This window comes from Varroa destructor, unplaced genomic scaffold (genome assembly GCF_002443255.2).
Source record: "Varroa destructor unplaced genomic scaffold, Vdes_3.0 BEIS01000005.1, whole genome shotgun sequence".
Lineage (NCBI taxonomy): Eukaryota > Metazoa > Arthropoda > Arachnida > Mesostigmata > Varroidae > Varroa > Varroa destructor.
Window position 1 is genome coordinate 17570440 of NW_019211458.1, and position 144179 is coordinate 17714618.

Below are 144179 nucleotides of genomic sequence, written 5' to 3' on the forward strand. Positions count from 1 at the left end.
CGCTTCTCTTTCTACTTTAACACGTGAAACTACGTGAAATCAAAATATATGTATGTATATATATATATACATATACATATGTATATATATATATATACATATTCATGTGTGCATATATATATATATATATATATATATACAGAGAGAGAGAGGGAAAGAAATGTCAATGGACTACGTTGATTCCTCCTATGCGTTATATCGAAGACAGAACGGATATGTGGACCGAAAAAGACATTCTTTACGGACGCGTGTATTTGGTATTGCTATCTTCGGCTGCTATCGCAAGTAATTTTCAACAAATCTGTTTATAGTTCCTTTCCAATACTGAGTACACCAACATTATAAGTGTACTTATTAAAGTCTCACTTAGACAGGCCAACCATACCACAATCCAGCGGATTCAACATTTGGTTTAATAGTCAGGTTAAAGGTAAATATGAGTGGGTACGCTTCTTTGATTGCCCGTGATAGATGGTGCACACTGCTGCCAATCTTCATACGGCGCCCGAGCAATCCAGGGCATATAAGGGCAATATGTAGGATCCGCAATCAAAATTTTATCAAGTGAAAATGGTACAAAACAGTTATTTGATAATTCTGGAATTTCCATGCGGAAATTAACGAATGTTTTTTACTAGAGTGTGTCTCTCTCCAATACGGTTAGACTACTTCAGATCATTCGTAGTTTCGTATATCTAAACTCGTTAGAAATCAGCCCGAATTTTACATCCGCTGGATGATTTGGAGTTTAATGCGCTTATGCAATGCTTTAATATGTTTACGCATGCTAATGTCGCTGAACTCACTGTTACTACTAAAATTTGTGAATTAATGAAAAATGTGAATTTATAGAAGTTTTTAAACGTGACTTATGAGTAACTTATGAGTAATCTGAAATAAAGTCGTGATGGAAGTAAGTAGCGGTTACATTGAAAACATACGTTAATTATGTATGCCACCTTCCTCTATATATTTAGTTGTCCAGAATAATGACTGCAATAGTAACGAACTGAGAGCCTCTTTCTCTAGTGTTTTTACCAGTTTCCGATGGGCTTCATCGGTACTTTCATCTTTGAAGTATAGAAACACGAACCGTTCATTCTCAGGACCGAATACTATCTTTTCTATTCCTTATTTTCTGATGATACACATCGTTAAAAACTGGGTGTACATATCTACCACATCCCACCTGCTAATAGAGCGTTAGCAATAGTTATTCAAAATTTTCAATCCGCGGAATAGCTTCAGAAAGCTAACATGTACTCGGTTGTTACACACCTTGAAGTTGAATAACCTTTGAACGGAATTTCACTATTAAGTACCTCAATATTTTAGCAATTTATGTCAAGTTTATTCTAGAAGAAGTCAGTTCAGAAAGGATATAATCTTTTAATCTTTAAAACCAGTGCTCGGTAATTCAAGTCATACTCCTCGAAGGCCGCAGCGCTGTGAAAGGAAGAATTGGGGACTATAAAAGATCGGTTAAGCTTTTAAACCAAAACACAATACGTAAATGGGGCAAACGATTCAGAAACAAGGTTTGGAGTGCTGAAAGCCAGAAGGGAGATGGCCAGATGCTAGGATCTGAAAATAAAAACGCATTGCCGCAAACAAGCGGACTTTTCAAGGGGGCACAGTTAGGAGCCTAAGAGTCCTGTTTGCCAAAACGGGTATTTCAGAAGCAGCGTATCACAGAATTATAACCCAAACATTAAAAGTGCGGAAACTGAATACAAAAGGATCCTCGTTTAATTTAATTGAGATGGGTCGGAAATGTGTAGGGTGTATTCCGGGTGCAATTTGCGGAACTTTAATCATCAAAAGACCCGCTTGGAGCATACGGTCGTCATAAACGGGGCGTGGTGCAATCTCTTCCGTCACCCGATAGGGACTAGGGAAGGGAACAACATTGCCCTGTAGAAAAATCGAATTCGGCGGCAGGATCGGGCTGGTTCGAACGTAACGTGACGTTCGTACTTGTAATGGACATCAGAGGAATTCACTGCTTGCCAAAAATAATGAATGCAGCCCGCTCTTTCGAGTTCCTCAAGAGACATGGACCGCTGGCACGGCAATCGAAAGTCACTTGATGATAACGCCCAACTTCATCATCGCTTCATTACTTTCAGGGTTGAGCAACGGAGTATTCAACCTTGGCTTCGACCCGCTTTGAATCACGACCAATGTCCGTGACACAACGAGACTTTTTATGCCCTAAAATGGCCACCTGGTGCGCAAGCATATTTCTCCGTCGATTTGTTTCGATAGAGCATATATAGAGAAATTACGTATGGAAATGCGAATTGTAGGTTGGTGGCTGCCCAAAAGCTGCTAGACCGCTGGGACAAGTGTGCGAAAAATTGAAGAAAGGAGAGCACGTCTAACACATATAAAAAAAAATCATTAGTTTAGCCCAACTAGCTAAAGACTTATCGGTTTTAAAATCGGTCCGAATTCGCCATGTCCGGGAGAATCTGTAAAAAAGCTTTGTCGATTTTAATTGCTTTTTTCAGCTGATTTAGTTTAACGAAAATGCCGTGTTGTGAACAAGACTTATGCCTACCTTTAGGTTTAAACACCAGAAACTCTAACCTAGGCGCTCACATTGGCGCTAACCGACGACGCAGCCGAGTTGAATCCGAAACCATAAATGCAAGTGACTGCATACTGTTTTTATAGAGGTGTAGTTTTTTCCAAGTTGAAAACATCAACTTCAGTAGCTTTCTCGACAACGGAAGGGTTCAGTAGTCTCTCTATTGTCGGTTAATCTTTAGTGCTTGAGTTTGATTTTGTAGATAGCTCAAGTATACGATGAATGATCTAAAACACACAGGGGATCACATGGCTCATACTGGCTGACTTACCAAGTATTTAGACAACTGGTCAACAAAGATGTATTTTCTTCCAAGGCTTGAATTATCTCCGCATATCATTAGTACCTCTCAAGCGCCTGAGAACTAGCTTGAATTACCTGATTTCAAGCAATTTACCACCAAACATTTTTAATTTTCACCAAGTTGCCACTGGGCTATTTCTAGAAATGAAAATAGGGATTTTCTCCGGGTGCGCCTTCTCCATTACTAGGTAATATTTATTTTATTTAATATTATACGAATAAAATTGTAATGTGGGAGCGTATGCATTTTAAGGTACTATTATTATCTAATGTAATCCCCTTCATTGCTTCTAGTAACATACAATTGCTAACCACCGTATTGCCCAACCCTATTTTACGCCCATACCGATGGAACCACAGCACAAGCAGAAGGTAACAGTAGCCTTTGGTCAAAAAGCAGTATTTCTTTCGTCGTCAATAAATTGATCAGTATCCAAAAACCGAAAAAAGCTAAGCTGCGTTTCTTTTATAGGCCTATAAGTAAGTGCTTATAGAGTATTCTCAAGTACCCACCATCTTAAGTAAATTTTTGCTTATTCAAACTTCTGTCGATAACATTATGAATACCTATTAACCTATGCCGCCCGGGATAGTGTCTTTTCGTGGCTACTTTCTGAGCAATAACGACTAAACGGATCGAATCAATGTTTCAAGTGACAGGGGATCACACTTATGCGATCCCCCTCCATAAAGCTGCATCTTTTCGCAAGATGAATACTCTATAGCGCTATGGTATGTAATATACATATTGATAATACCGCTTTTTTAACTTGTTGTTTTCAAAAGAATTTGAGTAATGCCATATTGGACTGAGCCATCAGGTAAAGAGACTGCAATTGCCGCACATAATCCTTTTGGCTGACCATGAATTTTCGGGTGTGTAATCCTTCGATATTTGAAAGTTGGCGTTACAACTTACCAGTTTGCCAATTTGCCAAACATCATTTAATCTAAATACGTCCAACATAATCTAGCTATCCGTGTCTTTTTCTCTCACTGGAAATATCTAAATAACGACTCTTACACAATCAAAGGCAAGGTGCTGAAATCTGTGTCGCGGCTGCTTTGCCCACATTGCCCATTCGTTATCGTTGCGCCAATCAAAACCCTGAATATAGCAGTTAATGGCTTGAATTATGTTTTTAGAAATTACCATCTTCATGATGAAAGTTAGTCGCCATATGGGAGTTTTGTAAATGTGATAACGCGATCTAACATTGGGTTATATCGACTAATCATTGAAGGTACATAGTGCTGTATCCTATATTTCTATAAGTGAGTTATCCATGAGGACAAATACACGACAGGTTTGTCAGGCTGGGTGTACGGATGCCTTGTGGGTTCATTCTCACACAGTTCGAGTGACTGGTATTTTGTATTGGTGATGTTAATCCCCCTACTTGTTTGTTGCCTGTACGCGTATGCCAGTATGAGTAATAATATTTCGGCTATAGAAGATAATCGTCCAAGCGGCCGTCACGCTCAACAACATGAACCACCTCAATACCCGGTACCGCTTAGTGTTGAAACGCATACTTTGAATCGATCCTCAACGTCTCCCGCCGGAACAAGACAGTTGGCTCCACTTCACAGCCCTCCAGTTGAAAGGCCAACGACCGCTTTTTCGTTAGGACTAACACAACCTCCTACCTACGAAAGTGCAATGGTTTTAAAGGACTCGTGTTCCTCTCGCTTCGTTCGTACCCAGGATAATACCTAAGATAATAGGGTTCCCATTCGCCCAAAGCATATCAAAAAAAACGCTTATAAAAACAGCTTAAAATAAAGCGAGGACTCAACTATATTGCTAAATTATATTTGTTAGTACTTTAATTAACATTTGATAATTTCTCGTAAAGCAAAAGATCGTTATTATTTTATCAGTAGTTCTACGTAACGAAACTGTTTACGAGAGTTTTAAAATTACTTTTATACAAAAAACTACAAAATTACATTTCTCTAGTAGGCATTTCCTAACGTTTATAGAAAGATCTCTGATAATTGCACAAATCCAGCCAATATTTATTGCGCTTAGCCGAAAACTGATGAAAACCAAATTCTAAGGTAATCTTGTTTTATTATAATACGATTATTTTAGCAGACTACAAGCTGTCTTATTCTACATTGCTTTACGTTTTCAAAAGAAGGTTATTTTATCTCAAGATGTTTGACCAAAAAAGGATCCTTACATATTCAAGTTAATCGATAGTTTCACTACTAGTCTACGTTTTGCCATAAACTCTACGGCAAGGCCAGGCGTTGGATCCTAACGGAACAGTTGGCCTACATCTATTTTGCACACGACCCATCCCGTTTCAGATCCAGAAATTTACACAATTACGTTAAAACATCGTTATAAGAAGGGCAATTATGATTTAAAATATTTCATCAGTATATTCACTTAGTTCAACAGCTACAGGAAGAAAAAAAACGAACTATCTTTTCACGTTTAGAAAAATACTTAACTTTGTTAGACTTTTTTTTCAAATAATATTAGTTTGTATTTCAAATTTTATAGTTGTTGTAATTAGTATTGAGCATTATTTAACTACTATTTTATCTAGCTACTATTTAGTCACTAACAATCATTATTATTATAATACATCCTATAAGTTTACAAACCTTACGTCTATAGAAGCCTACCTAACGACTTTTGTGAGAAATAATCTTACTAAGTATAAGTGAAAAAGTTTCGTGCTTTTATAATAATTTTATAATAATAATAATTTTCAATAATAAATTCAATGTACATACAATATCTGTAAGTATCTGGTTCACGCCCTATTTAATAGGAACTTGCATCGACAGCTGAGAAGGGACGGACTTGAGAGTATCTTTTTTAATAACATTTTTCTCGCTTGCAACACGGATGTCGAGAGTGAACTTTAAAACAACAAAACGACTCGAGATTTTTGATACACGCTTACCTGACAGTAGCAACGGCACGCTACCTACGTATCAATTAGTATTCATTACCTTAAAGCCCCAACACGATTTTCGGTGAACTAGAACGGTTCGCCCCCCCCCCCCCCCCCCATGAATTGAACATTAGGCGCGATTAGGACAGAAAAAAAGCAAGTGAAATTTACACGCTGATTGTATCCTAATACAGTTTAGCTTTCGTTGTAAAGCTTAGTGAACTAACAACTACCGTAAGGTCTGATTTGAATAGGCTAAAATACAATCTCGAATCTGAGCAGGGCAATGTTTTCTTTGTGGATTAAGACATTGTAGCTTCAATTAAACATAGTTCAAGGTAACGTTTGTATTTTGACTTTTGTGTGTAATGGATCTTGACGTAGAATTGAGGAACCACCGTACGCGAATCTGATCTGATTGAACCTGTTTTATTTAGCGGCTAGTTTATACATATATATATCAGCCCTATTATATATATTGTATTACTTAACAGAGACTCATTGGACGAAATACCAACCTTGAGCTTCGATCTGGCATGAATGGCGCAGTCTTCAAAAAAACGCTGAGAACATTTATGCACGGTGCAGACGTGAATGTTCAACTCAAAATTTTAGACTACAGTACCTCTACGTAGATGAACTCAACATAAAATGCTTCGCTCCTTAGGGAAAATGAAACTTATGATTGATAGATCATAAGATATGATATAAGCGCATTGTGGGTACACAGTATTAAAAATAAGAGTAAAAAAGAAAAAGAGTATAGGACATTGTAATTGAACGGAACAACGCTAAATCTTAGGACCAAGAAACAACAATAATTTTAATATCGTATACGAATTCCTCAGACGTACACATTTGGTGTAAGAAAAAAAAAAGAGGAATACGTATTAACAATTATTCTGATAATGATGTAGTTGACAAGAACTACTTAAAAATGGAAACATTCGATAATAGCTGACAAGGTAAATCAGCCAGCCCGTTACCGTACACTCTCTTATTATTACAACCCATATAATCCGCGCCCTTCCTTTGTTCTCAACGATACAATTAGAGATCGTCGAAATAATAGAGCCAACCTGTCAGTAGGAGCATTCATCCTACAGTTCAACGCCCTATTTCCGCTTCGATCGTTTTTAATTCGAAGCGACTTCAACATTAAACAAATGCGATTTCTGCAAGCTATAATAACGGTATTAACGCCATAGCTTTGTTCAGACGGCGCTATGGGCTTCAACAGGGGGACTGCTTAATTATAGGACAGAACTGGATTCATTTTTGGCGGTTGGGCTTCACAGTGAAAATGCACAATCAAGCGCTGGGGCTGCGCGGGATATAACGCTCTTCTACTATCAAAGGATACCCCCTTAGCTTTATATCATCCACCAGTTGCGTAACGATGGCAGCCCATCGATGCTAATTCAGACTGACGCTGCTGCTCCTAGCCATGATGATGGTGACAAAGTTGCTGAGATACGATGAAGCTCATTCAGTTTGCTAGCACTGGCATCGTCTATTTTATACACACAATTTCAAATAGTCTCGATAACGACTGACTAGCAAAGTTTCAAGTGTAAAAACAGTATACCGAGAAGCACCGTTCCTTTTTATCTCATTGTAGTGTGCTATCTTCGACACAGGCTTATATCGCTGATGAAGGTTGGCCTGATGCTGTCGCCGTCATTGGTGTCATCACGACCACAACAGGCCCAGCAAAAGCCACAATAATAACACGGACACAGCGCGTGTTGCCGACTTCTTTGTCGTCTCTATCTTAACCCCACTGATCCTGTTATACGCAGGCATCTTCGAGATGAAACTGAAGACCGATAAACAATAATATTCATCATGCTAGAAGCAGTGCTGATAGATTTCTGCTCGGCGCGATGTGATAGCACAGTATCGTTCTACGAAAGATCGATCAATTATACCGATTCTAGTCAATAATATACAACTCTGCTGTATTAGCGTATCAGGCCAGCGGGCGGATGTGGGGTATCTATCATGTCTTTGGGCGATCATACGAAAGGACGCGCTGACAAGGTGATGTTAGCGACGAGACAAATGAGATGCTGCTGTGTTTGCGAAGCGACAGGTATAATCGTACTATAAACAATGTCTGTCTAGCTCTGGATGCATGTGCTGCTGGATACCCAATTAGCGAGTGTTTGTCGCCAGTTTTCCAAACCCAGCTCGCTTTCAGTGCATCGGCATTTTCGCCAACTTTGTCAGATCATTCTGAATTGCGAAAATCAATCGATGGATTTATCATCGTTTCTCGTTCGTGTTTAAATGTATAGTTGATAGGAACAGCCAAGTGGGTCGAGACCTGCTAAAATTAATCGTCTGTGCGTTAACAGCAGTTTTTTAATCCAGCTGCCTTACTGGGGTCATGGGTACGACGGCTCGTAAAATGCCCTACCATACTACTGTTTGTCAATTGGCTAACTTTCTTTAGATTTGATGAGTTTATTGTTCTAAAAACACTAGTACTAATACTACGATAACTACTTAGACAATTACTACCGAAAGCGGCTATCGATCATGTTAGCTGGCATAAATACAGACAGAAACAAGCGAGCCAATCTCACAAATGCGGGATGTTTACTTTATCTTATTATTTTTTGAGGGACTCCCTAAGGTTTAGCAGTCTCCAAAATTTCTGTGGATGCCATTTTCTCCTCTTCGTCTACTAGAAATACATACTTAAGTTTGCAAAATAGCAACAAAGTGCTTTTTTAATAGAGACTCTGGTGCTTCCTCAAACTGCTTTCTTGGAGCCCTTTATCATTTCCTTGATTACGCTTTTCAAAAATAAAAGAAACAAAATGTACATAGAAGACACCTATGAAATTACCAAACATTAAGAAGTATCGCATCGTTTTCATACACTGAAGGTCACAATATAACCCTTCAGGCGACTTTTTAATTTTTTTCTATCAAATGCACCTCATATAAAAAAGGCTTTCCGCCTAGAGCAGAATAAATGAACTGATCTCTTCTGTTTACTGTGAATTGTTATTTTTCCTATTAGCACGCTGCACTGAAACGTTCAAAAACAAAGTTATCAAGGCTCTCATGCGTAAGTTTCAATTCAAAATACAAGATAGCCACTACTTCGTTTTGGTGAGAAATTAAATTCTTAGTTGTATATCGACTTCGTAACATTCTGTCAGAAATATCGAAGCTCTAAGGAAGTACTAGAAATCTATGAAAGCTAGTGTTTTTCTAAAGGCAGCTCGATACTCAAACGGCGGACGCATTGCAGTAATAATGGTATTGACATTACGTAAAGATGCCATTAGTTTCAAGAGAATTTCTCACTAAGCCATGGCGCTAACGTTAACGGTCTATACTTCTTCCCGTTTTTTTTACGTTAGGCACATACCCGCTCAAGCGGCGGAGACGATTTGCAGGTTTTCGCATAGCCGGTGAATAGTTGCTAAATCCATTCTACTTCCTGCGTTCCCTTTATTCAACTCTCTAAAGGAACGTAACTGTATGGTAGGTCACAGAGATTAGTAACACTGTTACTCCTGTAAGCCGACGCGGTAGTGACGTATTTGCTTACTACGCATAGGAACACGTAATATGGTTTAAGTTCTAACGGTAGCGTGGATTACTGCATTTCACGCAAGAAACGGGCTGTCTGTATCAATGCTTAATAGCAGTAGCAAGCGTAAAAGCAACAACATGCGACCTCAATACTTCGAAACGATCTTCAATACTTGTGAACAATACTTCGGAAGATCCAGCTTTAGCCTTTCTATACAAAGCTGCGCATCATTCGACTCAAAGCCCCTAAATACAAGGGACGTAATCGGATTTATTATTGATAACTTGACCCGAAACTGTCAGATCCTACGGCGTTACCAACCAATGCATCTCTTCCTTGTTTCCCGTCATTACATGTCCTTGTCCTTATTTTACAACTATATCATTAGTCATATTTCAATGAATATATCATCCGATCAGAATTAATACGAACGTTCATTTAATTTAGTCCCATACAATATTTCACTACGATGTTAGCAGGTGCGAGACTTTTCAAAATACAGATTCGAATACTTCATAAGAGATACTAACCTTTTGTGAATGATTCCTTAATAGTCTAGATATACGAAAACAAGAAAGACACGACGTCTAGGTTATCGCACGCAGTGATCAGGAACAAATCATTTGGACGCGCGTCGACTAGTAAATATTGACTATAATTAATCTTCCGATCGAAGGTAAACGCTTTGCTTCAGAAACGCAGATTGCTGCCAAAATATTGTCAATTACGGAGTACACTAAGCGGGTTTTTTTCTGTCTACTTTAGGTCTCCAATCACCGCAGTCGGAGACGTTTCTTACGGCTATGCCATTCACAATGATAATGCCGCTATTTCTGTGGCCAGATTTTATTATAGCATCTGGTATATTTACTGTGAAGTAAATTTGCACGAAATGTGACTTCATTTTGCCAGACGTTGCCGTCGCTTTTATAGTAGCGAGGATAGCTTACGGGGCTATGCCATTTTAAAGAAACGCTGTCTAGGTACGAAATCTGACGAGCTGCTTAATTTCTCTTCTTATATACACCGTTTGTATTCTCAGCCTCATCGGTTTGTCCTGCATGTGTTTGCACGCATAAATGCAAATTCGTGCAGACACGAGACGAGAAGACAATGGGTCAGCAAATAAGACGCCGAGGCTTAGCCAACCACCGATAATATATTACAGTGGGCTACAAAATGATGAGTGGATATTTTCCGCAGAAATAATAGTCATCTGTCGAAGGATCTCGAGCCGATCCGCTAGAGTCCCGTTTTATTGCTGCTTTTTTCCATGGCTGCCGCTGACATTGTCCATACCTTTTTTCCACTGGCCTCGCCGTATATCGAGTGGTGATTTATAGATAACCTGCCGGGCGAAGAGTGGTACACATGAAGAACAGCAACTAACATCAATAATATATACACAGGTAGATATACATAATGCTCAGAGAGCGCTCAGAGAAAGAATCGGCCGAAACTAACACAATTTTTTAAAGACTGAGGCCACATAGCAATTGCTTTTCTCTACTGGAATTACTAAAGGGTCACGAAAGTGTTTTGTCACCTATAAAAGGCTAATGCACTTTGTTGGCAGCAACCAAAATTTAAAAACAAATTGGCATTGATAAACAAAACAGATAAAAACAGAAAAGATAAAAAACAGATAGAGACTCTTGACGATTTTGCGGTTAGCAGCCAAGCGGTGAGCTGTCTTATGTCATGTTACATATTAATGACAAAGCTGTCACTTTGGCGTACCTCCCGCTCAAAGCAGTGTTTTCTGTTGTCCACTCCTGATTACTAACTATATCATGGCATAAATGAATAGCGTTAAAGAACATGCTGGTACTGTCCAGTCAGGTAGTAAAAGATATCCCAATATTAGTTATATAACTATGTTTTTATCTCATAAACCATTTGAGATACAGACGATAACAACCTGTAATTCCTAAACCTTTTAGATATCTGCTATAAACGGCAACTGACGAGCAAAAGTGTCTCTTAATGTTATTCTCTCACACCTAGGCGCGATGATCATAACGACTGGAAAAGTTATCGAAGGATTCCCTAAAATTTGCCTTGAGTACAAGCTGTAAAAGCACGTTACCATTCAGAAGGATATAGAGTTGGATTTTTTGAAAAAAAGGACGCTTTATGTTGCTGCCGGTGTTTGACAAACGAAGCTGTACGTTCTGGTCAATACATCGGAATCCTTTCTTATTAGTTGCTCAATAGCATACGGAAAGTTTTCCTCTTAGCCTTGATACCCATTGATAGATTACTGCCTATATCATGATTGGAATAGTAACATTATTATGATTAAAAAGCACACGGCTCGATTTTCGGATAAAGCTTTGTTAGCCTATATGAAATGAAACCCGACGAATCTAGACCGTTTTTGTCACGGAAGCGGTACGGAAAGGATATGATATTCGAAATATTTATATGACCCGTATCATAATTTGGTGCGAAGCTAGAATAAGAGGGCTAAGAACAAGGCCCTTCTTTTTAAAGCAAGGGCCTACCATGTACACCATTTGAAATTCAGTGAAGGTATAACGCATACCTGAGATGCGAATAATTTAGAAATATGCAATGCTAAGCGTTCGGCTAACAAAGACAATCTTGTTTACAATTACAACTTTAAAACACAAGTTCATATATATATATATATATATATACGACTAGCAGTACTTTTCGCTGCTTTTCTGTCGTATATGCTTAAGTAGGTTACCGACAGAATGGGCCGGAAGGTATGCGCAAACAATTTCTCCTGAGTACTGAATATTCAGCTCAAGGTGACTCATTTTTAGCCACTTATAATAATCCTACCAACTATTATCAGCGGAAATATATATATAATACACCTGCTTGCAGTGTATTTACCACGCAACATTTACACGTTTCATTTATGGCAAACGAAAGCTTATTGACTTTTTTTTTTAAACTCGTTGGGTCGAGTTGTTGAATTTCTCTGATACTGTCTTATGATGCCCAGCATCAGTTCGCTTTATACGACAACCAAAGAGCTTAACGTAAATAAACCTAATGATAATATCGGGTCATTATGGATTCTAACACAAACTAATCCGCTTATATTCGTGTGTGTTTTTTTCCATCTTTCTAGTAACTTCAGTCATGAAGGTAGCGAACTGACAATCTTTAACATGAACAAGCGTACTTGTACAAACCACTAGGAGGCCACTGTTAGCAGGCCTGCTGCTCTTTCTCGTAAGTCACGACATGCTTATTGCACCGGCTTAACATAACATTAAGTAACAAAGAGTCATTAAGGCCGCGACCGGCACCAGAATTGTGATAAATCACACTTACCTCTTATAAAGGCCTAACGGTGCACATATGTCCACATAGATTATTCACGCGATACGTTTAATCTACTAATAGCAACAAATCTAAAAAAAAAAAGTCCGAGTACGTATCCATATGTATACAATACATTTATTAAAGTTTCTTTGTTTTATTTATTAAACAGTGTATGTAAAATGCGTGCGATAACTTCACTGTGTTCGAGGCATCGATTTCGTTTACCGAAGATTGGCGTTGCATTTATATTGCCTAGCTGGCACATCGACCTTCAGTCATTTACCCAACTTACTCAGATCATAATTCCATTCATAAGAACACGTGGAGAAATATAATAAATGAATGCAATGGAACTCATCGAGAAAAAAAAACCTGATATAACCCCAACTGTTCAAGAAGTATCGCCTATGAAATGGTGTCACTTTGACAGGCCTTTTTTAATCAGTTAGACCAGCAATATGTAAATTAATTAGCGTTGCACTATCTGAAACAGTGATTCGTTCACGATCTGCTTTCTACCTACAGACAATGAGAACGTAATGAGCTGTATGAACCGTCGCCGCGACGTAACACGTTTTACACAATAGTCTTCATTCTACTCGACGGGCATTTTCGCTTGTGTATACGTATGTCTGTGTGTATTTATGTTTATTTGCCGGTAGATGTAGGTGATAAACAGCACTAGTGCCTACCTCCTCTTTTCATTCTACGTGACGCCTCAGTTATGCTGGAATCTACTACTGAATCTACACAGGGCTCGCTTATCGATGGCTGACGTACGGCCATTGCTAGTTATAGGACAGACCAGATCCAAATTTATCACTGTCGTATGGTCTTCCGATATGAATGCGCTGCAAAATGCCCAACGTTATACGTGACGCAGCATTTGCGAAGAGCTGATATACGATTGACAATCATTATCCAAAACTAAACAGAACAGCAAATGCTGAGGCACTATTTGGATAGGTGTGCAATGTCCAAATGAAATTAGGACGCGAATCTATTGGTGACTGTACTGTAAACAGTTGTAAATGCGCGGATCGATTTATGGCCCTTTTACCTATATGTCTCTGTGTATCTGTTCGACCTAAGTAAATGCGTACGAGCTGCTTGCTGGCACCAGAAGCAGGTTGCCAGGAAAATGGTTTCCTATTGCCAGGTGTGCACTTTCGATAATCCCGTTGCCAGCCCACGATCTAAATGAAAATAACGAAATATCCATATCAAAATAAATAGTACTTTTATTATTAGTTATAATATCCGAATGCCTCTGTAAGTGTTTGCGTCATCTTTAGCAACGAATCTTTTTTAGATGCATGGCGTCAGCGGAAGGAATCACGGGTCGTCATTCTTGGGCCAGACTGCGGCAGCTGTCGTTTGTGGCGTCCCAACACCAGTCTCAGTTAGCTCAATGTGGATCTTCGTACTGCTAATGCACTCATCTTGCATTATTCTATGAAGATGCCCTTGATGCTCTAGAGGCCTTAGCCGCCTTACTTTTGAAATGTTCAGGGTATACACGTCCATAACCCATACCGTACATCGTGTAACCGACCCCGACAAGGACAACAGGTGCAGGTGCAGGTGCAGGTGCAGCAACAGGTGTTTGTACAATCGGACCAGGGGCGGCGACCACCGCTCGAACGATTGGATCCGAAGAAGAAACGGCTGGAAAAGCAGCAACAGTGCGGACGACAGCTGGGGGCGGAACGACAGCGTGGGTAGGAGTGGCTACGGCGGGAGCAGGCGCGTGTGGCGATTCGACGTGAAGCTCGGCGTGGACCTGAGGCTCGTGGTAGAAAAGGATCTGTGGAAGAGGAGCGGGACCGCGCACGATCTGCACGATACGTGCAGCAGGTGGCGGTGGGCGATGGACGTCAACTACTTGCACGCCAGGAGCCGGATGGACTACCCGTTCGATATGGGCGGGACCGGACGCACGCGAGATGACGCGCACAACTGATTGAGGGGATGGTGGGGCATGCACGTGCACTACCTGCGGAGCCGCTTGCGGAGCTTCGTGCACACGGATCACCTGAGCAGGAGCGCGAAACTCCTCGATACGTATGTGTTGGCGCCCGCTGTGGGTGTGGATCGTATGAACCTTAGGAGCAGGTTTAGGGGCAAAAAAGCCTGAGGAGGCAATTCCACTGTGAACAGGAGCGACTCCAGCGACAACAGGAGCAGCTGCCACTGTTCCGACAGTCGTTAAGGGCAAAGCCGACGCTGTAATCCGGCCAGTGTTAGCAACCGGCGCACCATACGCACCATTGCTCCTGCTGTAACTCAATGCGGGGCTTCCTATGTGATGATAACTATTGTGTGTATACTGTGCGAACGCACGCCCGGCGACGGCCGCAATAATAGCAACTATGAGAGTCTTCATTGCCATCGAGATACGGACGAATCGAGCCGTTGGACGGTGCGCCGACGATCTAAAACGAGCCGACCAAGACGGCGTTGGCGACAAGTGTTGCGCGCTGGCTAAACGGTGGTCTGTCTAGAAGGGGAGGCGCGGGTAATTTTGTGAAATTTGTTCGAAGCACGAAAATGATACGTTGAGGATGTGACATTGCCATCTGCTAAGCTGCAGGGTTTATATCACCGACTAAGCCAAGGCCTTGGCCGCGGATGAAGGGCACCCTCGCGACAGAAAGAACGGCCGAGTCGCACCGAAACGGCCGCCGTGCAGAGATATATTGTTGTCTACTGCTATAGTCTACTACTTTAACTACTTTTGCTGTTGACCGGGTAGCACAGCGCGACGCACAGTAGTTGAGCTTGTTCACCCTGTAAACGATCCCGCACGTGAAGCAGTGACATATGGAAAGGCATACGGAGGGAGAATCATTTATGTTTTTCGCTGCCGTAGCAATGAACACGATTAATTACGACCGTCTTTGTCGGCGTTAACGAGGCCGTTTGTTAGCAGTGAGCCTTATTTGTTATTAGAGCTTAAGCTCGACTGCAAACTAGACTATTTCATATCATCTAAGCCGAAGCAAAGATATGACTTAAGCTGGCATCTCATATCTCTATTGATTTGGCGGGCTATTCGAACTTGGTTTGAGTAAACGTACTTAAATAGAATTATCCTGCTGACTGAAGCCCAATATGGCAGCAGACCTTGTTTATTACGTAAGCGTTGCGGTATTAATAAATAATACTGTTGCCAGGTGACTGGATGTATGTAGCACTATTTAAATTGTTGCGTAGCAAGCAGTGTTGTCAGTAAAGCATCCCTATTGAATCATTTGCCTGGGGACTATATAGTGCTCACATAAAACATGTTTCGAGTTAGAGAAGAAGTCTTTTTGAACGGTAGTCCAATAATAAATGTTGATAAATCTGTAAATAATGACTATCGTTTTAATGCCGATATTAGAAGATATATATCCAAAGAAGACTGTTTATTCTTTAATGTTCATTTATTTAGAGAACTGTGTTTACACATAGCTGCCGGTTTCAGTTTGACGCCAGAATATGTAGATAGTCGCGACTTCGTAGGCATCTGGATAAGCTGTCAACGAGGTCGACCTCCGTACAATATAATAGCAATTAAACGAAAACGAAAACGAATAGAATTTCTACTACGGAACAGATAATCTAGTAGCAGGTCAGCTCGATAAAAAAAGCCATCTAAAACCAGTAAAATTAACTACCCTGTATTAATTGCTGCAATAACATTATTATATCAACTAACTGTACACCGTGTAAAAAAAATGTCATTTTATGTACTATGAGTGGCGCATTTACAGAACCAATGTAGGCGCTCGACAGGCAGGTCAGATGGTAGGTAAAAAGCATTTATTTGCGGCTTCGTTTGGGTCTTATGGTTTGTTGAAAGTAGCCTTACAATGAGTGTCCACCAGGAGAGGTCAAAATAAACAACCAAAGGTCCTACATTGGTACATCATATTGTACAAAATATTTGCGGTTTCGTTTTCTATATCGATAGACAATCAGATACCCCTCAAAATAATGATCCGTCCATCTACGTCGTTAAACAAAATGTTTATTCAGAAAAAGCACAGCACAGTAATTTTGAAGTCTTATAGTCGTATCTTCAGTGAAGTGCGAAAGCTTCTCTTTCGGCTCGTATGCAGATAAAAAGAAAGTGTTGCACATAAACAGGCCGAAACGTATGCTAACCTTTAGAGCATTCATCATATCTTATAGAGAAAGTCTTCCCATTTTCAATGCTTTCATGCTTGTGTTGCTAATGAAGGCGATGCCAGAGATAGAGCAGAGCCAAAAATGAGACAATTACACACGGGTCATAACAAAACAGAGGTGGCCCCGGGGCTTCGATTGAAAAGAGTAACGATCACTGTCTTGAAAATTTTAAGCTGTTCAATATCCGGTTAAGTGCTTGGTTGTTTCGAGTCCGCTCTAACGGGCGCATCGAACTCCATTGTCACAATCACCTATCACCCTTCGCGGAACCGGCACTTGAAAAGAAGCCAAGAAAGCTGATAGTACTCCAACACTTAATATCACAATATACAGGGTCATGGCTTCCGACGTATTTCTGCAGCGTAAATTTTAATCAGTTTCTAGCCATAACTCATCCGACAAACGAGCAATATGCACAAAAACTGTATTTATAAATGGCTTCCGATTGCGTCCTTGAACTCGTTGTCTCAGCCTGTTGTAATAATCCATAAGGGCCTGTAATGAAACCAAGGTTGCATAAAAACGTTGTTACGCTCAGATTAGTGCCATAAAACAAACATATGTATCTGATAATATAACGAATGGAGGATAATATATACGTAATGCATATTACGTAAATTAAATCAATTACTGTTGATTCATACGACTGCTGGTTCCTACGAACGCCCGTCACGTAACACACAACGTTTCATTTTAGTAGCAAACATCTTTGTATTTTCACAACCGTATACGTAAAATATCTTGGAAAAACGTAGCGTATTTGTTTCCATTGCCAATCGGTATTTTCAAGGATAATGAAAAGGTATGTTTGGCTCACATAGGGGTGAAGCTGTGCTTGTCTGTCATCATTTTGTTTTTGTAATTAGAACGAAAAAGCATTTGTTTTCAACGAACTGTTACCTCGTATTTTCCGCTTCCATTTCTAAAATGTCTTTACATAATAGTGATCTCTAAAGGTTGGGAAATATAAACGACCTCAATAGAGGTCTGCAGTATTCCATAAGCTCTGTGTTGGTAAAGAAAATTTTTTTTGGGCAGTTTAGTTCCGCCCCCTAATAGCTCACTGGATAACGTACATATGTGATCATCTTAGGGACACGGCGTGGTCTAGGGTGGAACCCGAACACTTCGTTCCATGCCTGGAGCCAGATATGTGATGGAATAATTGGTAGCCATACATGACATAAAACTGGAAACAGGGATATTGTAGGTTAGAACGCTATTTTTGCTTGTCTTTTAGAGATAGTTAAATCTATTGCATTGTATGTTGAAACCATATATAATTTTTTTAAGAAGCAACTCAAACGTCCGCTAACATGCCTTTGAGATATAATTGGTAGATTATATAATAAGCATTTTATCTAATATCCACTAAATTTCTAGAGTCTATCTGTACAAGTATTCGGGTCGCAGTTTAGCTGAGCCACCATCTAGCCAATGTGGACTGCTGATAAATTTATTTCAATCGAACTATCAGTAGCGATCCGAAGTCCGCCTAAATCCGAAAACCTGAAAGTCTTGCGATGTAGTAACCATAAGAATATTGTATGGCGCCCTGTCATTTCTGAGAATGAATTCTGTTAGACTTCTTTTTTAGGAGACGATTGATTAAACTTACGTAAATTCTATCCACCTTAAGTATTCGTCTACCGATTTAAATAAAATACACAGCTTTAATTTCAATAACACCGACAAAAATGGAGAGGCACTATCGCAGGCAGCTGCAGTCATTTCGGTGTTTGCCCTCTTGGACCGCCGACTACTCGGCACCATTGTTTTTCAAAAAAAAATTCCCTGCGTTATCTAACGCTATGGGTGTTTAAATTTTCTGCTCACCAATTAGAAAGAATAGTATGAACAAGCTATAACTGTTCTTCTAAGCAAAATTAGTATACGTTCGGTGCATTCATGTTCATGATACAGCCCCGAAATTTTTTTTTACTTTGAAGTCGGGGCTTTGCTAAAGACTAAGCCAAAACAAATTACTATTAGTCAACTATTAATTTCTGCTCATTTCAGTGAAAACAGAGAAAAATCTCGTGCTTCGCCCAGTTTGATCAGCATGCTGTTGCACTTAGAGATATTTCGACATATAATTTTCATATATTTTTTATGTTTTTTATGCAATACTTCATTTGTGGTTTGCCATACTGTATTAACAACAAAGCATTAATTAGGCTAAAAGTTCTAAGGCTAAGTTAATAATTGATCTAGTTATTACAACTGCGTTTGGAGTACGAGATACAACTATTGGTTACATTTCCATTGCAGGTTATCATACATATTACAAAGGGTAACGAAAGTGAACTTACAATTGGATAGAAAAACGTTACCTTTAAAAAACTTGGATAAGAAGTCAGCTATATGGGTATCGCACTTGTGAACCTATTTTTTCAAACGGTGAAGGCCGTTTGAGCCTAGTATTTCTTCTTAAGCCTATTCGGCTTAAGGATCTCGTCCAACAACGACCTCAATTTCGTGGGTGCAAATGCTACGTTCCCTTGAGTTGAGGTTTCTATTTAAAAATAGGCCACTAAACGACGGTGTGCCACGGTTTTTCAATCTTGCTGTTACTGCCTGTAAACGGAGTTCCTCATTTTGATGTAGCGTTCTATAGGCAATGGGAATGTCTCTGGCTTGCCTTCTGCTGATTGGATGTGTACAGGTGCTATTGTAGGAGAACGATGCTTCACTGCTCGACTTTCGCTTATCTTTTCAAGGATTTATTGGTGCCTAGTAAGTACACGTTGGTGAATGAACCTGTTGTTAAATGATCTTCTATCTCATTTTATGGTAGACAGCATACCGATCAGTCGCCATTGCAACACTGAATATTATATATTTCGCGTCGTGATTAAATAACAAACATAGCCATTTGTGTGGGAACATATTAGAAAATGCAGGCCAGATCTTTGTTTATATATGAATACACTTGTACGTATGATAGAATCGAAGTCCCGTCCCAAATCGTCACCCTGCTGATAATAATGTCGTTTATGAGGATGCAACGTGGTGATGTTTTGTAAGACAAAGTGTTCACTGTATTTTATTGTATCTTTATTTTTATTTCATTCATAGCATGTGTGTTAACTTACTGAATAAGTTATGTTACACAAACAGAGTATATTTCGTTGAAAAGCTCCGTAAGCGGTCCGATTTCTATTACCGTCAACCAACATATAATTTCGACTGGCGTAACTAACTAGTGCAATTTACGTATGAACAATTTTCACCTAACCCCCAATAAACTATTTCTACCAAGCTCACATTAGTAGCGATATATTTGAAACTGTGCACTTTTAACTTCACTCAGTTAAGTTAGCAAGTAACACAAATTACAAACTTTGGCTAACTTCCCCTTAACTTATAATAAAGATTTGTTGAACATTCTGCTCACAGGACGCTTCGGGTCTGCCACCGTCTTAGTTTGTTCTGGTTCTCTTTTGTATAGAACGCTCATATAATGAGATCAGCATAATGCGATGTCCTTCGTCCTCGATCTAAGTTAGGACAGCATACTTAATTCACGAAAACAGCTAGCATTAAGACCAAGATCGAGCCATTATGTGCCGTTGACACGGCCAGTATTTGAAGAATTTAGGAGAACTCCCCCACATGATTGGCATCAAATATTCGAAATTGCGTCTCCAAATATATTTGCTAACGAAAACATTGTACACTCAGACGTCGATATGGCAAAGCTAAAGCCTATAAGAATAATATTACATAAAAATCGGCATAAAACGTTTACGGCACAATGGCGTAAGGCGCACTCTAAAAAGGAGTCCCAAAGGTCCCGAAATCAAAACGCGCCAATGCACCGCCAAAGCTTGCTGCAATAGCCATATTTTGGCGACAATCGAATGTATGGTGCCTAACGAGTAGCCGATTTTATCCTTTTCCCCCTGCGTTTGCAAAGAAGTAAGGGCTAGCAGACTGGCGAGACTGCGTAGAATTCTTCATGATGGAACGCTCAAGCATGGAACAGACTTATTTTGTCATAAATACCTGCTATCGAAATGGGTAATCAATTGCGGCAACACTTCGCAAATGTCACGCAGAGTGCGGGCGAAACTTTTCGATGGCGTGGGAAACGTTACGACATTGAAAAAACCAGCTCGCAAGCCACGAATCAAACTTCCAGATTGCAACATTGCATCGAGACTTAATGATCTCAATGCAACGTCGTGCTCAGCTAGGGCATCAAGGACCTCTCTACGATCGCCATATTCATCTGGCTAGACCATCAAAGATTTAGGACCATCTTAAACGTCGTTTGTTTTCTGGTCACATAGTGAAGCGTACTAGCGACTTCTTTGATTGCTTGATTAGCTTCTTTAATTGATATTTTCTTCAGTTCAGTAAAGTTCATTTTTAACCTGATGGTGATGCAAATAAATCGAATCATCGCATCTGAGATTCAGGGAGCTCAAGATGGAAAGCTGAGCATCTACTTCAGTTACAAAAAGGTCACTGTTTAGTACCGCTTATTGTACAAAGGTATCGTTGGGTCTTTTTTTTTCGAAAATGATGATGGAAAGGCAGCGCTAATTCGATGGCGAGCTTTATATACGACATGTTGTAGCCCGAGATGAGGACATAGGAAACAACTCACCACACGGCAAGGAAAATCGTCAGTCTGTTTAACACTATATTTTCAGGCCAACTGATCCTAATGCATAGCGAAAGTATCGAATGGTAGCTAAGCTCCTGCGATTTCATTCCTCTCGATTTTTGCCCATGGCGCTGTATGAATAACAGAGTCTACGAAATAATGCCGAAAGCAATTTACGACATGGAACATTTCGTGAAACCGACACTGAACTGTACAGCTTCGTGTATGATTTATATCCACAGGGAAAAAAAAGATCGAGTTGTGCAAGCAGTTCCCGAAAGGACATTTGGATAATATCGCTTTCCTGGACTGGATCAATGTAACAATAAAAACACGCAGAAAAACTTTCCTGTTTTCCATTCCAGGAGCACTGAAATCGTCCCGTACTCCTTGCGCCTTTCATTTTCTCTTGATCGTTTTTGTTCCGTTCCCATATCGAGATATAACTTATCGAAGGAGCGTGCCGTACGATGATATTCCAATACAGCAATATGTAGCCAATACAAAGATTCTAGACTGTTAGTTTTTCTATTTCTGTTACAATTAATGTAACAGCTTGCTCGTCCTGGATCAACTAGCTTTTGAGGGCTTCGTGGGCTATCTTGGTTTTTCGGAAATAGCTGTTGCTATATATTAAGCTTGGACGTTTTATCATATGTAATGCATTTGCACTTCTGTGAGTCAAGTGTTTTCGATAGGCTTAGTCTCATGTAATTATATTGCGCCACTGAAATACTTCGCTGTTTGTTTTTCCCCGCCACCACTTAGGAGAGGCTACTTATCGATTTATTCTCGAACTGATCCCCTATCTTGAAGAAGTTTATTAGGGATGTTAAAAAATTGCATTTAATAAACTCATTGAATATAGGATCAGTCTAGTAAAAAATCATATCTGAAATGATAAAGGCAGCAATACAATTTTGCAGTATCAAACCATTAGCTAAACCGATGATTGAAAATATCTAGTTCGAAACGTTTAGGTCAAAAGATACGTCAGATGAAATACACAGGCAACAACTTCCTGAAGCCACGCCGAACTTAGTGATAATTTTTTTTCGTAGACAGACAACACCTGATTACATTTCGATAAGTAAAAAAGATCTGCGGTAGTGCTAATGGGTTAGAGACATGGCCGGGCAAAAAAGAAGTGCGAGGTTCACTCCAGTTCCTAGTGGCAAAGTACCTATTAAAGTTGCCCTATTTTTCATTACATGTGCATAAAATTTATACATCCACCTATATGCAATACGGCCCATACTGCTATCGTCTTCTGTGTTATATATTGAAGTAAAAATCATGGAATATATATGCGTGCATGCTGGTCGCAACGTTATAATGGCAGACGCATGATGCTCCAATGTAAACATTTAATTCGGCGTTCATTGTAGTTTCCCTTCAGGCCACTTTGGACCGCACAATGTCCAAAGCCATGGTTATGCGAGGTGGAATATAGCATGACACTAAAAACACAATTTTCCATAACCCTATATTTACTGAGGCAATTTTGTATACTCTGGAGTATGTATGTATTGCGTACACGGCCTATGTTCTATAATATGTAATTACAGGTCACATAAGACTTAACGAGCTTATAGCGTTTTCCCGATTCATTTTCGAGTACCCAAATTTGACTCAGCATTGCCGAGCATATTTCAAAATATTCCTATAAATTAGATTTAAAATAACGACAACGACGCCTATGGTACGTGAGCTGGAATACGGTTGATCCTTTAAAAATAAATTATAATAATGGGCCCCGTGCTGTGCGCACATCACTATACATTGTTTCCGTTGTATAGCCAGCACTCGCTGGCATTTCTTCTTTCTTCAGTTGCTCGAAACACTTGAGAAGAAGCCGTACGATCGATTAGTACAGCTAACTAACACGGCATCGTCGTTTCTGCCACCAGCTATTGCGCTCAAAGCGTTACACGTTGGACGCCGACCCAAAGTCGGCATTTGTCGGTAAGCTACGTCCGTTGTCTTCACTCGTGTTCGATTTCGCGTCAGGCCGCAAACCACTGCGTTGGCTTCGTTGGCTACTGCAATTTTCTTTGCATCTCGTCACTGGCTGATAGGATTGCTACTGTCTGCTATCGGAATACTCCCTCACCCGGGAACCCTCGATTAGTTCCTACGTTTGGGTGACATCTTCATGACGAGCGCCGTTACCAGCACCGCCGTCGCTTGGCGAATACTAAAGTGCTCTTGTAATGTTATATATCGGCTTGCGAACCGTAGCTCGGGCTCAGTTTTACCCAAATGAATTGATGTGCCCATATAATAATAGCAAAACGGAGAAGGATCAAAGCGAAACGAGAAGACCACAACCGCAGCCATAGAGTGGAGTATTTCTCAGTTCAGTTCTCATTGAGAACGTGACGTCTACAGTTTATGACTATTGTGAGTGCAAGTCATCAACAGAGAAAAGCAGGTTCGACCCGCAGGTTATTATAATTGCGGATCATTGGGCCAGCCGCGGCATTGTGTGTTGCGAAGCTCTGGCCAGCTGAATTTCGACAAGGCTTTTTTAGTATCCATAACCAGTCAGCAAAAGAGCATCGACGCAAACCGGAGGCCAAGATGCACCTGTGAAAAATCTCAAGGTTTGTTAGTAACCTGCTAAAAATCGTTGAAAGGAAAAACAAAACTGAGTCGGCGTGAGGGCGACGCTAACGGTGAGGAGTGGCGGCCAGCAAACCGCACTGGCGCAAGAAAGATGAGGCCCCCTGGGAGTAGGACATGCCGGTTAACCATTGTCGTCCTCTCAACTCTACTTATGGCTCTTGGGGCTGTTGTATCAACGGAAGGAAAAAATATTCCATTGCCAGGTGGCAGTAGTCATGCAGCTAATAACAGCACTAGCAGCAATAGTGAAAGCAGTTACGAACTTAAGATAACTGATACTGCCGTCTTAGTGGCAGATTCTCAGGTCGACAAAAACGACAGAAAGAACAATGGTAACAACAATAACCTCACTTTTAGCAGCAGTTCGAAGCAGGCAATTGCAGCAGAAGAGTCAGCCCTTATATCATCTGAAGATACTAATCAATCCGTGGGGCTTCTATCTTCCGGAACCGTTCCAGGCAGGTTGGACCGAACTACAGAGGACAACCAAAGAACTTTCGGACCAAGTTCACATGCGGCAGCGACGGCAGCCGATAGCGCGAACCCAAAGTTCTCGAACAGCTTAGGAAGTCAAAGTCTTCTAACCGTATCATTCAATGTGACCGATATGCCCTCGGCGGAAAAAAGCCCGCCTACCTTATTGGATGGCGACGGCGATAGTAATGGTGGCAACAGTGGTGCCAAATCGATCATTACGAGCCTTGAAAAAAGAAGGGAAACCGATACAGTGGACGATTTGGAGGTGCCGGACTTTTCGCAGAACCCATCGTTATTGAATGGGATATCTGATAGTACGGAAATCGCTCTCACTACCAGTTCTGGCCGTAAGTATCGAAAACTAACCCCGAACTTCTCTGCCATCGCAGAGATATCTGTCCTGCGATTTTCGGTCATCGTTACTAGATCTAAATATAGCATACGTCATTCTCCTGATGAGGCCAATTGTGATGCTCACATATGTTGCTCATGTTGGTTGGAAGAAAGCATTCAAGTCCTTACTAAGTAATCGAAGGCTATTGGCGTCGTCAAACTAATCCCTGACAGTGGTTTTCTAAGTACTTTGTAAGCGTGACTGCCTACTAAAATAAGGGACATGCAGCTTCGGCAACAGCCGACCGTCTGAAGTGATACCTATCCGCTTAAATGCCAAGCGTAAGACCCGAAACATGGAAGAACTCTGTACTAAATGTTCGAAAACGTGATTCAACTGACTTTATAGCATTCTTTACAGCCAAATCTAACCATAGTAAAGGATGCAGCCAATTGTGTTACAACTGATTGAAATCCGGAACGTCTCCATTGTTATAGTCTGTATCCATTTTGAAGACAGTCTCTCAATATTGATGTTCGTACATGCATGCAATCAAGTGAAGTAAACAATGTCTCAATCGAACCGGCCGAGACGCATGTGACGGCCAAAGCGACAAATGTGTGCGACCTGTAGCTGCTTGCGATTGGGAAGCTGTTCGGTCGAATGCAATATCTGTAAACTACGACAGTCTTTTGAGCTGGCCAAAGAGCTGTTTATCAAATAGCTAAAACATACGATTAAGATACGACGATTTCCTGCCGTCTTAGAAAATCTTCTAATTATAATCGCGATTGATAGCGAGCTATCAAAGGAGTCGAGCTAAAAGAGACGAGCGTTTGAGATAACACTCTGTTAGGAGCTGTACACGACTTACGCTGTCATTATTGCCGTTCATACCCACATCTTCCAATGCCATTTACGAGGCTAACACAGAGTTTTCCCATGTTGCCGCTTAAGAATAAGGAATCGATTGTACAAGGGTACATCTGGAAAATTGAACTGCCTGATAAGGAAGAAAAACTTAGCGGAGCAGTAGCTGCGTTACGTGCTAATTTAAGAACTTGAGCCTGGGACGGAGGTAGCTAAAACCCAGGCGATAATAATTTCAGTAGATTGGCCTCATCTTTTTGTTAAGAGTGCACCCAGTTCATATTTATTGCCTATGATAGCTTGATGAAACTATACATAACCTACCATAGATAAGTCTACAGTTTTGGTTAAAGTTACTCATTTCGGCTTCTAAATCTTAAATTAGACAACGTAATTCTAATACATATCCTTCAGCGGTAATGATGACAAGTCCTCGAAGGCGATCACACTGATAAATATTCTTTATTGTCGCTGCGGCAAAGCGCGAGCATTTTAGTCGGTATTTTCACATAATTATTACTAGACCTCTTGAAAAATGAATTCTTAAAGACCAATCGTCGATTACCGACAAATACCGTTATTGTAATTGAGTTGAATCGCCCACGGACGCTGAATGACATAGGCGATAAAAGCCGCTACAATATATCCTCTTATTTGATTGAGCTTTATTATAAGAATCATGAAGTACCATTTCCCTTTGAGTATTGTTATTTTTGCTAGTCCACCAGCGCAATTCCGGTAATGTGGTGAGCCGATCCCATTTACTGTGTCCGATCCCTCTATCCTTTTCTCTCCCGTTTCTCCTTGGATAGTTCATCTCCTTAATCGAGAAAGTTCCACGTGTGCATCATTACCAAACAGTCTGGTTTATCTTTTTCTACCAATTCTCACGATCGCTGCTGCTAAGTGCTCTTGGCTCCGGCCGCCCTGAGCGATGGTGATGGTTGTGATGCCAACGAGGCAGGGGTCTCAACTCTTCCCTATACGGGGAAATTTTAAATCCCTGTCAAATTCGATACTATCTCCAGTTCAATGAGGAGAGTCAACATTGAACGGCGCAGCAGTAGTCGAAACTGCTTTGCCTCAACTGCGTAGATACCAACAGTTTCCGCCAATCAGTCGATTTGAGTTATTGAGTTACTCGCACGTAATGTCAACAAAAGTGACAGTGGCGTATGCCGATCAAGAAGCCACCGCCTCCCCTCAGTCCGGCGGTAGTCAGTGGGTTCGTCAATCGAAATCGGTCAGTATCGTACACCAACCGCAGACGACCGTTACGCGACGGCGGAGGGGGGGGGGGTATCATTCGTACACAGATAGCGACGCCTTGTGTTCGTTAAGCGGTTTCGAGGCAAATCCGACGCTCCGCGCAATCGGCATTCGGTTTTTGCCCAGGGTTTCGAGGCAGTCGGAATCACCCGAGGCGTTGCGCAGTAGTTAATTTTGCTATTATGTCGTTCAGCTGTGCGACCGTTCGTGCTGTACTAATTGAACCACAGCAGAAGAGTCAACTACTGCAATGCGATAACGATCCCACGATGAGAGGCGTTCACGGCGATTTGCTACCAGGATAATGTAACAGCAATGTCATATTGGATTTAATCTATATATATATATATATATATATAAGATGAGCCTCGTGTCTGTGAACCGAATCAGTATAGATTTGTGCGTGAATGTATTTATAAATTTTTGAAATAGTGCGTATGTGAACGTATTTTACGATTTGTGATTTAGGCACGATGGCGCTGACAACAATTGTAACCTGTAAACTAGATTACAGTCGCGGTTTAACTGGTAGTGGCATTGGAGAGGAAGGCGTCTTACAAACGTAACAAGTGCCTTGTTTTTGTGTAATTATTCGACATGTTGCCAGCCCATTTATAAATGATACCTGTTAGGGGTAACGAAGCTGCGTATAGTTCGTTAGCTAAATTCTGCTATTTCGATAATTTTCTACTGACTGATTAATAACAAGCTAAACAAAGTATCCGCGACTGTCCGCTGTTGCTCTTATGAAGAGAAATATTCTGCTGAAGGCTATGTAAAGTCATCCAATTTTCCACTAATTTGAATCAAACATACAGTTTCTATATGGCATATCTATATGCAGCTAATAGTGTTTCTCAAAAACGAGTTCATCACCAGTCACGATAAATCATCACACGTAATGTTTTAACTCTCAGATGGTCTCGAACGATCCATCTGATGTTCGATCATCTCTGATACTAAATGGAGCCATGTTTTTTTATCGATAAAATTCAAATGTGTTTTTTAGAGTGTCCACCCGTTTATTTAAGATATTTGACCAAACATCTTGTGGTTGCTATTTAGCCGTTACTTAAGTAAATAATTTCTCCTGATTTAGTGTGTAGTAGCTGATAGCTGTTTGGATCGAACGATTTTATGTTAGTGTGCCTTAACTATGACACCATGCCTGTTATGCTTGTTAGGACCTTTTTACGGCCGATAACAAATTCAAAACAAGCGCTGTTTGCATTTTCGATCTATCAAATAGATGATTATTTGATAAATCGAAACATACAAATTCAGTATTGATACTATAGCATACTACCCCTTTGATCTCGCGTCCATGAGAGAACGGGGCGACAGGCGATTTATTTATTCTATGACTCAAAGTGCTTATGAATACAAAGTCAAGGACAATCATCCTCAAGTCGCCATCGGTACCACCTAAAAAAAAGCAGAAGAAAATGTATTTTTTCGTTTGACATGGATAATTCTCCGCCGCGCATCGAAGAACCTCAATTAGTGATCCGTTAGTGATTAGTCGATGGTTAAAATAGATAATTCATGCAAACGCCTTACTTAAATTCTGGTTCAGTGAAACACCCAGCGTTGCTGTCTTCTGTTGTACAAAGTGATATATATATATATATAGATTCAGGAAACGAATCCTACAGAAATGCTTGCATAAAAAGGCCGGAAAGATCTATTGAACTTTTTTTCGCAGTTTTACTCCGGTCAAACTTTTCGATGGGGACTGTTGGTATGGGAATGGATTAAAAATCCTTACTATAGGAACTATTAAATTGTCATTTAAGTTCAGGTTAGTGGTTAATATAACTTCATAGAATAGAGTGAGCAGGACTTAGAAAACATGGTTACGGCATGTGGGGCCCTCACGGTATTACTTTTCCTCTAAACAATTAACATAGTTCCTGAAAGTTTAATATTGACAGTCTTTTTTAGATCAATGAATCCAGTGAGAGCAAGCGGTCTATCTATATATTCGAACTGACTTTAGCTGAAGGTTACGAGATGAGAAGCTTAGCAGTTTGTCTTGGATGCTTGAACAAGGAAGGCAATTATTATTTCAGTAATACGTTCACACCTAAGTTACCTAGCCTTTCGCTCCGCAAAAAAGCCACATCTAAAACAATGGAATTAACCAAAGCGAGGCTTCCCTTCACCCTTTTTCTCATTTTTCATATAAATTTATGATTACCGATGTAATACGTGATATCAATACAACAACTGCAAAATAGATTAAAATATATTTAAAAATGCTGAGTCCCCCTATATATTGAATATAATTTTACGTTTTCTCTTTCTGGCTGAACGGTAGTCTTGCAGTACATCTCTTACATTGACTCATGGAATTCGATCATTTTTCACCTAAGTTTAAAAGGGCTTCTAAGCAACTATAGCTTTCAGTGGAAAAAATTTCTAATCTTTCCTGATTTATTAATAAAATGTTCGCTAGCGATTAAAAAGTTTATTCTATATCTATCTGTTCTATTACTCTACTCTATATCTAAAACAGTGTTCCTTTTATACATTTCAGTAGCTTTATTGCCAGGACATATTATTGCGGATAATGCCCTGCCCAACCTAACTTCGTCTGTAAATACGCAAAGATCTCAAACGACGGCAAATGGCCACAATATTGGTAAAAATCTTGAGTACCAAATCGACTTCGCACAAACGAAGCCAACGCAGCAGGAGCGTGCGAAGGTAGCCACCGAATCTTTCCTTAAGCCCGACCCCAAGACAGCTTACACAGTAGATAGCGTGTCAGTGCCGCCCAGCGTTGAAAGCGCTGCACAGGACATTGAAGTCGTGACAAAAGATCACATGGATTCTGTGCCAAGTAAACCTTCTCAATTGCAGGTAATTAAGCAGTTAGTAGTAATCTGTTAATTCATAATTCTGTATAATGTACTGTGGTTCACCAAAGAGATTTTGTTTTGTTCTAAAATAATTTTTTCTTTCCTCATCGACGATAGCTTGCTATTAAAATCTACCAGCTCAGCACGTGATCTCTAATACTTTTGCTCTATGTCCAAAGAATGTGATAGCTAAACCATTATACGCACACTGCTTATTTTTCTCGATTTATCAATCTCACAATTCCAGCCAGACTCCGTAATCCAAGGATCGAATACAAATACTGCGTCCGGCAGTCGTGCTAATCTAGAATCTAAATCTTCGCATGTGATTGTGTACATGGATAAAAAGTCGGGCTCAAAACCGAGCAAGAACTTCACTACCGCCCTATCTGAAAGCGCTACTAAAAATATGAGCGACAGCTCGTTTGATAGCTTCGCCAAGATCAGACTGACGAAAAAAAATGTTCCACGCAATTTCCTACTAGCGACAACCGCAAGGACGGACGATCGCAGTGATGATGATCGCAAGCTAAGGAATATGCATAGTCATTACGGTCCGAATTGGCGCCGCAAAACTAAGGCCACTGCAACTAACAAAGGTCTGTTGACAAGTCGGAAAAGCATCTGGATGATGAACGTGAATCGAAGTGTCCATTTTGACAACACCGAACCCGCCCGGAGCCTCACACCTATCTTCGTTCTACCTGAAGAAGCTAGCGAAGCGAAGCCCTTAACAGGAAACAGTACACTATCATCGTCAAAATATTCGATGGATAGCAATCAGCCAGCATCGACAATCACGACTTATAAACGGCGATGGACAGAGCTTCAGGATGAAGGTAATGGCAGCTTAGCCATATTGTCCCGCATCAACAAAAACGGGGAACATGCTAAGGCCGGAGGCGCCATAATACCTCTTACGCATTTTGGCGGCCAACGGTTTATTGAATTCGGTGTCGTGAGAACCCGCCGCGGTCCACGAGTTCTTACAAACCACATCCTCACAAGAACTTCAGCCAGGGACATTCGGAGCAGTAACAATGGAATGAAAGTAACAAATCTTTTCGAGACAAATAAGAATGTTAAGTTACCCAGAGCTGCACAATGGAGGGACTCACGACCTCTAGCAATTATGAGTGGCACACTAATACGAATGCCTGAAGCGTTAATACCAAATGGAAATGAGACTATAATAGCGTATAAGCCATTCAATTCACTAAAAGCATCCAATACTTCTGAAGAAGATTCAACTGAATCTAGCGCGGAGTCGTCAGATGACAGAGTACTCTGTAAAAAAGATCGTACTCGACGGAAGCGCAAAGTTTTCAGGCCTAAGCCGGTTTCTTCTGCATTGACATCAATGTTTGAATTTAAGCGAATGCCCAAGAAACGAACAAATTCAGGGAATTCTTCGCTACCTAAAACATTAGCGGAAACCAGAGCTAACGATTCTTCCGAAGCTACTGATGCGATCGCAGACAGCTCGGGACCCAAGAAGGGCCATGACGATTTTCTGCATAACGTTCTTCGCGATTTTGGCGTTCAAGTTAAGGTCGTTCCCACAAACAAGACTGCCAATGCGACGAATGATCAACAAAATCAAGAGGCATGTTCGAAAGCGAACTGCAGCCACACAGAGTCGGGCAAGGTTGTTAGCGGCGAGACGCATAATGGAAATCTAGCAATCACTCTTATGTCGCCCACTAAGTTCACGATTCCGATGCTGCCTATTATCCCTTCTCGTCAGGTCATTTCAAGTTCAGCAGATCAAAACATTATGTACAGGTATATCTTCTTTCTTAGGCTGCACATATGAAATAGCGTTAGGGCTATGTAGGTACCATTTTCTAACAGCATTTGACCATCTAGGGTCCAGTATACCAAAAGTTATTTAAAGTACGTTCCAACCAATTTGTATAAGAGTGCCTTTTTCAAAGACATTACGACCCTGTATATCTTATATTTTGTTTGAAAAAGAAAGGTTAAAGTAATCGTATTGTTACTCCGTAGTACAGTAGCACAAACATTAGATACAAAAACTAAACACAAACTTCCTTCGTCCGAAACGTTGCCTGCAATCGATTTCAGCATCCCAGAAGGTGAACTCTCCGCTCTTACGAAACCTGGCAACACGGGTAACCCAATAACCAAGATAGACAAGAATAGCACGCCATCAGGCGTCAACTCACTTTTGCTATCTTCATATGTGGAACTGCCTTCCAATAAGGGACAAAACACTAAGCAAGCATTGAGATCAAAAGTCGTTGTCAATTCCACAAAATCGGCCCGTTTAGGCGTCGAATTCCTTACTGGAGAACCTGCCCGTGGTACTCAAACGACGACGGCATCGCATACTGTTGACGTGAATAACCCCGCAAAAGAGACGTTTATTATTGATTTAACCAAACTTCGAGAAAAAAACAAGGACAATGTAGGTCGAAAACCAAAAGCAAAGACTATAGAGCTTACTCCGGGAAAAGTAAGTGCGAAACAATTAGTATAACCAACTTTAGCTCGGATAAATGATTTAGTCATGCGATAATAGCTTATTTATTGAGTAATGTTTGAACCAGAATTTAGTTAGACCGACTCAACCTACAAATAGCCATAGCCCTAAGCTATCATATAATGGGAAAGAAACGCTCCCTATTGTATGTGGCCTATGTCAACTAACAAGCTCGATAATTCCTCTTCTCTGTTGTTAGGTTTATGTACACGATCTAGAGACAGCCACATTTGAAGAAGCTCCAGATGAAGATGGTGCTTTAGCGAAAAATCTTGCAGCGCGTAAAAAATATGAAGATGATTTCCTACAAAATGTTCTGAGAAATTTCGGTGTTCAAATAGGTCACCTAAACCCGGCGAGCGGCAACACTAAAGACGGATCCTCACAAGTAGAGCAGATGTCTGCTGGAGAAAGAAATGTGGACGCGCGAACCGCGCACGCCTTTGCTAAGAATACGTCGTTACCTTTTGCAGGTGACTCAACCACTCCTGTCTTCCCGGCTCAACAACCACAGGCGCTCACCGTCAGCCTTAATCATCGTCCAGCTAATGTAAACTATCTACAAAGTCAAGAACATACAACAGCACCAGCTCCTCCTTCACATGTTACAGTATATTCAGGAATAACTCCAGAAGCTCTTCTTCCGCCATTCTCCCAACAACCTGAAAAGTTAAGCCAACAACGCCCTCAATTCACTGCTCCTGTCAGCACCCAGACGCCAACTCAAACTTCATCATTAGCGCTGTCACAACCACCGGTTTCCGATGAGGTTATCCTTGGTCGTTCGAAAGAAGCATTACCTCCAGAAACGGCATTCAGAATCGACCAGCAACAAAAGAGGCCCCAAACCACAAAGTTTTCTGGAGGATCCTCAACTTTCCGGATAAACCATGCCGGGGCTCAGGTTCATTATAATAGTGTTCATCCAGGTTCCTTCGGTTTTATTCGATCCATTCCACGTTCCGCGCCGCAGTCGAGCACTGCAGAAAATCCTCATCCTTTTTTAGTGTCGCTTAGACCTCTAGTCGTGCAAAACATACAACCACCAGACACATCTTCAGCATCGGTTCAAGCCCCATTAGTACCATCAGTCCCGGCTACAAATGAAATACAGACAAGCAGTCAAGCTCTATACGCACAACTGCCTCTCCTAACATATGCCGGTCATATAAGCACATCTCGTTTGTCGCCACAAACTTCTAGGTTGTTTGTGCAAAGTCCAGAAGCTATAAAAATCATTCCATCGCCAAATCTGTCTGGCGTGCAGCCTTCGAGTCAGGCACAAGTCCCACGCCAACTGCCAGGGTACGTGCTTCCACCACAGAATGTTGTGTCACAGCCATTGGTGCCAAAATCTCAACAACTGCCTTCAATTGCCCTTTTAGACGAGAGACCCGTCTTACAGCCCTCCCAACAGGTCGTTGTTAACCAACAGCAAGATGTGACAAAGGCTTCGCAGGCTCCAGAACTGCAGTACGTAGATGAACAATTAGCTACACCCGGAACTTCGCAGAATCAAATTGTTATTGGCCACCAACAAAAACAACGCCTGCCCGTTTCTGTAGAGCGACTCACTGATCCTACGGCTACCGTGCAGGTTCAACCGGTTCCACAACAAGCTCCACTGACTGCCCTCTATACGAGCTCTATCGTTAGTGGCCAAATAACTAAGCAAATCGGTCAACAAATTCCGGCCCCAGTACAACAAGGCCAGACTGTAGTTAGACAAGAACAACCCTCTCTTATACCAACTGTACAGTCTGTACTTCCACCGAACGGCCAACAAATTCATTTAATCAACAATGAACAAGCGACTTTTTCGGTCAATCAGGCAGATACTTTAGGGAAAATACGGCAAGAGGAGGCACCCGTTCAAAAACAAGGATCGGAAATACAACGGCAGCAAATCCAGCATGTTCAGCTTCCACAACAACAAATTGACATCCAGCAGGAAAGTTCATTTAGTCAGCCGCCTTTTCAACTGCAGCACCAGGCACGGATCATCCATGTACCAGTTCAATATCAGCTGCAGGAACATGCGCCGAGCGTTGGTAATCAACAAACCATTCCCCAATTTCGCACACACTTTCCTTTGCAAGTATTCAGACCCGCGCAGCAGACGCTTATTCAACCCACAGTTTTCTCGAACAATCTACCGAGCCTATCGGGGGGTCAAATCAGTTCATCAAACTCACCATATCCTTTGCCAGTATTCACATACGTGTTCAGAAATAGTCGCTTACAAAGAGATCCCTCAGGACTTGTTGGAAATCAAAATCGACACACGAATATTCACTCAAGTGTAGTCCAAAACAATTTCAGAACGGGCCATAACGACTTTAGAACCATACGGCCAATTTTAGGTATAGGCCAATCTGTTAATATAAGGCCCTCTTCGAAGAGTTTCTTTGGTGCTTCAAATTCGTTCGGCAGTTTACCCTCACCTTCAAACTTCGAAGGGTTTCACGTTACGCATCTTGAAGGCACAACTAAAAAGGGTGCTACAGCTTTGTCAAACTTTCGACCAGATGTCAATGGAATCCTCTCAGATGTATACAGGTGAGGTCGATGTTTATTTAATTCAAAACGTTGAACGCCCGCACCTGCAGCTCGTACTAGACATACATGACATTTTTGTGTAGCTTAATACTAATAAATTGTCTATTTAAAGTTTCAGTTGATTGCTATCGGCTAAATTAGCGTATTATCGAATGAAATTAAGCACCGATTACCAATATGCGATTTACCTGTGAGCAAGGAAACTAAGGAATCTTGTAGACCTCCCAAAAAGGCACTCTAAGATAATAGACGAGCACTTGCGACTGCGGGACTCTGTTTTATTTATCTATACATGTATATATATATGGCGTAAGTACATCTAAGCGCTGCACCGAACTCTTGAGTCCGTTCGAGTATCTTGTCTTGCGATCATTGACATCTACGATCTTCGATTTCTTCTTTTTGTTGTTACAGTGAACCGTTTAACCCAGGCCAACAAACCGGGTCTTCGTTTAGGCTAAATTTCGGCTATCGAGCTCCGCAAGCGAACAGCCACAACACGTTTAGGTCAACGGATTTGAGCCTTTCCGACTCAAACATCAAAGACTTAAGCGACACCCAAAAGAGTATAGGAAGAATTTTCTCACGCATTTCATCGACACCATCGTCCGCATCTTTGTACCCAAACGTGTTCCCAGTTCAGTCGAGCGCAGTTAAGCCATTTACAGTAAACGCCTCATCAAGTGCTCCTTCAGGCCAAAATGGCGAATTCGCAGGTCTGACCAACGTTGACATGAGAAACGACGGTCCACATGAGTTTACAGGATATATAAAAAAGTCAAAGGCCAAAGCACGCTGAGGACGACGAGGAGCGTAAAACAGATTCATCGTAAAAATTCACCGAAATATGAGTTAATTTTGTCACCACTTTCTTCTATTAAAATCAAGATTAATCAACAATTGTTACCACTGTGTCTACGACGGGCTACGCTCTTTTTTTTTGTATAAGCTTTTATGAATTCAAAAGAGACTAATTCAAGTCGTGACCTCAATAAAATTGAAGGCCTACTGCTTGTAGGCGGCTTTGTTACCTTGGTTTAATAATCTTTCGATAACGCCAATCACAGTGGTAGATGTACAAAGTTGCGGGCAGTAGCTATATGTGTTGAGGTGCTTTTTGGTCAGTATATATTATGTTGCTGTAAACCAATGATAGTTATTTCTACTGTGCAGTTATTTTTATATCTAACCAATGCGAAACCTTATACATACATACGATTGTACATATATTGATATTAATGTTGATCCTCTTGTTACAAGGCTATCTATATGACAAGAATGTATAGATGTATATTGACTTAATATATAGACCGCAAAGAAATCGTGTGTTTGTTACAGCCATGTGCAAATAATAAAACGAATATTATTGCATTACTCAAAACTATATCTCAAATGAACAAATAACATCTTAATAAACAACAAAAAGATGCAAGTTTACCTTATCTCTTAAACCAAACGGTAAGTTTAACACGTAATAATTTTTTATATCTGTAGGACCATCTGAAAAACTGTGGTTTAACATATTTATAATCTCGGAAGGTTTTCCTTCATAAATAGTCTTACTGACTGCCGCTATGCTTATGGTAGTCACTAGAAATACTAACCGTTAACCGCGTGGCTAATTTTTTTTACTTTAATGATACGGTTAGAGCTTGTATCGGTAAATGGAAACGAAGTTAATTTCATCTGTTGTCTACACTGGGCATATGGACAAAACTTATGATGTAAATGTCAGCTTGGCAGTGGCCCCACTCCCTCCGAACCACGAAAACTATGCAATCTAGCACGAGAAAGGCGCTGACTATGAAAAATGTAAAATGCAGTTCGAGGCCAAAATAGATAAGTTTTATTAGCGTTATTAGCTATACAATTAGAGTATTAAACGGAAATGTACAATTAATTTATTATATTTTTTACTTGAGCCAACGCTGTATTCCACGACAGTGCTGCTATACTATTTATTCATCTATATTGCCTTCTGCTATAATATGGAGCCTTTAGAAGTTCTAGTTCAATTTTACAAGTTTTAAAATTTTTATCACCCTAAAAGTTACTTTCAAACGTAGCAAATACGAATCGACACTTCGCCCTATTGATTTAGCAAAATCTTTTAAGATGCATACATAGTGACCGAAATCCAAGTACTTGTGCTACCTATGTAGCAAAAATAGTCACTGTGCCTTTTTCGGCTGGAAGATACGCATGAAGCTATCACTGTATGTTGTGCGTTATGTTTATGCTGGAGGGCATCGTAACAACACATAACGAATCCATATACAAACTGCAAAAGGTGAATAATGTTTCGTTGCAAAAAGTGTCGCAAACGGTCTTGAATCGTCTGTGACGGATTCACGTAACGAGTCACTCCACTCTACCAACTGTGCTAGAATGCTACATTTTTGGTCATCTTAAGAACGGCTTTATGGTTCATCTGGATGAAACGAAGACCCAGGTAATCTTGATAAGAGTAAAAACTCTATACCAGTATACCCCAACTGATAATATCGAGTAGCAGTTAGAGTCTTAGGGCGAGCCTTTAGTAATCTAACACTTCTGTAACTATGACAAGCAAGCGAACGCATGAGCGTTTGCGTCGAAAGAGCAGAGAGGTTTCACGTACTTCAAAATCAATAACATATGATTAGAAAATTCAGAGCCGTCGAGGTTATCTGCGAAAGAGAAGCACTTGGTTGGCACAGATGTACCTTACGACGTTGCTGTTATCCCTTATCATTGAACATAAGAGAACGACATAATCGATTATTCTCGATTTAGCCTCCTCATACATCGTTCCGCGCTGCTGTAACACCAGGCCATGCTTGTATTTGGACTGTGGAAATATTCGATTATTTAAGATTATAACTTTTTCCATTTGTTTAAAGGTTTGGAAAATCAGGCTTAGGCTGGATTCTAGGACTACAAAGAAAAACTGAAAATTAAATCTCGGCAGCTGCATATATTTTTTTAAATTCTTCAGGCGCATCGAAGAATTCTTGGCATTAGATTCGCATCGACATATAAAGGCTAAATGAGATTGAGCATTCCTATAGTGGATAAAAATTAAGAGTTACCTAGAAGAATTTCAACTTTTCCAACTATCAATTAGATTTTGGTTGAAAACATAGGTAGGCTCGATATAAGTATTTTACATTTAAATTTTTATCTTTTATTTTTTCTCTCTGATAAAAATCCACCATTTCTGCTGTACCAGACGAAACAGCAGTGACAATGCTTTGAGTCAAACATCATTCTCACAATGTCCACTTGCGTACACTATCGTTCCATTATTTACAGACTTACCTATTAAATATATGGCCAATGGATATAGAAAATTTATCGTCTCGCGAAAAAGAGACCTCCCAATAGCAATCTGCAGCCATCCAACAGACGTTTATTCCCGAATCAAAATATATTGGTCCAAAATATCTTAGAAAATCTGAGATTTCCTAAAACGTTATCGTTGCTAGCTTTCATACCTATAACAGTGCTGCTGTTGCATTTGGCATTTGACAAATGCTGTCCTTTATAGTGTTGCTATTGTGGCATGTCCCATTTGAATGTAGCCATCGAATGGGTAGTAGGTCACGCTTAAAAATAGGGCAACAATACACATATTCCGTTGTAATAACATAACACTAGCTTTTCTTCCCCATCATTTCGTTATAGTTACGAGAGAAGCTTTGGTAATACGCTTGTCCAGTTGTTGATCAGTCATGCGATTGGACCAAACAGGACGATCTCTAGACATTCAAAGAAAGGAGACTAGTTACAAGAACAGAAGCATAACATCAGAGGTTTATGGTAAATGGTAGGTTTATCCGGGCTTTGTAACCGAGACGTAAGCTATCACTGTTATTTAGTAAATGTCGTAATTCATTGTCTGCACTCCTTTCGCCAGGCTATTCTTTTTACTGGGAACTACTTTTTTTTTTTACTAGCGTGATATGATACTTAGCTACTATCATTATTTAAGTAAGCTAAATTTGCCTTAGTGACTTCTACCACGACGATCTACTCGACTTTCTTTTCTCCGATTGACTTTTGTGGCGCCTGCGATTCCCGCTTGTTGATCTTTTCGTTTTTCAGTACATTATACAGGTTGTTTAAGTCGAATTCGTTAATGACGTTCTCCATCGTGAAGTTAAACTTGACAAGTTTTGACTTTGAATCAACAGTTGGCCGACGCATAACTGCCTTGCCATCTTTAAATATTACAAGCGTTGGCAGCTGCTTAGATAGGGTCGAAGTGTTGATATGGTATTTTGCAGCTGCTTCTGGGTTTCGGGTGACGTCGATCTTGCCGAATCGAAGATTCTCCAACGTATACTTGCCGGATAGATGGCGGAAGTCTGAGGCGAAGTTGATGCATGGTGGTGACCAGAGAGCGAAGAACTCGACAATCCATACAATTCTCTTGTCTTTCTTAAGTTCTTCCTCCAGTGTTTGCGAGGTGAAGTAGACGGTGCGATCCAGTCCCGTATAGGTAGGTTCCGGCAGCACCATTAGATGCGTTATACACATTACCGTATAGATAATGCCGTATCGCAGGTCGTTGTAGAAGAAAAGCAAAACCATAGCTACTTTAGCGTACATTGAGGCTGAACTTATATAGGGTACTAGTGAGGTATAACCCATTTTTTTAGTACGAAACAGAATGATGATTATGAGAAAGAACAAAATTTCTGTTTCGCGATAATCCAACCCACAACCCTTTTCGGGAAACAACAGCTCACACACTGGCGAAACTAACCGCAAAGGAAAAAACACTGTAGCTAGAAAGACGGTCATTACATAGTGCGGATGCAGAAGGCGGCGGACCTGTGGCCAATCTAGAATTGCCATGACGAGCTTCAATGAGCGTATATCTCCGTTGGCAAGGAGACGTCGGAGATGTCGGGTCTTTCGAGATCTGTCAATATCGAATCCACACCACGAAGAGTTCACCACGCTATGCGTACGATCACGTCTCACTTTTGCAACACACGCTATAACATTTTATTATTGGCTTTCTGTGCACATGTTTCTAGTTCACTGAACTCTGTTAGGCTTTTTTGAATCTCGCGCAGTTGTTTCTTTCGCCGATGCCGGCGGCAGACAACCCTAACGGCCAATCTTTTGTTACCTTCTTGTAGTCTAGGCAAAAGAGGCGCGTTTGTTCTAGTGAACCCCCAATAGAATGCGCCAAAAATTCACTCAGAAGCTCTCCCTTTTCGCTGTTCGCGCATAGACAGGTTTCACTACATAGCGGATATAGTAAAGTAAATGCAATCATACAATTCAGACAATATCCCCAGCCGTCTATTAAGGGTCAAATATACAACCATAAGATATAGTGTAGAGCGATTGTGTTAGTATATAGAGCTGCAGCGTGCGTTGCCTGCTGTTCGATGGAACGCGGTATCGATCAACCTTCAGAGGGACAGTTCTAGCAGACGACTTGGCCGAATCCAGAAACCCGTTCCGAGCAAATATGAGCGTGAAATATTGACCAGCTGTTTTCTTTTTTAATATATATGTTCTCTAGTTGACCTGTTAATGAAATGATCCACAGTTCAACATGTTAGTTTATTGAATCAGTCATGGTCCAATCCGTTACACAGTTCGGTGCCGTGGTAGCAGACGTCGTAGCAGATGACATTCAGTGCCGCTTCGTTAGCCAACCAACTCAAGCGCTAAATGATGTTTTGACGAGATGTGGATTGTGATTCAAGAATAAAGACGGGACACATTATGCCCGCCACTACCTTTAACAGACGAGAACGTCCACAGCTGCAACAGCATGAATCGTAGTAGTTGAGTGGCGGACGACCGCAGATATACTTGTACCGCTGCTAGCGCCTGCTCTGCTAGTGGGATTCGGACACGAAGGCAGCCGACCACCGAAAAATCTCTCCCTCTCTCTCTCTTTCTCTTTCTCTCTTGAAAAAGAAAACAAAATATCCTCGAACAGCAACTAACCACCAATCCTTATTATCAAATAGAACATCAGCATACCGACCCGGACGCGGCTGCAGATCGTCATTTGCCGCTGTAACCCTTGGGCATTCGCATTGAATTCGTTCGACGGCAGCACCGGCGGCGGCAACAACAACGAACGCATGTGATATTCGGTCGCCACCGCTCTCAAGCCACCCCCGGATCATCGGCGTTCAAGTCGTTCGACGAGTACGTACAGACAGACAGACAGCTTCTTTCGTCTACTGAGAAAGGAACGATCACTCTACGTAGACGATATTGAATCGCTAGCGACGTGTTTTAATTATTACGGTTACTTTCTGCTCGTTGCCTGGACGGACGAAACAGCGCGGGACGCGTCAGCGGTGCTGGCCCATAATAAGCACAGTCAATACAGAAACAGCAACGAGTTAGTAGTAACAATCGCCGATCGTAAAGTGAGACCACAGTCAATGTTATTTAATCGTTAGCGATCCTCAATCCGGGACTGTTTGTCAATGGTTGACGGCGGAACAAACAGACTACGACGACGGAAGGTAGACGAAAAGATAAGTCGAGCTCAACGGCAAACTGCCTCTCTGAGTGTTGTTTGGCTGATAGCGAGTGAACGCTGTTTATCTGTGTGTACGTTTGGGCTGGTTGATCTCCTGGATCGCTTGCTCTTCTAGCAAAAACAAACAATCATTTGTGCGTATTGACCCTGCTCATATTCGAACATTGAATTATGAAATGATGGTAGCAACGGTGGCAGGACAAGTTAAGTCGCTGTATCACTGAGGTCAAGCCAAACTCACCTCACCGACGAGGGGACCGAGTATATAGAGCTCTTGTTACTTTAATACCAATACCCGTGCTTTTCACACAGACGCCTTAGTTTCTGTTTAGACTTAGTACGATTTTTAGCGGTGTCGTCGTCGTCGTCGTTGTTATTGTTGTTTGTGCTCCGCCCACGCAGCAGCCGAATAGAACGAATTACTACCGCAATAAATTGTACTGTATTGCGCTGTGACACCGGGAACGTTAAAGTATATATAGTTAGCTCGGTGGTTGACAGCACGCACGTATCACAGCGGCGGCGACGGCGGCGGCGGCGGTGGTGGTGGTGGTGGTGGTGGTGGCGGTGGTGCAAAACTCATGCCAACTGTGCGCGAACAACCTACGCGTATTGACCGACAATAGATGGAACAAACAGCGGTAGTCTGGCCGAATCCGTAGTACCGTATGTCCTATTATCCTGTGTACGCGATATTAGTTGCTGTCTGTGACTGTCTCGTTATAGCTGCTGCGAGCGCGAACAACGCGGTGACTGAGGGTGTATGTAACCCAGCAGTTATTCGCTAACGCAAGTGACGACAAACCGCTGTGTGTGTGAGCGCGCGCCCGTTTCTATTTGTATCTGTGTGCGTTTTTGTGCTTTGAGCCAGGTGACTACTGCACAGAACTGTTGTTGTTCACCTCGTTAGTGAAGGATATTTCTGTGTGGCTGTTTGTCGATCTCTTTTATTCCTGTTCACGATCGCACCTTCTTCTCTTTGTTTGTCAGTGGCGGCGCGTTCGACGCTCGACGACGCTCCTCTCTACCAGCCGTCGGTTTGCTGGGTGGCTTACATCGGTGGCGCCGATATTGAGTACTTTACGGTCGGAGCGGAACGTGACGCTGACCGTGCCTGCGTCTGCCTGAGGGACGGACGGACGGACAATCTGTTTGGTTCACTTAGCTAACTTGTGGTGGTGCCTGTCGCCGCTGGTGCATCCATGCTCATGTGTTTTTGTACTCATTGCCGCCGCTGCCGTTGCTGCTGCTGTTATTGGCACGGGAACGTCGTCGTTCTACTGTGACCGCCAACGCTACTCTCTGCGGCAGGCAATCGTTGACCGCCGCGTTCCAGTAGCACTCGTGGTCATAGAGCTACGTGCGTTGCGTCGTTTGAGTACGGCCGAACGGAAGGACAGATTCACAGAGCACACAACAAGCCGGTCACCTACGTAGTGTGTCTGTGTGTGTATAGGTGACGGGCGCCAGCGACATTTCTCTATCGTACCGGTAGAACAACTAGAACTGTTCGAAAGCTGTTTATTAACTGGTGTTCTAACGCTCCACCATCGGCCATGGAACGCGCAATAGAATGGTGTCGATATTAGTTTCCTGAACGAACCACTATTGTCATAACTGTTGGCCATTGCGCCCCGTTATCGGTGTCTTTTCCTTCCTCACGAGCACCGATCAAGGAAAAAATACACAGCACGGCACGAAACCATACAACAAGTAGATACTGCAGACGTAAACTAAACGCAAACGTTACAACCTGACGTCCGTCTCCTGCCGTCAGTAAGGAGAACGTGGTGCTGTGTCCACTGCTCCTTTAATTAGAATCACACAGGTACGACGGCCAGCGGGAAAGAGAAAACGAAGAATAGCGAAAACTAAAGGAGTTTACACAAAACGTTTGTGGGATAGATAGGCAGGCAACAGGAGACGATCAACTCGATTTGTGAAACTTTGGGGCTGTCTTGACGTCTCCTCTATTAGCGCACGACCAGGGCTAGCATCAACAACGATAACAACAACATCAGGAGCCACTGTGCCGATAATGCAGTTGTTGCTATTCTACAACTGGTTCATTAACAACAAAAGCGATAAGAACGACAAAACCTGAAACGGCAGGGCAGAAACTACTTCAGTCAACAATAATTCTACTAGCCCGCCAGTCATAGACAATTATCAGCCAATAATAAACTCTACCATTAGCAACAACGCGGTACTTGTCCCTGTTATTGTAGATACTGCCTTCGTGTGTTTCGGGTATAGCTATAAATAGGATACACCTGTAAGTTTCCTCCAGTGGTCACGAGCAATAACAGAAACATACCGACATCGGGCGAGGGGGAGAGACGCGCGGGTCGAAAATATTCAAACAGACCCATCGAAAAAAGAACTATAAATGCTACGGCGGCTGTTGTAGCTGCTACTGAAATTCTACAACTACACTACGGCGAACGGACAGGCGGTTAACGGACGAGTGGTGAGTGGAGACAAGCCGGTAGGCAGAAGGAACCGCGACCGATCTACAGACAGTCAGATAGACAAGTGGTTCGTCACCGGCAGACGGTCGGAGGAGTTCCGCGGCATCTGCCGCCGCCGTGGTCGTCGCCAGTTGTGCCTGCTAGCGTTGTTCCCCGACACTCCATCAGCTACGGTGAGAGCCGGCTGACGCTAGCCAGCCAGCCAGTCAACGCTACCGCTATTCTATTAGTACGCAAAAACAACAGCCAGAGCTGAGCGTTGCAGCTACGACAGAAACGGCAACACAGAGTCGACCACCTCTTTCACTCACTAAACAGCAGCAGCGGAGTCGTCGTTATCAGCGGCGACTCATCCCATCGCCTCGCCTCCTGCTGTTGTGTGCAGTAAAATCGCTGCCTTTTCCGCTGTCACTGCCGCTACTGCTTTCATCTTCGTAGTGTTGTTGTTGTTGCTACCAGTAGCCGCCCAACGGCCCCGTGCCGCTCGGACTGACTTGTCTTTCTGTCCGTCCGTCCATCCGTCTGCCTGGCTGGCCGGCCGCCCGGGCGGGCGATCAGTGCGAACGAACGGGGCTCTGTTTGTGTGTCTATGCGAGTGCATACCGCCACAGAAACTGCTGCACCAGTCGTCGGTGCAGTAGGCAGCATCACGAACACGACGACGACCAGCAGCAGCAGCAGCAGCTAGCCCAGTCGCTGCTATCACCAGCTGAACACGGTAGTAGGACGCCGATATGATGTAGCTGGAGGAGTATGGCTGTTTGTAATACCCAGCATACTCCCTGCTACTGCTGAAATTTCGAATGTCGAACGTTCATCGTTGCCCCTCGTTGATTGTTGCTTTTCTGTGCCCCTTACGCTAGTACTAGGAACAAGAAACGATTGAGCTATTCGTCAACTAGCCTGGAACCGCAACACCAAGCAATAACAGCGGACATAAGCGTTAATAATAACTTCTGGTTCAACAACTACTATCTCGATTATTACTTGTGAACTAGAATCTTGAGCTTGGCAACTTCTGCTGGTATTGCTCACTCCTAAGGACATAATCCAGAAGCGGGTGCCGGCTATCGTTTGCATTTGTTGTCGTTGAATCCACAGATTCAACAGTGACTGACGTATCTGTCGGTGAGTGGAAAAAAGCGTCTGATGATGCTCAGCGGCGTTCAACGAAGACCGTGTAGAAACCTATAAGAAAACAGTTTAGAAAACTGGAGCATCCATAGTCAGCTGGAGAGCAGCACCTCATTTGAAGTCTTATTCCAGTACTGAACATTTATGGGTGATGGTTTCTGCCCTATTCATATGTGAAGGAAATGTGCTTTCCACTGTTCATCATTTAAGCGTACGTCTAATGACAATTAGACAGCGAAGAAGACATTGAAGCAACATATACTACCGTGGACTGGATTACATTTTCTCTATTAGAGTAGAATCAAATAAGATCGAGTGTGCGTGGTGCCACGCAGACCTAGGACACAACTGTTCCTCATTATCATTACTTACGTCAATCTTTGGCTCCATTCATTCGTAGTCCTTGTAGGTGCCCGAATCTCAGTCTGACTTAATCTAACAACAGAGAAAACGATTTTTCGCATGCCACCAATCAATGCAACGGGCGTCATTCGTTCGTCCAGTTTGTCGGTCTTGTAGGTAGACGCTTTCAGCCCCGTCAAATTTCAGGCTACACTCAAGTCCTGTGTCATAATATACGCAAGTGGAACTTCTCCGAGTGTTAGTGAGTGCAGTCGACTATGTGTGTGTTGTACCTTTTTGCTCGAATGGTTTTTCAAAGTGATAAAAAGTGATTTTGGCGTAGAAAAGTACACTCGTTTCTACTGTATCAAACGCGTTAAGGGAGATACAAAAATAACAAAGCACGTCTTTAACGGTTGTATGAGTTTCAACGGTTGTTATTTTCGTTGACCAGGCAATTGCTACGTTCATGTCAAACAGCTTTGGTACAAAATAGTTGAAGTACAAGTGAAGTTCTAGCGGATGGTCAGCAGTTGTGAAGCGACTGATATACTTCGTAAAGAAACGCGAGAAACCGAGCGTTTGCCAACACGATGCCGCTTTTCGGAAAATCGCAGAAAAATCCCGCCGAATTAGTGAGGGCGTTGCGGGAGTCTGTCGTCTCGCTTGAGGCAGGCGATCGAAAAGCAGAGAAAGCCCAAGAAGACGTCAGCAAGAACCTCAATTTAATGAAGACAATGTTATACGGCTCTCCTGAGCAGGAACCCCAAACGGATATGGTCATATCACAACTGGCACAGGTAAGAGATTCTTACAATGGAAAGGTACAAGAAATCCTTTATCTCAACTATCTTGTTATTTACTGCCTTTACATCCTAGTTTATCCTTGTCTGCATCGTTTCGTACTAAAGGACTAAACAAACCGCTTTTTTTAATAAGCACTTCGCCATTAACCCAATCTTTGTGCCTCGATAAATCTTCGTTATTTTTTTGCATTTTTCATGTGTCAACCATAGCGTAAAAGAGCGCAGTGTTAACCTATTCTCCTTAAGAAAGTAGGCCGTGAACCACGTTATCATTAAGTATTATGAATATTCCTATTGAAATATGTTTCTTAGTACTTTAAATGTAAAATTTATGGGCCTACGAGATCTTGCGACCTTTCTCTCACTGGCTCTTTTACCAGCTTTCGTGCTTTGAAGAACTTCAAATAGATTCTGGTTAGTATTGATCCCTTCTGAATTTCGATTGCCACGTGAATTATTGCGGCTTCACTTAGGGGTGTCTTATGACGCATTTCAGTATCTGAAGGTTCTTTTCTCGTCAAATTTTAGGGGCAACTAAGTCCTCCTGACCTATATGGAAATTGTTACATTGGTTAGCTTCAATGTGGGACATCAATTAGTAATGTGAGCGATAAATGTTGCCAGAAAATGAAACTTTTGCCAACTTCACTAACGTTTTTCTACGGGCGACCTTTTTGAGGGTACGCGTCGGATGCAGTTCAAGCTGAAGTCCAATCAAAATATGCGGTGCAAATTGGCAAAAACATCTGGCGTTCAAGTGTAATAATCGTTATGAGTTTTTGAAACAAACGGGTAGACAAACCAACATACCTTATATTGCACTGCTGCCCCTAGAAATTATCAAAGCTTGTCCCTTGCCGTCTTACTATTTGCGCTTCGAAACTCTTACGCCACAATTCTTACAATGTGGTACAAGAAGGCTATTTTTTTAGGATATGAGAGCCACCATTCACAAAGTAGTGTGATACAACGCGCGTGAATTGACTAAGCGATGTGGAACTCGACGAATTTTTCTGGGACTGTGTACTTCATTTGTAACCGCTGAGCATTTGCTGCATGTCAGATTTCTGTCAGTCACGTCTTTTTTTATTACGATGACAAAAATTTTCGTTTACAGATGAAAATACTCGACGAAACTATGGGTTGTTTTTTTGACAGTTGTTTTCATTGTAAATATGCTCCTGACGAAAGTTTATTTTTGTCACTCAACTCTACGAAATCAGAGTAGCTTTATCAGTTAGGCCGTATGGGAAAATGTTGGGACGAATGTTATGCTGTCTAGTCGGCAAAAGCCCTAGTACATAGGACTTTCGTTTGAACCTATTTGACTTTTTCAGAAATTTCATTACTCCGAAACGTACGGGCCTGAAGCTGTAGTCGTACAAAGAATAACCGTTTATAAATAAAAAAAAGAAAAAAAAACTTCACTAATTTCGTACTATTGCTTTCGCAATTCTAATGACTTTCTGTATAATAATTCTTCTGTATATATATATTCAGCACATAAAATGTTTCATTTTTTGACCATTGACAGGAAACGACCCTTTTTAGACAATAAATAAAATAAAAAAGAACGAAAAAAATTACAATTCGAAGTGGCATATGTACCAACCGCGCGTCAACTTAGTTTTACAGAGACATAGCATTTTTATACTTTGATTCCTCGCGATTATTTTTTATGCTATGGAGAGAACCCTTGTGAATTGCTAGACCATGCAATACGGGAAAACTGCTTCTGCATGCGCTTCTCGTGAGGGCTTGCCAAATAACAAAAAAAAAGCATGAGTTTGATCACTTTAGTGACGTATGGTGAAGCTACGCCCAGACCATTCGATAAGTCTCATCTAGTGAGGTCAAATGGGCGCTGTCGCGTTGGCAGGGGTAGTTGGCCGTCCGACAGCGATCCTGAGTAGAGGTTCTAAATGGAACTATGTTGCACTCTAGCCACTTCTACTCGGGATCGTATAGCATGGCGAGTTCATAGCCCTTCTCCCCCCCCCCACCCTATAGCAACCACGTTTTTTTTCCACGCCCCAAATCGAACTCAAACGTTTTTAAACGTATGTGGGTGTATATGCGGTCTCGACAAGATTTACCCCTCGCATCCATGATTAGATGGTAGGCACCCCCAGCACGAAAATTGTCCTTTGCTTGCCTAACTAGCCAGACTAACCCCGCTAGCGGTCGTCTTCATTTTGTTCCAGCCAGAGCAAAACGGCATACAATAGCAAATCCTTGGCACAGAATTGATATTGGCGCTTACAATATTTGCAATAGTTATTTGTGTTGAATACCACTACATTGTATTGTCGATGACTGAGTGAATGCTTATATCTAATGTTTAGTTTTATAGATTGGCACGAAATGATAGGGTTTTGGTAGATGAGATGTTCGCTCATTTACGTTGACAGATAGAATCATTTTCACCGGGATAGCATTAGACAGACTAAAGGTAGACTATGGAGGATGAAAAATAGCAACGAAGGACACACCCTTCAGTTGTTATGCTCACATCGATGGTAAGGTCTAATTCTAGATCTTCTCTCGCTGGTGTACATGCGTCAAAGGATATGCTGCCACATGGGGATCAAAGGGGCGAGGTGTGCAGAACAAGATGGAGTGCAAGGGGCAATAAACTACCAAAAAAAAAGAGGACTGGATAAAAGTGCTTTGTTCTCGCTCGTGACTGTCGAACTCACGGGCAGTGGTGCTACAAAAGAAATTTAATGTTTGTCACCCTCCGATCATACTCAGATCCTGTTGGGGAGGCGATGCAGTGCGCTAATACTCAGCGGTCTAGTCGAGTGTCATCACCGTTACTGACTTAAACCGTGATCTAGGTTTCCTGCTTTTAGCATTATTCGTGTGTAGCGTTTCGATATCTGAGACATGTAACTTTTACATTGAGGCATAGTGTCACTTTTCCTCGCTATCACGCTTGCTTCCGAAGTCATCCGAAAAGCGAGAAGAATATAGCATCGGAGTGACACGATCTGACGGTGTTACTGTGAGAAGCCTCATTTAATGACAGCATCAAAGCAAAGATTTGTACTCTGCGAAGAGCATCCATCACTTATACTAAGATCTATCCCTGAATGGACAGATTTAATGCGGTGCGTATACAGCGCGATTTATATGTGTCTTACGGTGTCTCTCGTGACACTTAACGACCCTAGGATGCTAAACACATTAGGCCGAAGACATGAAAGCTGTATAGCGTGCCAATGCAGGGCACTATTAGCGTCACGAGATATGACGATATACTAAATGAAGAAAACTTTCATGTAAATTAGTTCAGCTTACGGGTTACACAACGCGGGCCGAATCAATTATACAAGGTTTAGGGTTTTGGTTATGACTAAAAATACCATACTATCTAGAAATCTGGCTGTCAATGTACAACAGTAATGTGCAACCTGGGCGAGACATTTGAGATAAATGAAGGTGAAGACATCATCTGGTGGCGATGCGTAAAGCAGTCACCTTCATAAAGAATTTCTCTATCATCTATCTTACTACATCAGTCGAAAGCCTAAAATATGTAATCGTCTAGTTCACAACGAGCGGTATTCGAATTAGATAATTCAATTATTTAAAAATAAAAATACAATTCTAAGCATCCCGAAACGCTGCACATCGATAGGCTATTTCAAGTGCAAGTAAATTCATTTGAATATTGATCGTTTACGGTTCAAGTTCGTCATTCCATTGTTTCGGTGAAATCTCGAATTGGTATCACAGATTAAAAATCGCTTAGCTACGTTAACCACGGAACAACGTATTCTTTACACATGTTTAAGCGTACGAGAGAGAGATATTGTCTCTGTTACCTGCGGCATTCTTACTTATATCTCTATTAATCTTATCACTTTGTGCTACAAACCAGCGTACGTTAAAATGTTTTTGCCATAGGCAAGTTTTATGGAAATTACCAGCTGGCTTTGGCCGTAACGCCTTTTCGGGCAGAAACGTAGACAAAAGAAGGTTATCGAGCACAGCTGCCATTAGCTCGTAGGGCGGCCCGCATAACAGGAGCACAATTGGCGAGTGAGTCACTGAAGTAAACGTCGAAGCAACTCATAGAATCCTATTCTATATTGTTGTTGTTGTTGTTGCTGCTGTTATTGTAATTAGTATCGTGTAGGTTCCTTTCGATGGGGTGCAAGTTGACGATCGATGCCCGATCTATTCATTTCCTTTCCTCTTCTTCCTAGGACCAAAGCTGCTGCCGTTGACGACAGTCGTTCCTACGTGGCAGCTATGGGGCGTATGTAGGACGTTGAATCGTCTTCGTTGTCCCTAAATATCTTTTTCTTATTTGGCAAGAAAGAGGAAATAAATCGAAGAACAAATCGAAAACGACCCCTTCGTTTAGTTGATAACGGTGGTCATGGCAACAACAATAGGTATAATCTTAAATATACAAGTGTTTCAGCGGGTGTATGACTCATTCTGAGTAGGAGGCTGTGCCCTATCATTTAGACCTTGCTGAGATTGTTACTGTAGCTCTCACTGTTAGTGGTTAAATAGTCCTCATATGAGTGAGTTTCTGACACAACCTGAGCACGTGTTCAAACAACGAGTAGTCAGTCCGTTTAGATATAGATCATATTAATATATTATCAAACGAAGGCCCTTCTTTGTGTGTTCAATGTTATTCATCACGTCGAGCCATGACGCTTTAAACATCTGAGTAATCGAACCAACAAACATTTTTTTTTTCAGTAAAATTTCTTAAACGAATAACAATATCGTCGAGTGGTACTGATTTTTTGGAAAAATCGGTAAACCATCAACAGTATTTGTAAGGTCAAACTTTCATAGTGAGCAAAGCGAGTAGATTTACTAGGATTAGATGTTTGTTGGAGTTCGGTCATCACCTGTTTTTCTCCAAGATACTTTGGCTTTATTGAGCAATGCGAAATTGAAACAACTTATTCTTTTGCATTTATTTGTTTGTTAAGAAAAAACAGCTGATTGCCCAGTATTCTGTAGCAATGATGTGTAAGCTTTACCTAATCAACCAGGGAAGATAGCTTTTAATGAAAATGTATGTTTGCACCTAGAGCTAATCTAATGTGCTGCTAGCCTTCAACATATATAAATAATGTAAATCTTACTTAAAGCATCGAATATTGTACCTTTATTATTTTTATTTAGTGAAATGGTGAAAACCCTTAAAAAACTTAGTGAAATAATGAATACACACGTAGCCACACTTGTGGTGCTATAAGTATATTACAGATGTCTATACGTCTGTCTATTGCTACATATTACTGCAGAACTTGTGTAAAGAAGGAAAGTGATTATTACCGAAGCCTTCTAGCTCACTTTTGATAGGGATTGAATTTGAGTTTGGTTGTTTAAGTCAGGGTGAGTTTCGTAGTTATTTAGTATTCTATATATTAGCTTTGTCAAAAAACGCAAGCAATCAGGTTTTGACTCACCGGTCAATACCGGTGGCGAGCTCGTATTCATTATAAGTATGAAATTCTCTAAGGGATTTTATGCAGACGTACAAAATGCACTACAGCTAGGTAGACTAACCGGAAGATACGTATATATATAATACGTATAATAACATCTGGCATTTATATTTGAAACAGTGGAAAGTAGAAGCATTTTTTATATGCTCATTTGGAATCTATATTTAGTCCGACGGCAAGATGAAATGATGACATAATAATATAGAAGAAGGCAAATGCATGCATTTCAGTATGTGCCTGAAGTGGTCGGCCAAGCTGCGAGGCTGGGGGCCGTAATAGAGTGTTTCATAGAGATAGCGAAGGAACACGCGTTGTCCTTAGTCTACCTTCCCTTGACTACTCGAGTCCTGAACAACGGATTAGGATGTTGGAGATAGCGGCGAGTGTCTACTGTTGGTTGCATAAGCGCCTGGTTAGGCTCATTTATGGGCTTTTGCCAGGCCCAGCCCAATACTAGTTTCGTTCTAGCCAACGTGGACACATAATAGGAATTTGAGACTTGTCCCTTCGAGCAGTTTGTGTGGGAACCATTACTCCATGCGGCAGAATATCATGCCTAGGCACAAGGAGGCAACAAGGACCTATATGCGTTCAGCCATTATATTCTATTTGTTTCGGGGTGCGTTTGGTTGCTGTTTAAGTTCAGGGCATTCTTAAAAGACGCTAGTATGACGATCTGTGAACCGATGAGCCAGTGTAGACTAAGTTACTGCAACGTCAGCGCTCGACATCACAGCTCTGCTGAAACTTGTACGCGACGATCGAGTGTACCCCTATAGAGTCAAAGCCGCGCCGTCGGTGGGATCAGCCGCCAAAATGCGTAGTAGGCCAGATTTTCGTCTATATTGTAGGTTGCGTCTTTACACTGGCAATGGCCAAAGGAGATGCATTGGCGTAAGACGGAGCAAAGGGCTCATTTCGGACGCCGAGCCTATGATCGTATTTGCTATAAGGGAGAGAGGCTTTGAAACGGCAAATGTTTGAAGAACGCGATGGGCAGACCTTTATCTGAATGGAATCATCGTTAGACTTAATACAGGAGCAAATGAGACACGTATTGCTCAGTAAGCTTCTGTATCGATTCAATGAAAACACAGCGCAATTGCGAAGCGCACGAACTCAGACCAAAGCTGCGATCATGTATAGCCACTCTAGGAAGACGGGTAAACATGCAGCTATTCAAAAAACAGTACAGCGGATGCTGAAGCTCTTCCCGACTACTGAAAGCTCTCGTATATATCGACATGTCTGGAGTGTAATGGCGCGATGTGAAACTTGCCTCAGCCCAAATCCTAAGTGGCCGACCGTGTGTATTTCAACGTCTGTCGTCATTCAGAGGAACCTGCAATTAGAGAGACGATCCGTTGCGGAAAATGGCTAGGCGCGTACGCCCAAACGGAACGTGTGTGGTCTCAGCAGCCGAAGGGAAAGGTTCAGTGTGAGCGCACCGGTCTTAGGTGTCTGCATGTTGGGGCACATAGGAGGGCAGTACAGCCGAATTTTACGGCGTTTCCCAGTAGGTTTTCCGTTGTTATTGCTGTATGAAAACAAGCCGTAGACCGGATAAAATACGCGTGTGTAGATACTAGTGAGTTGTCGCTAGTATATGTAATAAGTGAACTTGTTCGCGCACAGCTGTGGCGCAAATCAAATTAACGAGAGACGGACAAACTGAACAGCTTCATCCATTAGTAAAGACTCGTTTCTAGCAGCTTTCTTCCTGGTCATTAGCACCGTTGCTTTGCATTTAACGCTACGCGTTAGACACCACGCGACGCTTTGCACCTATCCCAAGCCGCTAACATTCCCCCTTCACATACTGATACATGGGCTCTGTCGATGGTTTTTGTTGGTTTACTTGACACCGGCGCCATCTACTTTTCGCATAACACTGTGTCGGACCCATCACCCCAACAGTCGGCGAACTCAACGGGTTCGTCTTCGTGTATGACGTTAGCTAGTGTCGTATATGATACGAGCAGAGCCAGGCAGTTAGTCAATGTCGCTGCCGTCTCTTGGAGCCTTCGCAGCTATCCGTCACATAAGCATTATGGTACGAGAGCAAGCCGCCTGCCACTGAACGACAAGCAAGCGACGCGACAATAGCACATCGTAAGCGTGTGCACAAGCCTGCTAGAACAGACATGACTGGTGGATAACGATGACGCCGCGGCAAGGCGCCAGTATCATAGAGCGTAGAAGAATGGCCGTTGTTTGTTTTGTTCCATTGCATGATGCTGCCATTGCCACAAGTATCGGCTGCCGGCAGCGTATTGCGAACCGAGCAGTAAAACAGATGAAAATAAGTGTAGGACTAAGGTTACGATTTTTCGAAAGCGGCACTAGTTGAAGCTGAGGCCGATTGTTATTGATTATTGAACTTGTGTATTAAAGGCTAAGAAAGCGGCAACGATATCGGGCGTTTTTGGTAATTGTAATTGCAAGTGTTTCGTACACTGATCCTCACCATCGAACTCTCCGTTGTAAGAAATCCAACAAAACGCGGAGGGTTGACTAAAAGCAACGGAATAACAAAATGGCCGGTTTACCGAACGAAGCAAACTTGCAGATCGTCTTAGTAAAAACTAGTTGTTAGGCTGCCACAAGCAAATCCGGCGGACACTAAATTCGTTTGAAAATTTTAAGAGTAACGTCTGGCGATATGTGACTGGGACATACTCCAGTCTTCTAGAAATTTGTGAGTAAAAAGCGGTTGGTAGAAGCGGTAAAAAAATGAATTTATAAGCAAAACATTTTTAGTCTTGACAACTGACTCTTAGTTTTTGTTCTTTGAAAGCCGCAGCCCTGTAGAGATTTGTCACGGATTAGCAAAATCATAAGGCCAAAGACAAGAAGTCGCTGCCATAATAGAGTAGGGTTTTTGCGAACGCAAAGCTCTAAGGACTATCGGCCAGAATTGGCATTCTACATACAATGTGCCACGGAACTATAGCCCAAACACTGAAAATGCGAAAACCGATTAAGAGAACCGTGTTGTGTAAATTGACTCTGACTCAGCTCGAAGTACATGTAAGCTATCCCATGTACAGTTTGCCTAACTTGAATCAACAAAAAGGACCCGCCTAGAGCATGCGATCGCCCTAGGCAAGACATGGTTGAATCTCTACCATTAGCCGGAGAAGGATTAGGCAAGAGAACGGCGTCGCCCTTGGAAGAAATTGAATTCTGTAGCAGTGCCGCAGAGGTTCAGGAAGCCCTAGGTAGAGAAATTTCGTATGAGTACGCAAATGATATTGTATAACTATGCAGAAACTACCAAATCGCTGGAACAGGTTTGTAAAAAATGGACAAGAGCACCTATGCGAAATCGCCTTTCTAATTTAAATAATCCCAAATCTACCAGTCGAACACAGAAATGCCGCTAACAAGTCATGCTCCTCTTTAAACGTTGAGATATTTACTTTCTTTAGGCCGATTCTGTGTAAAGTTGTTGACCATCGGTACGTATGTTACGAATACACACATTTTAATGCGGGCTATTATTTTGTAGTAACTGAAAGAGATGTAAATGAAAAAGAATGTGGATTGCTCAAATAGAAGCACGGTTACTAATTAAATAAGCTGATGCCATTCCTCCTCGAAATATTCTTTGCTCAGCTTTAAACGCATATGCGGTACCATCAAATTATATTGACATTATAAAATAATATGGAAACGTCAGCAACGAGATATTAGTGAAAGTCACCTAAGTATTACTATCACGAGGTTTGCAGTTCCTATAGGAGTTACAGCACAAACAGTCAGAGACGTCGTGGAATCTCTTCATAGTCCTTCAGACATCTGGATAAAACACGAAACGACGAAGGCCATCGATGGCGCATTTATCGAATCACGTTATGCTCAGACCACCTAAGTCCTTTAGGGTCGTTTCGAAACTGGTCGAAAGCATTGTCTGGCAGCCGCTTCATTCACACTAAGTAGCGTCTTCGTCGTCGTATAGGCGCTGGATGCCTTCCTTCTCTATAAAAAGAAAAAGATCTTCGATAAAATCGTTTATCTGCTCATGTCAGTCGCGACCGCTGCTTCTAAAGGAGCGGTGAGGAATACCTTAGACCAAATTTTCCAAGGGTTAGTGCAGCTTGACCAATTAGAATTTTCCTTCGATCCAGGCGTCGTGAGTGCCGCTTGATGGAGGCGCTCATTTATAATTGAAAATACTATAAACGTGGCATCAGAATATCGAAAATCGACTCATGCTTCATCCACGAACTCGTTCTAACCTGTGCTGCAGTAATCCACTTATATTAGTTCCATTAGCCAAAACATACGCTTACTTATATTCTTTACTCACGACTCATTAAAATGATTTTCACGAAAATGTCAGTTTTATCAGAAAAAAAGCCTGCAACAGGCATACTTGAACCCAGAGCGAGTCCCTGGTCAATAGCAATAAAACAGAATTTGTTGCCAGTTTAATAATTCTCTCTTATATCTGTTAGTTGCATTACAACCTTATACGCATTAGGTCCAATCAGCTGGATTTAATCATACCAGTCTCGTGAACTTCTGACACGGCTACTCCAGACACTCAAACTCACTAGTCTAAAATAGTTAACCGTTAAAATCCGTTATCTAGAAATGATTGCTCCATGATCCCATGATATCGTTAGCTCCGACTGTCGTTTGGAGCACGTAAACACGGAGAACGGCTAACATATAACAACCGTAAGGGCTATATTTGTTGGCTTACCGAGGCTTCAACCCTGGAAGATCCAACGGCGGCGAGAGAATCTAGCTATAAGTGCACGCAACGCTTTTTGCTATCCACCATTTCCTAAAGTGACTGTGCGTCAGTAGGGAACAGTATGCACAGCTGACTGTACGGATCTTGACCATCTTGATGATTCTTTATTGCCGTTTTGAAGTCTAGTGCCGCCATATTCGTTCGGTTGCAAAATGCTATGGGCTTATTTAGCTGAATTTACGTAGATTTAATGAGATATATATCTTTGGTCACGAAAGTCGTGCTGAAGCACGACATATTGTTTTGCCATACCCGTCACTGGTTTGCTTAGATCATAAATGCTGTGTTGTTTGTTTGAGCCATCTACATGACGAAACGAAAGCCGTGCCCTTTTTACTAGAAGCCAAGGAGATGCGTTGTACTTTTGCTATTATTGCGTTGCATTTTATGTGAACTGTTTTTGCTTAATGAAGACTACAGCGAGGGTGATGGGCCCTCTCTCTACTTCAAGCCATTGCCTGATTAAGGATTATGTCCTCGTAAAGTGAATTTGCTAGTAGGGGACAATATGTTATCATGTTAGTTTTACATGGTTAGCTTTTACATACGCGATACTACTCTATAGAAATTATAATGAGGATTACAATATACTCAAAAAATCTAAAACTATGTTTTGTTGTCTATTCTCTAATTACATCGACGACTATGCGTATTGAGCTGTTTTTGCTGCATAGGATTTGGCCATGTTCCTGCTAAAGGTCAACTGACACACTTTATAAGCTTGGACCCTTTCCCCTATATCAGCGAGTTCTCTAAACGGATCTAACGAGTTTCACTGAAATTGGTTCTGATATGCATCTCCTAGGGAAATAGAAGTAGATTTGTAGACGTGTGATAATGTCAATTGGGTTAGCTAGCCAGCCAGCGAACTATATTACGGTACTGCTCGTAACGCCGCTCTAGCTAAGCAGGTGATTCAAGCGGTCCAGGCTGCAAACTTCCTGGGAATTATAATGTGGTCAATGAGAATAGCCGACCCTTACTTTGAGTCTTAAGCGCCGTCACAGTCTTTGTTATCGATGCTAGCCAAAGCAAGTCTATGGGAATTGATGCCATAGACTAATCGATGATGGCGGATCATGCTTGTTTCTACTTCTATAACGAAGTGAGCCCATGTCAACATACACCCTAACTAAAGGCACACAGAAGATCTAAACGCTCAAACTATATTTCATGGTTCGGTGCTGTCAGACATTGCCTTCCGACCACGCAGTTCGTTTAATACTATAATAGTTACTATACACTAGATTGATACTAATCAAATGTGACCCAGTTATGAAGATATTTTGCACATTAAAATATATAGATATAATATATATTTGTACAGGATACCTCCCTTTTAAGGACGGCGGTAGGAGGTTCTAAATATAATAGTCATGTCGAGGAATGTATCCTGAAGGGCCGCGATCTTCTGGCTGGCAGAGAGGTGGATGTCGGTGTCTTCAGTTATTCACAGGGGTTATTGCTTTAGGTTGTTCGAGGAAGACTGCTTTTCTTCTTCGTAACAGATAAACCACTTAGCGTCAACGTTCTCGCAATTCACCATTTCGGCCTGCGACGTGGTGGGCCTAAAACAATCACCTGGAATAGTTTACTGGGTACACTTGGAATACTGGGTAATAATATTGGCGCCTATTACCGCAGAAGCTAGAGTTTCTGGAAGAGAAAGCTAAGGTTTTTGAAAGAGGAATTCTGTTAGACTACGATAACATTTGTTACCGAAATGAAATGTATAACTGCGGCATATTATACTCAGAGCGGTGACGAAGCGCGACGAGTATTCTACAGATAATTATTTCTACTTGTTTTTTGTTTTTCTGCTGGAGCTTTGATTATCATGTTGATTTATTTCGAGGTATCTGAGTTTGGTAGAGGGTAGAGCCGTAGATAATCACCATTGCTTATTCTGCTTCAATGCTTTCAAGGCAGCCCTATATCTATACTTGTAGTTCATTGATTCTAACCAGCCGGATGTCAGTCAAAGCAAGGGTCAGAAGAGTCGTGAACGGAGTGCATTTTAATCGAAAGTAATCAATTATTCAGACGTAGCTTGTTAAAAGCAGCTCATTGTTGGAAATATCTATAACGCTCCCTTGCATGTGGCCATAACAACTAGCTTGACGCAAAACATGCTAATTTCCGTAATAGGATAGGATCGAATAAATGGCGTCGTCCGCGCATATATTTCTTTTCTGCAGCTCATCTCTGCCAACGGTGAGGCGCGGCAGTTGGTCGATGATCATTAATTTTACCGTCACACCTTTTTGTTGACAAATCTCAATCTGCCTTTTGGGCGCTTCACTCAGACAGTTTTGTTGTTACCTCGTGGTAAAGACTCAATCCAGCTGTCGAATTAGTACTGGATAGAGACAGAGAACTTCGTAAGTAGGATAAAGTCATGTCATATAGTAATAACAATCTATGGTGCGACGATTGTAATAATACTAGCGTTTCATACTATCTTGCCATGCGGCCAGTCTGTGAGGGAGCCGTGCGTTGTTCGAACGCACGGCCTGTTGTTATGGCGTTTCTTATTGACCACAAATATTGAGTAGTACATGTAGATGGCTAAACTTGAACTAGCCGTTGTTATTAAAGCAATCCATCTTGTAAGAATATAAGGTTGTCGTGTGTCTGTCGTACAAGGCTAGCGGGTAAGGTGCAGAGCCATGGCAATTCAAACTCGTCTGAACTGTTATTATCAGAAAAAAGCCTGAAAACAGAAGGGGGCATTTAAGGGGCAAATTGTGCGTTTGTAATAAAAGCTGTTAGACTACGGCGACGAGGAGATCAAGTAGATTGGTTGATCATATTCGCTGATCTGACGAGCTTGTGGTGAACTGCGCGAAAGAAAGAGGCAACCACGTCTGCTGTCAAGAAGAGGACTCGTTCGCATGGTCAAAAAATAATGCATCTCACACACGAATACATTAAATGTATTTTGGTAATACTAACTGGAACACTACAATAGCGGGGTATATGAAAATGCTAGCTAGTATTCATACATTATCCATTGTATGAAATCTTAACATTCAGCTCCAAAGACATAGAAATCAGTTAATGGTGCCAAGACAGTTTTTTCTAACAAACAAATGTGTTTCTTTAAAGGCTTTACCTTTGTTATTCTGACCCTTGATATATCTATAGTCCGTTAACTAAAACTCTAGTGGTAATCTTTTTGGTTTGATCTTGTTGCAGGAGTTGTATACGTCCAATCTGCTCTATATGCTTATTGAAAACCTTCAGAAGATAGACTTTGAGGGTAAAAAGGACGTGGCCTTGATCTTCAACAATATCCTACGACGGCAGATAGGTCAACGGTATCCAACAGTCGAATATATTTTAATGAAACCGCCAATTGTCTTCACGCTAATCGCAGGCTACGAAAAGCAGGATATCGCACTAAATTGCGGTGGAATGCTTCGCGAATGTGCGCGGCATGAAAGCCTCGCCAAACTTGTACTCTGCTCAGAGGACTTCTACAAATTTTTCGGTTTTATCGAGTCGTCTTCATTTGATATTGCATCTGATGCCTTCTCAACATTCAAGGAACTACTTACGCGCCATAAGGTATGGGTCCTAGTCAGAATATAGGATATATATATATAAATTATTATTTTTATCTTATATCGTTTCCTTGGGGACAGAGATAGCATCACGGTGGTATCGGTGCGAATTAATCGTCATCGTCGATGGAAAATGTAGACAAAACGTCGTGTGTACATATTACATGTTATTATCATCATATATATGATATTTCGTTTAACCGATTTACATATGTCATTAAGGATCGCCAATTACAAGCTTAGAAACGACTATAATGCCCCTCATAGTAAACTTGTAGCAAAGATGAGGCATTCGTATCATTCCTGAGCTTAAGGCTTATTTTGCTTGGATTTTTTTTCGTTCTCGATTCGTATCGTTAAGGTTTTATCGGCGGAATTTCTTGAAACCAACTACGATAAGGTGTTTAACCATTACCAAGCGCTTCTCAACAGCGACAATTACGTCACGAAACGGCAGTCTCTCAAGCTGCTTGGGGAACTTCTCCTCGATCGACACAACTTCAACATCATGACAAAGTAATCAATTTGATTGAACTATCAAGACTAATTGTAAAGACCATTTTAAATAGAAGTTTATTCTCGATTTTTTTTTTCATATTTAACCTTCCACTGCCAAACTTTATAATGATGTCAACCAATGGCATTTAGCTATAACCTAAATTATTCAGTTAATTCTGATCAATAACGTAGCATTTTTCTAACGTATTATCTGTTTTATTACAAAGGTACATCTCGTCTGCAGATAACCTTAAGCTTATGATGATAATGCTAAAGGAGCGGTCGCGAAATATCCAGTTTGAGGCGTTTCATGTGTTCAAGGTCTTTGTTGCCAATCCCAATAAACCGAAGCCAATTCTCGACATTCTACTGCGAAATCGAGATAAACTTGTCGACTTCCTAACGAGGTTCGTAGCGTACATACATGACAACTTCATTTCCTGCTTCTTCAGTCTCTTTGATCCTAGAAAAGGCCTTGGCAGTGACAATCGCGTACGAAATCTACAATAGAAACATGCACAAAGCGAAATTCTGTTGTGTGTTTTTTTGTATGGTAGGGAACTAATAATTTGTTTCTATTCGCAGCCGCAGTAGAAGGTGTACAGTTATGGCCACGTTGCTTATGTCCGAAAGAAAAATTGATCAGCTTACTCTGGCCGATCAAAATTCATTACTGTGCCTCTTACTGCTGATGCTGTTGGTTGATCTATATCTATTGCATTTGACCGATCAAGCAGAATAGGTAATATCGCTGCATGCTGGACATTCTTCTCTCAATGGAGTGGCTTGTGGATCTGACGAGTGAAACTAATCGTGCGCTTTCCATATGGAAAATTCGACGAAATTAGTCAGCGCCGGAGATTGTTCATCTAACTTATAGTAGGCTCATTGACATGTCGGAAAACGACAGAGCTTTCGGAAGACGTGCCGCAACTTCCTTCCATCGTTCCTAATTTCACTATCCTTCTCAGGATTAACGCGGCACAAGCCGTTGCCCTCCTTTGATGAATTGCCGTTCCCAATTCGGTGGCAAACTCTGAACTTTGTTGTTAGTTTCGGTGGCGTGATTTGTCGTCACTGTTGAGCCTTCTACTTATGCATTGCACACCTCTCTTTCTGCCCATTCATTTTGGTGGTAATGCATTTGTGCATATCTTACAGATTCCACACAGATCGGGCCGACGACGAGCAGTTCAACGATGAAAAAGCCTACCTGATCCGACAAATCCGCGAGCTGAAACCGCTAACAGATTCACCACAAACAACGCCTCAGCATACGACCAGCATTACAACATTGCCAGCAAATCAAGGTCCCAGCACCAGTTCGACGGCCGGGACGGCGGGAAGTAGCCACTAAACGTAAATGTTGCAAACATCTGCTTCTCTGTTATTTGGCAGACCGTCTATCTGATCGGCCGCACGCCTGCATCAGGCAATTGTTAGATTGAATGATGACATAGCCAATAGATAGACAGCCACGTAGCAATGCAAATAGCATAATTACGTGGTACATACAGGAAGACATAGACAATGCGATAACAAGCGAATAAGCGATAAAGGCAGAAATAACCCAACCGATAAGCTGATACGTAGCTTGATCCAGTCGTCAGCTTAATCGAAAACACCAACTATGGCATCTATTATAGATGGATACTGCTACAATTACCGGATAAGAATATAACAACTCCTTACCAATTGCATGGCCGACCTGAAAGCGTGTCTATTTCAGCCTCTTTTTGCCTGCTCACGCTTGGCTCTAAGTTGATGGAGATTAGTACAGAAGTGTATTACTGCAACTGTTATTGCTATCTCCAGCGAAGTTCCAGGCGGTAATGATGGCCTCAATAGCTTGGGTCTATACAGCGTTGATCGTGTCTGGGGAATTGATAATTAATTGTAAAACGATACGTTTTCAACTTAATGGCGATGTAAGGACTGTGGGAAATGGGCGTAGGCCAGTAACAACAGATTAGCATATATATATAAACACTAGTAATAAGTCTGCTAATCTTACCACAATTATAAAATATCATTGTTAGTTATTATCATTATTATTAACGAGACGGACTTTATGATCGGGTAGGTCACTCGTTATATGTCGGAACAGGTGGTTAGCAAACATGTAGGCCATCATCAGAGTGGGTGTTGCGTGCCAGCAGAATGCAACTATCATAACTGTGTTTCCAGCTTGTTTTATCGTAATGAAACCAGTAAAACGAAAAAACTCATTAGCTGAATTGAGACTTGCTTATCAATAAACTAGCAAATTCAGTAATATTTTGTTGTTTCAGTAGTCTATCCGCAGTAACGCGATGTGTATGATGTCAATATGATTGGCCTTTTTTCGGTTCGAAGAAACGACAGGACTAATTCTGTGACAGAATAGCCCGCCTCCTCTACCTTTATATAACGCGTTGTAATAGAACCGAACGAAGTAGAACATTGCAGTCCAGATAGCAGTATTCGGTCGACATCGTATAAGGAGCCTATTGGTTACAATGGTAAACCACTTTTATAATAGCGAGACCGACAGCGTTGGCATTACTCTGCCAAAGGTTGGATGAAGTATTGTATGTAACGTTGCATTGCAATGCAATTTCCGACAGACATAAGAACTTGTTAAACCATATAGTCGATACGGGATGTATTTGCGGTAAGCTTTTTATCTATTCGAAAGATGCGGAACACTCGTCATAGGGGTGATTGCTGTGCAATAATTCGAGTTGTCAGCGAATATAAAAATTATCTGACCTTCTCTTTTTTTATTCCTTATTTCTATTCGAGAACGGCACCCAGGAAAAATCGTAGATCTCAAAGACACTTTGTACCTTGCTATACATTTCCCGTCAACCTATTTACAGGTCTACATTTATTTACTACGCAACAAAATGTAAACCATTTTTCTAAAGCCGGGGGTGTACGGTTGGTAAATTTCAACGTGAATTAAATACAGATACATTTTTTCGAATAACGTTAGTCACTGTTATTCGCTGCGATTACATGCTTTATATATTCAGCTCACTGGTCGATTGGAGCCCTAGCTGAACACGTATTTTGTAATGTATCGAGAAACGTAAAAGGAACTCCAGATCAAAAAAAGTCTTGTCAACATGCGGTTTACCACGTTTGTTTTCCCTTGCTAAAATATTTATTCATACATAGCAAATTAAATGAATAGTTTTATATAGATACAAAATTGAGAATAGGCCGACAAACTATGGAAGCAGCTCTAGCAAAAGCTTGGCAGAGGTAACTGTCTGAGATGAAGCGAGATCGGTAGTTATAACAATTGTGCATGGATATATGGATAATTCTATTATTAAGATAAGCCATCAGTAGTAATTGCAGACTCCATAACGAAGGCCCAAAAAGGGTCTTTCCAGGAATCAAGTACTTCAACTGTTTAGGTTCTAACCCCTGTAGGTAAAGGTTAATAGGTAAAATAATAAGTTTGACGACATGCTTCCATCTTCAAAGTTCTCCCCTTATTCCCCCCCCCCCCACCTCTTAAACTTAGCACCATACGAGATGTTGGCTTTAAGTAAAAAGTTTTTCCAATGAATCTTAGTGTTATGATAAACAACTAGTAATAACAATAACAGTTCGCAGAACAAACAAAAATACAAAAGGCAAGAAGAGACATTGGGGAAATAAGGCGAATTTGTATTATTTCAGTTCCTATTTGTCTCACGCAAACACTTTTACCTTCTGCAAAGCAATGAAACTAAACGATGGGACAGATATTACGATTTATCTTTCTGAAAGTGTTAATTGTACTGCGACAAGTAGGGTTCAGCGAGAGCTCTGGAAAAAGAGAAGTAAGTTCTTTCGGCAAAGCCTGATAGGTCGAAAAAAAAGTGCGCTTGGATTAGTCTCCTGATAGGCCAATACCTGTACGACATGTTTTGGAGGTCAGAAAAAAAATTCCGCTGTACGGAGTAGTATGCAAAACGATGGATTAATAACAAAGAGACGTGGATGGGAATATGATGACACGTTCACTGTTGCAACACGACGCCTGATTGAAAGTTTATTTTTCATAATAGCATCAAACAGAAAACAAAACAAACTATTAATGAGGTACTATTTAGTCTACGTACGCAAGTATTCAAGTACTATAAGATAGATGCGCTGACCATGATAATTACTTGACTGTGTTTGGCCTACGTATTTATTTGCAAATCAGCGGAGAAACTCTTGAAAAAATATTCATGTAGATTCCGTTTGGTGTTCCATTTATACACGAAGCGTATACCGTATCTGGCCCCTGACGGTGACGAAAACAACGCCCCACTAATATAAGTAACCCGTTTAAAATCATTCAAAACAGCAATGAACAACAGCTCTTTCTACGAGTCAAAGAATTTCTGCTCCTGAAAAGTCGATTAAAAATTACACCTATATATATATATATATATATATGACTATCTTTGTGTCATCCATGCAATAACTCAGCTTTACATTGAGAGTAACAAGCTGCGTTTCCCAGCATGGGAAGAACGGAACGGTTTGTGCAATGAGTACCCTTAAAATGCAAATTCATGGTCTGTGGCCAAAGCGGATAGTCGTACTTTTCCTATCACTGTATACCCATCCCGGGGGACTCTTCGTGAGCGAATAAAATTGATTGTATGGTCAGCGTTTGTAGATCACCGTCGTTACAACAGCTGCTAGGTATATAGACATTTAGATAGTATCTTATATAAAGGTATATATATATATACAATAATAGAATCCCCTGCTAGCACCAATAATAATCATAATTAACAACAGTAATAATAATAATCACCTTAGTGTGTAACAGTGAATTAGATGTCATAGCGTTTATAATTCAGATGAACTGCCGGCATGTTAATGATGCCCCTGACTTCGTACTGAAGGACGGAATAGTGTCTGTACCGGATCTATGGGGACATATACAATTATGTACAAAGTTGCAGAGACACTATATACATAGATACATACAGTAACAGAGGAACAGGGACAAAAAAAATGCTGGATTTAAGTCAACAAGTGATAAAAACTATAATGGGGGCTATGGTGACGATTGAAGAACTAGTATGGAAAAAGGAGATTTGGGAAAATACCACACAGAGAAATAAGTGGCGAAAAGAAGAGAATCATTATCGGAAAATCTACGAAAATGCACGCACCTGAGTGTGCATAAACCAAAATGCCTAAAAAAAACCATGTATGACAAAACGGATAACGATGGTCAATGAAGTAAGTGATGACTAGGTTGATACGCGAATAATAATACTATTCATTATTATTAATATACACACATTGTAAATAGACAGGGAACGAGGAAAATACATGCTACTAGAAACATGGAAAGGAAGCAGCTCCCAATTCCGAAGTGGAAAACCATTAAAAATGCCGATTAAAAGCGACTATTTATTAAAGTTAACGAAGCTGGTGTTATCATTTTAGCTAGCAATTACGAAACATTTAGTACATTGTCGAGGCATGGGTATTTAGAGAGTAGGTGGTTATAGTTCGATGTGAGTATATTTAAGTCAGTAGCACCTGTCGCTTCGGATCCGAAGATCCATCGTACCACCTTGTGGATCCAGCTATACGAGACATATCATCATTTTTCCACGATTTCCCAAACATTAGCCTTTAGAAAACTACAGAATTGGCTGGAAGTATTGGAAAGAGGTAATCTTGATCTTTGACGTGTCGTTATAGCTCTGCCAGCCGTTTTTTGATAGCGAGCTTTTATGTCTCCGAATGAGAAGGTGAAAGAAATGCTTCCTATAGAAATTTTGATGAGGAGTCTTACAGTTCGTTAAATAGTAATCGTTCCTTTGGCCATTTAAGTTCTAAGGAACCTATGAGCAATACCTACTGGTACGCCATTACGTTAAGATAGTAGAAAAAGCTTGCCCCGTATAAGTGTTACGAGAGACAAATGAAGGTGAATCTTGAGGTTCCCTTGCTCTCGTACAGCAGAGTATGTAAGCTATGAAATAATTGCACGCTAATTCTGTTTAACGATCACATTAGTATACTTTTAATTAAAAACTGCTAGCCACAACTACCTGGCAGGAGTACCAAAGCAAAGTACAACGAAGCGAAGAACACTTCAAAACAACCCGAAACAAGCTCGTAAAATGTATAGCCGATAGGCAGTAACTATAGACAGGGGAATTTGTCGCAGTAAACTATTATCATTTTATTGCGATTATTATTATTATTATTATTATGAATCCTGTCGAGTATACGGTACTTTTTCACATGGACAGAGATATCAGTTTTTTCAATTACACAGTACTGAAATATATGCACATCTATATTACGAGACACAGTTTCAAGTCTTTAGTGTAGTGTGTTGGATAAAATTCTGAGAATCATGTACTAACAAGCGACTCCTATAGTTCTACGTACGTCGCCTGAGAAGTAACGCCGCACATGTTGTCCTCCTGCGAGATCAGGACATAGCCATCGTTACCCCAATGGGTAGACCAGGAGTTCTTGATTAGCCAGTAAGGCTCGCCGTGGAGGGTGCCATAACCAACGGCCAAAACGGCGTGATCTAGTTCCGTCGAGCCTAAATAGAATGCACGTACAGTTTAATAAAGAATAATATTTATTATTATTATGATTGTGCAAAATACTACGGTATAATATGGTTGTGGTTTTACTTACTGCAGTCAGGATCCTTGTACACTCCGTGCGAATAGAAAGAGAAGGAAGGCCTCGAAGCGTCTATAGATACTGAGATGGGACCAACAAAAGCAAGTGCTTTGCGTAGCTCATTTTCGTTGGTCACATTCGTGTAGCCCTTTAAGGTCGCGATGGGTTTGGTTTTAAACTCGATGTCCTTGCATTTACCATCCTGGCCGCAATGTAAATAGATAATACAAGCGTTTTACGATCTTGTTTGTAAATAAAGTTAGATATGGACTGTAAACGCAGCTGAATGATGGTCGCAAATAATCCTCAAAAATTATACTTGCAAGGGCAAAATGTAATAGTTCGCCCAGATAATACACAATAAATAAGTATTATCAGTGTGAACATAAATTGAAATGCATGAAACGTACGAAGTTTCATGTACGAAAAACAGATAAAAAAACATAATACTGGCCTAATATTGAAAAACTTTAAAAAAGAAAACGAACGTTCCTATTCTTGAATACGTACAATGCCACGGTAAGGCCCGTACTGCTCGTCTGATGAAAGACCGTATTTCTTGATGTAGTCATAGGAGATAAAGTCGAGACCTCCATCGCACGCATCATTTCCAGACGACCATGAACAGTCAATGAGTTGCTGCTCAGAGAAGCGAATCAACTCTCCGTACTTGAGGAAATAGATGCCCTCTATGTGGCCCACGGTGGCAAAGCTCCAGCATGAACCGCATATGGCCTGATCTTTGACGGGCGAAACAGCTCCCTCTAGGCGCCAATCGACATAATCAGGAAGGGGACGCTGCGCGAAAAGCTTCATGGGGAAAACCTTGCCGTAAGATTTGGCGTTGGTTTGTTGCAAACGACCTCGAATCAGTTTTAACTCTTCCCTGCTCCAGTCGGCGCGATTATTAAGCTTTAGTGCGTAACTGAGATTACGACGGTTCATAGAATCAACAAAGCGTTGGTTATGACGGAAGTTGTCTTTGCGAATAGTCTCTTCGGTTTGGTGAGCATACTCTTTGCCGTGAGTGCTCTTGAAGTGACTGAAGTGCTCGTCGACGTGGGCATCGTGGCCATTGATGAACTGCCTCATAGGATTAAAAAGATGAGCCGAAGAGAGACCCGGTGGTGAGGGAAAATCGATGCAATCTTTTTCTAAATAAATATGCAGCAATTGGTTAGTAAACCTAACGCAAGTTAAAATGTAAGGTGAAGTATTTATTGTTTAAAGTCGACCGGGGGGATATATGAGTACAAAATATTAATAATAACTGCCAAAAACAAATTGGAGTCTTTAGGTTTGTTTGAAGCTTCTAACTGGTACATAATATATGCTATTCATTGGCAAAAAGCATGACTTTCGAGGTACTTACTAATAACTTCGTTAACTTTAAACATATCCCGGTCGACAGGTCCGGCCCTATAGTCAGAGTAGACAATTTCGTACTTGTCAAAATGCGAGCCGAGCAATGAATCGTATCCAAGCATTTCATACCGGATAGGAGTAGTACCGTTCTCATCTCTGAAAAGGCCGTTCAAAAACAGGTAGAACTGTACATAAACGCACGAAGACACCAAGACCCCACCAATATCTGTTGCTTTGTTATTCAGCTATAACAGCTATAGCACTCAGCATTAAGCGCTGTTTACTGTGGTAAGCCGTAGTTTCAAGGATACTCACTGTGCGGCCCAGAACGTATACTTAGAGGTCCGGCCAAATCTTTGAACTTTATTCTCGTAGCGATAGCATTTCGAGGAACGAAGGAAAGGTTTTACAAGCGTCGTTGAGCCGGTCTCGCAAGGTTCGGTCCGGATGAATTTGAATTGACTTAGGTCTGGTAAAACGGTCTGCGCATCCTCTGCGCCAGCCAAATAGCAGTTTTCTTCGGGCACGTGAGTCTTTTCATTCGGAGACCACACTACCTTGTACGAACCTTTGGCAGAGAAGCACCAAAATAATTCAGTCATTTTGTGGTAAAGCTTTTTTCAGTTCATGTTTTAAGCCTACTATCTAAGAACTAACGAAGACGTTATGCACCACCCGATACTTTAGGTATGAGCAAAACCAAACAATATCCATAAGATAACCTTTGACGAGTTTGTATGCGTGCAACTATATTATTATTGTCGAATTAATTAGTTGTTATCGGGATGAGAGTACTCAAATTAGAATATACAGCTGTGCTATTAATAGATAGATTAATCTCTAGATATTTCGTCATTTTTTTTTTGCAGGGAGAAGATATAAGGGAGCAAAGTGGAAACAAGGCAAACAAAACCACAAAAAACAATGTAAAAATTTTGTAAAATTCCCAAACAACATAGATAGTGATTGCCAATTAAGCATGTCTTCAATTTTTCTAAAGAGTTGAAAAATAAAGCTATCTTTCTCTACAATTTCTCAGCTAAAAGATTCATGCGGACAGTACAAAGACTCTAAGAATAAAAATCCTAAACTGACCTTGCTTGCTCATGAATGTCTTCATCTCTCCATTGTAAAAATCAATTCGGGACTTCCCGACGTTGCCATCGTAGTAAGCAACAAAAGGCTCCTTCAACTCACAATACGGCAAAAGGATGTAGCCAGCAGCCGTGTACTGCGGCGGAAACACGGGTCTATCGCCAAGCGGGACTGCGCCTAGAAGATGAAATGTTGGATATATTCTATTACACTTGTGGCCAATACACTAGGTTATCTGTTTGGCCAGTTGAAAAACAGATCGTTATTAAAGCATTAGTAGATGAAACGTTTTTAATGACGGAAATTGCGATAAATACCGCCATGCCTTTTATCCTCAGTTGGTCCCTAATCTGTTGCTTGCTGGTATCTAACTACATTAGCTGTCGAATGGCTAGAATAACGCCTTTTTCTCGTAAGGAAATAAAGGCATGATCAGATCCATGACCTGTCTGAGTGAGTTCAATAAAGCACCGACGATTAGTGCTACAATTGTAGCATCTAGGTATGTTCGCTAGATCTAAAGAATGGTGTCTGTATAGAGCTCATAACCAGATCTCCTAAGAAAATTCAGTTTGCTAGGACGAGCAGTTTGATGGTTTTCGTATGTTGTAGTAGAAAATCACCTACCTATATCTCTATAATCACCAAAATTGCTTGCTTATCATACAAATCCGCTAAGTATATCACGTAGTAAATGAGGACTTATTTGTTTCGAGATAAACCTGGATTTGCTAGGAAAATACGCCCCTTCGCAGTTTCTAATGCGTCTCACTATTAGGCATCCAATAGCGTATTATAAAATAACACATCCATTTGAGCTCCACAGATACTCAGTATCATATATATATATATATATATATATATATATATATATATATATGTATAATATATAAGATATAGTTCGGCAAAGTCAACTTGGTAGTCTAAAAATTTTAATTTGGCTATAAAACTCCGGTGTTAAAATGGGTAAATTTATCTCTAACGTTTTAGCGACACAGTCTGAGTAAAGATTTTCTGCACCAGTGAATAAAAAAAGTTGTAAACCAGAAAACGAGGAGATACACGTTTTTAAGTGCACAGGTACAAGTCAGGTGTTGATGGTAAAATCTAATGTTAACATATGTCATCAAAACTTTAGATACGTTATGAGCCAAACTTGGTGACCATGATAAAAGACCATAATAATTCTCGTTCAAAACACTCGTATATAACAATGGCTACAGCTTAAATGCCAGACGGAGATCGCCATAATCAAGGGTATTTACTGGACATACGTACACAGTCGTATGTCTTCGTGCACGTAGGCAGCTGCGATGCTTTGGGTCCTAATAATAGTAATATACTAATAGAACCGCACGACTGATATGGTAAAATATATTATAGGCATTACTATATTTATATCTATTACTATTGTATGTGTACACACGATATTGTTTGCTCAAAGCTTTCTTGGTTTTGTTCACGGTTTATGCCGACTTACGGTCAATTCGAATTGATTCCGTCACAACACGAAAAGATATATAGTACACCATCAAAAAGAAAGGCTTTCTCTAGCTATTTTAGCCCGTTATAAAACGACTACGGAATGCTGGCTTTGCACACTTATACATTATGTGATTTCGAAATTAAGCTGAGCACTGTTTTGCGTTTCGAATGGTTCGCATATCATCGGAAACAGATCAAGGACTATGGCCAGTCAATTATTATTCGTTGCTACGATTTCCATCTTTGTTCAAACGCTCGTACCTAAGTTGCCAACGCAAGGCAAAGTGATCAAGTAAAAGGTAAGGTGAATTCACGGAGAGGTACCAGCCGTCCCTGCACGCCGACGGTGCACTTAATCATAAACGTCAGATGTACAGCCCCTGTTAGCTAGTGTAGCTCACAGCAGCTACTTTAAAAAAGAGGTAAAAAAATTTTTTGGATGAGTCTGCGTGTGCCACTCTTTCGACCAATACGCACAATGGTTTGCTATTTAGAGATGTCGTTCTGTGTACGTTAGTGAATGTCTATCAAATGGCAAAACTAAAACGCCTCAGACTTAAAAACAACAGATTCAACGTCACAGGTCAGGCTTACATAGTGCGTGCAGTATGTGTTTACATGCTTACTCTGTAACTCATAGCAAACTGTGAATCGACTTGTTTACTATTATTATTATTCTCTTGACTGCTTAAACGCATTTTCAGCGAGTCTTTCACCAAGCAGAGCACGGCATCTCATAATTACAAGATACAAATGCTGACACAGCTTTCAGGGATTCCAGCGTGTCTTGAGTGACTCAAAAATGGGGTGCTGTGGTTTTAGTTCTAACTCGGTACTGTTAAAGATAGCTGCCGATTTACCTGTACTCGATAGAAACGACCTGTGTATACGTCTCGTACGTGCAATTATACATAGATATATATATTATACACTGATTTTGAAAACACGAATCGGTACAAACAATTCGTTAATCAGTTAATAAAGGCATAAATAAGACGCTGAGTGGGAACTACGTTGCGTATTTTACCAATAATCGATACGCTTATTCTGAAGTGAAGCTGCTTTGTGTTTTATATGACATCGCTGAAATTGCATGTGAGACAAAGGTAGGCTTATCAAGAGATACTATTATATACGCATAAAGAAGTCAACTTACCGACGATGGAAAGCCCCGTAACGGCAAGAAATGATATCCACTTACAAGCCATGGTTGTCAATTTATTCGTGGCTGGTTCTGAACCACTCTCGATCAAGCACTGACAACGATTTACAAGACGTTCTTATAACGATGTTTGTAGACGGCAGACTCTATAGGGGAGAGCGGACACTGTGGGTGCAAGGGGACAATCGTATCCGCTGATGAATGCTACTACTCTTGCAAAAGCCGAGATCACCAGTGCAGACGGCGAGCCTCATGGTTGCATATGGATCGTTTCCCTTTCTCTCCATCAAAACGTCAAGTGTAACGTACCATTAGGCTTTAAGTATTAAAAGTGGACCAAAAAACACTGGCAATGTCGGGCCCGTTGATACGTGTTAGTAGAATTATCGGCTATTATCGCTGAGATTCATCTATTTAATGTAAGGTAAAACGCTATGGGTAAAGTATATTGTTGCCGGAAAATGGAGAAAAGACAGCTCTGTCCTGAGGAAAATAGTACCTGAACTGGAGGATAGGGACAATCCGTACGAGAACGCAATTAATACACAACATTTTCTATCCATTCGGGACTTAGTGGCTGGAAAACGTCTATATTTAGCACTTTGATGATCTTTGTAAGGCAACAAAAGGCGGATAATGAAGTGAGATGGTCTACGAAATGACATGTTTGGAAGGGTGCTAGTAAGCAAAAGGCCATCATATGAACACCATATCTTTTAACCGGGGTTGCACTTCCTCGTCGCAGTATTCAAAGGATAACTAAAATGTACATGAAATGAAGTTCTAATGACAGCATTTACTTAACACTGACGATTCAGTTCGGGCTGCATTAGTGACATATAATAGAAACCCAGATGATGGACCCAGAAGAAATTGATCTATTAGGACTCTTGGATATTGCGTTACCAAAGCAGAATTACTCAGAGATTGGTGTTGTTGTTGTTGCTGGATTGATAGCTTAAATTTGCTTTCTTATTCTTGAGCGAATTTACATGGTGATCGTTACCTATTCTATCACGCACGCAGCCGCCATTTATTTGTACCTGTACTGGTATCTTTGTGCACACGTCATTCAAACTGATGCATGACTTCCTGCACTACTTTTGTATCCATGTTCTCTTGAGACTAAAGAATAAAAAAAAAAAAAGAGCTAACCTTAGGGTAACAATGACTGTGGGAACTTTTGTCTTTAGACGGAAACACCATTCAAGTATCATTTGCTCGCTGGTTAAACGCAAACTTACGATCGATGTTGCGATGCTTTTGCGTTATTCACCGTGTTTCCAAAGACTCCAACCTTCGTGTTTTTTAGCTTTTCTTACGTTTGTTGAGCGCATTGAGTTTGAAAAGTAAAATATAAGCCTTTTCTAAGATGGGCAGATTGAAAAAGCATACGCAAAAAATAACAGAGAGTGAACGAAATACATTTATTCAAAATAAATAAATACGTTTATCATTTGTATATGTAACTTAATTAACGCATCCTCTTGCATAGCTTCGTGTACAATGGATAGACTTCGTATATCGTAGTTTTATAAATTTTTTTCTAAGACAAAATGCCTACGCGGACTGAGTCCGGCCTTTTTGGACAGCTCGTGGCTCGTCATCTACCGTTATATATAAACAAAATTGATCCTGGAATTAAACAATACTTTATCGAGCTATATTTCAAGTGACAAATAACTATTTAGAGTTCTACGCAATGTACGATTTAATATTGTCACTTGCCAAATGTTATTTTAATTTAATAGATGATGACGTTTTTATGTTTGGTCGATTGATTTGGTCGTGGCAAAAGCTGGACAAAAAGTTAACACCATCGTTCTTTTTTTTCCTTTCGTAAGGCCTACAACACAAACGCTCCAGAAGGCTCACAAATGCTACATACATAAGGCTTCCTTCTCAAACGGAAAAAAGAACATATAGCCTGCGGTAGAGTGTATAGTAGCAGTAACGTAATTCATGTCGGCGACGTATACATATTCGGACATCAGAGGAGCAGGTTACGCAAGTAATGCTAATTATTCACTAGGTGCATGGTGTATGAACTGCTCAATAGCAGCGCCCTGAATGTGTCCGGCTTCTAGTGCAGTTGGCCGATAGGAACGCAGCACGGTTTAATCCTGTTAGGAATATCGTATGGACAACTAAGAGTCAGCCAGCGCCTTTTCTCTGTGCAGTCCCACTCTACCTCTGTATGGCATTGCATTAGCCGTATGTAAATCTACTGGAACCTGCCGTCACTCTAAACTTTGAAAGGTCAGGACAGATTGCTGTACTTATTGAGAAATAAAAGGTTTGTTCGACGACCAAGATGAGACGCCAATGGGTTCCTGCAGGTCACCCTGCAGGAGACACGGTTACTGGCAAGATAAGCCTGCTGGAATGACGAGTAAACTCGAGAAAATTGAAGCTCGTAATGAAAAGCTACAAAACGGGTAAATATGCGTGTAGCATTGAACTGCAGTTCGAAATAAAGTTCTTGATAGTGTATCAAATAGTAGTTTATATAATACCGAGTACAAAAGGGACAATAGTGCAGGTAGAGGGAACTCGAATGACGATGTGCCCATTTTAAGGCCAGTGGTCCGGCGAGTACTACGCAAAAGCTCGGCATACAAAGTAAATTTTATTCTGTTGCTGTGCTTTGGTTCTCTGGTTTAAAAAAAAAAATCGAAACACATCAATTTTCACACGCAAGTAAGTTCTGACTTTTTTAGGAAACCTTCGAAAGCAAGTGGCTGAGTTTCGTGGTCGCATTGAAAGGAACTCAGCGGCACTCAGCAACGTTTTCCAATCGAAGCAGCAGCAGCAGGAACAGCTTTATCGCAGAGACAAGATCCTCTTGATGGAACACCAAGCGGAACTATCTGGTGAGTCGGCTATTAGCCAATCAAAGATTACTATTTTTGATATTGTTCTTTGTACCACGTAACTATTCCTTGCTGTTACAATAAAATATTTCGAATAATTATAGCTCTTTAAAAATTAAACCTATTGAAACTATCAAGCGTAGCTAAGCAAACGCCCTAGCTGACTTCGTTTCCTCTAGTTAGAGAAAACGTTGCAGTGAATAAAGCTCAAGACGGCTCAAAGGAATTTCGTAGCACAAAATACGTATGTATGTCTACTTCTAGAACATATCCATGAGCGTCTCTGTTCAACTCGTAATAGGCTATAACAGAACTAGATTGAATGTAAATTGAGGTGTTAAATTTACTTGCACGTTATAATAGGAACATAATTGTAAACGATAGCTGAACACGAATCCCCTATACGCTGTCTCGGCCATGCGTCAGACTTAGAATACATGATGTATGCGTAGCTAGTGGTTGTAGAATACGATGCTACTACATCCTTTCATTCCTGAATATATTTTTAAAACGTTCCGCCCAGTCGGCTTAGCGCTAATCAACCAAGAGGCCACATGAGCGCGTTATCAAAATAACAGAAATAGACCCATGTAGATGCCGTGCTTAGGTAGCAAACTTTGGCACTATTAGCCAGTTGCTGATGATAATAATGTGGACCGTTAGTGGCATCTCTAAGAGCTGTTACAGAAAATCGTACGATTTACAGAGGGCAATGGTTATGAACTCGTAAATCCTACAATGTATCGTGGTGCCAATTCCAAACGAGCTTACCAGAAACAATCTACTACCGCATCATATCAGGGAGAAGCAGATGAGATTCTGTTCGGACGTTCTGCCCGGAAAGCTCCCATTTAAAAAGCTGTCGTGTTTTCACTAAACTTATCTATTCTCGTTAACGACTTTGTCGATTTGTCAAATTCTCGGTGGAGTCATAACGTACGAACACAGTGTTTACACACGCCCCTGATAATCTGAATTCTGAGAACGCTAGCCAACCTCTATACAAGATATGGACAGACTCGGTCACCTTAGTAAAGATTAACAGCACCTTTGCTATGATGAAGCATAATTGCTGCGATTTTCAAACTAATACTGATTTAATGTTTTGTCAACTAATGTAAACTTAGTAATCCAGCACGATTTTGAGAAAAACAGACGTACATATACAAAATGATTTAGACTTCTAGTCTAGAAAACATTCGTGTTTTCTGTTTAGGATACGTGTGCATACATTTAATCAAGATCAAATACTTATGAAAAATATGCTTTTCAAAAGACAAAAAATTAGCTATAAATAATAGTCCTCTTTAAGAAAACAGGCGTGTTAAATTGCAGGAACAGTACCTTTGATATCTGCCATATTTAGCTTTTTTTTTTTTTAGTGTCAAAATACAACTCAACCAATTCAAAGTACGAAAAGAACTCAACAATAAACTTATAGCCTTATTTAACAATAAGTTGCTTTAAAAGCACCAATGCTGGAGGCAACCTTCGATTAATTCAAGGTTTATTATTTCGAAAAATGTGCGTAGAATCGTATGCCCTTTAAAGCCACTTTTGAAATTGGCAAATCACTTTTGCGTAATATGTAGTCCTTCTTTTTTTCTGCCGTCCCTATCTTGGCCTGCTTTTTGATTTTAACGAATAAGGAATTTTCAACTTTACAATAATATGCACCCTTCTCTCATTTCCGGAAGATGATAATTACCCATTAATGTCACCAACAACTTTTATTGTGAATGCATTTTATAGCTTTTTTTTTATGCTCAACTAAGAATTAATACTTATTATATCTAAATGGTTATCTGTGTTGGTCAAAAATTTCCCTTCTGATAGTTTGCTTTTCGGCTGCTAGTAGTCACTTGTCAACAATGAATTATGAGAAATCTGTTGGAAATGTTTTGACAATTGACCGAATCTGGCCGAAATGATCTTAGCATGGTTACTTGAACTGTGACTTTTGTACTGCGAAATTATTTATTAGAGAAAAAAAGTAATAGAACATGCTTTCACAGATTTTCTTCACAAAATTTGAAGAAATAAAAAAAGAAGACAGATTAATTAGATTAGTTAAAACACGAATGAATTTTTAATCGAATATTCAAGTAATTTAAAATTCAAAGTTCGCTAAACTTCCTTTCTTACTCTGTTTCTGATTTACCCCACAGCTGGTTTTAGATATACAGAATTCTATTAATTGTGGCTAAAATGCGTCATTTCACATTTGAATTGCAGCAGAGGCCAGAAAAGCCGAAGAAGAAGAAGAAGAAGAAGAAGAACCAAACAGTTTCTGCAATGGAATTCAGTATTTGAATTACAGGATCCCATGGTATGCTTCATCTGTCGTACAAAGCAAGGGAAGTAAACTGATTTAGGTTCACAGTTGAATAAGATAAAAGTCTACGGTTCGAAAAGCATAGGTTTGTAGAAAAAGTAAAAAATATAACTATAGAATGGAGTGACTTTGGACAATTTGTGAGGTATCTATATAAATCTAGCTCTGAGCTCCATATAACAATCAACAGCTTTGGCCATCTTCATTTTGGATAGTTGTCACCTCAATAGCTCTAACGATCTCACTCAGAGAATTAAAAAATAACATCTTAAACAGGTTGCTCAAGCTGTATATGATCGAGCCAACAAGTGCCTAGGTCGTAAGCTGACCTTCTCTGTTGAACTCTTGTGAAACAGATTTACATTTCGATTCCATCGACTCCAAATTGAGCCATGAATTACGAGTGCAAACTTGGCCCGCTTTTTGACCTCACACTATATTAGAGGAGTTTATATTCTTTCATATAAACACTCCTTTTGAGTGGTATGATGGAAGTCCGTTGTGATTCTACAGCTAAAACCAACCAAAATAGGTCTGGAGAAAAACGATCGAAAGGGATACTTGAGCAGTTTTAAAGATGTTAACTAGAAAAGTAAGCGGACACCACTATTTTCTTGTTGAGGATTTGTTTTAAATCAAAGAGAAGGTCCTGGATGCAATTTTCAGGCTATACCTACCTGTTTGTTCTTCAGAGTGTGGCCAAGTGTTCCTTTCCCATTCTTATCACTAGTTTCATTTCTTTTGATTCCCACCTCAGGACACATATATTCGTCATCTAGTCGAAGAATCCTCGAGCTACAACCGGCGAAGATTTCAAGTATTTTTAGAAACCGAGGCAACGCAAAGGCTACGAGAGGTGTCCGACTTGTAAGAGGTGCTCTATGAAAGAACTATACTCTTCGTACAAGATATCGAAAAGTCTGTTGAAAGGAGACGTCGGCTTGAACAAAAACTTACAGAGTAAAATCGTAAAAGAAGAAGACTGAGCAAGTCTGTAAATAAATGTGTAACTGAAATTTTCCCAAAACCATTGCACCTTGTAGACTCTTTGACTTATATAATAGAATGCTTCCAAACCACGGCTAGCCACTTGATTGTGACTGGTTAGTGCGCTAACCCACCGGTAACGATCAATTTAAGGGCTTGGAATCTAAGCGTTTCGTAGTTCTCTTGCTTAAACGTTATAGCATCGTTGTTAAATTTCACGCCATCGAAAATATATTTTTAATTATAAACGTAGATTTTCTAATAATTAAACGTGTAATTAAATATATTTTTTAAATTAGTCATTTCGATCCAGCACGGTTGGAGCATATAAGAAGTATCGGCAGATTAACGTTAAGCTACTTCTGTCAACGCAAATGACTGTGCTCAATTGAGAAGACGGCTTTAAATAAACGGAAAAAATATCTGTTATTTGAGAAAAACATATTCTTATTCATAGTATACTTCAAATGTGTACACATAATAATCAAGGTCGAAATTTCACGCTGTACGTCGTGCTTGGATGTAGACGCCTAATAATCGTAAGTTTTCCTCTTAAGATACCATACTTATTGAATTTAATATTTAATATAGGCTTGAAAATGAAGTAAATGAACTCGAAAAGGAACTGTACAGCAAGCTAGCGGGGTCTTCACTCGGGTCTAAACCTCGTGAAGAAAGGTACATACTACAGGTAAAGTTGGAAGAGCAAAATGCATCGGAAGTGTGCACGAACACGATCACGCCGGAGCAAGCTGACGCGGAACCCGAAATTTGCGAAAACTTAGAAAACAAGCGACGCGCTGTGTAGTGTTTTACAAAGGTGCAAAGATACGGTCCTTTCAACTTTTTTCCACAATTGAGTAATATTATTTATGAAAACGGGTTTCTAATGCATGGAAAAGTACACGTCATTGCGATAAGTGAACTGTCTTCGACAACTTCCAGGATAGCATCGGCACCAAAAGAGTGGTAAGGCAATCAATCAGCAATCAAGGGAAGCTGCACTTGTTTAAAAAGCCCGCGACAGTCAAAAACTCACTAATGCAGCTTACACGCCACGGATTCAGCACAAATAGTAGATAGTAACATAATTGTTTGGTTTGGATGAATATTGTACCAAACCTATGCATTGATTATCTATTTAATAACCTAATTATACAGCAGTGTCTCGACATCTTATGATTCAAAGCGCTGTTCTTACGGAGTTTAGCAAATACTTTGTATTGGACAACCTTTCATGTTTCGAGTTTTCGAGTGTTCAGGCATAACATCAAGCGGCTAGCTCCCAGCCATGCATGTAACCAAGCAACCGAAAAGGGTATCTGTAAACAATAAAAGCATCCGCAAATATTCTCGCGTATCAACTGATTGAGGACGCTGTTCACAACCATGTTGTGCACTAGCAACGCCGGCAGGGAAGTGGCACTAAAAAAAAGCATTTGAACATTTTATCCAAAATAGTATCCAGTAGTAAAAAGAAAGAGTCCTATCGTATATAGTGGCGTCCCAATTCGAAGTAACCCTTGAACTTCAATCACATGAAATGAATACTACCATTGCATTATACCTGCTATATTTTCTTCCCCTTATTTTTAATAAACGAAAGATGAGACACGCATCCTGAGTCTAGTACCCAATGCCATAAAGAGAGCGCCATGACCGTGCCCAATTTTGCCATAACCAAGCATATGTCCGTGGCTAGTTTTTAAACCAAACGAGGAAGCTCGTTCTACGGAATGACCATATCCACCGTATCCAGCAAAGCTATAATGCCCGAAGCTGGGTCCTGCATAGCCAGGATGGCCGGCGAAATTACCAGCCGTCAAACAAGCCAAACGATGATGGCGAGCTGCAGGGTTACGAACTGTATTAGCAGATGAGGGAAACTGACGACTCTTGATTTTTCTGCTGGCATTTGCTTTGCTCTTAACGTTTGCTCATTATTTAGTTATTTGTATAAACCGGAAATATTCATTTAAGATACTTTGTATCCGTAATGTGTTCAGATTAGTTCCTATTATCTTTTAGCTCGAATCCCAAACGTACACATATCAGTCTTAAAGGTCTCCCTCTGCTTGTAAGTTTGTTGAAGTTGACTACATTTCGCCAATTTACGCGATTTGCATGGCTAGACGTTTCATTGTTGTTGTACTTGCCCCGTAGCAGCCTTCAGCGGAGAGATATATGCACCTCACTAATTGCAAAAAGAGCACATGTTATTTTGTAGGGCCTGCTACAAAGTGGAACTTCAGCTCTACGTCAAAGTTGAGAAAATCATACCCGAATTTGATAATGATCTCCCCTCATATACTGCAGAGTTCAGTGTGGTAATAACATATTTTAGACACTTCATACTTAAGAGTATCAATGAAAGAAAGCATCAGTTAGGCACAATGATGACAATTACAGGCCAGAGACTTGAGCATTTATTGCACACAGAATTTTCTATGAATCTATCATAGAAACGAGAGGTCTTTTCATGATGTTTATTTCTATCTATTTAAAAACATTAATACAACAACGTATCAACAACTTTTAGTCAAGCTTATTTTTTACATTATTGAATTATCAACACTTAATGAAAGGGATAACCATCTTCTGTTGTACAACTCAAGTGTGCGTTAAATGTTGTGTTCTTGAGCGTCTCTAGAGTATGCTGATTCAAGTACATGCATTTTTTGCATAGCCACCTCATTGCACGTTATGTATTGCATCCTCGCGCGCATGGCAATGTCGCGGTGCATGTGCTATCAGTATTATTATGCTCACAACCGACGCCGTTTTTTCTATTTCTTCTTTTCTAGGTCGGCACAAATGGCTTCTAACTCCGTGCATAGACATACTTATATATCTACTTCATCAACCTGTAACAGCGCCCTGGTCGAGACCTAGGGTGCAGCTGGCACATGAAGCTCTGTTCTCGGTAATTGCTATGGCAGTAACAGAAACAGAATCTAAAGGTAAACCTAAATCTAGAGGTAAAAGGTAAATATTTTTATCTCTTTCTTTATCGTTCATGATATATATAAATATATTATTGCCACTAAATTCACATTAAATCTAGTTGAAATAATCAGATTTTTAGGACCCTACGTTTATCTACGGATGTTACAGACTACAAAAATAGCATATGTGTCAACCTGCACGCAGTTGTGCCAACCTGCACGCAGTTGTGCTGACGTAGGTATGTTCTATTTTCCTGTTATTATTGTTGTCAAATGCTTCCTATACTTAGTATCTGCTACGAAGAGCGGTGCTTAACTAATAACAAACAAATCTTTGACTTGTCCTATTGCAAACGTAGCCAAATCTACGAGTATATTTTCTTGTTTTTATGGTTTTTAAAACGTTTACTCCACAGTGAAAACGCTTCAAAAGTGCATTCAACTATAACTTGTGATGATGTTAGTTGTTATAGTTAGAGGTCCGCGTATCCTATTTGATTTTTAAACAATTTTATTTTAAATAAGAATACGATGATAATTTTTAGTAATATACATCATTTGCATCAGTTAGAGTTGTGCGGTCGAGGCTCAACCACTCGCTTCTTACATTCTTCAAACTGATTTTGTTTTATATGCAACAACAGTAGCATTCTTTCCGAACATCCACTCTTTAAAATGAGATTCATATCGGACCTCGGCGTCATTGCATCCATCGGTTGCCTGGTCTTCTCGCGATAAAGTAATGGTCTTATAATGAACGCGTAATCATTGCGGCCTGATGCTGAACGCGAAGGTGAAAGAGGCCACGCGAGTGCTAGAGCAGCATCTTTCGCCTGGAACAGTCATTACATGGTAGCGCCTGCTAAGAATTCGATGGGAACTTATTGGTTGGAATCGTGTACCACAATTCGTTCGTGTGTGTCGAATTGCGTTCACTTGCTAACGTAAAGCCGAAGTTATTAAGAAAACAGATCGACCAGCAAATATCCGTAGACTGTGGTGTTTTGAAATCTGCTCAAGTATTACATTTTTGTTAACTCTAATTTTATAAACGTTCGATTATGGCGGGTATCTGTGAAACTATCTCTCGTATCTTTTGCCCAATCGTAAGTACGTAACATATCATCTTCGAAACAAATAAGCCTTTAGAATCCTTGAAGAGATTAACGGAGCTAAGTATTTAACACCTCTCCACGAATGATCTATAGAGTTAAATACGTAGCTACTCATCCATGTACATTCGTTTTGGCCCTTATTGAATAAATGAAACCATTTATTACTACAATATTTTATTTCTATCAATATATTTCAAGCCTATTAAACGATTGACGAAGCGCTGTTCGTTGTACACTGTTTTAAAGCTTCGGCTTCCGCTTCCGCTTCAGGAAAAGTATGCTATCCCTAATAAAAGATGCTGGCTTTTTTCGTAAATGTATTAGGGCTTAAATATATATATATATATATAGTTCTGTAATCATACGGAGTTTTATAGCGAACAACGTCGCCATCTTTTAAAATAGATATGTTATGATAAATCCGAAGTAAACCCTAATATAGATACTGAATCTTTGATAAGAGTGCTAAACTTCTGAAGAAATAGCCTTTGCTTCACGCAGTTGCGACGATAAAAGTTTATTTATTTACGCAGCTTGACGGAGGCAGTGTACTGACCTTGGCCTTTCCTCCGACTGCCGGCACCCTACCTGACCTCACCTTCTAATCCTTAGAAGGCGGTTGTTGCACCATGTATTTTTTATCTACTAGAATATGTAAGCAAAAGAATGACCAGCGTAATCCTAATATCCTTCTCCTCTTGGAATCTGGTGAGTGTACAAAGGTTCTGTTACGAGCGTTAATCTTGACCAGTATGACGACCAATCACCAGGTTTCCTCAAGAAAAGGTCGACACGCGTTGCACGAGGGCAGCTTTTTTTCTACTAGTCTGGTGTTTAATATACTATGCAGTCGTCTGGCTGTCCAGTAAACGATCTCATTAGTATAACAATAACACACAATATTATAAGCCTTAGTCTGTGTAGCCTAAGTGAAACCAAACCCAGTTTGCTAAAATATCTATACACAATATATTTTCCAAGCCAACTCTATCTAGGACTGAGATCATACTGGTACGCTGGAATACCGGACAACTTTTTTAGTAAACAAATTTGATTTACAAAAACAACTTTCCAATAGCATCGTATAATGCGCTCTCGGAAATTCCCAATGTTAAACTGTATTGACGTGAATCTCTACAGATCATACAATAGCCCTTATTATCACAGCCGCATGCGGCAAGTATCATGTCTCCATTAAGTAGAAAGGGTGGGAGTAATTATAACAAAGCTATGCAGAAGAGTATTGCAGCAAAAAACGTATATATATATATATATATATATATATATATATATATATATATATATATATATAAAGGATGCGCGGATAATATAACATAGTTAATCAGTAAAATAGATTGATATTATATTCAATAGCTGATCATATGCTTTCGATCAGGAGCAATGTTTTTTATGTAATGCGCCCAAAATTACATCTCTAAAATTTTGTCATAGATTTTCGCAAAACGTATTTTCTCGTCATGGAAGTAATAAATGCTAAGCTACATTACCGATCGTATTTTCTGTTCAGTTCAGTTCAGTCTCGTCGATTCTTCAAGGGGTCGTACTCTACATAGTGGTCCTGCGCCAAATCTTTCACTGCGACGCGTCGCATCCTGTAATAGATGAAGTCACGTAAAATGCCACATACTACATCCATTGAGGTCATTCCTCTATGCACCTACTGAGCCATTATTTGCTTTCAAGACGAGCTGGCGGAGTAGTCTCAATGGCGGGGTCAAACAAAATATAGAACAAATGCCGACCGTCCTTCGAGTAAAGTCGAAAGTTTTTGCAATGTCCGCCTCGCCGTTGTTCCTATTTTTGACTTTGAGGTCCTGTCGTTGATCAGCAGCTGCTGTTCGACGGCGTCTTTCTGATGCTCAGATGCGCACTTTGAAGGTTCCGCTTGTGCGACCCAGTGAGTAAACCAGCTGCCGTTGTCCACAGAAAAACGTTGCACTCACGTTCAGTTGGCGGAATTAAGACAACCTTCACAATAGTTCTATCCTTGAAGCATCGAGCTGGACGGACCAAAAAAAATGGTGTAGTGATTGTCTTCAACCCATGGCCAAGTTGGAAGCTATATCACGTGTAACACTTGGGGTAATCTGATCAGCTTTCTGCTGTTCTATAGAAGAAATAACCTACAATTCACATTGCTTATGTAGAGTTTTAGCTGAATCTAAGAATACAACACACAGACTTTGGTCGAGTACATACTCAATAGAAACGAACTTAAGTGTTTTTGGGGTAGCGTAGCGTGTTTGACGTCTTGTTAGTGTCTTCTAAATTTGGACAGATACTTTAGCCTGTTTCACCTTGCATTTTCGTCGCCAGTAGAAAACGCTCATTTTTTAAATTCATGAAGGGCGTACATGCAAGTGCCGGGATCTCTTCGAGCGACCCAGTGATTAGATTGAGTCCATCGTCAAATCAACGTCGATAACAAAACTTATCAGTTAAGCTGTATGACCGCGAGTTCAATATTTATGGACAAAACTCAGCACCAAATCAACCACCATTTATTATATCCGTGAGAGTAGTGGAGAGTAGCGGCATAACGATATCATCGGTGCGCACTGCAACAGTACACGCAGGAAATTCTCAACAAAAGCCCGTTTTTTCAAACCGCGTTTCCGTTCTCAATTCACATAATAGTTTCTTTCCCCCATTGGTCAATACGACGAATTGAAAAAGGTTGTGACCATCCCGCTAAGTTTATTTCCATAGAGAAAAACAACAACAAGTCGATCTTAGAATGGTATAATTCGATGTGATTTATCAACATACATTTTTATACAGTGGATCATCTATGCATCACGTTCTCAGGAGAGCCTGGTTAGCTTAGGTCGTTTTCAGTTCACGCATCAGGAAACCAACGGCGACAATATAGATTTAGCCATAATGTCCAACACCGTAACTTAGGCCATGACCATATCCGTCAATCTTTCCGTAACCAACACCGTAGCCATGTCCATGGCTAGTCTTCGACCCGTACGAGAAGGAGCGTCCTACAGAGTGCCCATGCCCGAGTCCGTAACCTGCATAGCCGAGCTTGTGTCCACCGTAACCGATATGACCAGCAAACATGACAGCGAGCAAGGCAGCCAAAACAACGAGGGTCTGTAAAATGAATAAACAATTAATTTAGGTAATTTGAGGAATCTTCAAAGTCGCTTTTCCATACAGTATTAATTGCAATCCTCGACTTCGAGGTGAAAGGCTCCAATTAGAAATTGGTCGTAACGGCATTTTCTTGGCAAAGGCGGACTGAAGTTACAACGACTAGGTCTGTTCGCATGATGCCGAGGAAGTAGGAGTTAAAAAAAAAATTGACCAAGTTGACGCGAAGTATTTGTAGAGATTGAATCGATGAGTCTGTACGTATTGGAACTGAATTCCTGTGGTTATCTTGATGCAGTTACCTCACTAAGTAAAATACACTGCAACGTAAACTAAGGTACGGTTAACGATTTGACCCCAAAAAAACCATTTCCGTATGTCATACTATGGTTTCCTGAACATTTCCGGGCATTACATCGATGGCGATCCATTCATTAGCAGTATTACCGCACTCAGTGGCTTCTGAACTCTATTCAATGTATGCCAACCCTTATAAGATTCTCACGCAATCATCATGAAGTGTGATACTTACAAGAGCCTTCATATTCTCAGCGTTATTGTGGCACACTCGTGTACACACACCACTGTTATTACTACCAGTGCTAATGTGACGAGGTTCACCGATCGTAAGCGCTTTTATAAGTACCACTAGAAGCAGTCAGCTTTCGGTCAGCTGGGTTTCACTTGATGGACAAAAAGTATTCCGCATAAGTGCACAGCGGGGCTTTCGGAGCCGCCGCCGCGGCGGCCGTCGGAGCCATAAACGGCAGCAAAGGCTCCTCCTCATTCTCACTAGTCTGGGTCTCTGCTAACGGCGCGCAAGGACAAGGACCTTCCTACTTCAGTCGAGAACTCACATGGACCCCATTAGTGTGTGCCTATTTCAACTTACCTTGCTACTCTGAACCACTCCTCCGTCGTAGCCGCCAATCGCGATCAGGTTTTCGGCCCGCTTGTCCACTAACCCGTAGCATACAAGAAACACGTAGGCACATTTACACACGGCGATCAAAGAGGTACGTCCTTATTGTAGTAGTTTAGTCAAAGTGCGAAGTTATCAGTTCACGCTGACATACGAATAGGCACAGAAAAAAATCTAACAAAAAAAAACCTTCAATAAACGAACTATCAAAAGAAACAGTAGCCGTGGTAGGCGTACCGCTAAGCGCTAGGACGGGCAAACTGTGTGCTTTCACAGTTTTCGTTAGGTGATCGACTGTAAAAGACGGTAGCGATAGCAAAACGACCACAGGCCAAAAAGGAAATAATGTTTTTTTTTATTTGTCTGTCATCACATACTAACACAGAATTAATGATAGCTGTAAAGCATGTAATCGCAAATAACTTGGTGACACCTCTGATTCTTTGCTGGTGATTTATGGGCGTTGGCGTACATGGACTAATACATGCATTTCATAATATATGATCTTGAAATTCAAAATTTTAAGTAATCTACGAGTAGACAATCGTACCTGTATCGCATATTAGCATAGACAATTGCTTTCATTTGCGCGAAAAGTCCATAGCAGTTCACAGCTCTTCATGAACCGCTACGCCTTTCACTGAAAATCGTGATAATGCGCCATCGTCGCAACACCGATTTCGTCTTGCAATTTTTCACGAATGACGCAGCACCATTAGATTAAAATGGGCAAAGTTGCTTTGCTGCTACGTAGTGATCCAGAAGGCAAACACCGAGAAACTATACAAGATGATGTCGTTATATTTTGTTTGTGCTTTAGGCGTGCAAAAACGTTTGGCTTTGGATAGTGAAACTTCGAGTTTACAGAATAAAGAAAAATGCGCGAAATCACTCACTACTTATATAAAACCAACTTTATAGTGGTATATGTGCATTGACAAAATAAGACGCAGACATAAAGCAAAAAAATAATTAGTTTGGTACCGAATTTCTATAGGATCTAGGATTAGATCTGAAACTAATTATTTGATTCGGTTTTAAGAGAGTTTACTAAAAATAGGAACACATTGAAAATAGCGACGTTCCGTAACTAATTGAGGCAAAAAGGAAAACAATGGAGAACATATAATAATTTATTAGAACCGCCATTTTTGTTTAAACTTGTATTGGTATATAAAACAATATATATATATATACTACAAATCTTATAAATTTCGTAATAAATAATAAAATAAAATGTTTATTTTTTTTAGAGACCGTATTTTATTAGTAATTGTTATCTATAATCGTAAACGTTGGTATTTTGATTCAGCTGACTAAAAAAATCATTGCTAATATATAAATAAATAAATTGCTACTATTTTTTGTTCAAGTTGGCACCCCCCACGAAACGGTGATCAAGTGAAACAAATTAAGACGTGCCGGTATTTAAGACAAATAAAAAATCATGTTTTGTTCTATAAAATAGTAGCAAATATATGTTGTGGCTGATGATAAAATGAGCATCGTTTAAGAGCCTCTTTTGTGGTAGACAAAATCAATATAGTATTTCGTTATTATAAAGTAAATGAAACATTTTTATATTTTATTTTTATTTTATATTTTATTATAAAATGATTTTTTCATTTTATTATTGTTTTAAAAATATCTTTGAGACATGTGATCTCGAAGGATTATATCCTAGACAAGACGGACAGATACATATAGTAATACATATGCTGCTGTTATATGCCAATCAATTGTTTACTTTAACTACACACATGCACTCGTAAAGAATTTGGTCAATCCTATAAATCTAAATAAATTAGCGCTATTTAAGTAGAAGATTTTAGGTTTAATAACCTCTGTGCTTTGAGTTCTACCGTTTTTTCCGTTGTTGTCGTTAAACATAGTTCCATCACACAGTTGACTCCTAGCCAGTATTTGATGCCATGATTACAGCGTGTCCCTAAGATTAGAACGGAAATACGTTACCCACGAAGTTATCACGGGGATCGGGTTCAATAACCTCGACCGCATCAACCTACTTCAAAAACTGATGTCATTGCTAATCTTTTTAAACCCAGAATAGTTAGAGGTGCAGTAATGGCAAACATCCTTATGCAATAATCATTGGATCACGGGAATGCATTGATATCGACTCTGTGTACCGGCCTTGTTTATCGCTTTAATCGCCTAAATGTGTAATACTGGTAGTTTTGTTTATTCATATATATTTGTAATATGTAGAATAGAATAACTTTGAATTTTCAATATTTACTTAGGATAGACACGATACACAAGTCTTCGTGTGGATATATTTAAATATAGGATAAGACATTCATTAATGAAATCAAAAAACAAAGTATCTTGAAAGCATACATTCTTAGTAGATCCTATTGTAAGAAGTACAATTGATCAAAGGCGCGGCAGATATGATCACGGGTCGATTATCTCTTAAATTCCTTTAATGAATGGTTACCTGTAGCACTAAATTGGCCCAAAGTAAAATAAAGTAGAAAACTTGGAATTAATGACCATGTATATTTGAATTTCGAAGGAGTAATTAGCTACTAATTTGTGATCATATACGGGTATACTTTTTTCTTTGGTATTCATAGCGACCACACATTTTCTGCCCACACAGAACATCTATTTCTGACAAATGCTTATCGGTATGAACCCATTTTTATAGCTTGCTAATATAGAGAATTTCCAAAAAACACTATATGCTTTGCGGGTAAATTTGATTTGGTGGCTATATTTTAGAACAGAAACAGCGTTGCCTTTTGAGAAGTTCGCGTGTCCAAACACGACTTTCGGCGCTCAGCAGTTTCTGTAGTGATGAGTGCCCACTGGTGCTTAGCCCTATTTGTTAGCTTCGTTTGTTCAGAAGCTTGTGCCAAGCTACGTCCCTTCGCTTTTGCTTTGAGTTAAGCTATAGAAAGTTGGCCTAGTCGATGGATAACTATTTGGGTGACATAAAAATGTTGTAGGAATTCTGTATGTATTAACTGTACGTAATATAGAGGATCAAACTTATCTACCCTACGCATTTGATAGTGAAGTATTCAATACTGATTTTATTTAATAGATGCTTTCTGTGTACCTCTGACAAGCAACAGACTCAGTCAGATGATATGAGATTTCAGTCAAGTTGGCATTATTTCACCATATAGAAGTATAATTGAAAGGGCTAACGACGTCTAATAAAATTACCAGCTAACACCTGCGCAACAAAGGATATTTTCGATTCTGTTTAAGCATTCGTCCACGTGGATGTTTTGTTTGAAATAAAGTGACAATATATTGTAGCAATAATGCTCTGAATTAATCTTGAGGAAATTATTCATCTAGATTACGTAGGCACAGTGTCTTATACGCGGATAAGTACATCAACAGACAGGGGTTTACCGTACACAAACCTGTACACGGGATGAGTAGCCTAGGTTGGAGAAACATAGTCTGAGCTTCCATGCCGAAGTACTTTAGCTTATTCCTTTCTTTGCTAACTTTCGAAACACTGTTCATATTTGTTACTTGCATTCTCGCTCGTATCAAGGAACTGTCTTCCAGGCATGTACACTTGTACCGTTTTCGAAATGAAAATCTTCATCGTTGTGGAATTCTAACTTCGAAGTTACATTTCCTTTGCCTGATCCAAAATAACGATAACGCCTACAAATCACATCCAAAGATGATTCAATAATAATAGTCGGGTAGGCCCAAGTTTAAGCGGTCCATGGTGTTACATTAATTTCTAGCCTCTTTTGCAATATAAAGGCTATATGAATTTGAAACAATGGCAGCAACTCCGTAGATTACTTAATGGTTGGCTTGTTCCTGCACAAAGAACTTTATAGCAACGTCTATTCAATTTAAGATAAATAGATTTAAGACGCTGGCTAGGTGCAGTATGCCCCTTCAGTGTAGCTCAAGAAGCAGTTAATCTTTGCTAGTTATTCGTATAATCTTAAATACGTATCGAGTCAAGTTAAGATGAGCCCTAAAAAAAGTGTAGCGCTGTCATCCCACGTCTTATTAAATTCAAGTACAGTTAAACATACCGCGAAGCCATACTATTAGTATTTACGTAAGTAAGTGTCTCTACAAATCCCTCCTTGGGAAATACACTTGACAGGTTGTTCAGGCTGAATCAAGTAGGAAAAGCTAAATCTACCAATTAACCGAATAAAATTAGAGCCATAGGTTAGTACAATATGGCAACAAAAGTTTTATTGAACCTAAGTTAGTGTCTGTCACTTTTCGGTATTCTGTCAGTCTTTTGGTGAGACATTTACGTTTTTGCTCTGATAAATAGGCCATCTTATCAAGGTCAATGAGGTTGTACACTGCTTTGTGCTTCGACGTAGTACCATAACGAACAGAGTATTAATACATAGTATTAATATTTGAATATTTGACGAATATTTGAACAACATTGCAAACAAACGTTAGCTAACGATTATTAAAGTTCATTCGACAAGTTAATGAGATACAGTTAGCCCCAGTAATATCCGTGATGCCAGTGATGACGGTAATGATGACCGTGCCAATGGTGTAGGTTGTAGCCATCATAGCTAAACTAAAAACGCACGTCAAAATCGCGAAAAATAATAACAAAATAAATTTGGAAAAAAAAATCAAATAACATTCACATGAAACAAGGAACAGGCATTTTTAATCCAAACCCACTCGTTAGCGATAACAACTATTACACTATAATAACCAAAAAGTATTCAGGGCTTGTATTACCCAGAAAATGTTTTAACAAATTGATTTTTCAGACCTGCCTAAAGTCATCAAGGTTTTAACAGTTCCGTTGAAAGTATTTTCCCTTAGGAAATGTTAGTGTTTACAAACATATATATAGATATACTATAATTATTATATGACAAATTAGTATTATAGTTCAGTTTAGTGATAAGTTAACGACAAAGATAAAAATATCTTATATAGAGCTGCACGGCACACAATAGAGGACATTTTTGAAGATGTCACATTGATCGACATGCGTCGCTGTGTCATGCCAAACCTAATATGGAACGATGCATCCACAGGAAGGATTCCCTGAAGTAGCGCGAAAGCTGCTGACAATATACACGTCCACAGGATATCCAGACGCATTGGGCATCATTATCGGAAATAGATAAAGCTATTTCATTAATCATCTGACATCTGCTAGACTTTCCCACGGCACAGAAAATAAATGGACACAGTTGCGTAAAGAAACAAATAATGGATTTTGGTAAGTTCAAATGCCTAGTACAGCGTACATTGTGAGTAGAGCACCTGATTAGCGACGAGCAGCTTCTTAGAATGGTAAGTCAGAAGATTGGCGAAAGATTCATCTTTTAAGGTTTTAATAACCAAGCCAAATACAAACGTCGAATTTTATTGTTATTTAAGGATTCTAGCTTATTAAGTTTATATTAAAGGATAAATATTGAATCCAGACTGTGGAGTTTGCTCAAGTAAAAAAGTAGCCGGTAAACTGTATCTCATAAAAGCTATTTATGCTTAAATTGGTTAAAATCATCGTAAGACTGGATCTGAAGTTAGTTTAAGAGCGATTTTCTGTTTCAATTTGAGAAAATGGCTTATTTGCGAAGTATTCGAAAATAGGCTGACCAAATGGCCTTTATCACGTGTTATTAACTATCACGTGTTATTAACATGCACTAAGTTTATATCCTTCGCTTTACTGAAGCGTCACTCGCAACACAGATGTTCAAAAACAATAAAATCATTAGAAAAAAAAGTGAAGCTATCAGGAGCATGGTTACTGTTTACCAAGCCCTAAGGCAGCAAAACAATAAGAGACACTGGTATGGAGTCTTTAGTGTGGTACTAATTAACGAATTCACTCCTGCGCTGAAAACATTCGCTTGACAATTGCTCTATATCAGAATAATATAGTCCAACCGTTTTCGGGGTGCTGTCTTAATGTTCACTTTTGTAATACTGCTTTGCTTCTGTTATGGTTTGCAAACACCCATCACACTATAGCCGCTGAGGATAGGTTCTCCGCCCGCACAATCAGACTCGTCAGTGTCACTGCGTCTTTTTAATAGCGACTGCAATGTGGTCTAATGGGGAAAAAGGTGTGGCTGAGTACTGGCCGTTTCGAGGGGAAGCGCACCACGACGTACGCTTGGTGAAAGGGGCCGCGACACATGTGATGGTCCGTCATTACCTGTTACCCGAAACGAAGAGAAGAGCATGCCGACAGGCGGGCCCTCATTTAAGTTGTAAATTCACGCGCCTAAAGTTGACGGCATCAGAAGGACAACGGATGCAAAGCTTCGTCTGACAATCAAGCGAAGAGTACGTCACGAGCGGGTAGCGAGCGATGACTGCCCTTTACCCAGCCTCGTTGTTTTCTATGAACATTGCACGCTCCTGTATTGAACGTTCGTTTGTCGCGTCGAGCTTTCGCAGTGGATGCTACTTTAGTATGTTGTGAGTCAGCTAGTTGCGTTTGTCACTCAGCATTGCACATGAACCTTCGTTCTGTCAACATTGGCAGCCCAAGAGGCCCCAAAAAGCGAGAGTTGCTCGAAAATGCAAAACAAACATTTGTGCACGCATACACACATACACAACACACACATTTATAGATTTCCAGAAGCCAGAGTCGCCATGTGGTATTTGTTTGTTGAAAGTGGGCCAAAGAATGGTGCCTCTAAACACATCACTAGATCGCAAGTTGTGGGTTGGCTACGCTACGCACTCGACGCGGTCAGCCAGCACGACACCCCGACAGCAGCTTCATGATAGTTGATGATTGATGCCGGAACGTTGTTTCTGCGCTCATCATTTGAATGCGGACATCACCTTTCTTAGCAGAGAACAACGTATAACACTCAATGGTTAGCCTTCACCACAGCGGCTAGAATCCCTATAGGGAGACAGACGCGAGACAATGGATGAGATGATGAAAGGTAAACAAAAGAACGAACTGGATGAGTTCTTTGTCCCTTCTCCTCCGAAAATGGAGCAATCGAAGTTCGCTGCACGATTTTAATTCATTGCTAATGCTAAAGCCTTATCCTTCTACAGGTATGATGCACGTTTTGCTGTACGTGAGAGTGCTGCGTGTGCATGTATGTATGTATGTGTGATTGTATCCGTGCAATGCTTTTGCAATTCTATGTACATATTGACTTTTATGTGCTTTGGGTCGATCTGTCTATATTTGATGCTATCGATATTGACGGGTGTTGGTGTTCATCATTACCACCGTTAGCAGACTACAATAACTGCAGGATGATAGAAACGGCGACTGGTGACCGAAGGCCGACGAGCTCTGACAGGCTGAGCGTTGTAGATGGACGCATTCAAACGCATTGTTTGCGAGCCTTTTCATTTTCCTTACCCTCGCCGCGTCCTCTGGTCCTTTTTGCCATAGTAACATACCGCTGTGCTACTTCGAATAGCAGTGAATGGAGAGAGGTAAAAATGTTGTAACATCGCATCTGCAAAGTGTCTACGTCGTTGAAACATCGTAATATAGCACCGTCAAAAACCGTCGAACAGCTACTTTGATTTTTTTTGGACTCTCTTAGACAATTAGTAATAAAGGAAATTAGATGTTCGTTCTGTTCGTTTACCTTATTCGTCATGCTTCCGCATCGCACTCTGAGACCGACTGCTTATGTTAAGGTGTCGAAGACATGATGTTCCCACTGGTAGATCTACTTACCTTATACTCAATCAGTAGGCACCCGGTTCAGAACAATCAGCGGTACTCGACTGCATTCTGTTTATCTTATTCGGTGTTCGTGGTATCCACCAAGCAACTAGTGCCTACCCAGATGACTGAAGCTACTTTCGAAGTAGATGAATTTATATCTATGACAAACTATGTGTTAATATCGATACGAGATATATACATCTGTATTTCGATCCTACAAAATACATTAATTCATTTAGTTCTATATATAATTCTATGTTCTAAATTGATTTTCCTCGAAGTTGTTACAATCATTGTGTAGTGTTTCTATTATTCTCAAGTAAGATGCGACACATGCTGGTAAGCGACGTCCTTTGACGTACCTGTATGGCCCTATATGCTCGTGGAGACAAAACCAGGTGAAATACCTAATGATGAACACGATATATTTTTTATTTGATTTGGTTATATTAAATCCAGCGCGGCGTGAGCTGCACCTACACCGCTCTGTTCGATAGATCGGTGGATGTAGCATAGACCATGCGAAGTAAATATCGAAAAAGAGTACCACAATAGTACCACAATGTATTTTGTTGTGAAATGGCGTCTTGAGGTCAAATCGAACAGGTTAAATGTACGGTGATCGGTCTTGAAAGCAGCACAAGAGCATTTATTTGAACATAGCATGAATTATTAATGAACTATGAAGAATCTGAGTAGCGGGTTAAAAGTTGCTGAAATAAGACAAAAAAGAACACGTATGTTACAAGCTATAAACTATTAAGTATGTATAGTTATTCGAAAATCAGCACAATAGAATACAAGGTAATACCATTATTCCTGCGTCGAAGTCGTGCTCAATGATGAGTTACAGTCTTATTGAAAACTTGATTCTGGTCGCCATAGGGAATCCGCATGAGATTAAAGCCATCTTATTTCCTGAAATCGTAAAGTTGCAATGTTAAAATAAATAGGGCTTCTATAAGAAATTGTTGCTTTCCTCACGACCTGCTTAAGCTTAAGAAATTAGTTGTACCGATAATAACGGAAGCTATTATTAATATCGGCCAGCATATTCAACGTTTGTATCTTCATATGTTAACTTCTAGAAGACTTTTAAACGCAACGAAGCACTCATGTGTTGTATAAGCAGAAGATACTTTGTGGGTGAAACAAGTATGGTCGAAAGCCGAATACCTGAAAGAAAATAACCATAATATTTCATAATAATTGTCTCTTTATAAATAGTGATCCTTAGTTGCACGCGCATGACCGCACGTTTCATGGATGGTTTCCCTTTTGTGTATTGTGAATTATTTACTGCTCTCGGCTTTCTGGCTAAGATAATTTCATTGCCACGTGTAATTCAATAATGTCTTTGACCTTGGTACCTGTTCTCTATATAGAATTGCGTAAATTAAAAAAAGGTATGACTTCCTTGCTTTTATATTTAATCCCAATCGAATTTTCATAATATATTATATTTAACAGAGGCCATGGGTAGTTAGTACTGCTAGAGAACCTACTAAAAATCTCGAACGTAGAAGGCACTGGGTTTCGGGCTGTGCTTGCGATATTGCGCCACGGTAATCGGCAATGATTTTTCGAGCTCTGGGATTATCTGTAGAATGAAAGTTTGTTCTGGTTCATACAAGAGAGCAGGTGCGCTTGAGTGAGAGACTCTGAGCACGTTGGCTATCTTCGCGTGTCAGTCGACAACTTCGTTGGATACATCGCACTTAGGCTTGCCAGTGAACGTCGTGAAGGTTGTGCAGCGACGATAGGGACGCCAGACCTAGTTGTAAACGTATATGCCTGCTAATCTTAGCAACACCTCGTAGCCGAAGTTGGAACCCGAGCATAAACAGACTTCGTTTCGTGTTCGGAGCCGACCGTCCGACCGAACGCCTAAGAACGATGCCGAACAGTCGTGTATGCCTGTAGTATTACGGCAGGATGATACGTCGAACCCGGCGCTCGAGGATAAGGCGACGACACAGGAGACAGGTCATTTTAGTATGCTACTCCGCTGCTAAAAGCAACTAAAATTTTTCTTTTTTTTTTGATAAGCTAGTCAACAGAGTAGGCTTTTGCAAATTTTCACTAAACTAGACAAGATAAAATTTAGATCTCCACTTACAAGCAGAAAAAACCTGTGGTGAGAGCTTTTTATGAATGAAAGATGAAGGGCGGTGTTTGTGATGGTTCAATTGTGTGTGGTCAGAAATTATGAGCACACAGTTCGAGACCATGAGGAGGCACAATTCATTATCTACGTACAGGGAGACAGCCGGTTAGCGTGATACTTCATGAATTTGGTTTCGGAAATATTACCCGGAGCTGTTTGCATTGCTCGTTATGGCGGTGACGTCAATATACAGAGTGTTCAGAAGATCAGCAGCAATGTAACAGATTTATCGAAGTTAGACTGTTTTAAATGTAATATTTTTTGTTTCATAGTTTGTTAATGCATATTTTGATAGTAATATTTATTTTAAAACAAGGACGGAGAGATAATGTACTTAAAAACTGATTTTGGCATGCCGTTTAATACCTTGTGCGCTCAATGGGACTCTACAGAAAGCTTGACGTTCTCTAAAATCGACTTGCGGCATTCCCTTCCTTCCATTTAGTTTAGAAACATTACCATCTGTTTGTGTGAAACAAAAAAATAAGAGTAAATTGCATATAAGTTACGCTTTGATTATACTCTCAGAGAATTTGGATACCTGCTTATGTATAATGTACATAATGCAGTGTACAAAGATCAGAAACCTCGAGACTCTTTTGAAAGAACTACATAACTAGCATAATAACCTAGTAACGATAATTGCTACGATAACGTTTCTTCTATTCTAACAAGAACATTATACGTAGATGCCGAAAAACAAGAATTAGCAATAGGTTCTCACTAACAAATATCTTTGATTTCTATGATACATTCCCACATATACGACATTGTGTGTTGTACATCATCTTGAATATTAGAATTAATTTTCAGTTATCCTAATCATTCAACATAATGGTGAAGAAAGCATTTGTCTGTGTCATATATGTGATGTGGGCCAGACAAAAATCCAAGAAAACGTAATGCCACACGTCCCTTTCAATATGAGTATGTTTACGTTGTATACTTTGTAATCTTAACATTTATAGTAGCTTCAAATGTATCGTGAAAGTTGTCATACCTGTCTGCAAAATGATCAAAAGTAAGTGACATTTGTCAGCACTTCAAGATGCTTTGGTAGGTAGCGTACCGGGTTGATAACCCTTAGACCTCAGGTTCGATAATCAGGCTCAGAGATTTTAGAGTTTTTAGTTTCTAATCAAGAAGTTTTCTAATCTAAGACGTGAAACTTCGTCTGGTCGGTGTGGGCACCGTATCACTTTCCACTAGAAATAGGTCCGTATCAGACCACATGTATATTACTTGTAAGAATTATTCATCACTAATGGGTTGCAGGAACTTACGAATATATTATAAGTTTAAAATATGCGGAAATACGAAGAGTCATCAGAAGACGAAGAGCGGATTCGCAGCAGTGATTAGCGACCAGAATAATCTTGGAAAATCGCGAAACCTGCTGAGAAAACGACGATAGTTTTAACACATTGTGAAAAAAAATAAAGCGGTAGACACATAAGCCTATTTCATTTTCTCACTAGTATACACATTTTTTTTTTTTATCGTGACGGCTAAATGCTAGAAATGCACGTTGTCAGCAACAGTGTCACATATCGTTTTAGCGGGTCGCACACACTTAGCGGGTCGTAACCCTAATGCAGATTGTAATTTTCATACACCGGATCACGGACATGACTGACTGTTGAAGAAGTATTGGTACTCAGTGACTGCAGTCTTTTTAAAAAAAAAAAACTAGACAATATTATTACGATCTCGTTGGTATTGCACCAAGTTTTATAGTGTTCTCAAAGAAGCCTTATCGAACACGGGCTTCACCCTCATCAAAGCAATCTGTCACCGCCCACTTGCAGCATAGTGGAGGACATCGCGCTTTGCAGGCTCATTCGCAAAATACCCTTTCAACTGTGATGTCCGTGCACATATCAGTTTCCGATGAGATCATCTACCACCATACGCGTACCCACTTATCAAAATGTTTTTCAAAATCGTAGCATAGTGAATGGATTGGATTTTCCATTGATAGATAATGTAAATGTATTCAGAATTATTCGAATGATTTGATATGATTCTAATGGTAAACAGGAGATAGATACGAGCTTTACCGTCAGATATGAAAAAAATAATATTGAACGATTTTAAAAAGAACGCTCGTTGCCTTTAGTTGATCTTAAGGTAGCCCTTTTTAAACAAATCCTCAAAAATCAATTCCATAATAGAATGTAATAAATTGAATCAAGGCAAGACAAACTGAGACGCTGCAGATTCGGCTATACAAAACGTTTCTTCAACATAACATGAAGTTCTGGGTCGAGGCATTACGGACTGTTTTGATTGGCCTGTTTACCAAGGTTCGTATTAAAATACAACAAAACGTTTTGTTTTCCTTTTCTTGTCTATTTTGTCCATGCTAGTTACTGTTTCAACTCATAGAGAATACGGTCGACGAGCCTTTGTAAAGCGCCTTTGTCAGGCCATTCACATTCGCAGATGAGAGTATTAGGGGCTCATTGCAATAACGGACTGCGTCCCTGCTTCTTTTTGTGTATTTGTAGATGGGAATAATTTGATTTAATTAATTTAATTTTGATGAAAAGCAGACATCTAATGCGAGCATTCGGAATGTCTTAAACCAGAACTAGTCCAGCTGCTTAATTTACTCACGCTTCAAATCTCTAACAGCTACATTGTAATAGTGCCGTCGTCCGGTATCCGTCATACCGTAGTAACAACAATTGTTCCAATGCCGTATGCTAAATTTGGTCCAATCACGAGCCCTGATATACGTAGGCACGTGCGCCGATGCTACACTATTTCGTACGTACTCGACTGCTTTTATAGCATCCAAATTGCTCTGCTGAGATTGTAGTTCATCAGGCCGTGTATTTATGGTCATATAAACACAACTGCTTGAGGTCCACTGTTTACCTAGAATATTACTGACCAAGTTCTAGTCACAAATTAATACACGATAAAAGTTAATCGTGCACACATTTCGGAAAATATCGACAAAGTTTTTGAAATGGTACAGCTATGTTGGCGTAAACATTTGACAAAAGTCGTTTGTTGCGGCTATTCGTTGGAGCCACACTTCACGACCTGCGTTCACTTGTCTTAAAAATAGCCTATTGCAAATCAGGTGCGATCTTTATTTATAAAATGAATCTTTTGCAGAGAATAACGCATTTCGGGGTAAACAACTGTGCCCTTATATAGATTTTATTTCATTTGAACGCGTAGCAAAGAACGCGAATCTGGTCGACTGCTAAATCGCGTTACTCGTTAAATAAACAAGCTAGAGCTGAGAACATCCCTTCCTGAAATCGTTGAACCTGAATTACCCCGAAGCTTTTCGCGTGATCCATCACGACCGGATAAGTATTCGATCCACTTAAGTAAGTTTAGGCGTTGAGGTCTAGGGCTACTGCCTACTGAAAAAGCAGTCATAATTTCAATTGTATCAATTGTTTAGGCATAATGCTTAACAGTTAACTGTGTAATCATCAGTTGTATCACAATATGCTAAGCACACCTTTACATAACTTGTCACATGCTTTAGTATCATCATTTTATCGCTCGTAGGTTAAAGATCTTATGTGCAGTCGTGTCATTTAAGCCAATAATTATAAAATACTATTTTTCAATAAACTGGCACTGATTGATTTAGTCAACTTTGCCAAACAACACCTCGAAACGATAATTTTATGATGTGCTCTATGAACATTCAGGGTTTTTACCCAAAATACTATAACATCTTTACAAATGGTATGCCTTCGACGTCTTTTTGATATTAGCGCTATCGGTCTATTATATTTAGGTAGCTATTTCCAATGCTAGAATTGCAGAGGGTCGCCTATACTCATCCTCTTTAAGTAGGATTTGTCAACTTGGCACAAGTAGTTCTTTTTTAGAACACAGATCTCGTGTACACATTCGTCCATAAGGGTAGTAAGTTTAAATAGATGCGCCTAAATAATTTCAAAAACCTAATTTCACAGAGGTCCTACGCGTCAAATAATCAACCCGTGTACAAGTTATCATGTGAGCGTCCATATGTGTGGCTTCATTCAAGCGCAGATCTGTTAACATCCCGCTCATATACATAAAACTTCAACTATTGCTACCATCAGTAGTGTTAGCATTGACTAATCAACCGGCTGATCAGTAACGTTATATGTTCGCCGAAATGGCCAATACCGTCATGGTCAAGGCCAATTGCGTGGTCGTCATAGGCTGGCCCCGCGTATCCTAGGTACCATGACAATAACCTCTGTGGCAAAGGCTGTACAAGCTAACAGGATCGGGTAAACGTGACACACGACATGGTACGGATGATGAACGTGAGTCACAGGTACTTAGGCAAGACGCCAGACATCCCGCGAGGGTGAAACACGTCATCGTCACAAAAAGAACGATATGTATCTGCGGCAGGAAGGAAGAGATTTGAGGCGGAGCGTAAGAAAGGGTGAAAAAAAAACGAATTCGATAAATAGAGCTAGATTCTGGAATTCAGTAACTAATTTATATATAAATATATATCTGCGAAATGCACAATTGAAGATTACCAGGGAAGAAATCGCTTGTTCAAAGAGAATCATTATAGGGTATCTTATCACATGTAAAGGGGTTTCTCAGAACGTTATGTCAAATCTAAGATTAAAATTATAATACGTGTTAGTACGTACAAATTAGGCGATGTAGAGGTTGTAGAGCCTTAGCAACGACATAAAGACCAGGCCATAGGAAATATGCGCAGAGTATTTTACGTACAAAATATATAGCAAGATGTACTAGACTTAGTGTCTAAAATAACAGGCGCTTAGATGTTTTTTTTAAATTTAAACAATTATCCTTTAGAGAAGAGAGTATAACTACGGATAAAAAGTCATAAACATATTTTTGAGGATTCTAACTAGGTATTTGACAATGCGGCTATGATGAGTGTCGCCCATCAACAATATTAACGTGAATAGCAATGTACTATTTGTCTGCATCTTCTGCTTTTCCTAGTGATATACGAAGTACTATTATGATCGCGCATGGTCTAAGGATATATCAACTGTTGAACTTCTTGTGATTAGCTGCCACTTTATGAAAACATTATGCGTGATTCCGGCATTGACGGTAATCTATTATTAAACTATTAGCCTCTGAATCAAAATCGTTCCGGCTCAACAGTTTGGATAAGCACCTTAAGCGTTCGGTGTTCAGTACGTCTCATTCGCCTTACCAATTCTATACTTGCAGCGAACTTCATTTTCAATGTCGAGGGAAGCGGTCGTACAAACTGAAGCACTTTGTAGCAGTTCTTCTTGTTTTTGATCTGAGTTGTTGGGCTCGTATTTGTCCTAGCCATGGAACCCTTCCTTAGTTGGGGAGGGCCTCTTTTTGTACAGGCGGTGTAGTACAAATGAGAGGCTATTATCAAAGGGAGTTAGACAGCTTCACTATGAGGTGCTAGGCTGGCAAGTCTCTATTAGTTGCAAACCAGAATGTGAAGTTCGCTTACGCATGGTTCTTATAAAGCAACCATTATGACCATGGTTACTGATGTGAACTTCAGAGAAAAGTCGGCAACTTTCGGAATACGCTAACACGAAAGTAACGGGCGGACAGCTGCGTACGAAGATAAGGGTGGGTCGCCTAAGCGGCTCTAAAAGGACGCGATTCTTGCCAGCACCAGACGGTATCGCGAAAGGCAGTACAAACTTAACGATACCGTGAAAATCATTCAAAGGCTAGCCAGTTTCTAATCAAGGCTAGTCAAAAACCTATGGTCGTTGAATAGTTTGCAATTACATCGCTAGGAAGAAAGGTCTAAATTGTAGTTCATTACCGCTCTTGATAAGCATTGAACGGAACGTCTTGATATTAAGGCAAAGCTAAAGAGTCTTCCCTATATGTTGAGCGATTCAGTGTGTTTTGGACTTATAATGCTAGTGAAATCGATTATGCTCAGCGTTCAGTACGTTCATGTTATATTGCTTGATTCCGTGTATCTTCTATAGGACTGTGTCTTTGTCACAGTATTATTGTAGGTTAAAGGGCATATACGAGGGAATATTGATTTGGTGTCAATCGAAGATAAACCTAACGTACCGCAAATTATGTTGTAGATCAGATTTGATACTGACTGATTACCGCGTACGTCCCGCGTACAGCTGTCTCTGTTAACAACTAGTGTCGACAGCTGACACAAGAATGTTGGCATTATTGTTCATGAGATCTCTAGTACGCACTGCTCAGCCTCCGGCTCTTCTTTGAAAACCTTGTCGTTCGCCATTGATATCAATAATAAGGCAGGGGTCGCTAGTGGTAGGAATCCTCACTACGCCGTAACTTCTATCCTAAATACCGCAGATATTATCGTTTTCCTATAGTAATTAATGATGTGATAGCTGTTCAATAATTATTGCCGAAACAAAATCATGCAGCATGTGAAAATTCTCTAGCCCGTAGTCGCAAACAAGGAAAGGGAGCTGTTGTCAGAATTTTCCTCATGAGAAGTGTACCGTTTGCTATATGAATTTGGTAAAAGGTCTTTCAAGTTAAATAGTTAGATTACACTTCGATAGAAATGTGCATGCGCTGTAAAGATTACCCCTTGCCTTTTTCCCAGCCAAAACTTTTCTCGAAATAGCTTATAATACTTAAAAGGGAAATTAAACTACGGCAAATGTTCCAATATTTCAATGTGGAGCGACTGTCTTTTCTTTATATTACTTTTGTATCAACTATATGCCAGCACATCGAAGTCCAGCTAACAATGCCATGGTGCCCGGGGACACATCCGGATGCACAATGAGACCAAACGCATTCAAGTGCCCACCAGTTCGTTACATCGATTGCTAAGTAAAGCCGCTTATTGATCGATGTCTTGGTTTGCTAGTACAAAAGTTTTAGCTTTGCGCAAATGTTTTTCTTTATTGATTGTAAATGTCGACATCAGCTCAGATAAACAACTTTTCGAGGTTCCTTTTTCCCTGTTTGGCGCGAGTATTTATTTTCGTCTATTTATTATAGTCGCGAAAATGTTTTATCTATCCGAATTGTACGAAAAGCGGAGGTGTTCTCGTGTTGAAAACGAAGCTTTTTATATGACCATAATAGCATTTTTATAGGTTACAACTTTTGTACAAGATGGTTGATTTGGCGACAGATGCCACGCTTCTGAATAATGTGACGGTCCGCAAAGACATGACGAAGTTCTCCGTCGGCAACGGAGAGTTGCGTGGAAAGGATGTCACCATTTCGACTCCGCAAGAGGAAAAGGTGGTCAATAGTGAAATAACTGCAGCAAACATACGTGCATCAATGGCCAAGCTTTGGGAGCATCTTGAAGCTAAAACCTGTCAGATTCATCAAAAGGCAAGATTCCTCGCTGACGGTGGTTCTTCTGACGCTCTGCTCTATCTAGATGAGTTATGGCGAATTCGAGCTCATATGCTCACATCACTGAAAAGGCAACAAGTGGATTTCCTTTCACTGGATCAGATAATTGTTAGTTTACGCAGAATGCAAGGTAAAGCTTCTCCCGATGACAATAAAGGACCGGTAGTGAATGAAGCTATTGTTACCGAAGCAGACCCCGCAGCAAGCCTGACCCCATCTGCTTCAGGGAAATGAATCGCTAGTAGGTTGTGGCCTTCACCTTAAAGGGAATTGTTTGTCAGGTAGTTACATCGACGCTGTAATTTGTACGATATCAATACGACGGTCAAAAGTTTATAATTCTATCTACGAAGTATTGGGCGCTATCGAACGAAACACATGACTACAGCACGCGGTACTCGGAAGTTTCATTTCAGGCACCACTAACATCGCTGAATGTTTGACGCTTCTCGCCCAATTTTAACGCACCGTTGACCGTTAATTCGATAAAAGTTTGTTTCTTATATGATAACAATACGACGTTTACTCTGTGCAATCGTCCGGTGTCAGGGACTGGCGAGTAGTCTTCTAAAGATAACTGAATAATTATTTAAACTTTGTACTACGAAATCAGTAAACGATGTACGCATGTAACATCTATGCTTATCTGTCTCCGAAAATATCTTGGCCATTAACAATTTTTCGGAGATAAATACTGGTACGCTTTCCAGCTTAGCGAAAATTATATGGAAATGGCATAGAATTTATTTAGGTACCTTATTAGGACTCGTAACTTGTGCGGATTGTTACCGAGTGAACTTTTAGAATGACGATGTAATGGCTATTTGGCGAGTTGTTGGATACAGATACATACATTCATACGGTTCGTAGTTTTAGCAGAGTTTATAATACAGAACGTTTTTTTAGAAGGAGCTAGTTACAAGCAAGAATTTTCAGTGCTGTTCGGTAAGTGGGCGTTGTGAGGCAGAATTTGTGCTTATGTATGTATGTATGTATCATCATGCAAAATACAAGCGTTGCAAGAATGGCCAAAAAAGGATCTGTTCTTTATTAATCATAGAAATCTTCGCACAAGAAGAAACGTTAATCATTTCGATTGTGTTCAGCTATAAACGAGCTACTAAGCCTGTAGCTGCTCTAGTACGACAACCTGTGTAATAATGTAAGAAAAATTGATTTTCAGAAATAACAGATGTGTTTATTTGGTAAATAATTTGTACGCTCGGCGGGGAATCAAATGTGAAGCGAATGGATGCGTACTCAGCCACGAAGTTGATAGAACTATTTATAATTGGCCCTTCAATATAAGAATCTACCATAATCTTTTCCCGATAACAATTTGTTCATGAGTCATACGGTTTTGGCATGAAAATTTGAAACGTATTTAACAATGTAATAAAAGAAAATGCTTAATGCCGAATCATTTGATTGTTTATACTGCAAAATTAATGTCTATATATAGCTGACGAACGCGTCCAAATTATATTCATAAATATATACGTACGAAATATGTGTATCCTACTAACAACAGAAATATTACGAGGTAAAACGAAGGGCGACTTATTTACGTATGTTAAACTGAAATTGAAAGATGTGAAAGGCAGTTTCTAGTAGTTGTGATAGGTTAACATTATATGAAGACACAAGCGTAAAGATTCCGTAAAGACCAATTTCCCTCAAATGCGGACTACTCAGTACGCATATTGCACATTGATAGTATAATATACAAAAACAGCGCACAGGCCTTTATCCTACTTCGGCTAAATCGTGCTTGCAATGTCTTTTGTATGGTGCAGAGACAAAATTAGGAGAAAGAATAGATCGGCATATGATTGAGATTACAGAACGTTACTACTAGAATTTTCTTAACTATCCACATAAAACCAAACGCTATGACTTGCTTGAAATTCGTTAGATTAGTGGTATGGAGAGAAACACGAAAACGAGAACATGAATACAAACAACAAAGGCACACAAATATACTTACGTGCAATTCTAAGTTAAGCTTATTTATTTTTGTCTGTGTTGTATGTAGAAATTTGCAGAAGCGAATTCCCAGTAGCCGTCCTGCCTGTATGCTCCATGAGGTTTATCGCGTGGACGACGGGAAGAGCCGTGGAAAGCTGCTTCAATAGCGATTTCTTCCCATGCTCCCGTGGTCGGCTTGTTGTAGTGTATGTAATAGCTTACTGGATGTATCTGACTAGATGTACCGAAGAGCGACCCCACCAGGGATGCTGAATTGCTGCGCAATACAAGACCACTCGTGAAACGTATTCGTTCGAACCACGACCTAAGGCACCGCTGACGACCAGCGAGAACAAAGGCACGGTCCATAATGGAGACGTCAACTGAAGGAAACCATAATAATAAATACACCCTTTTGAATCTGCAGGTTTACGTGGCATCCTGCTCGCATCGTTTATGCTTACTAATAAGAATATATTAGCGCGTATAGTAGTGTAGTATGGTATTCCAACTATATTTTCGTAAGTTTTCTGGCTCTCGCCTTCCCTATTCATGTGAACGCATTGCCAAAAAAAGTATGTCACGACTATTTTCTATGTAAGCCTTTTTATAGTTACCACAGTCCTGTACGAGATTGTTATTATAAGATTAAAATTAACGAACCTTTGTTAGGTTTTTAAAGTGCATATTTTAAAGAAGCTGTGAGATCGTTTTCGGTGACAGCATTCTTAGCTTAGCGCGTAAAAGCTGGGCGAGCAAGATTCTATGTTGGAAATTGATCGAAGCCTGATTGCGACGGCGCCACGTCTGATTGGACCGACAAAGACTAAAAAGAACAGTAAGTAAGCTTATATAATCGTCAAATGCTCCAGTTTCGAATTCGAGCATAGATTAACTCACTGCGTTTTGCCCCGAATATAGCCGGCCGTCTGAACTGATATTTACTAGCTTAAGGACTCTACATGAAATTCGACACATCTATACTAATACGGTGTGAAATGGTATAATCCGTGTTCCGCCTTTTGCAAGCTGCTTGTACATATCGGAGAGCTTGATGTACAAGTGCTTTTGTTCAACTGCTTGCGGTGGCTACAAGAATAAGGACTCTTTCAGACCAATACTAAGAAACACATTGTTCCATTTACTGTTAGAAAGGTTAAAGAACTTGAGCTCATTTGGGCACCCACCGACCTGTGGTTGGCCACGACGATGCCGCTGAAATTTTTCTGGCTTTGGCAGCTACTCCGACGCAAATGCTTTGACTCCGCCCGATGCACGTGGCCTTCCGTAAAATGGTTCCGCCAGCATTGGAACCGACTAGCTGTTGGCCTCTGCCAGTAGACAATGCATCATGTAGCAAAATATGATGTCGCGAAACAGCGCAGAAAACCTCTTAGATTATCTTTACCATAGTTGAACCGATGGATGGATTCGCGGATTTAGGGGCGAAAACTTTTTCATCCAATGAAGCCAGTTCCAGCAGCCCTAAAAATATTTCCGGGATTTTTCTTCCTCAATGAACCGACACGAAGCTATGTCTCAATAATCCCTTAGTTCGCTTTCCACCACTGCGTTATCGGAAAGATGTCACCACATTGATAACCCATTCATCCATAGGCTGCTAAGTTTATATGTTTCGACCGTCGACAGGCTAACGAGTGGAGGAAGCTTTGCCACAAAGAGGTGAGGAACAAACGACGCGCGGAACTGGTTGAGAAGACGCAGCAGGGCATGAAAGGGTGGCAATAGCTTTGAGTATCGGACTGTTCAGTCAGCTATTTGGAGTAAACTACAGGTCTTTGTCATGTTGGGATGTTCGCCTGCTGGGCTGCTACCACGCTATCTGTTTCAGAGTATCGAATGAAGAGAAAAAAAAACGTATTTCTCTCTCACTCTTTCTCTCGGTGTAGCATCAATGCTATCATTCCTAGAACAACATAAAGACCAGGACCAGACCGAGCCTGAGACGAGATATGGGATTTCTCTTGAACAGGAATCTTTCAGTCTACATAGGGTACCTATAGATGAAAGGATTCTGCCTCGTCTGTGCTGTAGCGACTCCGACTCCGAAAAGTCTCCGAGAGAAGACACGAACCATCGTCGTTTGACTATTGGGCTACAGAGGTTCACGAGCAAAAACGGGCTCTATGTTATGTCGTAAAAGGAAGCAGAGTGAGTGGTCCAATGATCCTGTTGTAGTGGCTGACAAAAATCAGTGTGTATCTCTGATTTGACCTCACACTCGTTGATTTCCGCTAAGATCTTTTTCTTTTTTTTTTGTTCTCTGTTTTCACCACGAACACCAGCATCCGCTTGCTTGTAGCGAAAATAAAACTATAGCAGACTCTGGGCTTCGGCACGGCGAATGCAATGTTAGCGAGTGTTTGCGGGTGTCCGTCAAGGAAGGCCATTTCTGGTTCAACTGTTTCAGGCGGCGTTCGATGGAGAATAAAAAGATATGGCTCGCCAGCTTAGTAACCTGAGTGGTGTTCCTTGTGCTGTATGGTGGTCTTCTTAGGCTGAACTAACTAGGCCTTTGTTACCTGCCGAGATTATTTTTCGGACACCAAAAAAGGTATATGATGAGGCAGAAGTTTGGGATATTGAAAGCACTGGCAGTTCAGTGGCAAAAACGCAATGAAGCTCACGCTCTTGCATGCGGCAGTACTTCATTTGTTTGTCGGTTCGTATTTAAGGGCCCGCTTGGAAAGCCCCAAAGGTCCACGCAGCGCCGAAGTTCGGTGCCCGCTCTGTACTCGATGTTGGGCAGGCTGTAACGCAAGCAGCACTTGAAGGCGCGCGCTCGTAATAGATGTATTGGGAAACTGAGAAAAAGAGGCTAATCTTGGTTTGCCGGCTCATCCGCTTGATTGGTCGTTCACTGGCTGACGACAACCTAATCGCTACTCGCCAAGCAACCCACATACAACCGACCACACTAAGTGAACATTGGAGCGCCAGAGACAAACATACGGACAATCAGGGCATACCAACAGACACACGCGTACAGACTCGCTGGCACCCGTGGATCGCGAGGCCGTCTTTCCTTAGCTTTTTTTTTTCGCCGGATGGAGTTCGCCAGAGTATTAAAGAAGGGAAAATGGAAATATGAGACGTCGTTCAAGTAGGCAGCGGAAGCCGAACGCCAGCCAAGGGCGCAGAAGTGCACAAGTCGAGCCAGAGATTATATTCAAATCAGCAGTATCCCAGCCGAGTCGGTGGAAGGTCTCTGTCGATAACTGGCGGTCAGCAGCAGTGGTGGATGAAAAAGGAAAACGAGGAACGTTGCCTCGGTCCCTTCCATACGTCGACTTGACCCGAGAAGAGTGCACAACTCTCTGCAAATGAAACGAGGAAACGAAACCGACCGAGATGTGGGACGCGCGCAGAATAGCGGGAAGGCCATGGAGTAAGTGGGCCGATGAACTCGCCGCGTCAAGAAAGAGGATGTACAACCCCTTGAAAATTACATTAGGGCTTTGCTTAACTATGTTCCGACAAATCTGGAGTTAGCAAGTTTGGACATAGTACACATAATAACTTATCTCAGAGGAATAAAAAGATGGGAGAAAGCAGCGGCTGGTAGAGTCCAGAGTTCATATTTGTTTACATCAGAAAATTGGTTCTTATAGATACGTTTGATACATGCATGTGTTGAATACGGAATAAGTTTTAGTGTGCGCATGGATGATAGCTGGAGTAATTTTCAAAATATAGATAAAAATAGATTAACAAACAAGTGAGCGCAAATGGATAGTTATCAATTATATACAAACGCGGTTTCCATAGTAAAACACCATGGGACTGGACGTTATAATGTATCATTAAGATGGACTCTTTAAGTATAGATGGCTAGGATTCTTTTATCAGTCCTGACTGAAAATGTCGATTTGGTATGTAGAGCAACTTTTGTCAACTTAATTCGGTTTCTGAGAAACCTTCCTGTATAATTTAAGTGAGCATGATACTTAACTCCACAGTGCTGGCATTAAGATAACTTTGAGCAGCTTAAAAGTATGACGATAAACATCCTCCAACAGTTGAGTTGAGACAACAGTTGAGATATATATATGATAGATAGGTTAAATATAATAGATTTTCCTGATGTACAGATATATCGGATGATGTTAACTTGCTTTCAATTGCACTACATTATCTCTATGCCTATGTATAACCTAGTTAAAATTCTCAAACGGTTCAGAAACAGTTTCAAACAGAACTTATAGGCCACACTGAATATAGAGCAGCTTGCTCTACCTTGACAACGTACGTAAACATTGAAACGCATACTAGAATCTTTTAGGGTCGAGAAAACGGAAAGCATCGAAGATATATGGCTAATAAACTTCTCTTAATGTTCAAATCGTTCCAGAGGTGGTTACTGTTAACAATAAGTATCTGAAACTAAAGAATCTAGTAGGCGCCATAGAAATCTAGCCAGCCGGGGCTCACAAATGAAGGAAAACGTTGGTGGACGATATATTGAACTTCAGCGAACTACCACAAACTATACGTAGATAGCTACCTTCATGTTTCTAGCTAAGCTTCTCTTTATCTATGCAGACGTCCGGTGCCCGCTATATCTGAGCAAAACGACGAGACTTATCTTATTCTATCGTGCTCTTGCTATTCTTGTTCGGCCTTTTTCTAGGCATCTGTTTTCAGACGACCTAAGATATAGAATGTAAAGGCTTACGCGGAAAAAGCAAACGGCCGGCGAAGGTGGCATGAGTTGTTGGCACCAGGCCAGTTAGATCTGAAATCTTCGTCCGCAACACTCTCTGCAGCAGGTTCACAGCACTGTCGAAAAATGATATCCAGACATCGTCTATGTCAAATTCTAAAGCGTCTGACGTTTGTCATTTGGTACCAAGAAACGACGGTCAGCGACGCCGTCTTTTATTACACCGATATATGGTAGGAAAAATTACGTCACGTTTCGAAAGGAACAGACAAAGGAGCGTCAGTGGTAACATTATTAAGATCAAAAACGAAGCAGAGAAATCCGGTAGTTGAAATATAAACTCGGTTGTCAAAATCGACGCGATTACGTTTGGCTATGCACGTAACAACCCTGCGCCATACATATTTTCTGGTTATACAGACGTGCAAGACGTGGAAACGTTTTCACGTATCGAAGAACGAAGCCCTTGAGACATCTGGAGCTTTCTCCTATATGAGCTGGTGGTGAGAGTGGCAAGCGCGCCGTTTCATCAAGGTTTCTTCACAATGCACCAACAGCTCACGGTCTTTATTTCTCAACTCGCTATATTGTAGCGCTTTTATTATATACGACCACGATAGCACCAACAGGAACAAGTATGGGTAAGTGTTTTTGGTTATTAAAATGTTTTTCTCTCTCCCATTTCGGGCATAGCCAACGTTGAACACTAGCTACTCCTTAGGTCTATAGTACTGAGACCTCAGCGAATCTTACTACAGATCCACGACGGTTTTGTCTATATCCAGTTGATTCTGGCTGAACGTCTACGTTTCAAGAAAGCGATCCGGTTTCCTCGGACCGCTATTTCTTCCAGTGTTTATCACGATATGATAAATGTACACACCCTTTATAAGGGGTCGCATTGGCATTTAATTAATTTGCTTGAATAAAATTCGTTTTGGAAATTTGCAACTTTACTTCATCTTTGACAACGACAACCGTATCCGCACCATGAATATACAGGACCTAAAATAGCAGGTTACTACGAATCTTACGCACTCTCTGTTAATAATGATACAGGACATGTTTAAACTCGAAAGCAATGGCCTTGAATTTACCCCACAGCATATGCTCGAAGCATATTATTATATCAAATATGTTTATTAGAATAATTAATGAACTCACTTGATAGGGCAAATAACCTTTCCTAGCAAAAGTAGATAATCAGCCAAATGCCATAGAAGTAATTAAGGTTGTCATTTACTAACGACACTTATAACGCTAATTCCTGCAGCTGCTAAGTGTGATCGGTCGTATGAGACCACCAAATTTAAGGTAATGGCAGGTAGAGTAGCGACTGACTTGTTGTGTTTAACAACAAGCGAAAACAAGCAGAAGCTAGAAATTACGCCGAGATTAATACTTTATTACGGATTGAATTTGATATCTCCATTAACTATCAGCGCAGTAACCTCTGCATCTATCTTATTGAAACCTACACCCATAAGAGTAATTGCTTCATAAACACGATGACCATCACGACCTCCTCAAGTTAAATCGAATTCACAGCTTACAACACAACAGGCCTCAACTATACGTAGCACAATAACTCAATTTATAAGTGACTGGATTTCATGTCCTCCTGCAGTCTCGTAAACAGTCCTGCAAAGAAGCCCTTATTGAGATCCTCATGGCGAAACACATAGACGGACAGTTAGATGTGCTGCCCATTTACCCTTAAGAAGGCCCACGTCACGCTCATGTTATAGGCGCCCTTCGTTACCGCGAGCCCTCCACCAACGGCGGGCCACCGAGCCGATGGCAATATCTGTTCAACCTCTGTAGCCGCCCTGTAGCCCTCACATCAATGGGGTCTGTTAGAAGTTACATAAATTTCGCTTGGTTTGCCCCTAACAGCAAACATTATTGCAGCATCAAACGAACGATAACGGTACTGCGACGTTAGTAGCAGTCGCTGATAACAGTCGTCGACGGCAGCCGGAGTCAGTAGCGGCAGTGGTCAGCAATGAAAGTCATATCACTTATGATCCAAACAGTTAACTTTTGTCGGGCAGAGTAGCAGTGGTCTTCGGACTTTTGTTGGCGGTGATGTGCGCCGTTTACGTGGTGACCAGGGCCCAGCAAGAATAAGTGTATAACTGCTGCTGGCTTTCGCGGTATTGGAGAGCTGCAAAATAGTAACGAGACACTGATCGAAATAACCTGTCTGTTCGGCTAGCTAGCTCATCTTGTAGAAACCGATTGTTTATCTGTTTTTTTTTCTTTATCCTAACCGTCATCAGCAGAGTTGGTCACCATCTTCGCTGGTTTGCTGCATGGTAAGCATCTTTTCGAACATTGTCAATACTGTTGCTGCTATATCTTTTCTTCAGTAACAACGACATATAAAACTAGCTGGTTTGCTAATGAAGCTACCACAGGCAGAAGTTCGTGGCCCGGTTAGGTCACGTAACGAAGACACTCTTCTTCGTTTATGTTTGCATGTTGCGAGTAGTCGCCGTTGTTACTGCCATCAGCATCTCATTCCGGCTGTATGGTGTTACGGATGGTCGTTGCGAGGTAACGTGCGGTTACTTTAAGAGGCACAAATAAAATTCCCAAGGGCGCGGGGACGAAAGGAACAAAGGAAAACATAAATGTTGCCCCACCCACTACGACGATTCTAGCCGCCGTTCTGCGACACTCTGCAATCCTAGTGTGACTCGCTATGCGATCCTCTGTAGATCCAATTTTTTTGTCACGACCGGTGTCTTGGACCACAGCAGCGCGGTTGTCCAACTGGACGTAATCGACTCGTCAAAAAAGCGTGCTCTGAGACCAGATTGGTAGTGATGTAACTAAGCATGCACAAGGCACATTGTTATGGAAGGATTAAGTACATTATAGACATAAAGAGGGACAAAAACGGTAAATGGTGGAAGAGAAAATAATGAAAAAATATTCTAGTTGCCGTCCAGGGTGCTCGGAATTTGCAGTAACCTAAAGTAGAGGAATAGCATTAACTGCCTTGTCTAACACGCACTAAAAAGGTGAAAGAAAGGTATCGACTGGTAGCAGCAACTTAACCAGAATTTGTCGCATACCGGAAGTAGGGCTAAATGGATTCGTTGGATTAAGAAACGGGTCTGCTATTCTATCAATGTTCGTTTGTCTATCGTTGTATAACGGAGATATGAATAGGACTTTATGTCCTATTCATATCCACATAGAAAACACTGTGGCAGATTTCCATATAGCTGACGTTGTGCTGGAAATGCCGAACGCGGCGCAAGCAATAAGGACTGTGGATGGCAAATGGGTTCTCTTTGAAATTTAGAACGCTTTTCCTAACGGCACTACATAGGATTTAATTCTCTTATAACGTTCCTCGTTTTGATATTTGCTGTAAGGTACATGACACTTTACACCATTTCAACGGCTGTTGTGACTTGAGACTGAGAGTTGTTTGCTGGTCGCTCTAGAACCATACGAAATAGGCGCAAGTTTTGAAAAATTTCAAAAAACGCAGCGCGGTTTCGTTGCATAGAAACTACTCGAGCACATATAGTTTTCTGTCACGGTAAAATGTGTACAACTCCAATAAATTGAGTTGGTGATAGTACTAAAACGGTCATCATTCGTAGTCGTGTATGGCATTTGTTTCAATCACTCATACTGGAAAAGTTCGAGCAACGTAACGTAGAGGACTTCCACATTCGAACATAATTAGAATACAAAATGTACACCTAGGCCTTTTTCACTGAGTATAGGAAGTTAACCTGGCAAAAAACTACTCTCAGCTTGATGCTCAGCTAGGGTATAGAAAAAGAACGGAACAGAATGACAAATATACGGGCAATTTTACTTGATCAGTAGTCTGCTGCAAATTCAATCATCGTTATCATTTCCCATGTCCGATAGAAATTGATTTCCGAAATGGCATCGAGATCGCTCAGACTTGATAATGCTCTAATCGTACGTTAAACCTAATGTTAAAATTACTCTTGATGCATTTGCTATTGCCTTTCATTCTACTCAGCCGGACCCCGACTCCGAACAGCATTTGTTAGTAAGCTCTAGGGGCAAAATTTCCTATTAAGGACCGTGCATAGTGTGATTCCGTATTCCCTGTACTTTTTCTCAATGGTTCTAGTTCTTGCAGCAATCGACGGTGGCAACAAACGCCAGTTGTCTACGCCGTTCGTGAGCTGCTATCGATTGCATGACGCATACTATCACTACAGTAAGTAGGTCGCAAGAGCTGGGCGTTCAAAGCGAAAGAATCGCCGGCAAACTGAGGTGTTGGCAGAGGTACCCACTCACAAGAAGCTGAGGAATTTTGCCCTCAACACGGCTATATATATTAAAATCGACGAGGTACTAGTGAATCGTCGAAGGGTATGCAGTTACTCACGAGGTATTCTAGCATATCTTTTTTTCTAACAATATCGAACATCTTGCCGGGCCTCGAGAAGCTATAATTCTTTTGGGCTAAAAATTTTATATCGTAGCTCATTTTTAGTAGATGGCCGAAACAGTGACCGTTTATCAAGAATGACATTTGACATCAGCAAAGAGCTATTGGACCATTCGGCGTTCAGAGTTACTGAACAGGGTCCAAGCCTTAAGGCATGTGAATATAGTTGTGCGTATTTGTCTACTTACAAGGTACGGAATCACTGTATGGTCCTAAGAGGCGGATTTCCTGTTTACCACAATTGCCTAATGTTTCAATGTACGTAATTAATTTTCTAGATAAAGAGGCTTATCTGCGAAATTTCTTCGATAAGCAGCGGCGTGATATACTTGTGAGTGGTTTTTAGACCTGAAAATCGAACGAGATGAACCGTAAATGCGTTCTATCCACTTTTTTTAATATCAACTTATTTGAAGTTGATAATAGGATGAAAGAATAGAGTCTCTTCTACATAAGCATGTCCTCATTTTCTCAGGCAAATCTGAATCATACATTAGTTATGTAATTATCCCTAATTAACTGACATTTTCCTGAAGGACATTTAACATAAAAAGTAAGTAATGAACATTGGAGAAAACGGTATTATTCGATATCATCTGTGTCGGTACCTAACGTTTGAACATCATATACGCTACACGTTCGTGTGCCTATCTATCATCGCAAGGGCATTAGGATTTGTTTTAAAGCAGATCGAACCTTAGGTCGATTTCGTTGGCCGACCTCGTGCAGGCCTTTGAGTATCGAAGCCCTTCTGGAGCGTCAGTGCTGTTGTTGATGGATTAAATGCACGTTTTATTCTGACTTATTCTAGAGATGTTACCAATAAATATGAAGTCCTCAGGATCGAAGTCTTCTCCTGCGATTTATAGCAGTTGATGACTTCTTTCCATTTAATTTTGTTATCGACCTCAGAATGTGTTCTCAAAACAAAAACGTCTCGTACATAATTGCGAACGACGCAAATGATCGATTCCGAAGGAAAAACGATTCATCATTGCATGCGATATCATTGCATTCGCTCACTCAAAGCCGCTGGATACAAGCGAAAAAAAGGCCGTTCCACAAATAGGCAACGGTATGTATGCATAATAATTTTATTACCATCATAAATATTGTACGTCAAAGGAAAGTTGAATAGATAATAAAGCTAACACAGAGCTATTTTAGAGCTGCTTATGCATTTGAATCGAAGTAGATGTCCTTGAGTTAGGTAAACAGGACACCTCTAGTCGGTTTAATCGGCAACACTGAATAGGTATGACTACGTATGAATTCTACAGGTAATAGGTAATAATCGCGTAAAAGTCACAGAATACACCTCATTTCTAAATACGTGTGTGATTTGCGGCAAAAAGTGTTTTTCCAAGGTAATAATAAGTGCAACTGTATTGTAATCATTTGTAAATAATCCATCTGTACTCGTAAAACACGGTTTGATATTGCGGTTTGAAAAGGCCAATTTGAGAATACTTCCATAGCAAAAATCTAGAGATGTAACCCGCTGTTCCTGAACCAGATCCACACCTTAATGTCTTTAAAGTGGAGAAAGCCTATTTTTTTTTAGTAAGAACACATGTAAGACTATCAACAGAAATCCGTAATAAGGTATCTTATTTTTATGCCGTCACTTATACTTTCCTTGACTAACTGTACGAAGGGCATAATCTTGTATTACCATGAGAAAATGAACAGAACAGTCCATATCAGGTACCATGCAACCTGTCTTGCCCTGGCCTGGCCTGGCGCTACCTAGAAAACAAGGTCGTTTCTGACCTACGGATTCGCGATCGATTATAGCTCGCAATGGATTCTTGCCAGTTATTCCACACGGTTAGCTCGTCACCTCTTTTTTATCCTGCGCTTCCCTGAAACCTTTTTATCACTTCCTGCACCGCCGTCATCCATCGATGTCCCTTCTCGTGATTAGGCTTGTCACTAAGATGTAAAACGGCTGGAGCGGCCGACATTGTCCTACTTCTTTAAAACTTACAAATTCCGCCAAAACCGCCCCGCTGATCACTGATGCAAGTTTTATCACAAATTTAGCCCCACGTATGTTTTGCTTCATGCGTTGAATCTAGCGGATTCGCAGTCAATTGTTTATTGCCGAGCTTAGAAAGCGAGCCAACTAGCTCTTATAATTTATGTATTATTAATGTCTTGTCCCATAGCTCAAATCAACTGCCAGATGCATTAAACGCTAACGACTTCCGGGCAGAAACTAGCCAGAGTACAGGACCTCCACAACTTCGAGTCTAGATAACATGGAACAAACAATAGACCATGTTTTCCGGGAATCATAGCTTACGGTTGTTTGTAGGAAAAGCTACAAACTAAATAAAAGCGATTGTTTTCTTAAGAAGTTAATAGACGTCGTGCAATTGTGAAAACAGTACATATTAACTAAACAACCTCTTGTGCAGTAAACAAATGTAAATTGCTAAAGAGGGCTATTTATGTTGGATCATTTGAAGATGCAATTCAGCCCATTTTAAACGTGAACCATGCAAAGGTCCGTAAGTACAATAGTTCCATATGATAGGAATTCGTATTACATTGCAATCTTGCATGTTTGCAAGCACTTCTTGGCGGTATTTCTATGGAAGTTTTGAGTTCAAATTGTTATGTATGGCGAAATTGGATGAAAGCTTTGAGCGTTCGCAGAGAAGCTTGAGGCACCTCCATAAAAGTGACAGTTCCTTTAGCAGTAAATTTTATAATAGATCTATGAGTTCATAATATAGTAATTCGAAGTTTGAACCAAGCAGCATAGCCACCACAATCTTTTGTTTGACAGGCATTTTGGTTACATCCAGTGGCCGCATGAAGGAATGCTTGTTTAATGGATAGGTGTGGACCTACCATTAAGGCCAGGAAGTTGTCAACGTTGTCTCGATAGAGCTTCTCAATGCCCTCAGAGCCCTAATGATGGTTAGAGGTCCCTGTCTTATTACAGATCCGTCGAATGAGTTTCAGAAAAAAAGTCAAATTATTCAGAAGGATAATTTGACTTTTTTTCTCAAATGCCGTCCGATAGAGTAAATCCCTTGGGTTAGCTACATTATACGCTATATATCCAACGAGGCTATATGACTTGTACGTAGCCCGATGCAATCAGCTTCATAAAACGAGCTTTTTAAGCTCAAACGATTTTACTCAAGGTCCAAAAATACGTTTTATATATTTATATAAGTATGTAGCTGATTTTATGTAATATTACTTTTAAAAGATATTCTAGTTCAAGTTTACCTTGAAATCTCAAAATGCCAATACCATCGCTAAAGACTTGTTGTTCACAAAACATTGAAAGTTAGTTCTGCTTCAGCTTCGTACACTTCAGAACCAAGGCCCCCCGAATTGACTTCCTCTCCAGATGTAAATATTAGCTTAAATTAGTCGTAGCAGAATTACCTAGTTTTATTACATAGTTACATAGAGTTTTAAATAATTTTTACTGTTCTTTGTATAGGAAACAATTCTGTGAACACCTCAGTGAACTTATCATCTGTATTACCAGCGGCATAATAAATCATACTTCAGACTAAACACGTCATATTTCGCAAAGCTTAACCTTGAATTTGATGGATTCTCACGAAATCGTTCCCTGTTAGCCCTTTCTTTGTTGGCCAACAAAACTAGGTGCATAGATTTAGCTCATTACAGTTCGGCCTGCAGAATATCTTAGGGAAAACTTGGTCGATTAGTAATCAGATTCGAGCACCACTTAAACGTGCATTGCCCCTTTTTTCTTTACCATTTTATTGTTTTTTTTACTTTGCCACGATTATGTTCAATAAACAGCTCTTTCGCATCACCGCGTATGTTTCGTTCGTCACGAATCAAATGTGCTCGCCCCTTCGACATTTTTTGTAAAACCCTTTTACAAAGCTTGCCCACAGCTGTGCCCGCTGCATGTGCAGTATTTGCCCCCGTTCCTGCCCTCCTTTTCACTATTTCCACATTACGTGGCTGGGGCCCTCCTTGTCATCTTTGTCGACGTGGCAAGCCAATTTGGAGAATCCCACTGTTTAACGCTCATTGTTGGTGTTATTGCTGGTGGTGGCTGCGATCGACTTGAGCGGAATGTTTCCAAGTTTATTCACGTTAATTTTACTTCTTTTATGGAACAACTCTACCCCGGCTGCGAGAAAACATTCTATTACAATTATAAAGATGGCTTGCTCTTCTCTAACGAATGTCCCAGGAACCGATTGTCCTGAACTGCTGCTTGTGATCAGGAGCATCGTTGTGGTTTTCGTTCTTGTAGCAGCGACAATGAACGTTTCGTGAAGAGACGGTGAGATGGCGCCGCCTAGTGACTATCTAGCTAAGTTTTGTTGGGCAGCAGAGGCAGGGGGGTTGGTGGTAAAGAAGTATGCCTATTACAACTGGCTTTTGTCATCCATAATTCCTGTGGTCATGGCCGTCGAGAAGGCCGAGAAGGACGAACCGAGCAAAAAACGTATATTAATACAGCGGTTAGCTCTATTAGGCGGCTTACGCGCCGCTGGTCTATTGTTGCTACTACCCTGTTGACAGCTATGCTCACTGTAGAGAAAACAAGATAGACCGTGACGTAGGACATTGGCCAGGCTTTGTCGGCCAATGAGCCACACATCGGCGCAGTTTAAATATTCCAGCGTAAAGCGACGGTAGATTCCTTCACGGCTCTCATAGCCCTCGCAGATCTTGTTAGTGAAACTGCCTAGAGCTAGCTCCGTTTCACTGGCTACTATTCGATGGCTACTATTGCTGCTATTGCTGCCGCCGGTACTGTTACCCTCTCCCTATGGGCAGACCGACCTATCGGCCGACCAAGCCACGGGACACAAACAACCGACGAAAGTCGCTTATCCTAAAGACAGGTCAAATTCTGAACCCGCGCAGCGGACTCTCTGTGCGCGAAAGATTTCAGACATAGTGGTAGCCGCGAGAATAGTGGCAGCCCACGAGAATGAACCGCGCAACAAAGCTTCTATGCAGTGCCGTAGCTCTACGTCGATAGGACAGAGCAACTAATCCCTCATAGTGCGAACGGGTGTTCAGCTTCCGTCTGATCACTTCTGGTTAGTTCTCTTCTGAATAGTCCGTTCAACCCGTTCGTTCCTCTGCGCCCTTTACGTGTATCTGGCAGATTGAGCAGTACCTAGTTGCGGCTGTACCTTATAAACATTGTTAGGTTAAAACCAGAGAGCACACATACACGGGTAGCAGCTGGTTGCTGTCGAGAAGATAGTCTGTAGCCACCGCTGTCATGACCATCATCGTCATCGGTCCTACCAAAGACATTGGAAGGCCTCTGCTTCTACAACCGTCGCCACTTCCACAGTTGCTTCCATCACCTGCCACCGCTGCTGCTGCTGTCACGGCCACTGTGGGCAAGTGCTCTCTCACCCGTTTCACCATACCCTCAGTTGGAGGGGGCAGCTGCATGGTCGTTGTATCTGCCACTTCCCTCGGTCGAGGGCAAAGCGCGTGTGAGGTCCTCTGCTGCCTACCTTCCTTTCCCCTTAGCTGAGAGTCAGGACCAGCGGCAGCAGTCGCGAGGGCGCTGAACATGGAGGGCTGAAAAAGAATTGAGGCTGTTCGCTGAGGCTAACGAGATTGTGGCTGGCTAAGAACTAAAGGTTGATTGCAACTGTTGTGAATTGTCGTAGCGGCAGGGGCTGTCCTGCCTAACGGTGGTAGCTACTCTTGCTACTGCCCGCCTGTCAACTCGACTAACGTGTCGTCCAAGTAGAACACTTCTGCTTTTGCGACCCCCTGGGGCACACGAGGGGATTGTGTTCATGTATCGGTCTCTGTGTTGGTATTAATGGCCATTTCGTCGCCGTCGTTGTTTGCTACCCCTTGCTATCGTCGTGTTTGGTTCGTGTTCGGCCGAGTTCGATCATTTGTCGTTGTTTTGTTTTGTCGATCCAATGTCTCTTCACAGCTTCTTCTTCGTTTTCATAGTAGTCGGTCGCAAACTGCCCGATGCGAAGGACTGCGATATGACGCTGACGTGCGGGAAAAAGTGAGAGTTTGTCGTCTTCGCTCGTCGTTGTGGTTGCGTGAGTCGCTCCTGTCTTCCGGTCAGCGAGCATGACTTGCAAGGCACGGTAAGTTGGATCATTGGCTCGCTTACTGAATCGCCTATGGAAAAAGCGGCATAACCGTGGCTAGTGGCCGGCCACGAATAATTGTATTAGACTACAAAGAATCACATTGTTATTATAAGCTGCTTGTCTGGCAAAAGGCCTTCTTATTTGTTATTTACTCTTGTTCCTTGGAGCGTGTTGGTAACGTGCGCGAACGAGAGAGGAGCGCGTGAAATCCGTCGAAAAATAGCATAGTGCGAAGGAGCAAACTTCATTGGACCAATTTCATCATCGATATTGACGATTTCTACCGACGACATCAGGGCTTATGAGTCATTTATGCCACAGCTTTTCGGCGTGATTCGAGGTTTGATCTTCGTTATAAAAAGTGTTATTTTGTGGATGGAAAGCATTTATTGAAAATTGTGGCCAGCCGGTAACACTCTCTTCCCATCCTCTTATAATAATATTCATCAGCGTTTTTCACTAAAGTGCTATAAAGTGTTCGCCACTGTTTTCTACTACAAATATTACAGTTATTGCCTCTGATTACGCTGAGAGCACTCGATATATCAGTAATACTTCGACCTCTGATTTGATGTGATAAAGTTGACATGCAAGTTACTGCGTTTAAGTTATGACACACTCCTATTTTTTTCGTCTTCTTAGCCCATTACCATTCTGTAGTTTATGTTCATCCCCTGATCTAATGGTGCCGGTTTACCTGTGTACGTCTGATCGTCGGACATAACCGGATACAACGTTATTAGTGTTCATCATGTGAAGGAAAAATGTTTGTTATGAATTCTGGATCCATAACTACCTCAACTTTTACCAACGCCAACAACAGCTATAATTAGCGGGTTGTAAAAAAAAGGCCGAATTTCGTGTCCTTTGTCATCTGCTCACAATCCAGCACACATCGATTCACCGTTTCGTTTCAAAAGACTTAATTGTTAATCGTGATCTGACGCTCGATAAAACCTGTGACGCTCGCTTTACTTTGTTTGTCACCGCGGCGCCGCAAGTTAGTAGCGCGCTATTCCGCCTCGCTAGAGGTCAGGGCGCTCTAGACGCCCTTCATTGAAGCGACTCCGGTGAGTACCAATCCACTCATAGTAGAAATAGTAGAATGACGAACCCGCTCCTTTTCCCTTTGTATATGAGTATGGGTTATTTTCTCAGTGTCCATCTACGAGTGAGACTGATGCGAAAGCCCCAGATCCACACTGTCACGGTGGAGCAAACAGCTGACGGCGTGCCAACTTTCCTATAGTATGTAATGTAAGGTAACCCTATGGAGGCGTGGGTGTTATGTCGATCAGACGATACCATAGTGCTCCTTCCGACACCGCTACTTCGCACTGCTCGCACACAGCTTGCTACAATATGCATCATTTTCTGGCGGCGGAAAAGGCGAGGAGGGGCAAAAGGCAGGGAAGTGTACTCCTGTCTGTTTATCCGCTCCATGCGAAAAACTTAGAAATCGAAAGAAAGCCAGTCTTCGCCGTTTCTGCACCCATGATTACTGCTGTTGTCGTCGTCGCAGCTCGAGCAATGTTAGACAATGAAACCAACCTCGTTTGTAAATGGCATTTACAGCAATAACAACTGTAATGGTAAGTTAGAGGAGCTCTGTTCATTTGGTGATCTCCTGCTTGTTGTCTTTCGCCTTCCACTCATTGCGTCTATAGAAGTTGCGTTCATAGGAAGGACGAAATATTTGATAGAAAACGAGAACAATCCTCCTTGGACGGTTTATCTGCAGCTCTGCTGGTTTTTGCTTATTTTTTTGTCCATGGTTCTAATGCCGCTAGCGGATTAAGTAACCAATCAGTGCTAATCATCATGGGTCTTCGAGGGCAGGAATGAACGCCGGAAGATGCCCCCACGTTACCACAGACAGACAAGGGGACAACAAATCGGGAAACAGCAGCAGTAGCAGCAATCGCTGATTTCGGCCACTACGGCTTTCGAACACGATGCTAGAGCTGTTAGTCCTTTTAGCTGCGTAGTAGTCGAAATTATCATAACTTAGAAAAAGAATTGCCACCCTTGTTCTTTGTCCCCCATATTCCGTGTGCTTTTTTTATTAGAGAAGTCTACTGATAGAAACACAATCACCGAGTCGCGTGGGGATCTCTGTACGACGACACTTTGCCATAGAATAGCATGTGAACGCATCCGGGACGAGTGCGAGCGCGTCAATTCGTCTATCAACCCACAGATTGTACACAGACGAACCATTGAAATGCGCTTGAACCGTTTCCCCTGAACGAGCAACCCTTATCAAGGTTAATTATGCTAATGTGTACGACCTCACAACCCCTTCGGAGAAACCATCGTTTCAGAAGGTCCTGGCCCACAAATAAGGGGGATGTCCAGCAACCCCGTACGCTGGCTAACGGCCCATTGGGCAAGTTGGTAAGCTGGTGACTGCTGGATTATTTTATGATTAGTAATTCACAATGGTGAAATGTCATAAGGACGCAGATAGAAAAGGTAGCGGTACATATATTCATAGCACGCCTAATCAGGAGTCTTTTTGTGCTTAACGGGAGGGCTATGCCAAGCAGATTTTAGCGTTTTATTTTGCGATTTTTTATTTTTAAAAAGCCAGTATTTTACCACGTTATGTAATACTATGATTAATCGTATGGTGGAATCCATTGTTTCACGAGCATAATTATGTCATTTAGCTAAATTACGCTCACAGAAAGGTGTATACAAATAGCACTTAACATGGACCAGCACAGCAAAGCTTGTATTTTGAAAATAAGATTCTAAATGTTGCACCTATCGTTCAATCCGTTCAAAGATGATCCACTTAAATGTGTTATTTGCATCTTCTTCTCGTTTTTGTTTTCCCTTGCCAGTCTTTTTCCCTCTTTGTTATAGCAGAATAAGAAACGCTTGCCTTAACCCGCGTACGCCCAAAGCCAGCCAACACGCTTAATATTTCAACCTTCATCGACAGCATTCGCGGTTACTGTAAATGTAGCTTCGACCTCGCCTATTTCATCTTGCCCTCGTCGGCATCGTTGATCGCTGACGATGCTCCAACACGTTAGTAAAAAGTGTACAGCGTCATTTCTAGATGAATTCTACCTGGCTCTTTGCTAAATCAATCGTTCAGCCAACAGGGTGGCTCAGTGGCTTCATGCGAACTGATGGTACAGCTGCTGCTGTTACAGCAAGAGGCCAGTATTGGAAACGCGCGCGACGAAGCGAATCCATGCGCGCGTCGACCTCTTGAAGGCTTCCGTGCTTGCAACCTGATTTATCCCGATCGGCTAGAACTGAACCCAGAGTCCGTTTTTGCACTCTCCCCGTTTGCTCTTCCCTTCTCGATTCCTGTTGATGGCTCACACGGCCCTGCTATTTATCTGGACTTCGCGATAAAACTCGGTGGCCTGGACTGGTTACCAAGACTACTAGCGACACCAAGCGGTGTTCGCTGTCAAAGCCTAGTCCGACTAGTATTGCTACTATTATAAAACTGCTGCAGCAATAACAGAGGTAGCGGTTCATTAATTCGAGTAATGGAAAAGCGCTGGGGCAAAAACAGCAGCGGCAGCTATCGCCTCTGAAATCTCGTCGGCAACATTTTCTTGTAGCCGCGTGAATCTTTTGTCGGCCTTTCAACTTGCGACTATTTGATGGCGTTGCTTGTACCTGCATTAAGGTAGCTAACACAGTTTCAGTTTAGAGAAGGCCTCAAGGCGCCTCAGCGTCAGCCTAGGAGCGAGTATCCGAGTGATAGCTTCCGTTCAAAACGATGACTGGGAAGTGATGAAGTCTTATCTCACGTGACACGAGGTACGGGCAGCTGAACACTCTTTGATTCGGTTAAAAAAATCGGGCATAAGATATTTTTTATTTGGGATAGCGTTTGGTCATTATAGCTCTAATTCAGTCTTATCCAATTGAACTACGTAATGCTGTTCGACTTGAGATATTAAAGCGTGACGCTCGTAGTAGCTTAGGTACATACGGAGAAGAAATATTTATAAGACGCAAATTTACTAAACGTCCTGTAAGCCGAAGGTAATATTAGGTATACACAAGAATTGTTCTAGTGCTTATTGATTCAGAAGGTTGATAAATCGAATAGCGTTGATACATCAGACTACGCTTAGTACATTATACACCAGATCACACTCGAGACAGCTTTTTTTGGATCTGTCAGCTTCCGTAACACCTTCTCGAGCGGCAAATCAATAAGCTTTCTTGAACACGTCGAAAAGAGAAGTTTAGGCCTAATATTTGTGTTTGTACGACATCAATTTTGAGGCGTCGTCATGAATATAATAGCGTCGAAGATTTGATCCAAACATTTGCCCCATCTCCTCAAGCCGCTGTACACAGGTGTGCGATGTAGAGAGTTTGCTCTTCTTTCAAGACAAACTTGTTTTAGTTTCTCAGCAAATCATGAATTTCATTCGTCACGTTCAATCCTAAAGCCTGGTTTTGTCTGTGACTCGCTAAGCGGTATTAGAGATGACAAGGGCTAAGTATATGGGTTGATTGCTTGTGCCAGCCGTACCATTAACCGGGCCATAATCTGCACAAGGTCGTCGAGAAATAGAGCATGCCGAGCGGCATCGAGCATACAAAGCAGGAAGCAACGCCCGCTCGCGGAGCAGACGGTGCTCTGATTGCGGTCTAGCAAGAAGGAGAGAAAGGCATAACAGGAATTGAGAGCTGCAGAGAGGTTGATCATTCTGTATCGTCTCGCAGCATAACCAGTAGCAACATTGGTAAAACTTGCGGCAGCACTAACTATCAATGGGAGTCTTCATTTTCACTGTCGGATTCTACTCGTCGGAGTCAGATTAGTTTAGTGGACGAGAACGTTGCCGCTTCATTTTAACTGGTTTACAACTACCTCTTCAAAACTGCTGTCTAACGTTTTGGCATAGTAAGCTTAACGCCGCTGCTAATCCTGCTTCTCAGACTAGTCACGCGCACCCTCGTAATCGAAGAGAAAAAATTTTTGGTCCACAATCTGATATTCCTTATCATCGTGCTTTGTGAATTATAAAAGGCCGGACGTTGGTGGTTCACTGTGCTTTCAGCAGTGACATCGTTTTTGGAAACTTCGCCACTGGCAACATCGTCATAATAATGAAACATAACATTTTTGCCACCCTAAACGAGACGACGATCGCCTTTTTACGCATTGGAATGCCAGTCTATTCAGCTCTGGTGCTCCTTTAGTCCTGCTGCTCTCTACTGCTCGATGAGCAAATATACCCGCCAATAAAGATCCGAACAGGTTGCAACAGACGAACCGCCTGTTTATTTTTCTACGAAGGTAACGCTGACCGTGAAACGTGCGCGTTACATTGTGGACAAAAGAAAGGACAAGGTAGGACCATCAAAAGCTGGCAGTGATCAGACACAGACGAGATCTGCAGTAACACAGCTATTTTCAGCAGGCTTTAATGCTCAAGAATAGAACAGGTAACAGGGCGGTAAGAAAGTGGTGGCTTTAACGGATAAAGAAACGCATCTGCACGAAGTATAATTAAGTGGCTGGACCTAGTATGTTTTACGAATCCGAAGTAATTTGTGTTCCGGATGAACTTCTTCAATCAAGGAAACGTTTTGCGCTTTTCTGAGCCTCATTACCCACGATGACACTGACTTCACAGGCCTGCAGGCTTTCGGGCCTTTAAACCTGCCTCGAGTATTCTCTCTTTTTCATGAAGAATAATCGTTTGACATAATGCTACAACGTAGCAGGGCTAAGCAGGCCCAACAGGCCAGCCGGCAGCACCCGACGTCATAGTCCGCACCCAGTTGTCAGTGCCCCATTTATGGAATTTTAGTACAGAGAAGGTCCTCTCTTATTCGGAAAAAGGGATAGCGTGAATTGAGATCTCGTACGTCGAGGCGTCCGTCTGTCTATCCGTTCATTACACGTACGTTGCAAAGGCCGCTGGTCCAGCTTTATCCACGATGGCGGCATTTTTCTATTTAGAGTACTGGTGAATTGGAGGTCACGCTCGCCGACAAATGGTTCAGTTGCATGTCTTTGAATGTCTCTTTTTGAAGATATGGAGGGGAAATCGGCAGCGATTACGACGTAGATAGATATCTAGACCTAAGTTGCTTTGGAGCGTGCGTACGTATCAATATATTAGTCTTTGTTTGTTATATCGCGCATAATCGTTGTATGTGATCTGAGGTCCTTAGGACAAGGTGATCTGATTACTCTTGCAGGTCGCTGGACAACTGGAACTACTATCGGAAGGTGATCTATTTGCGTGTATGAACTATGAGCTCAGCCACTTCCAATATGTCGGTCTCAAACTGCACACGTTTGTGAAACATGCTTCGTCATTTAGGCGATCTCCTTCGGCTGTCTGCATGATCTAAAAATGAAATATTTGATCAGTAGATAAGACGATTTTCCACGCAATATTGTAATGGTATGCTAACTACCCCTTTGCTAAAGTGGGAAACATAAAAAAGCTGCTGGCGTGGCTAAATTATATAGGACCGAATACTGACGTCTCCGTGCAGTGCACGTCAAGTAATACCGTACAGCGGCTCCAGTTATTGTGACAAATAAGAAGCTAGAATTCTTTAATATGTCCTCAGTATTAGCTAGTTTAGCAGTAGCTGCTTCTTCTTGAAGAGCCTTATGAGCATAGATCCACTTATTTGAAACTTTATTATAAAGAATGATAAAAGAGGCCTGAAAGGTCGGACCGAAGGTCTGAGACCTGACGTGCACGGTACTGGCACCGTACTCTCAGAGTAATCGTTTTGGCAAAATAAAACATTTTCAAACAGTATTTCGGCTGCATTGACATAAATGAATAAATGCATTTATCAGCAATGAATGATCATATAGACAGACGTTCTTGCTCGCTGCTTTCTGTCGTCTAGTATATATTGATCGATGTGTACGCACCTAGTTATAAATGTCAATTTTTCTAGCCTTGGCTGATAGAGAGATCGAACGCTATTGTATTTAGTGTTTACATAGTACCTTGCAGGTGAATAGCACATGTTTGCTATTCATTACAATGGGTCATTGTACAATATAACCCGAATATCTTTTTATCAGTGACTGGAAAAAATGCCTGAGCAAAATTATTCATTCTAGAGAATATATATTACCCAGACTTTTAGAAAACAAAACTGATAGGGTGAAACAGACAGCTATGCCCTTATCTAAAACTGCAACTATTTCCGCAAATTTGGCGCGGCTCATGTTTATTGCCTACCAGCGTACCTGTATACTATAAATGTGTGACAGGTTTCCTAGTGGGGCAGCCACACGATACGGGCAAATTTAGGTACAGGAAGAACTGCGCACCTACTAGTGGTTATTTTGCTATTAGCCTTCTCGATATCCTTGAACCTCTTCTCTTGGCATCGTCGCCGTCAGGCAGCAACGCGACATCCGACCGACATGGTGGAATAGCCGAAAAACGTTATTCCTTTTTCTCGACGGGCTAGTCGGACCTGGCTGACTTTTTCAGCGTTGCCCAACAGGCCACCAGCTTCCGGTCACTGCCGGTTTTGGCCGGTCAGCGCAGCAGCATAACAAGCGGGTGCCTAATATACGAGAATAGAAAAAAAACGGCGTCATAGAAAGTGAAAACAGAGCAAAGAAAAAACAAAGCGTTGATCGGGGCTTCTGACTTCGCTTGCCTGTTTTTCGGAGCTTTTTCGTCCCTGCTATTTCTATGGTAATAGTGTCGCGCATAGTCCCCGTCTTAGCAAACCAGATGCTCATTTAACCAGCGTCCGTTCAATCAAGTACAGAATTAAAAGCTAAGAAGAAACGTAGTTCGTTACAGTGTTTACACACGATACTTTTCCAAGTGACAGATAGGACCAATGAGGTGCTGCAATATCCATGTCTAAAGGTTCTTTCTCCAAAGAACACGTTGAACTTCCATGTTCAATGTTCCTGCCATACGCAAATTTTGAGTTATCCGTGCCGATCAGCGCAGCCGTCGTGATGGTTTGAAGTTCTACAGGGCACAAACAGAGAAGTCTCAGCCTTGGCTACTAGTTTTTTAGAGTAGATTTAAAAATCCCTCGTCTGGCGATTGCTATTTCTCATTTATGTGTTTTTCCTTTTTCATCTTTGCCCTGCTGGGGCACTTTTCCGAACACCCGCAAGGTCCATTTTATACAAGCCAGTTAGGTTGAGTGCTGTTACCTCACGACCGCCAGTAGCAATGACAATGTGTAGATCGGCGATTGTCCGACTTTCCGGCTTAGCAAAGCATATACCCAGAAGCTGGGTAGAAGAGGCAGAGCTGGAAGAGGAAAAATTTGTTCTTTTGTAACTATAAACTTGGGTCTATATCAGTAGTTCCGGAAGCTAATCGAAGGTGGGGCCGTTACGATTTGGAACCATAGAGTACAAGCGGGAGCTACAGTAGAGGCGACGTCTTTACGTTTCTTTCTTTACTTTTGCCGCCACGTGATAGGGCTGAGCCTTCTATTCGGGTAAAAGGGGGATCGTCACAATAGATGGAGGCCACTCATAGTGGCAGTAATAGCGGTAATAGTAACAATGAAATTATCCACAGGGGAAAAAAACTCTCAAGAACCTATCGCTCAAGAGAAAAAAGCTTTTTTTCCGAACGAAGAAGGCTTCACTCTTTGCGAGTGAAGGAAAACCCTTTTATATCCCATCCATGCTATGAAATCCTACTCGTTCCTTATGTGTAGAAGAAAAAGCATTGCATTTCGATGGGAAAGCAACATGTAGACAGCCGTACGTCCTTGTATTTGTTGCCGTTCCCCTGCGTTTTTTCCATGCTTCTCTATTTTTCTGTTACATGATACTGGAAACTCCCGATAACAGACACGCTGCTCATTCGCACCATGGGACAAAATCATAACTGGCATATTTTCTGCGCCTCTTAGGGTCTAATAGCAATGCAGTTCCGTTGAACACGTCTGCATTATGCAGTTCTGTGAAGTGCATCTAAAATAAACTTACAAAAAGAGATTCCAGCGTCGGCACCTAGAAGGGTCCTACGCGATCTCGTCGGGGGTGTCGTGTCGGCAGCTTAGCATTTTCCGATCATAATATTACAAAGGTTACAGAAGCTGTCGCACTATATAACAGCTGTTGCACCTTGTGCTTCACGTTATTACCTGCAATTCGTCTTTGGAGACGTGTTTGCTGGCTTCCTCGTCTTCGGTCTTGTTTAAGGCAGACGGCGTAGTCGCTACGCAGAATACACTACCTTATAAAAATCTAGTGACGCTTTCTTGACTCATACATCCATGGTTGTATGCCCACAGCTAGATACGCTCACGAGGCCATACAAAAAGTCGAAAGCTATTCTTCAATAAGTTATATTTTATGCGATTTTTCCTCATATCCTTTTGCTGAAGATTTTTTGGTACAAAGCACGCTTCCTGTGCGGGAAACGTTTTTACCAAGTGCATGTGGCCAACTCTATTCACACAGTGGTTACGTTGCCAACTTTGAACAGCTGTACTATGGATAGGACACAAAATGGCGGTAGATGAAGCGGTGTCAAAGTGTCTTATTGCCTACGACGGCAGCCGTTTGAGTATATGTGTACATGGAATCGTAAATATTTGACTTGTCAACGCGTACCACATCAGTACCACTCTAAATAATTATTGTTGTATTCTCATATAGAAAATATTAAAACTACAAAGGCACAAAATAATTATCTATGGAGCTTCCCCTGTGTCGTTCCGAGATATATTTGACTCGAAACAACGTAATTGCCACCCTATTCAGGTAATCGTATAGTATATGAAATAAAAGCGTACATATGTTTCTACTGCTTTATTCAGCTTTAGCTAGCTAGCTAACCCAGGAAACCTGTAGACCGAGAAGATGGTCACCGCATCGAGATGACAGCCTCGTCTGCATTTCGTGTCTTTTCTTCGCTTGCGCAGTGGAGGCTCCGTAGAGGTATGGCAGTGTAGCAAAAATATTTGCCATTGCTTGGGTCAGGCATCGGGCGCAAAGATTTGCTGTACTTAGTAAGGATCGCCGGTTCAGTTGGAGCAAACCGTAGACAACTTTAAGTAAATATAGCATCGATTTGAAGGCGTGAGTAGGACTGTTGGACGATGCGTGGCAAACTCTCGTTCGTAAGAACGCACGAAAGTAGACAAAACAATGATCTGCATAACAGTACACGAGAGACCGTCTATTATTGAACAAAAGCGATTAAAAAACCGAACGATCTACTTCCGGTTGGGGTAGTGCGTTGTTTTAATTTCCTGCATATTGCTTCCGATCTCCAACTATCGAGACTACTATAAAAACTGTATAGTCTTTATGGAGCTATCGGGAACCGGCAGTTGTTATTTCAATGTATTAGAAGAATAATAATACAATTATCGTTATCAATACAATAGACGAGCGTTAGCAGTAGCCAGCACGTCTCGTCTACCCGAGGTCTTTCAAAAATGATGGCATTTTTCATCGTTTAGATAGACAATTATAACTGTCTCTTCACTAGATTTCAGTAAAGCAATCTCTTCTCTTTTCTCGAATCATTCTCGACTAACGCAGAAGGGTTAGCCTCATTTTAACCAGCAGCCATACCCCAGCAAAAGGTCAAAGTCAAGCCCTGACTTCGTCCAGTCGGTCTGCTGTTGGAACTGAGTTTATTTTTGCGAAATTATTTTTTGGGACGAAGAGCAAATGGTCGAAAATTTTGAAGCGAAATTTAGAGTAAGCAAAAACAAAGAGGACGCCATAACAGCAGCCGCGCTGACCCACAGATGACTAGAAGCATATAAGAAGTAGGTAGAAGTGGATACCCTCCGGATCCTCTTCGGCCAGTGTAGTACGATAGTGATAGCCAGCAAGCCGATGTCGCCCGCAACCCCTTGTTTTTCTCTCTGTACAAACGCGCAGCACAAGAGGATTTCTTAGTGATGGAAGCAAGACCGTCCTCAAGGCAGTGGTCGCTGGTCTTAACCCCCAGTATTAAGCAATCCCTTGGTAGTGCTATTAGACAGAGACCGGTTTTTGCAGATGCCTTCGTCGCTATTTACTAGTTAGATTGCTTTCCTTTTAAGCCTCACGTTTTTATTCCGTATTGACAAAGATGCCATTTCATAGGATTTCTCAAGGTCCCACCATCTACATATATTGTTGAATCCCGCAAGCAGACTCGTTAGACGACCTTGTGCCACTACTTCGCTTTTGTGTCTGTACCTTTGTTATACATGTTGTTTTGTTGCTCAAAGTCGATGGCTGAGAGCAGGAAAGGCCAACGTGGTCCAACAAAGAAAAAAGGAAACCTTTTTGGTAGTTTATGCTACAAGATCTTTGAGGAAGCAATATTTTTATTCCGTTTTCTCAAGGGAAAATGCACTTGTTAACGTTGACCAAAACTGATCACCTGTTTTTTTTTGACGCTGATCATTACCCACAGTCGCTCACTCTTTCCTAATTCAATAGATGTTCTCTAGCTCACGATGTTTCGGCACTAAGGTTTTGCATGTCGTCAGTTAGAGTTTGGTCGTCAAGACTAGTTCTTTTTTCTCCTTTCAGTTTACACTATTAGATTATTGACAGAACTGACGTTAAGCCCTCTGTCTGTTTCTGCTTCCGATCGTCCCGGATCTTTCACTAACTCATGAAGATACAAATAGGTCCACTACCGCTGCGCAGCATTTGCCTTTGTTCGCGATCTATTCTTTATCCAGAATCCTACTATTGCGTGCGCTATAGCTATCGCCATTGGCAGCACGAACGTTTCGACTAGCCGCCTAGATGAAAGATTACACTACCTACAAAGAGTAACTGGGCTCTCGACTTCTGCTGCTATTGTGAACTTAAACCTTTGTCTATTTTTCCTATTTCTGTACCCCGCAGTATCACTCTCTTTCTTTGTCTTACTTACCGTCTCGGTTCACTTTTCCTTGGAACCCCTTTGCCTTCTATAGAATCGCCAGGATTGCTCCGTTTGCAATGACATTAACAGCTCGACTCCATCAATGAATCAGGCACAGTAGAAAACAACTCGGCTATACTGTGCAGAACACAAGGCCGACGGCACACATCTGTAAAAAAAAAGAATGACAATAGTGAAAAGCAAGATCAAGCCAAACCCGAGTTGAACTGCGGTCCGCGTAAAAAGATACATTTGCTATGTATGTCCTGGGAGGCATCTGCGGAAGAAGCCTGCTTGGTGGTCGGGTAAAATAAGACGGGGTAATGAATAGAGTGATGCAGCGTGACCGCTGCGAAAAGATGCTTTTCTACAGCGGTCACGTTAAATATCCGCCAGGCCGCCAGTCAGTCAGTAACACACAAAGCCCAAGCTAGGAAATAATATAGCAAGACTTGAGGCCCCTCATCTGCCCTCTCCGCCCGAAGTCGTGGAGTTCGCATAAGAGCCTATTCAATGGAGCTAAACGGATGGGCTTAAAACGGCTAAGCCTGTACCAAATATTTTTGTGTAAAGATCAGGTAAGCGACTTTATAAGGCCCAGAGCACCACAGAATACTATAAGGCTCAGAGCAAACGACAGTTTACGAGAAAACGAAGGAGAGATGACAAATAAATAAATGGTTTCGATCGTCCACTAGTAAAGGTAAGGCGTGCGCACTTGCTACGGGCACTGTCGTTGTCATCGCTTAGGAAACAACAGCCGAAGAGAAAATTCAGGGACACTAACGTAAAAAGTTGCGTGGTACCTGTAGGGGATGGAAGAACCGTGTGCTTTACATACAGCTAGCGAGGCACCTATCGACGCAAGAGCAGGTTTATAGCGTCAGCTGGCAACCTTATTTTGGAGCGAACATATCACTTGCGTAGAGAGAAGATAACATTACTGAAGTGAAAACGCAAACTGCAGTTCAAGGTCCCTGCCCATGATGACGATATGGTTGTGTTCTTAAGACGACAACTTTCTTAATTACAGCAAACTCTACATCTTCGGCCAGATAATACAGACATTCAGTGTATGTACAATATTCCACCTACCGACTTTTGAGCCCATCCTTTCCCCTACCCTGAGCTTCATCAGGCTTACCTACTTACAACTACAGATTCTATTGGGGGACAGACACAGCGTCGTGCACCCTAATCGTGTACTTTAATCGAACATGCAGCAAAACGTATAGTATTTTGGACGCGTATGCTAGATGGTAGCTGCCCTGGAAGCGACAGTTAGAAGCGTACACTGATTGGGCCACATCTAACGAAATTAGATGCCTGCTTTACTTGGGTACCTTCAATATGATGATGATTAGTATTTTTTTAAAGGTGTTTTTGCTAAACGTTTCGTCATTCTGAGCTTCTTTGCATCGGTTTCGTCGGCATTCAATCGCGCCCGTAATAACCGTACCGTGTCTCCTGTTCTTACGGAACGATGTCAAGGAAGTTTTTAATGATAGATCATGCCAGGTCGAGTTGTTTTCTGCATATCGGAGTGTTTCGATCGTTGCGGTTACCAATAGCGAGTAACTCTCATTGGTACAATTACTGACTTACCTTTGCTAGCTAGGTGCCTTATTGGCACACAGGAAAAGAGGCGGAAATTGAATGCGTTGAGGTTCGCTACTGTATGGGTTTACCTTTAGTAGCTCCACCCTTCGATCGGATACTGCTAATGGGGTGAGGCGACAATAGCGGAATAGATGTCCATTTAGTCTCGGTGTGTAAGACGAACGTTTAATCATTGGGTGCGTTTAGTGGTCGGCAGGTGCATCCGTAACCGGTCCCCTTATCGACCCGCTTTGACAGCAGACTCTATCTGGCATCAGGGAATGACAGATGCCTTGATAATTTGAGCTAGTGCAGTTAATCAACCTAGACTAGTCTCTATTTTATTCTCCTTGACATAGCCGGAAAACATCAAATAATAGCAAGACGCAGCTGTTGACCTATTCCCCAACAAAATATCGGACGATCATCTTTGGGATGACCGGTTAGACCGTTATTCGATTGAGTAACTGAATTGAGTAAGTAAACGAAACAACGTCAGTCTCACGGTAGTTAGCTTTGGTCTTGTCGTCTGTACAAACAAAAGCGACTATTTATAGTCGTTGTGTGCTGAAGAAAAACTAGCGGCGCGCCTCTATTATTATTATATCACTATTTGCATTACGTTTGCGATTGCAGTTGATGTACCTGTATGTCTATGTTGGAAGCATTTATCCAATATAAACTTGGCCGAACGTCGTTCTAGCTAGGCTGGCTGCTCTCGACTCCGGTAAAGGCCTTCATCTCAACAGTCGAAGCACGATTACCTCTCTAGTCGAGCGTTAGCAGTGACCGAAGGTACGGCAGTGGTGGCGAGGCAGAAGTTGTACGCTGCAGAAACGTTAGCACTGCACGTTAGACAGCTGGGTAGAGCTGTACTGAATACAGAGAAAGAAAGACCATCTAAAAAATTCACTTTTAATTAAATTATATACCATCGAAATTTCTCGTGGAACTGAGCTGTTAGAACCTTTAACGTTCCTCCATAGAACTTTTAGTACGAGGCAATAGTATATATAGCCCGCATGGAAGCCGTAGTGGTCGGTCAGCGTATTGACCTAATGTTCATCTTTTTTTAGCGAATTAAAGCTCTGGGCAAACCCAAAAGCTTGTACGGTCAAAGAAAACAGGCTGGGAGCTAAGTGAAGAACGTGTCGACAGTACTCATCGTCCGACCGCTACCGACACATTCTTTGATCTTCAGATAGAAAATGGTAGCTAGTGGTGTCGAAGATAGTAGCACATGCATTATTCATATCGACTCCATGCGTAACTGAAACAGTGGTAGTTTGGATACGTGTGAACTGAATGAACGTTTCCTCGACGACCTCGGATTTACGATTTTCCACCACCGTCCGCTATCGCCTAGAGTTAGAAACCCAAAGCTTAAGTCGCGTAGTAAGTGTGTGACCCATTACCCCTAGCTCGTCGCAGACCATTGACCATCAGCTAACAAATTATTTTTTGAGCGTCTAAATCTGCAAGACTCGAGTGCGCATGTCTGCCAGCCATTTTTGTTAATGCTGAACGAATGCCTGGGTATCAAGTTTTTAAATCAGCGCCGCTTTTAAAGCAGTTTCAGGCACGAGTAACCATGCCCGATTACAAAGACACAGCTAAGCGCACTGGGTTAATAAAACACACGGATAGATAAACGCAGATACACAAATACATACATGGGCAAATTAACTAATACTGCGTAGCAATACGCCGAAAAAAGGATTGCTTCCGCAGGGAACAACGTAACTAAAAAAAATACACTGATTATTCTTCAGCCAGGTAAACGTCATCGCCTCGATATTCTTGTAACAGTCAACCTCACTATGCAGTATTATATCGGAACCAGTATTGTTTGAAAAACATTATGGATCATAACCCTTACAGCCAATCTAAACTTTACAGACTATTACTTTCTCCTTATAGAACAGAGACCTCAATTAATTTATCTAAGTCTGGTACGTTTGAAATCACCGGGTGAGTTTCCTGCACGAAAATGGTGTATTTATTTTCGTTGAGTGCCAAATTATCCAGGTCCAGAGGGTGCTGCTGCTAATTAGATAAAATTTTAAAATAGTTCTTTGTTCGAACGTCCCAGAAAGTCTGTCACTTACATTTCTGGATATATATATATATTTGATCCAACTTAATATTATGGCGCCGAGTAGACTGGCACGTGATAATTCCAATACGAGCATTTGCTATATCGATCTATGTGTGACTATTACATTAATAGTATATGCCCCGATAGAACACATATCGCTATGCACGGACTGCACGATTCAAGTTAACCTGTAACAAACTGGTAAGTGTGATATGGGCATCTTTCGCTTTGGACGCTGTACATATCTTGTCGAGGTAAATCATTTGTTACTCACAAAATAAATGCAATTTGCGAACCGTTAGCGACATCTCATGCAAGGTCAACTCGAAATCGGTGATCAGACAGCACTGCCGGTAATAGTAGTAGGTATTCTGGTAGTTACAGGGGCGTATTGGCGCAAAGAATATATATATATATATATATAAAATACAATAACGCCAATAAAACTAAACAATTTCTCAGTAAACATAATAATATCTCGATAAGAGGTTTTAACACTATCAGTTTATGGCTAGTTGAATTTTAGTGTGCGCTATGCTAAAAGAAAACTCTATACTATATACGAATATGTACGCTTGCAGGAGATAATCGTACATTTATCGATTTACTTTTCCACCTCACGACCAGCCGACACCAAACAGCCCAGTGGAAAAGGCGTACACTATTGAAGCATCAGCACATTTGGCTGAGCATAATAAGTACCATCGCTGGCCAGGCTAGGCCAGACCCAACGGTGCCAAATTCCATAACGCTTATTTACTTTAAGAAGCAGGCACGAACAGAGTTCAGGCAGGCTGTCGGCAAGCAAGCCCAAGTTTGAAACCGGCACGACCTGCTTGTTCCAGTCGGTTGCTTATCTTAGGTTTCGGGGGCTGCTGTCTCACCTGATTCGTCCGTCACTCGTAGAGGATTAGCGGGTAAGCAAAACAAAGAGGAACTTTGTATTTCCCGTTTATGTGCAGTCCTCAGTATGGTCGTTTTTTTCTGTTCTCCTAGGCAACTTCTAGTCGCTGCTCTTCCTTAAATTCCCTTTTCTTTTTTCTCGGTTATTCCTCTCGATTCACCCATTTGCCTACAGTGTGTCTTTGTCAAATCACGTGAGGCACTCGTCATTCCTCTTGCCTGTCGAGGGGGTTCCTGGTTTCGGCAGCCCATAGTTGTTGGGGTTGTATATCGTATCGTTCTCTGTCGTCCTCTTCTCCCTTTTCGGCTACCAACCCGCCACACATAGTTATGACGATGTTCTTCGCTCACCGGCCTTTCTGCTACCTTTTCATTCCGATGTACAGTCGGCAGTTGTCAACAGAAGATCGCGCGTTGTAAATACCCCCCAGCACGCACACCTATATCCGTTTCTTCATCCATTTTACCCCACCCGTTGGGTTCGGTCATACACAGAGACCAACACTGTCTGATGATCCTTTCTTTACCGGCTGCGATTTTTTCATTATCGACGTTTTCGGGATTTCCTTAGTTGGGTGTTCCTAACTGCTTGCCTTCTTTTACCACTCCTATTCTGATTCACCTTCACATTGCTTTCCTTTTTCACGCCTGTATCCTAAAGCTTGTCAAGATAGCTTAACGATTGATTGGGCAGCATAGTATAACGGATAGGCCACGGTGAAATGGAAATGAAGAGGCGGAGATAATAGCTGCCAGAAGACTATCGAAAGTGACGGGGTTGTGCTGTTATCTTTTGTATGGGGCCTATCCGCTAGCCTGACTCGTACAGCCAATGCGTTCGCAATAATTAAAGTACGACAGTTGCTACCACTCGATAAGAAATAATAGCGTAATAGTCACGGCCACGAGTGGAATCGGATCACAACATGGGTCCGTATAAACATGCACAGTGTCATAACATTAGTGTTTTGGTTAATGAAGGTCGGTTTGATGGAACGGTTACTCCCATGGCCTGACCATTGAGTATGAGAAAAAATAAAAGATAATGTGTGGAAGGTCATTTTATCTGACTGTCTGCAGCGATGGAATGACATATTCTAAATCTCAAACTTCGCAGCGTTTTCCAGCCAGGGCAAGAGCTGCAACGGAAGCAAAGAATAGGATTAGATGGATCACTATGAAAGTTAAATGTTTCTCTGATCCTGACCAATTTAGACGTAACCAGTTTTTCCTCTTAAGGGATTGAAGTTTGCCAACTCAATGAGATCGTCAGCTATGTAATTGTAGAGAGATTAGGTGAATGAAGCGAAGTCTCATAGTTTGTTGGCTTTCTCAGGGCCTCATGGGAATAACATATACGAGGTGTTTTACTGATTGTAAGCAGAAATTATATTCATTTGATTATTTTTACTCCACATTTAAAGCCTATACGATAAAGTTATGTATTATTTGTATCTGCGAGATGAAGTAGGCGATAATGCCGGGAAGTTGAAACCAGAAGACTCCCGATTTGAGTCCGATTGGACCGAAACTGATGCGGCCTTGTATTTGTGAACGTGTTGATTTAAAATTTAATAATTATGCTTTCATTTACGATGTTCATTATAAAGTCAACAACTTTCGGCAACCAAACAATTTCTCGCTTATCTATAGTTCTTAACATTGTAACCAATACCCCTTATTATTATTATTATTATTATATTTTATTATATATATCTATTATGTATTATTATAGAATATATTACATTAGACAACGCTAGCCTTTTCAGCCGCTTCGCACCTAGCAGAGCGTTGACGATGCTGCAGTCTTTGTTTCTAATAACTTTAGAACGATAACTGTAAAGCAAACTAGATTTTCTTGAATCTATTACCGACATGAAGTTATTAATTGATAACTTAATAAATCGATATCGATCAGTCATTAATATGTTAGTTGTTTCTCTAAAACGCAAACATGGCGACTCTTTTTTTTTTGTTTTTTTTTTTCTTTTCTTTGCAAATACTCCGAAGAGAATCGAATAGAAATATTCTATGGTTTGCCGAAAGGCAAGTGCAACTAGTTAGTAGAATGTTTCGAAAGGCTGATTTTGAAGGAAAGGATAAAGGAAATTTGGTTTCTAGAAAATTTGATTCGTTCAATTAAATCCAAAAAAAACAGACTTGGCCGTTATTTGATGGTCCGACAAAAAGACATCATGTCTAGTGTAGAATTCATTTCTGATATTTACAATACTATGATTGCTAATTAAAATTGCTCAAGGGTAGAATTTTACTGCCTTATAATTGTGCTTACAGTAACAGAGCTGTCACAGTGGTAAGAAAACTAGTGTATTTAACTTAATGTGCCTAAAGTACCTTGTGCCCATTAAGTTCCCTGCTTTTCAGTTCAGATTTGATCCCATTCTACGAACTTGAGCCGGACAAACTACGGATAACTATATGGCCTGCACATCCTCCAAAGTACTAACTAGGGATCATAGACAATGGAACTTACTTGAGAACACAACTGATAGATAGAAGCACTTACTGACCGCGGCTTTTTATTCGCAGATCACGGGAATAAGCGATACGCTTCTCTAATTGAACAAACGAGGGGCTCAGAGACTCGGCTCTATTTCAGATGGAAACATGTGCCCTATATTTTACATCAATATATTCTCGGATCTATCCATACCAACGTACAATTTTTAACTTCCTCTGAGAATAAGCGATTTGCCCTTTACATCCTGATGACGAGTTGGACACTACTATACTCATTATAATTATATAGAGGATAAAACTTAGCTCGGGTAGGGCTTAAGGCTGAAGTAAATACATATTCAACGCTAAGTTGACCTGTTTCATAATTGAGTAACCGGAAAATTAAGTACTGCTTAGCTCATTGGCTGAACAAGCAGTGAGGGATCACAGGATTAAGGCTTATAACGTGATATATTCTTCATTATAAAAAGTGTTTTTGATTGGATGCCTAGTCACTTTCCTTTTTTAAATGTCTTGAGTCATTTTCAATATACTTCGTATATCAGAAAAATCTGGAAAAGTTATAGCATACGAGACGTAATCAGTAACATTCGCTAGATCACCAGGTGAAGGACCTGCGTAACAGAGTCCCTAATTATCAACGCTATCGAAAATTATTACCGAGAGTTTTCAGCATTGTCCGTCCTGTTTCTTTGGACCTTACTCGTTACGTTCTTAAGATGTTACATAAGCAGAGTCGCGACAGTGGGAGCGATCACAACGTCCTTCGATGTTTGGTACCCAACGTCCGTTGAACTCATCTCGTCGTATTCGGTCTTCTCTACGACTTGTACGTCGAAAACGACTTAGAACAAGGCGGCCTTTCTGATTTTTCTACCAATCTTGCCAACACTCCCTCTTCTTCTTATCTGGCCTCATCAGCCTCTTCTGTGTCTCGTTTTCGTTCCCTTAACAGTTCACTCTTAACTGAACCTTCGCTTCGGCACCTGAATTTTCTTCCAGATGTTTGTTGGTAACACGGATTGAACGTATAGTGGCAACGGGCTTGCAACGTAGGCTGTTTGCTATGTTCGATCGTATCCCTTGACACGGCCCGACGCTTTCACGTCGCCTGACTACGACTGACTTTTTTCGAACGGCCACTGGCCTGCCCTTGTGTTTCCGGACTCTGTGTTGCATCTTCTTTGCTTGTGGAAGGACAGCACATGCGGCTGCTCGTCGTTTTTCTAGTCCTAGCGCTGTGTTCGATTATCACGATAAAACGGGTTAAGACGAGGGAAAAGCTAAGGTTAAGAACGAAAAGCCGTACTGTTTTGGATGCATGTAGGGCGTAAAACGTTGGAGAAAGCGCGGATGTGTATTCTACCGCCATGCACGTGCCACGCGCGCGCCTTAGTGAGTCTTCCTTCCATTCCCTGTGTTCCTTTTTGTCCGGCAGTCTCGTACATTACCACCTTTTTTGCTACCCTTTAAGCAGTGCAGCAGTCTCGCACCTGCCCAAGAACAGCAGTCCCTGCATTGTCTTCACACCAGCGGACAATACAAACATCGGGATGTTAAAATATCGGGCCCTAGAGTGTGGAGATTAGAAAACGCGGAGGCCAAGAGATTCTCTCGCATCGGCTGGCGCATAGACATCAGCCTTGTCTCTTTCGCGCTGCTTCCTCGCGTTTTCGTGAACGACCCGAAGAACGAAGAAAAGTGAGGATATAAGCGATGACCGGGCCCGGATGGCGAGCGACAGGACGTCACGGCATCGGCGCCAGCTTTTGTAGCCGACACTTCGGTCGGACCCATAGTCGTGGTGGTGTCAACTTATTTCTTGAAGAATAACGGGTGCTTGCACTCCGACGCCCCTAACCTTTGCCATCCGCAACGTCTCATGTCGTAATATAAAAACGTATAGGAAACGGCGGCAAGCGAAGATGAGCGCGTATAAAAAAAGATGCATGTAAGCGAAAGAAACGTAGTTTTCACCGTGCTACGGTTCTGTAGCTTAGGAGATCTGTACGTATGTATGTATGTATGTAATGATTGCGCGCATTGACGGTTTCTGGATCCTGCTATAAATAGCACGTTAACTAGATTGAACAGTGTAGACTGCACATAGGTCGCTCGAGAGCACGTTTGACTATTTTTGAAAAATGGCGGGATGACTAAGCGCAGGAGGCGGCCACTGTGATATCGGATCTGGTGCATATTGCTTTTGCTCATCAACTGCATTTACGATATTCCTTTCGCTTCGAGTTTCTTCGGCTAAGTAGAACAAAAGATTTTTTCAAGTTAAATAGATCTTTTTTGAGAAACAATTAAAGAGCAATAAACTCTGACTACGCATATCCGCCATTGCCATTTTATCCACGAACCCGATTTTAGTAATGACCCAGCCGCTACTGGTGGAAGCGTCTCATGTACACAATTCGATTTGTTTGGATACGATGTTTGTTAGTATTTAGTGGCTGTAAATACATGTTCGACCAATAAGTAAGCAAGCAGGGTCTTTCGACAGGGGCATAGTCTTTCAGTAAACCGCAATACTGCTGATTACTATCTTATCAGCGTCCTTGAAGCTGACAGCATACTGACGCAGTTCTGCTGCACATCACGAACTGACACCCTAAAATAATTTCACTCAATTTATAATCACGTACACAAAAACTTCTACATACGATAATTCTAGCTCAAATCCTGTGTGATTGTTTTATTTATACGAATATGTCGGCGTCAAACTTCAAACGCGTGAGCCTGGTATTCATCAAGAAACCAAGCTATCAAGCACATAGAATTACGTGAGTATCATTGATAGGGAAGAGCAATTGAATATAAACACCTTTTTTTCCAAAACGATCTGGATTAATGGTATCACAAGTAAACATTTTTAATAATCCCGTGATCGTGGTGATTTGTAACGCTCATCTAATCTAGGTCCAGAGTCGGAGGAAGTTCTATGCATTACCAACTAACAGGCTGTATCTGTAAGTACAACGTTTGACCAGAAAAGCGCGTGTCGCCACGGCAAGAACGTCGATACCACTCTGGAAACGTACTTTAGATATGCGTCCACAATCAACAGACGCAGGATCATTCGCAAAGAGTCTTAATGCAAAAAAATAAACAAGTCTTCCTATTAGAAATACGTACAGAGATGCTCTGTGAGCAATTTAATCTGCGACTTATTACATTGCGGCCGTAAGTTAGGTCGAACGAGCTAGTGTCTTATGAAAAAATCAAAATCGTTAGTTCTTTCTTATATCATAGTACCTACACCGAGAAGTTTAATTATTTGCGTAGAAGTACCGCGAAATGTATGAAATTTATTAACGTTTAGATCGTCCGGTCATGGACATCTTTGCGATGTTTTTAGTGTGGCCTTTGGGCGCCTTTTTGACTCTGCGGAGAGAAGACCATAGTCGGAATTTTCCCAAACATAAACATTTGGCCTCGTTTAAGCTGTTTCCTTGGTGGTTACCCACTCATTCTCCTAGCTTCTGAGCATATTTACTTGTCAGTTTGCATACTATAGCCTCACGCACTAGTGAGCAATTACCACAGGACACTCAATGGTTTTTTCTCCTTTCTTCATTACGGACACCGGAGAGTTTATTGCGTGACGTGTCAGCTCATCAAATTTTGATAGGAAATTCGCTGCCTTGGTCAATAGGCTCTCGTCAAAATGTATTACTGCGTTAATTGTATTTGGATAAACGGATTTGTCGCGGTGTATGCTGTCTGAATTTTGTATTGAGTCCTGTTATTTGATCAGCCTGGTTTGACGCTTTTCTGCTTTTTCTTTTTGTTGAGGCCGTTGCGTCGCGAATCCTTTACCGAACACAAAGTCAGTAACGGCAGACTGACCAGGGCTGGGTTGAACAGACTGCTTTTGCGACGTCATGTTAATCTGGGCTGTGAAGATGTTACCCTATATTTATACGTAGCTAGGTGAAGCGTGTCCTGCTGACCTACGAAGGCAACTTCCCACAGCAGCCTTTCGGGTGGATCTTCGTTCACTGACTCCATGTGCTTCTTAAGAATCCAGCAAACATCCATCTACTCCACACATGGTCTGGTTTTATTGGCCACAGTTCGAGCGATAGAGCAGGGATATACTGCCAACAGGTCACTGCTTGCGTTAACGATTCCGCTATTCCACTGCCGTATTTACTGCCATTGATAACTTTCGAAACACGAATTTCAACCGTAGGTTAACCACTGGTCAAGCCATCCAAACTTTATCAAGATCACT

At 41.1% G+C, this 144179-nt stretch overlaps 8 protein-coding genes and 3 long non-coding RNA genes across 46 annotated transcripts in view; 6 read left to right on the forward strand and 5 right to left on the reverse strand.

The window, feature by feature from the left end:
* Positions 1 to 10433, reverse strand: part of LOC111251337 (uncharacterized) — a 25799-nt gene extending 15366 nt beyond the window's left edge. Inside the window, exon 1 of the long non-coding RNA XR_002673708.2 lies at positions 9901 to 10433. This is a non-coding gene — a long non-coding RNA (uncharacterized LOC111251337). The remainder of the gene's footprint in view (positions 1 to 9900) is intronic.
* Positions 10434 to 16671: 6238 nt separating this feature from the next.
* LOC147755364 (uncharacterized) lies at positions 16672 to 19826 on the reverse strand. The gene is made up of 3 exons (XR_015327757.1): positions 19186 to 19826; positions 17929 to 18041; positions 16672 to 17347 (listed from the first exon to the last, which is right to left on the reverse strand). It is a non-coding gene; the product is annotated as an uncharacterized LOC147755364 (long non-coding RNA).
* A 3543-nt stretch (positions 19827 to 23369) lies between these two features.
* LOC111251580 (uncharacterized) lies at positions 23370 to 36440 on the forward strand. Of its 2 annotated transcripts, none has more exons than XM_022808258.2 (6): positions 23370 to 24919; positions 29585 to 29910; positions 30157 to 31694; positions 31998 to 32388; positions 32615 to 34466; positions 35389 to 35579. In XM_022808258.2, exons 1-6 carry the CDS (start codon positions 24187 to 24189, stop codon positions 35433 to 35435), a joined length of 4887 nt encoding a protein of 1628 aa, XP_022663993.1. In that variant the 5' UTR covers positions 23370 to 24186; the 3' UTR covers positions 35436 to 35579. The 2 variants fall into 2 exon arrangements, with proteins under 2 accessions (XP_022663993.1, XP_022663992.1); XM_022808257.2 differs by having other exon boundaries at positions 23595 to 24919; positions 32615 to 34974; positions 35389 to 36440.
* A 1671-nt stretch (positions 36441 to 38111) lies between these two features.
* LOC111251584 (thioredoxin-related transmembrane protein 2 homolog) lies at positions 38112 to 40360 on the reverse strand. Its single transcript, XM_022808264.2, has one exon. It carries the CDS (start codon positions 39814 to 39816, stop codon positions 38986 to 38988), a length of 831 nt encoding a protein of 276 aa, XP_022663999.1. The 5' UTR covers positions 39817 to 40360; the 3' UTR covers positions 38112 to 38985.
* Positions 40361 to 40997: 637 nt separating this feature from the next.
* Mo25 (calcium binding protein Mo25) lies at positions 40998 to 65960 on the forward strand. 7 transcript variants are annotated; one of them, XM_086989183.1, is made up of 6 exons: positions 40998 to 41139; positions 45884 to 46229; positions 59685 to 60056; positions 60414 to 60568; positions 60778 to 60957; positions 61712 to 65960. In XM_086989183.1, exons 2-6 carry the CDS (start codon positions 46023 to 46025, stop codon positions 61905 to 61907), a joined length of 1110 nt encoding a protein of 369 aa, XP_086845309.1. In that variant the 5' UTR covers positions 40998 to 41139; positions 45884 to 46022; the 3' UTR covers positions 61908 to 65960. The 7 variants fall into 7 exon arrangements, with proteins under 7 accessions (XP_086845309.1, XP_086845308.1, XP_022663995.1 ...); XM_086989182.1 differs by having other exon boundaries at positions 41043 to 41616; XM_022808260.2 differs by having other exon boundaries at positions 41043 to 41465.
* A 580-nt stretch (positions 65961 to 66540) lies between these two features.
* On the reverse strand, positions 66541 to 72475 carry CtsK1 (C1 family peptidase 26-29-p). Its single transcript, XM_022808259.2, has 7 exons — positions 72294 to 72475; positions 69653 to 69829; positions 68873 to 69125; positions 68565 to 68713; positions 67703 to 68346; positions 67205 to 67394; positions 66541 to 67106 (listed from the first exon to the last, which is right to left on the reverse strand). The coding sequence occupies exons 1-7, from the start codon at positions 72343 to 72345 to the stop codon at positions 66928 to 66930; spliced, it is 1644 nt and encodes a 547-aa protein (XP_022663994.1). The 5' UTR covers positions 72346 to 72475; the 3' UTR covers positions 66541 to 66927.
* Positions 70543 to 78542, forward strand: LOC147755365 (uncharacterized). 5 transcript variants are annotated; one of them, XM_086989186.1, is made up of 5 exons: positions 70543 to 71734; positions 74144 to 74737; positions 75020 to 75172; positions 77408 to 77527; positions 78263 to 78542. In XM_086989186.1, the coding sequence occupies exons 2-5, from the start codon at positions 74719 to 74721 to the stop codon at positions 78376 to 78378; spliced, it is 408 nt and encodes a 135-aa protein (XP_086845312.1). In that variant the 5' UTR covers positions 70543 to 71734; positions 74144 to 74718; the 3' UTR covers positions 78379 to 78542. The 5 variants fall into 5 exon arrangements, with proteins under 5 accessions (XP_086845312.1, XP_086845310.1, XP_086845311.1 ...); XM_086989184.1 differs by having other exon boundaries at positions 70543 to 71720; XM_086989185.1 differs by having other exon boundaries at positions 70543 to 71559.
* A 3385-nt stretch (positions 78543 to 81927) lies between these two features.
* Positions 81928 to 94388, reverse strand: LOC111251755 (uncharacterized). 25 transcript variants are annotated; one of them, XR_015327874.1, is made up of 9 exons: positions 91614 to 93584; positions 90004 to 90256; positions 88961 to 89068; positions 88462 to 88547; positions 87150 to 87379; positions 86570 to 86700; positions 85345 to 85677; positions 84063 to 84167; positions 81928 to 82272 (listed from the first exon to the last, which is right to left on the reverse strand). XR_015327874.1 is itself a non-coding variant. In XM_086989426.1 (8 exons), the coding sequence occupies exons 6-8, from the start codon at positions 87166 to 87168 to the stop codon at positions 85450 to 85452; spliced, it is 378 nt and encodes a 125-aa protein (XP_086845552.1). In that variant the 5' UTR covers positions 87169 to 87379; positions 88462 to 88547; positions 88961 to 89068; positions 90004 to 90256; positions 93819 to 94067; positions 94284 to 94388; the 3' UTR covers positions 85243 to 85449. The 25 variants fall into 25 exon arrangements, 21 of the variants coding, with proteins under 21 accessions (XP_086845552.1, XP_086845556.1, XP_086845555.1 ...); XR_015327875.1 differs by lacking the exon at positions 84063 to 84167; XR_015327877.1 differs by lacking the exons at positions 81928 to 82272; positions 84063 to 84167 and adding an exon at positions 84200 to 84575.
* A 175-nt stretch (positions 94389 to 94563) lies between these two features.
* LOC147755366 (uncharacterized) lies at positions 94564 to 97897 on the forward strand. The gene is made up of 2 exons (XR_015327878.1): positions 94564 to 96260; positions 97717 to 97897. It is a non-coding gene; the product is annotated as an uncharacterized LOC147755366 (long non-coding RNA).
* Positions 97898 to 103441: 5544 nt separating this feature from the next.
* On the forward strand, positions 103442 to 106212 carry LOC147755367 (uncharacterized). The gene is made up of 2 exons (XM_086989418.1): positions 103442 to 104069; positions 105824 to 106212. Exon 1 carries the CDS (start codon positions 103537 to 103539, stop codon positions 104020 to 104022), a length of 486 nt encoding a protein of 161 aa, XP_086845544.1. The 5' UTR covers positions 103442 to 103536; the 3' UTR covers positions 104023 to 104069; positions 105824 to 106212.
* A 13571-nt stretch (positions 106213 to 119783) lies between these two features.
* LOC111251187 (uncharacterized) overlaps positions 119784 to 144179 on the forward strand; it is a 140698-nt gene continuing 116302 nt past the window's right edge. The window contains exon 1 of the mRNA XM_086990489.1: positions 119784 to 122073. The gene's annotated coding sequence lies outside the window, so the exon portion shown is untranslated. The remainder of the gene's footprint in view (positions 122074 to 144179) is intronic.

Bases quoted from the DNA above. Each gene is read 5' to 3' on its own strand.
- LOC147755365 (XM_086989186.1), top strand. The intron at 75,173-77,407 runs GTGAGTCGGCTA...TTTGAATTGCAG, and splicing joins ACACCAAGCGGAACTATCTG to CAGAGGCCAGAAAAGCCGAA. The intron at 77,528-78,262 runs AGGGAAGTAAAC...GATTCCCACCTC, and splicing joins TTCATCTGTCGTACAAAGCA to AGGACACATATATTCGTCAT.
- Mo25 (XM_086989183.1), top strand. From the start codon at position 46,023: ATGCCGCTTTTCGGAAAATCGCAGAAAAATCCCGCCGAATTAGTGAGG. The intron at 46,230-59,684 runs GTAAGAGATTCT...ATCTTGTTGCAG, and splicing joins TCATATCACAACTGGCACAG to GAGTTGTATACGTCCAATCT. The intron at 60,958-61,711 runs GTTCGTAGCGTA...CATATCTTACAG, and splicing joins CTTGTCGACTTCCTAACGAG to ATTCCACACAGATCGGGCCG.
- LOC111251755 (XM_086989426.1), bottom strand. The intron at 85,678-86,569 runs GTAAGTTGAAAT...TTCATTTTACAG, and splicing joins GAGTGGTTCAGAGTAGCAAG to ACCCTCGTTGTTTTGGCTGC.
- LOC111251584 (XM_022808264.2), bottom strand. From the start codon at position 39,816: ATGGCAATTCTAGATTGGCCACAGGTCCGCCGCCTTCTGCATCCGCAC.
- CtsK1 (XM_022808259.2), bottom strand. From the start codon at position 72,345: ATGGCTTGTAAGTGGATATCATTTCTTGCCGTTACGGGGCTTTCCATC. The intron at 68,714-68,872 runs GTGAGTATCCTT...CGGCCTTTTCAG, and splicing joins TATACGTTCTGGGCCGCACA to AGATGAGAACGGTACTACTC. The intron at 67,107-67,204 runs GTAAGTAAAACC...CATTCTATTTAG, and splicing joins GTACAAGGATCCTGACTGCA to GCTCGACGGAACTAGATCAC.
- LOC111251580 (XM_022808257.2), top strand. From the start codon at position 24,187: ATGAGGCCCCCTGGGAGTAGGACATGCCGGTTAACCATTGTCGTCCTC. The intron at 31,695-31,997 runs GTATATCTTCTT...AATCGATTTCAG, and splicing joins GATCAAAACATTATGTACAG to CATCCCAGAAGGTGAACTCT. The intron at 34,975-35,388 runs GTGAGGTCGATG...TTGTTGTTACAG, and splicing joins ATCCTCTCAGATGTATACAG to TGAACCGTTTAACCCAGGCC.
- LOC147755367 (XM_086989418.1), top strand. From the start codon at position 103,537: ATGGTTGATTTGGCGACAGATGCCACGCTTCTGAATAATGTGACGGTC.